At 43.4% G+C, this 144,179-nt stretch overlaps 2 protein-coding genes across 2 annotated transcripts; both read right to left on the minus strand.

The window, feature by feature from the left end:
- Positions 1-19,010: 19,010 nt before the first annotated feature.
- Positions 19,011-27,859, minus strand: SNRPD1 (small nuclear ribonucleoprotein D1 polypeptide). Its single transcript, XM_044293728.1, has 4 exons — positions 27,699-27,859; positions 27,520-27,596; positions 22,453-22,644; positions 19,011-19,244 (listed from the first exon to the last, which is right to left on the minus strand). The coding sequence occupies exons 1-4, from the start codon at positions 27,710-27,712 to the stop codon at positions 19,168-19,170; spliced, it is 360 nt and encodes a 119-aa protein (XP_044149663.1). The 5' UTR covers positions 27,713-27,859; the 3' UTR covers positions 19,011-19,167.
- Positions 27,860-43,447: 15,588 nt separating this feature from the next.
- On the minus strand, positions 43,448-121,041 carry SPATA48 (spermatogenesis associated 48). Its single transcript, XM_044295268.1, has 9 exons — positions 120,470-121,041; positions 112,645-112,724; positions 108,355-108,425; positions 70,356-70,494; positions 68,945-69,012; positions 68,306-68,347; positions 65,635-65,742; positions 63,842-63,949; positions 43,448-43,959 (listed from the first exon to the last, which is right to left on the minus strand). Exons 1-9 carry the CDS (start codon positions 120,984-120,986, stop codon positions 43,839-43,841), a joined length of 1,254 nt encoding a protein of 417 aa, XP_044151203.1. The 5' UTR covers positions 120,987-121,041; the 3' UTR covers positions 43,448-43,838.
- Positions 121,042-144,179: the final 23,138 nt, after the last annotated feature.

The following is a 144,179-nucleotide window of genomic DNA, read 5'->3' on the forward strand; positions in this document are numbered from 1 at the left end:
CAGTCTGTTTAGAAAGGATCGTTATAACTGGAGAGGGGGAGGGGTTTGCCTTTATGTAAAGTCTTGTCTAAAGCCCACACTCCGGGAAGATATAAGTGAGGGACATGAACATATGGAGTCACTGTGGGTAGAGATACATGGAGCTAAAAACAATAATAAATTACCAATAGGAGTTTACTATAAACCACCTAATATACCAGAGTCCACAGAAAATCTACTACTAAACGAGATAGACAAGGCGGCAAATCATAATGAGGTGGTTATTATGGGGGACTTCAACTACCCAGATATAGACTGGGAAACTGAAACTTGTATATCTCATAAAGGAAACAGGTTCTTGGCAATAACCAAAGACAATTACCTCTTCCAACTAGTTTAGGACCCGACTAGAGGGACGGCCATACTGGACTTAGTATTAACCAATAGGCCTGACAGAACAACAGACTTGCAGGTTGGGGGACACCTGGGAAATAGTGACTATAAAGTAATAACCTTCCAATTATCATTCAAATACCAAACTTCAAAAAAGCTAAATTTAGCCAACTAAGAGATGCCATAGGCCTAACTAACTGGGACAAAGTCCTCAAAAATAAAAATACAGCCACAAAATGGGATATCTTTAAAAGCATCGTAAAATCTCATTGTGAAAGGTACATACCATATGGGAATAAAAGGTTAAGGGACAAAAAGAAACCAATGTGGATAAATAGAACTGTAAAGAAAGCATATAAATCACTAAAACAGAAGGGTAGCACGAAGCACTGAAAAACTATAAGGAAAAAAATAGAACATGTAAAAAACAAATAAATGCGGCCAAACTAGAGAGATTAATTTCCAAAGAGAGTAAAACTAACCCTAAAATGTTCTTCAATTATATAAATGTTAAAAAGTATAAATCTGAAGGTGTTGGCCCTTTAAAGGGTAATGAGGGGGAAGTCGCAGAGAGCGATGAGGAGAAAGCAAAGCTGTTAAATATTTTTTCTCCAATGTATTCACTGAGGAAAATAAACTGTCAGATAAGATGCAGAATGTAAAAATAAATTCCCCATTAAAAGTGTCCTGTCTGACCCAAGTACATCAGCAACTTAAAAAGATTAAAATAGACAAATCACCAGGACCGGATGGCATACACCCCCATATCCTAAGGGAATTAAATAATGTCATAGCCAGGCCATTATTTCTGATATTTGCGGACTCTATACTGACAGGGAATGTCCTACAGGATTGGCGCATGGCAAATGTGGTGCGAATATTCAAAAAGGGTCCAAAAACAGAGCCTGGAAACTATAGGCTGGTAAGTTTAACATCTGTTGTAGGTAAACAGTTTGAAGGTTTTCTAAGAGATGCCATCTTAGAGCATCTCAACGAAAATAAGCAAATAACGCCATATCAGCATGGCTTCATGAGGGATCGGTCATGCCAAATTAATTTAATCAGTTTCTATGAGGGGGTAAGTTCTAGACTTGACAGCGGCAAATCAATGGATGCATATCTGGACTTCTCCAAAGCATTGGACACTGTACCACATAAAAGGTTAGTATATAAAATGAGAATGCTCGTACTGGGAGAAAACGTCTGTATGTGGGTAAGTAACTGGCTCAATGATAGAAAACAGAGGGTGGTTATTAACAGTACACACTCAAATTGGGTCACTGTCACTAGTGGGGTACCTCAGGGGTCAGTATTGGGCCCTATTCTCTTCAATATATTTATTAATGATTTTGTAGAAGGATTGCATAGTAAAGTATCAATTTTCACAGATGACACTAAACTGTGTAAAGTAATTTACACTGAAGAGGACAGTATACTACTACAGAGGTATCTGGATAGACTGGAGGCTTGGGCAGATAAGTGGCAGATGAGGTTTAACACTGACAAATGTAAAGTTATGCACATGGGAAGGAATAATGCAAGTCACCCGTACATACTAAATGGTAAAACACTCGGTAACACTGACATGGAAAAGGATTTAGGAGTTTTAATAAACAGCAAACTAAGCTGCAAAAAACAGTGTCAGGCAGCTGCTGCCAAGGCCAATAAGATAATGGGTTGCATCAAAAGGGGCATAGATGCCCATGATAAGAACATTGTCCTACCACATTACAAATCGCTAGTCAGATCACACATGGAGTACTGTGTACAGTTCTGGGCTCCTGTAAACAAGGCAGACATAGCAGAGCTGGTGCGGGTCCAGAGGAGAGCAACTACAGTACCCTGAAAGATTATCAAAATTAGGGTTATTCACTTTAGAAAAAAGACGACTGAGGGGAGATCTAATTAACATGTATAAATATATCAGGGGTCGGTACAGAGATCTATCCCATCATCTATTTATCCCCAGGTCTGTGACGAGGGGACATCCTCTGCGTCTGGAGGAAAGCAGGTTTGTACACAAACATAGAAGAGGATTCTTTACTCACTCTGCCTTAGGAGGTGGTGATGGTGTGTACAATAAAGGAATTCAAGAGGGGCCTGGATGTATTTCTGGAGCGTAATAATATTACAGGCTATAGTTACTAGAGAGGGGTTGTTGATCCAGGGAGTTATTCTGATTGCCTGATTGGAGTCGGGAATGAATTTTTTATTCCCCTAAAGTGGGAAAAATTGGCTTTTTACCTCACAAGGTTTTTTTTTTTTTGCCTTCCTCTGGATCAACTTGCAGGATGACAGGCCGAACTGGATGGACAAATTTCTTTTTTTGGCCTTATGTACCATGTTACTATGTAAAAAAAAATTTTTGTCACCTTACAACACAAAAAGTGTAATAACAAGCGATCAAAAAGTCATACGCACCCCAAAATAGTGCCAATCAAACCGTCATCTCATCCCACAAAAATCATACCCTAGGAGGGTTTGTTTGGGTTCCAAGAGATTATTGGGGAATTACTGTTGATTTAAATGCCTGTCATTGTCATTACCAAAGCATTCATGTAACCATGGACATTTATTTTGCTGACCAATGATATTAAATATATATATTCAGGGGGCAGGGCCTAGCAGCAGAGCCGAATGCACACACCCGCGTGAGCTCTGCAGAGGATCGCCGGTGTGCAGGCATAAAAGCGACTTTATACAGCCCCAACATGGGAAAGATTACAAGAGACAAGCCCAAAGACACCCCTTGGACCGGCAAGTCGCTGTCAGGGCAAGGAGATTTGGATAGTTCCGTTAAAAAAGAGAACCCCCCAAGCGTGAGGCGGACAGACGAGATGGAGCAGAGAGCAGAGGTGCCTGATACTTACGATTCTGATGAGGAGGAAGGCAGTGAAGCGGCGGCCCCTGCTGTAAGGGAAGATCTGCCTGTCTCTAGAGCCTTCATGAGGCAGCCTTTAGCGGAGGCACTGGATTCCCTGGTTCTGGAGCTTAAAGAGTTTAAACAGGACCTCAAGCAACAAAGTGACCGGGTGGAAGTGCTGGAAACCGCACAAGCGTCCATAGTGGACTTCAACACTGCAATCTCTCACAACATGGACTATGCACAGGCCCATTTGAACTCTCTCTACAGTCAGCTTGAGGATCAAGACAATCGGGGCAGGCGCAATAATTTAAGACTCAGAGGATTCCCGGAGTCAATACAGGCTGACGCCATTATGACCACTCTACAGTCAGGTCACCGGCAGATCTCAGGAGGGTTTCTGATAAATTGGACATAGCGGACCTACAGATTGAAGACTGGAATCCGGTCCAGGAACTAACGCAGCTTCCGACACTACCGCTGATCACCCCCTGGACTCCGATGAGCTCGGGGCGACCCCAGCGTCAGAGGAGAAGATTGGAGAAACAACGTTCCCGCAGCCCAACACTAGAAAAGGACTGGGTATGATTTGTATAGGCCCAAGGTTTGATATTATCTATAGGAAAGTAGTAGGACACACCTGCATTCAGATATACATAGGAGATTTTATATAATAAAATTTGGTTAATTCAAACAGACACTGTGTATGGTGACACATATCTATAATAACACATAAAACTTCATTAAACAAATATTAGCATGCTATATATTGCTACTAAAATTAGTAAAAATGCACATTAAAACAAACACTCATATGAATAATCCTGGAGAAAAGAAATCCTAGTAAGAACAGAGAGTTAATCTTTCCTATAGCTCTATTTGTCCGTAATACGGTGCTCACATAGCAAGTCTGGTTGCCCAGCTATTTGACACAGTCCGTGATTGCAGGCAAAGTTCACAGGATAGCTTTAGTGTAATCAGATAAGGATGAATAGTTTAATCACTCATATTCCTTTTGTTTGAGTTTTAATGTCCCAAAGCTCACTGTCTATATATACCCTGGTTCGGCATTAGTTTTCTACTTTAAGTTTCGTAGAATTGTGCCGGCTGTATTGCGGTTAGCGTGGCGTCCCACGTGTAATACGCTTACAGGTAGTGGCATGGCTTCCAGGGTGTGGATTCAGGGATCTTCGGTCATCAATTCAGGAGTGCCGTATTCGTGGATTTAAGTGTAGAGATTCCTGCAAGATGCTCTGATCAAGCAGCAGGTTGGTTTTCACTACGGCGATCAGTTTTAGATTTTTCCTGCCAATTTTGTTTGATACCGATCCCTCTCCTTATGGTCGGTTTGAAGCGCTTCAGTGTTCCGGTTATATATTCAGTTTCATGGGATCCTCTTTCACCAAACGTGTTTCGGAGTTGGCTATGACTCCTTCCTCAGTGGCTAGAAGATCCCTGAATCTACACCATGGAAGCCATACCACTACCTGTAAGCGTATTACACGTGGGACGCTTTATTAAATAAAGTCCCTTTTAGGAACCCTCGGGATATTATTAGTAATGACACATCTATGGTCTATTCAGACCCTAAATTCCCTGTAGGGGTCCCTAACTGAAAATAAAAATATTTCTTTATTAGTTATTATTTTAAAATAAATGAACCAAACAACTATAGAAAACTATTAAAATTATCAGTGTCTGATGGAGGGTACAATTGGAGTGTATGAATGTATTTGCCTTTGTCACATGTAGCCACTGTGGAGTGCAGTGCCTCCCATTCATTTGTATGGGGTATAGCTGCACTTGCAAGCCTCTGCTAATACTTTGTTTGTGCATTCATACAATGTGATGGCAGATTGGGCGCTCCTATTAAGATCCTTTTATCGTTTGGCCTTTATATTCAGGCTGGACAACAGTGAAACAATGTTGCTAGGTTTGTGTGTACTTTTGAAGCTGCCACTAGTCTGCTCAATTCACTTGTCTCTAGGCTACACTCTACACTTTTGTGCTACTGACTGCTCTATTTTATCCATAGAAGTCACTGTTCACGCTAAACCGCTCATGTGGCATGCTCAATTCCACTCCTCAATGTCTGGTGCTGTCTCTGCAGCGTACTCTTATTTATACTAGTCCCTAACATTTCAGGCACTGTTTAAAATACAGGACGTCATACCACCCCTCCCGACATGTTTCGCCACGCTCGGTGGCTTCGTCAGGGGATGTGGGGTATGTGGACGCCGCGCGCATGTCTCGACCCACCTAAATAACTTTCTAGGTCCCGCCTAGAAATTTGCCTGTATTTTAACCCTTTCATGACCAAGGGTCATTGATGCCCCAATGTCCAGGTCAAAATTTACAAATCTGACATGCGTCACTTTATGTGGTAATAGCTTTGGAACACTTTTACTTATCCACGCCATTCTGAGATTGTTTTCTCGTGACACATTGTACTTCATGACAGTCATAAATTTGAGTCAATATATATCACCTTTATTTATGAAAAAATCCCATATTTACCAAAAAATTGTAAAAATTTGCAATTTTCTAAACTTCAATTTCTCTGCTTCGAAAACAGAAAGTGATACCTCATAAAATATTTATTACATAACATTCCCCATATGTCTACTTTATGTTGGCATCATTTTGGAAATGTTATTTAATTTTTTTAGGACATTACAAGGCTTAGAAGTTTAGAAGCAATTCTTAAAATTTTTAAGAAAATTTCCAAAACCCACTTTTTAAGGACTAGTTCAGGTCTGAAGTCACTTTGTGGGGCTTACATAGTGTATACCCCCATAAATGACCCAATTATGGAAACTACACCCCTCAAGTTACTTAAAACCAATTTTACAAACGTTATTAACCCTTTAGGTGTTCCACAAGAATTAAAGGAAAATGGAGATGAAATTTCTAGATTTCACTTTTTTAGCAGATTTTCTATTTTATTAATTTTTTTTCTTTAACACATTAAGGGTTAACAGCCAAACAAAACTCAATATTTATTACTCTGATTCTGCGGTTTACAGAAACACCCCACATGTGGTCGTAAACTGCTGTACGGGCACACGGCAGGGCGCAGAAGGAAAGGAATGCCATACGGTTTTTGGAAGGCAGATTTTGCTGGATTGGTTTTCTGAACGCCATATGTTTTTTATTTTTCTACCGATCGTCTTGTGCAGTGGCTCATTTTTTGCAGAAAGAGTTGAGGTTTCTATTGGTACCATTTTTGGGTACATAGGATTTTTTGATCATTCATTATTACACTTTATGGGACAAGGTGGCCAAAAATTGGCTGTTTTGGAACAGTTTTTTTTTTTTTTTTTTACAGCGTTCATCTGAGGGGTTAGGTCATGTGACAGTTTTATAGAGCAGATCGTTACGGACGTGGCAATACCCAATATGTATACCTTTTCTTATTTATTTAAGTTTTACACAATAATAGCATTTCTGAAACCAAAAAAATGATGTTTTAGTGTCTCCATAGTCTGAGAGCCATAGCTTTTTATTTTTTGGGCGATTGTCTTAAATATGGGCTAATTTTTTGCGGGATTAGGTAACGGTTTGATTGGTACTATTTTGGGGTATATACGCCTTTTTTGATCGCTTGGTGTTGCACTTTTTGTGATGTAAGGTGACAAAAATGGCTTATTTTTTTACACCGTTTTTATTTTTTATGGTGTTTATTGGACGGTGTTGATGATGTGATATAGTTATAGAGATGGTCGTTACGGACGCGGTGACACCTAATATGTGTGTTTTTTGTTTTGTTTTTTTATAGGAAAAGGAAATTTATTTTTTACATTTATTTTTCTTGAAGATCCAGTGGGGCTGATGGTTGTACTATACTTTGCAATGCTCTTGCATTGCAAAGTATAATACAATCAGATGCCTGTAGGTGGCAGCACTGGACGCCTATACCATGGCAACCGGACGCCTTTGCAAAGCGTCCGGTTGCCATGGCAACCATCGGGCGCTGCAATCGCAGCAGCCCTGATGGTCGAGAGAGAGGGAGCCCTCTCCTTCTATTAACCCTATGGATGCCGCTACTGGGGTTACAGCAGTGTCAGCATAGAGCTGACACACGCTGCTGATGGCGGCGGCTCAGGAATGGAGCCGCCGCCATCACACACACAGAAGGGGGACCGCATCGGGGGCAGGGGATGGGGCATCGCTGGAAACTGGGCAGAGGAGAGGGCGGGCAGCATTTCATTACTTACAGGAAGGGGCGGACCGCATCGGGAGGAAGTAGCAGGAGAAGATGATGGACAAGAAGGGGGCGCAGGTCGGGGCAGGAGGGGGCGGACCGCATCGGGGGGGGGCAGGACAAGAACGGGGCACAGATCGGGTGCTTCAAGGGGGCACGGGGGCTTCAGGACACATTACCGATTTCAGGCTCTGATCTGCAGACCGCAGATCAGAGCCTGAAACCGGCATTTTTTTCACACAGCGATCCGATTAGTTAGTCTGCACAGACTAACCAATCGGATCGATTGCCGGCAAGGGGCCACTCTGATTGGTCCCTTGCCGGCATTACTGCTCTGTATGCTGTCCGTGACAGCATACAGGGCAGGGGCAGAAGCTTTAATCCAAGCGCTTTGCAGCGCTTGGATTAAAGTGCTGCCAGAACGTATATATACGTGGTAGCTGCACGGGGTATGTGCAGCTATCACGTATATATACAGATTGCAGTCGTGAAGGGGTTAAACAGTGCCTGAAATGTTAGGGACTAGTATAAATAAGAGTACGCTGCAGAGACAGCACCAGACATTGAGGAGTGGAATTGAGCATGCCACATGAGCGGTTTAGCGTGAACAGTGACTTCTATGGATGAAATAGAGCAGTCAGTAGCACAAAAGTGTAGAGTGTAGCCTAGAGACAAGTGAATTGAGCAGACTAGTGGCAGCTTCAAAAGTACACACAAACCTAGCAACATTGTTTCACTGTTGTCCAGCCTGAATATAAAGGCCAAACGATAAAAGGATCTTAATAGGAGCGCCCAATCTGCCATCACATTGTATGAATGCACAAACAAAGTATTAGCAGAGGCTTGCAAGTGCAGCTATACCCCATACAAATGAATGGGAGGCACTGCACTCCACAGTGGCTACATGTGACAAAGGCAAATACATTCATACACTCCAATTGTACCCTCCATCAGACACTGATAATTTTAATAGTTTTCTATAGTTGTTTGGTTCATTTATTTTAAAATAATAACTAATAAAGAAATATTTTTATTTTCAGTTAGGGACCCCTACAGGGAATTTAGGGTCTGAATAGACCATAGATGTGTCATTACACGTGGGACGCCACCAGGGGCGTAGCTAGAAATGCATGGGCCCCATAGCAAAAAAAATGTATGGGCCCCCCCAGCCCCCACATATCTATCGGGCCTCCCACCACCCCTTCCAGAGCTCACACGCAATGCACCTACCGCACCCACCTCCTGTGCATACGGTAGATGTTTTTTTACCTTATTTTTCTTTTCATGGGAATGGGGCCAGGCCGCCAGGAAGGGTCGGCCAAAGGGGGGGGGGGGGGGGAGAAATGTGACACACAACCCAACCCTTCCTGGCGGCCTGGCCCCATTCCCATGTCACATACAGAGTACAGACATTTACATTGTCCCCCCCGGCTCCATCATGTCAGTGTCACGGTCACACAAACTAGTGCCAGAGCAGAGGCACTCAGGATTAGCACGGCATCACCTTCCCCATAAAAAAAAATTAACACATCATTGATGCTGTGCTAATCCTGAGCGCCTCTGCTCTGCCCGCCAGTAATAGGAATGCCCCCAATTAGTGCCCGCCAGTAATAGGAATGCCCCCAATCTTCGGGAACTCACCTCATTAATTTGGTCACGCTGAGGTGAACACTCACCTGCTCACTGGATTCTCCTAGGGGACTATTATGGGGTAACTGGAGAGTCATCGGTAGTGGACAGTGCGGGATTCTCATAGGGGACTATTATGGGGGCACTGGAGAGTCATCAGTAGTGGACAGTGCGAGATGCTCTTAGGGGACTATTATGGGGGCACTGGAGAGTCATCAGTAGTGGACAGTGCGGGATTCTCTTAGGGGACTATTATGGGGGCACTGGAGAGTCATCAGTAGTGGACAGTGCGGGATTCTCTTAGGGGACTATTATGGGGGCACTGGAGAGTCATCAGTAGTTGACAGTGGTTCAGGCTGCCTGAAGGAGATTGCTGCTACCAAAGTACAGTTCACAGTCAAGTCACGCCCACTTGTATGAAGCCACACCCAGCTGCTCAGTACAGCTACAACCTCAGATGAGTAGCATGTTGTAGACGCGTGTGCGGTACCGCAATCGTTTCCCCAGCATTGTTTACCCCATGGCACAGGCTGCAGTACGACACCGCCTTCTACTTCCTGGATGGGTGGGCACCGTATGCCAGAGCTCGCCTCTAGCCCCCTAATACCACATAGCGCCTACCAGAAGCACCACCGCGAAAATGCTCCAGCCGATCACCGTCACCCGCCATTTCGTCGCTTCTTGCTTCAGACCCGCCGCCAGATCCCGTGACAGCTGCTCCCGCCAGTAGCGGTGCGGCCGAATATGCGCTGCCTGAAGCGTCCAAATAGTTTACATCAGACGGCTACTTCCTGCGCACGGGTTCAAGGAGGCGGAGCCGGGACTGCACTGCAGAAGCGTCCCCGTCACCATAGCAACAAGGAAAAAACCTCCTCCCTCCTCTGGCTGAGCCTCTGCCCCTCTGTGAACTTGGCCGCCGGCGCCGCCTGCAGCGCGCAAGTGTTGTAAACTACCCAGGCCAGGGATTTACTGCTTATCTCCTGGGGGGCCCCATGGGCCCCCCTGACTTAGCGGCCCGGTCGCAATTGCGACCGCTGCGACCCCTATAGCTACGCCACTGGACGCCACGCTAACCGCAATACAGCCTACGAAACTGAAAGTAGAAAACTAATGCCGAACCAGGGTATATATAGACAGTGAGCTTTGGGACATTAAAACTCAAACAAAAGGAATATGAGTGATTAGACTATTTATCCTTATCTGATTACACTGACGCTATCCTGTGAACTTTGCCTGCAATCACGGACTGTGTCAAATAGCTGGGCAACCATACTTGCTATGTGAGCACCGTATTACGGACAAATAGAGCTATAGGAAAGATTAACTCTCTGTTCTTACTAGGATTTCTTTTCTCCAGGATTATTCATATGAGTGTGTGTTTTAATGTGCATTTTTACTGATTTTAGTAGCAATATATAGCATGCTAATATTTGTTTAATTAAGTTTTATGTATTATTATAGATATGTGTCACCATACACAGTGTCTGTTTGAATAAACCAAATTTTATTATATAAAATCTCCTATGTATATCTGAATGCAGGTGTGTCCTACTACTTTCCTATTTATATACTATTTTTGAAGATTGGGTGTAATCTTCTTTGTGGGTGCACCCATTCCAATTGTTGTCTAAGAGGTGAGCCATCTTCAAACATACATCTTGATATTATCTATGCCTTATGTTACTTCAGCCTTTATAATAGTTAATAGCCAAATATTCCATTGTTACTTCTATGTTGCATTAGCTGCCTGCTCACCCCACTAAATCCTCTAGGTGGCAGCCTACGCCTACGATTATTATGATCACCTTCGAGAACCACCAGTTGCTCCGGAAAGGAGCTATGTTAATGTTCACTTTAGTTAACCCAGGACAAAAGGACTATACTTATTATTCCCCAGCCCACAAAAACTACCAAAGACTAGATTATGTTTTTTTGTGTCCACCTCGCTGCTGTCTAACTGTATTAAAGCTTCCATTGGCTCCATCTTATTGTCGGATCACGCACCGGTTTTCATGAGCTTCCAAATGCCAAGCATTCCAAAAAAAAATGATGATTTGGAGACTCAATGAAACTCTGCTGCATGACCCGTTTCAGCTGGAGAACATGAGAGGGAAAATTGAGGAATACTTCGCTCTAAACGAGTCCTCAGACGTATCCCCTGGCACGGTTTGGGAAGCACATAAGACAGTGGTGAGGGGACACTTCATCTCACTAGGATCTTATCTTAAGAGATGTAGGGAGGCGGACATACTCGAATTACAAAGCCAAATACATAAGATGGAATCCCTGCACAAAAGGCTGCTGACGTCTGAAGTGCTAGGCCAATTAGATCTTCTCAGGTCACGGTTGAAAAATTTGCTGAATGCTAAATCGGCGAAATTATTCTTGTCCACCAAGTTCAAATACCATGCCCACGGGGATAAGGTCTCTAAATTTATACTGTCACAATTGAAAAAGCGGAAGGCCCACTCTTATATTAAAAAAATACGTCCGTCCCCGACGCAAACCGTTTACCAAACGGAGCAAATCGCGGCGTGCTTCACGGACTATTACACCCAGCTCTACAATTTAAACCCAAGGCTACCCCCATGGAGCACCAGGCGAAGCTGTCAGACACAAACCATTGGCTGTCAGCACTTGGACTTCCTAAACTAGAAGTACAACAGTCCCAGGCATTGTCACGCCCCTTTTACGATATCAGAATTGAGGAAAGCTATTAAGGACTCCCCCCCCCCTCCCCTCCATAAAAGCCCAGGCCCAGATGGCTTGCCGATGAAATACTATGATTCCTTTAAAACCACCCTCTTACCTAAGTTCCTACAGGTTTGTAATTCACTATGGGAGGGGAAACCCCTTCACCCACAAATGCTTGCAGCTCAAATAATGATTATCCCCAAAGAAGGAAAAGATCCCGGCAACCCCTCTTTCTGTTTCTTATTACAGGATTTATGTTGTTGGATATTTCAATACACTTTGCATTAATGGGTCCTGTGTCATTAATAGAATCAGGTAAAGGGAGGGGGCCTTTTAAACTTGAGCTTCTATGTTGTTTCCTGTCCTGGGGAGGCAGAGACACCCTCCTGAGAGTGCCGGTGTGGAGGCTATTGGAAAATCCAATTACCGGTAAGAGTAATTAAACCTTTTTGATCGCTTGGTGTTGCACTTTTTGTGATGTAAGGTGACAAAATTATTGTTTTAGCACAGTTTTTATTTAATTTTTTCTACAGCGTTCAGGTGAGGGGATGGATCATGTGATATTTCTATAGAATCAGTCGTTACGGACGCGGCAATACCCAATATGTCTGGTTTTCTTTTTATACAATTTTTGTAAAAATTATTTTTTTTACTTCAAAAGAAAAAACTAAGTCTGGTACCATGTTAGGCAATATAAAACATGTTGAGTGCTCTCAGTAAGAGAAACAAAATTAGAGTATTGCAGGTTTGATACCTTTTAATGGCTAACAAAAATAGAAGTAATGATGTTACATAGCGAGCTTTTGAGACAACACCAGTACCTTCATCAGGCGTACTACAAGAATATGTGAAGAAACAGCAATATATATACAATAAGAATATGGGGGAATGAATGGACATTTGAAAAATAACAGAACAACATATAAAAAATCTTGAGAATGAGTCCTTAATTATCTTAGAGACAAGGGGTGTGAACATTTTATGGTCTCTAAATTGATGTTATCCCAGAGACCTGGTGCCCCGACTATGTCTATAGAAGACTCTTTAGATTGTGTAGTGTCTCATAAATCCCGGGGGGAAAAATTCAGTCGATTATTCAAAGTGTAAAGCAGTGTTATAAATTTGTATTCCCAAATTCTTCTAACTCTTTGGGATTTGAGGTTACCTTTTAATATGAGAACTTTCATGTGTTCTTCATTGTGTCCTGGGCTACAGAAATGCTTAGCCACAGGAAAGTGCAGCTTCTTCTCTTTAATTGTGTGGCGGTGGGACCTCATTCTTGCATTGCGTTTCAGTCCTGTTTCTCCAACGTAAAGGCCTCCAACAGGACATTTAGTGCAGAGAATCAGATAAACAACATTAGATGTAGAACATGTGAATGTTCCAGGGATCTTATAGTCCTGCTGTGTGTTGGGTTCCGGTTCTTATCTGTTGTTATTTATGGGAACAGGTTTTGCATCTTCTTATATTACAGAGATGGGTTCTATTTTCTGTGGTACATGGCCTTGAACTAGATCTGATCAGAATATTCCTTAGATTTGGAGGTTGTCGGTAAGCTAGTAAGAGGAGATCTGGGAAGATTGTTTTTAGCCTAGGACATGATGTAATTTTTTGGCAGTATTCCTCAGCACCTCTACTTGTGGGTTGTAGGTCACAACCAGAGGTACGCTCTGGTTCTGTTTCTTTTCATTGTATTGGAGAAGTTGACCTTCTGGGGATCTTGGTGGCTCTTGTGATCTGATCTTCAATCGAAGCAGGATGATAGCCCTGGTGTAAAAATGTCATTTTCAGATGGTGTAGATGCTCACCCCTGTCTGATCGGCTGTAACAGATTCGGTTCTGATGGCGTGACTATGGATGATGGACTTTTTAATGTTTGGGGTGGAAGCTGTCCCATTTGAGGTATGTAGGCCGTTCAATAGGTTTTCGATACAAGGATGTCTGTATTGAGCCGTCTTGAAGTTTGATGGTGGTGTCCAGAAAACTGACTGTGTGTGAATAGTTGAGGGTCAGGTTTAGGGTGGGATGGAATTTGTTGAAATATTCATAACATTTTATCAGTTCATGTTCAGTCGGTCAAGATTATTATGATGCAGTCAATGAAACGGAAGTAGGCCAAGGGTTTTTTGGGGCAGGATACCAAAAAAGTCATTTTTCAGTTTTGCTATGAAGAGATTTGCATATTGCGGTGCCATTTTACTGCCCATGACAGTCCCAGTGCACTGTAAATATATCTCCTTGTCGAAAGAGAAATAGTTATGGGTGAGGATGAATTTGGTCAGTTGTAGTACAGACTGATATGATCCCATTCGCCCTCAAGTATACTCGGCAAGCAGTTAATCCATCATTGTGCAGGATAATTCAATACAAGGATTCCACAGCCATGGTTGTCAAGATTGTGCAATTACAGAGGGGAACCTAAGGATGACTGTTCAATAAGTCAGTGGTGTCCTGTAGATAACGTGTTGTGTTCCTCACTAATGGTTTGAGGATGCCCTCTATCCAACCTGATATTTTTTCAGTAAGGGTTCCCACACATGAAATGATTGGTCTCCCTGAATTCCATGCTTTGTGTATTTTGGGAAGCATGTAGAATACGCAGATCCTGGGATTCTCAGGTACCAAGTCTAAGGCCTCTTTCACACTTGCGTTGTCCGGATCCGGCGTGTACCCCACTTGCCGGAATTACACGCCGGATCCGGAAAAACGCAAGTGTACTGAAAGCATTTGAAGACCCATGGCACCCAGGACGCTATTAAAGTCCCGGGGCGCTCCAGAATGACGGCAGAGCGCCCCATGCGCATGGATGACGTGCCATGCGATCACGTGATCCATGCGCCCTGACGTCACTCTGGAGCGCCCCGGGAGCCGCACGGATGGTAAGCATGCTGCTCCCCCGCTCCCCACTACACTTTACCATGGCTGCCAGGACTTTAGCGTCCCGGCAGCCATGGTAACCATTGAGAAAAAGCTAAACGTCGGATCCGGCAATGCGCCGAAATGACGTTTAGCTTAAGGCCGGATCCGGATCAATGCCTTTCAATGGGCATTCATTCCGGATCCGGCCTTGCGGCAAGTCTTCAGGATTTTTGGCCGGAGCAAAAAGCGCAGCATGCTGCAGTATTTTCTGCAGCCAAACAACGTTCCGTCCCGGAACTGAAGACATCCTGATGCATCCTGAACGGATTTCACTCCATTCAGAATGCATTAGGATAAAACTGATCAGGATTCTTCCGGCATAGAGCCCCAACGACGGAACTCTATGCCGGAAGAAAAGAACACAAGTGTGAAAGAGCCCTAAGCGGCTCAATACAGACATTCCTGTATTAAAAACCTATTGATCGGCCTACATACCTCAAAATGGGACAGCTACCCCCCCCCCCCCTTACATATTAAAAAAGTCCATCATCTATAGTCAAGCCATCATATATAACCAAATCTGTTTAAGCCCATCAGACAGGGATGAGAATCTACAATATCTGAAAATGACATTTTTACACCAGGGCTATCATCCTGCTTCAATTGAAGATGTGATCACAAGAGCCACCAAGATCCCCAGAAGGTCAACTTCTCCAATACTCCTCTACAACCCACAAGTAGAGGTGCTGAGGAATACTGCCAAAAAATTACATCATGTATCATGTCCTAGGCTAAAAACAAACAATCTTCCCAGATCTCCCCTTACTAGCTTACCGACAACCTCCAAATCTAAGGAATATTCTGATCAGATCTAGTTCAAGGCCATGTACCACAGAAAATGGAACCCATCCCTGTAATATAAGATGCAAAACCTGTTCCCATATGACAACAGATAAGAACCGGATCCCCAACACACAGGAAGACTATAAGATCCCTGGGACATTCACATGTTCTACATCTAATGTTGTTTATATGATTATCTACACTAAAGAGACCATAAAATTTTCACACCCCTCATCTGTAAGAAAATTAAGGACTCATTCTCAAGCTCTTTGATATGTTGTTCTGTTATTTTTCAAATGTCCATTCATTCACCCATGTCTCTGTTCTTATTGTATCTTGTAGTATGCCTGATGAAGGGACTGGTGATGTCTCGAAAGCTTGCTATGTAACATTACAGGTCCTTATAAAAAAATTAGCATATTGTGATAAAAATCATTATTTTCTGTAATGTACTGATAAACATTAGACTTTCATATATTTTAGATTCATTACACACCAACTGAAGTAGTTCAAGCCTTTTATTGTTTTAATATTGATGATTTTGGCATACAGCTCCTGAAAACCCAAATTTCCTATCTAAAAAAATTTGCATATTTCATCCGACCAATAAAAGAAAAGTGTTTTTAATACAAAAAAAGTCAACCTTCAAATAATTATGTTCAGTTCTGCACTCAATACTTGGTCGGGAATCCTTTTGCAGAAATGACTGCTTCAATGCGGCGTGGCATGGAGGCAATCAGCCTGTGGCACTGCCGAGGTGTTATGGAGGCCCAGGATAGCGGCCTTAAGCTCATCCAGAGTGTTGGGTCTTGCGTCTCTCAACTATCTCTTCCCAATTGAGCACAGTAAACCATTTTTTACCAGTGGTTTTGGCACTGTGAGCAGGTGCCAGGTCGTGCTGAAAAATGAAATCTTCATCTCCATAAAGCTTTTCAGCAGATGGAAGCATGAAGTGCTCCAAAATCTCCTGATAGCTAGCTGCATTGACCCTGCCCTTGATAAAACACAGTGGACCAACACCAGCAGCTGATATAGCACCCCAGACCATCACTGACTGGGTACTTGACACTGGACTTCAGGCATTTTGGCATTTCCCTCTCCCCAGTCTTCCTCCAGACTGGCACCTTGATTTCCGAATGACATGCAACAGTCCAGTGCTGCTTCTCTGTAGCCCAGGTCAGGCGCTTCTGCCGCTGTTTCTGGTTCCAAAGTGGCTTGACCTGGGGAATGCGGCACCTGTAGCCCATTTCCTGCACACGCCAGCCCTAGATGTTTCTACTCCAGACTCAGTCCACTGCTTCTGCAGGTCCCCCAAGGTCTGGAATCGGTCCTTCTCCACAATCTTCCTCAGGGTCCAGTCACCTCTTCTCGTTGTGTGTTTTCTGCCATACTTTTTCCTTCCCACTGAGATGCCTTGATACAGCACTCTGGGAACAGCCTATTCGTTCAGAAATTTCTTTCTGTGTCTTACCCTCTTGCTTGAGGGTGTCAATGATGGCTTTCTAGACAGCAGTCAGGTCGGCAGTCTTACCCATGATTGCGGTTTTGAGTAATGAACCAGGCTGGGAGTTTTTAAAAGCCTCAGGAATCTTTTGCAGGTGTTTAGAGTTAATTAGTTGATTCAGATGATTAGGTTAATAGCTAGTTTAGAGAACCTTTTCATGATATGCTAATTTTTTTAGATAGGAATTTTGGGTTTTCATGAGCTGTATGCCAAAATCATCAATATTAAAACAATAAAAGGCTTGAACTACTTCAGTTGGTGTGTAATGAATCTAAAATATATGAAAGTCTAATGTTTATCAGTACATTACAGAAAATAATGAACTTTATCACAATATGCTATTTTTTTTAGAAGGACCTGTACTTCTATTCTTGTTAGCCATTAAAAAGGTATCAAACCTGCAATACTCTAATTTTGTTTCTCTTAATGAGAGCACTCAACTAGTTTTTAACTTGAAACTACATTTTTTTTTTTATTATGAAAAATCTTTATTATTGTCTCATTCTGGGACTTTAAGTCCTCTTTCACATGAGCGTGACAGATTAGGTCCGGATGCGTTCAGTGAAACTTGCACTATTTTGCAAGCAAGTTCAGTCAGTTTTGTCTGCGATTGCGTTCAGTTGTTTCTGCGCGGGTGCAATGCATTTTTCACACGCGTGATAAAAAAAACTTAAGGTTTACAAACCACATCTCCTAGCAACCATCAGTGAAAAACGCCTTGCAGTCGCTTGCGGATGTAATGCGTTTTTCACGCAGCCCCATTCACTTCTATAGAACCAGGGCTGCGTGAAAAAACGCAGAATATAGAACATGCTGCGATTTTCACGCAACGCAGAACTGATGCGTGAAAAACAACGCTCATGTACACAGACCCATAGGAATGAATGGGTCAGGATTCAGTGCGGGTGCTATGCGTTCACGTCACGCATTGCACCCGCGCGGGAAAACTTGCTTGTGTGAAAGGGGCTCAACTTTTAGGATCTGATCCCCTCTGCAATGCATTACAATACAACCTGTATTGTAATACATTGCGTGTCAGCTTGTATCCTGACAGCCTCCCTGTGAGACCCAGCCTAAGGGCTGGATCTCACAGGCTTCTGTAGAAGGCAAGCCCCTATGGAAAGCATTGGGATTGCCTTTTCTGCCATCGGGTCCCCTGCCATTGCAGAGATGCGTAACCTCCGCATGCAAGGGGTTAATACGCCAGCATCAGTGTTTTCAGTGATGCCGGCGTATGCAGCAGGGGCCCGGACTTCTATTTTTGTGTAAGATTTATATTTTATGTTCATTGGAGCCAGTAAATTTTTTTGGGATAATTTTCACATTTTAGGTTCTTTGTCCATTGGTTGGTGAGTGTTCCCAATATTGTGACACAGCCATTGAAGTGAGAGCAGAGCCTCTAGGACTAATGGCAATGCCACTGTTGCTCCTAGAGGCCAATTTGCATATATTTTAAAATCATTTTTTTAAGCAATGCGGGCACATACGAACATGGGACCAACACAGATGCACATGTAAAAGGTCAGCCAGTTTTGTAGGTAAAAATCTGCTGATAGGTGCCCTTTAAAAGGAAATCTGTCAGCAGTTTTATGCTGTCCTAAACTAAGAGCGACAACCTACTGACAGGACTCCTTCGTAAAATGCTGGGTCATTGCCTTTAACCCAATTGTTTTGTCAAAATCATGTACTGAACAGCTCCAGCACATGCCAGAGTTTGCATATTCATGAAATCCTGGCTCTCTGCCCACCTGCTGCCGATTCATATGGAAAAACCTATCAGGGGTGGTGAGAGCAGTCATCTCATGACTATGGAGACTCCCTGACATGTGCTGGAGCTGTTAGGATTTAAAAGTGAGGGAATCTAAAACCTGCTGACATACTCCTTTTAAAAGGAGGAGCTGTTTAAGGTGTGTATACAAGTTAAATTGCCTTTATTCATTTTCAACACGGTAAAGGCACCTTTCTTTTAGACAGTGTTGATAAATCCACCCCAAGTCTTTACATTTCACCATATTAGAAAATAAATAGATGACGCAATTCCATTTTTAGCTTTTAATAATTTTATTCAAAAATGAATGTGTCAAACCCCAGTGTGGATGTGCACAAGTTCTAAAGCCATTACTTATTAAAAATTTAACAAAAGAAACTGTACAAAATGATATTTTTTTTTTGTCAGCACAAGCACTTTGCTCTCTTAAACTATCGTCGTGGTCCTCCTCTTCCTCTGCCACGGCCTCTCCCTCTGCCACGGCCTCTCCCTCTGCCACGGCCAGCAACTGTTTTAAGGATAAATACGTGTGAAAAGGTTAATAAAATTAATTCAAATGAGTGGACGGGGTGAATCGTGAAAAACTCCAGCTTACTGAAATCTTTAGCTCTTTGGCAACCAAGGTTAAACATAGGAACACTAGGTTTGAAGTCAACCATCGCCCCCAAGCTGCCAGATTAAAGGGTAAGTCGTGTAGATACCACTCAGGTGGCATGCACAGTCAAAACTATTTGTTTCACATGTTTAAAGACATGTCAAGAGAGTCAGAGTTAAAAAAAGAAAACATTTTAAAAACAATTTTGTGAGTGATCAGACAGGAACGTGTGATGCGGACAATGATTTTAGGTGAAAAACCAAAGACACACATTTGCTTATTTGTTAGGAGATTGGCAGCACCTTTATAAGGGGCAGTTGTAGGAATGTTTGTCCCAGAATCACAGATTGTGGGAAAGAGCCATATATAACCAACATGCACCATGTAAATTAACCGGCTAAGAGAGAAGTGCCCATGCCACCAGCTTGTTAACTCACTTGTTCTGTTAGATGCCACAGATACTAGTAAAACACATTACTGCAGACCACTAGGCACTTACCATTACACCCCTGGTAGACTGAAATCACATGCAGTTCGATACATTTGTGTGCCAAACACAGGAGCAAAAAAAAAAAACACACCTTTCCTTTCTCCCTTCTTGGTTTATGCACCAGTCATGACTGAAGGCAATTCTAATATTTTTTACAGTATTTTTATTTTGTAAAATGGGGAAAATTTGGATTTTATCAAGTTTTTTTCCTATTTTTAAAAACTTACATTAATATTTTTCGCCAAGGGCAATCTAACATACGATAGCTAGCTTATCCCAAAGATTGCAATGCCTGAACTTTGCTATGGCAGGCCTCAGAGCCTTCAGAAAGACCCAGACTGCCACAGCAACCAAACCACACCTGTGATTTTGGCGCAGGGGAGCTGTTTGGTCAATAGGAGCACTGTGCTCCCAGTAAATGACCACTGAGATGCTGTGGTCGCAATTAACCACAGCATCTGAGGGGATAAAGTCTGATCAGAGTCTCCGATCACAGACTCTGACACAGAGTACAGATACAGGAACAACCATCCCTCGGCGCAAACGAACCGACCAGTTAGAAGTAATAGTAATCTTCAAATGTTTTTATTGCAGAATCACTTCACAAAGAATTTTGGGGAACACTTCCCCCTTCTTCAGGTGAAAAACAGTTGCTTAGCGTATGGAGCATACATGCAGATAGAGATAGATATCTCTCTCTATACACACATACAATCAATCACAAAAAGGCGCCTAAAACAGAGGTAAAAAAATAAAAAAAAAAAGGGTGTAGGGGCTGTTCCAGGGTTCAGGGACAAAACCCTTGAAATCAACAAAAATTACATATTAATAAAGATTAAGCCCCCGAGATAATCAGATGTTACATGTGTATTTGGGCGAGATAATTACAAAGTTTAATAGATAAAAACACCTTCGGCCCCTGCTAATACCGGGGCATTTTTTCACAAAGGGGGTCATGTGACCGTGATGCAATCATGTGGTTCCGCCAGCGCCATGGAAACATGACGCTTGAGTGAAGCCAGCAGCAGAAGCTGCTGTAAAAACAGAACGCTGCGCAGTACCCCCTGTGGACTGCACGATCATCAAGCTCCTGAGGCAACAGCGCTCAGATTAAGTCACTGGGCTCAGCGCATGCCCAGTGAGACTTTTGAGGCTGTTGCCCTCAGGAGCTTGATGATCGCCAAGGCAGTACTGTGCCTGCACGAGATTTCTGGCAGCCAACAGGAAGAAGAACGTGGCATTTCTTGAAGGTAGAAGATGAGGGGGCGGAACCGTTTGCTGGGGCTGTGAGAGGTTATTTCAGGATCAGGAGGCGTTCTTAGGCTTCAAATTAAGGCAGGTCAGGCACTGCAGGGGGGTGTCACTGGGCTCCAGAGCCAAAATGTAGCTTCGCTTGTGTTGACAAAAATCCTTGCACCCGCCCTGCACGCAACGCAGTTAAGGAGAGGCAATACTTATACTTTCCATTGTGTTGTGTTCCGCTGTTACAGGGAACGCAGCGCCCATGGTTAACCTAGCCTCTCACTGAACTGATTAAGTAAATGTTTTTTTGCAGGACTAGAGACACTTGTCTAAGCGAAGGGAATGGACAGTCAACAGTTCAAGACAGGAGCTGTAAACCATTTTAAAAACTGCTGTCATTCAGCTATGGCTATAAAAAACTTGTAAACTCAGATTGTTAGCTTAAACTTTAAACATGACTATGGGATTCTACTAGGGAAATCGCGTTTTAAAATAAATGCCCCTTCCCCTTCTTGGATCCTCCCACTGCCCTATCTTCAGCAGAAGATCAGCACACAAAAGGAGAAGGCAGCAGCTTCTGCCCAACTACCTCTCTCTGCTAGAAGAGCTTAGAAGAACTTGGTGGAACAGCCGTATGTTGCCTTTCTTTCCTTCAAGGAATGTATAAAATACATTTGCATATTAAATAGAGGAGTCTGAGTCGGAAGTACCAAAAACTGAGGAGTCTGAGCATTTATCTACCTTGCATGCATGCTCCATACACTTAACAACTGGTTTTCACCTGAAGGGGAAGTGTTCCCCAAAACGCATTGTGGAGTGATTCTGCAATAAAAACGTTTGAATATTACTTATAACTGGTCGGTTTGTTTGCGCCGAAGGATGGTTGTTCCTGTATCTGCATAATAGTTCTCTGTGAGGTTTTCATCCGTGGCTGCACATCGACTGCTTCCTGGCAACTAGATTTATTCCCAATACGTTTACAGTAGTGTTGTGCCTATTATTCGCACAATCCTTTAAGGTGAGCCTCCAATTGGAGTACTTTTCTCTAATCACGCATAAGTTTTTACCCTATGGTGCGCCTTTTGTTTATTTAGTAAACAACGCAATCTTTAAAGACCTGACATTCCCCAAATACATAGAGGATTTCAGGAAGGGGATAATAAGTACATGTTAGTAACTGCGCAAACAAAAATAAATAAAGTCTAATACTCGGTGCCCTGCAGCATTCTGCTGAAAATGTGTCACATATGTGCAAATGGTTTATACAGCCGCAAACTAATTTTTATCTTTCCTCGTTGTCAGGTTAAAAACTAGATAGTAATGAAAATTCTGAAATGTTTTACATAAAAATTACAATTTCAGGGTGCATCAATGAAATTGTTTTCTTACCGGCTTCTCTCTTTTTAGATTTAACTTTTGGTTCAACATCAACAAGTAAGGTGTCCAGTGGCAAGCTGTCCGGTAGAATGAAGTACCGGATGTTATTCCCTCGAATACTTAACGTCTCCAACTGGACGGGTTCTCTGTTTTTAACGGTCATTTTGACAGCTTTCAGATGTGTGTTCATACTGACATCAACACCTAGAATAGAAATATGAACAAATAAACATTGTCTGAGAAATTCAGGACATACATTAAAAGGGGCTGTGCAGCACTAGAATATTGAGGAGATGTAATACCAGATGCAAACTATAGACAGGTGTGGTGTAGCTTTTGGAATAAAAGCACCCATGTTTTTCCAAATCTGGGCAACTCCTTTAACCACAGTATTAAGTCTTGAACTTAAAGGGGTATTTCCCCAACTTGGACATGTATGGGATATGCCATAAATGTGCAATAGATGTTAGTCTTACCTCAGGAACCTGCACTTATCTGTAGGTACCCCGAGCACATGAAGGTGGCCGCTAGCTGCCACATCCTAGCCACAGGGTTGCAGAGCAACTTGCAAGTTACCACAACCCCAACAAACCCAGCATCCTCTCAGATCATAACTCCCCTCCTCAAGAAACCAGGAGCAGACATAAATATAATGGCCAACTTCAGACCGATTACAACATCCACCTAATAGCTAAAATCATGGAGACAGCAGTGGCAAGCCAACTCCAGCTGCACGTAGAAAAGCATTGACTTCTAGATGAACACCAGTCGGGCTTTAGGCCAACACACAGCACGGAATCAGCCCTGGTCAGCCTATGGGATGAAGCCCTGGGGGTCGCAGACGAGGGAGGGGGGACCTGGTTGGTCCTCATAGACATGTCGGCAGCTTTTGACACTATCAGTCATCCCATCCTCCTAAATAGATTCATCACCGCCTTCTACAGCTCAGCGCTGCCTCTGCAATCCTCCCGTCCCTTTGCCAGATACCGGGCCTGCGCACTAGGCTCGGCCTGATGCGCCCGTGCGGACTCCTGGCAGCGGCTTCATTGAGCGAAGTGCGCATGCGCCGGCGTGATGCGCACTTCGCTCAACCCTAATAAGACCTGCAGATTGTCTGAGCTTAGTGCACAGGTGCGGGATCTGGCAGAGGGACGGGGAGGATTGCGGAGGCGGTGCTGAGCTGTAGAAGGCGGTGCTGAAGACAGGGAAGGCAGCGATGAAGACGGAAGGCGGCGCTGGGCACCGGACGGCGAGGGGTGCGGATGGGCACCCTGTATTAACGGACCTCCCCTTGGGCACCTTAAGCGATTGGCAGGTTATAAAAACCTGTTTTTTGGACAAATAGAGCCTCAGTGAGGTTTAATAAGGCCAGTTTAGGATTCTTCTTCTTAGTCCGGACATGAGGATATCTTTAGGTTATAGGGGTAAAATCTGATGACAGAATCCCTTTAATTTGCCCCGTGAATCCGCCATTATTGTAAGTTACGGAGCATGCACTGATGTATTACCATTATGCACCTCAGTCATTAATAAACCCAGGTTTGGGTTCTTAATGTAAAACATTAATGCATGCTGTTACTTACAGTAATGGCGCATGCATAGGGGCAGCAGTGTGGCTCGGTGGTTAGCATTGGCGCCTTGCAGCGCTGAGGTACTAGTTTGTATGTTCTCCCCATGTTTGTGTGGGTTTCCCTTCAGTACTCCGGTTTCCTCCCACACTCCAAAGACATACTGACAGGGAACTTCTATTCTGAGCCCCATTGGGGACAGCTGGGAATTATCGATACCCAATCTATACTAGGATTTGCCATTTACCAATACAAGGCTGCACTACTACTGCGCAGCCTAGTATAACAGAACATGAAACAAGCTATTGCAATACTCTATACCACGCGGAAAAAATAAACCCAAAAAGCCACGTGCATTCCGTATTTAAAAAAAATGGTGAATTGCGCAGTTTTTTTTTTCTGTTCCAGCGTTCACTGCATTAATTTTTTTCAATATTTTAATAGTTTGGACTTTTCTGACATGGATATATGTAATATGTTCATTTATTTTTTATATGTGAAATTGGGAAAGGGGGTGATTTATACTTAAAAAAAAATAATTTAAAAATATTAACACTTCATTTTATAACTATTTCCCCCCTTAGATCTTTCATCCCTTGTCCTAGTCACCCTGATAGAGCTCTATCAGGGTGAATAGGACCTCACACTGTCCCTGCTGCTGTGTGCTTTGTGCACAGGGCAGCAGGGAGCCAACTATGGCAGCCAGGGCTCCAGTAGCGTCCTGGCTGCCATGGTAACTGATCGGAGCCCCAGGCTTACACTGCTGGGGCTCCGATCAGAAGCTGCCATTGCCACCAATGAAGAGGGGGTGGGACTCTGTGGCCCCTGCCACCAATGATAATTAAGCCCTTAAAGGGTTTCTATCACTTCGCTGCACATATTTAGCTGTCCGCTAGTGTCTGCTCTGCCCAACCATCCTAATATAATTGCTTTTGGGGCAGCCGTTTTGCTAAAAAAAAAAAAACAAAAAAAAAAAACACTTTTATTAATATGCTAATGAGCCTCTAGGTGCTATGGGGGGGCGTCATTAGCACCTAGAGGCTCCGTCTACCTTCAGAAACTGCCGCCGCCCAGCGCGTCCCTCCAGCCCGCCCATCTCCTCCTGAATGCGATCCTCCTTGTGAGCGTATGTATTCTGCGCATGCGCAGTGAATGTCTGATCTCTTCCTTGCCCAGACATCTCCACTGCGCCTGCGCGATGACGCCATAGTGCTCCAAGGAACAGGCGCAGTGGAGATGTCTGAGCAGGGAAGCTGTCAGACATTCACCGAATACAGGCGCTCACAAGGAGGATCGCATTCAGGAGGAGATGGGCGGGCTGGAGGGACGCGCTGGGCGGCGGCAGTTTCTGAAGGTAGACGGAGCCTCTAGGTGCTAATGACGCCCCCATAGCACCTAGAGGCTCATTAGCATATTAATAAAAGTTCTTTTTTTTAGCAAAACGGCTGCCCCAAAAGCAATTATATTAGGATGGTTGGCCAGAGCAGACACTAGCGGATCGCTAGTGTCTGACAGCTAAATATGTGACACCGAAGTGATAGAAACCCTTTAATACAGGAGGCGGGTGCCGGCAGCAGATAAGAGGCAGTTAACCCCTCATATGCTATATATGCCCCATATGCTAATTACTATGCTACATATGCCCCATATGCTAATTACTACCATCGGAGCAATGGGGAGGAGACATCAGCTTCTCTCCTGGGCGTTCCTTCTGCCTGGCTGTAGTGCTGTCCAAATGCAAAAGTGCTGATTGGGTATCGAAATTTCGATACCTGCAACAGCCCTAATTAAGACTAGCTCATTCATCTAAATTTTCTTGCTGGAATAGGACTACAGTACCCAGAAAGAATCAAAATTAGGGTTATTCACCTTAGGAAAAAAATGTAAATAGATGACTGAGGGGAGATCCAATAACCATGCATAAATATATCAGGTGTACCAAACCACACGTCGGATTCCTAATTTTAGATGTTTTTAAAGATGCATAAATTAATACTGACTTAATTCGCTGAATTCTCATGCGACTTCGGGTGAAGCGAAGTTTGGCTCCACGGATCCAAGACATTTTAATGCTTGTACGAAAACATTAAAATGGAAGGGTTTGACCCAAATGACTTCAGATCTACGATCCAAAGCTCGATTCACATTATAGAGATTAAGCTACTTTCCGTTTCTGCTATTGAGATCAGTCATTAGTCTCAATAGGGGAGAAAACGCTTCTATTTTGTCACCATTCATTTTCAATGGGAACAAAACTGAAGTGAATGGAGTACACCAGGACGCATTCCGGTCGGTTTCATTGCGTTCCCATGACGCACACAAAAATGCTGCAAGCAGCGTTTTTGAGTGCGTCCTGGGATGCGGAGCAAGACGGATCCACCACGACACACAATGTAAGTCAACGGGGACAGATCAGTTTTCTCAGACACAATGGTTTTAGAGACAGATCCGCCTTGGCTATTTTAGAGCTGATACAAGCAGATCTGTTCATAACGGACGCAGGCGGTTGTATTATCTTGGCGGAAGTGGTTTTGCTGATGACAGATTCGACAAAAACGCAGATGTGAAAGTAGCCTTAAACACAAGAGGGCCCTGCTATAATGAAGTAAAGAATACCTCCCAACCGGAGCATTACAAAACTCATGCTGAATTATATTAAGACGGCACAAATCCTTTAAAGGGGTTGTCTCACTTCAGCAAATGGGATTTATCATGTGGAGAAAATACAAGCCACTTACTAATGTATTATCCATAATGCTTCATTCATTTTTCCATCACTTCATATGCTGCTCATTTCCATGGTTATGACCATCCTGTAATCCAGCAGCAGTAGTCATGCTTGCACACTATAGGAAATAGTGCCGGCCTCTCTGGTGACCGAGCCCAGGGAAGTGCACAACGAGCAGTGTATAATGTGATGGAAAAATGAATCCAGCCAGCAAAGGAGGCAATACGGACAATCACAATACATTAGTAAGTGCCTTGTATTAGCTTTGTCTCCATGATAAATGCCGTTTGCTGAAGTGACACAACCTTTAAGCCCTTCTTATACCAGTTCATGCTAATAGAGTGGCACTAGCTGGGGCTCAGACCAGGAAGGGCATGTTCACATTTGTCTGTGAAAATAGTACATGCACAAGATCAGAGCTGTATGCATCCTAACTCAGCCTCCAATGTTAACATTACATGACCAGATGTCCCAAAAATGAAAGGGGCTGCATGTACAAGACTAGTTAAAGCTGGCACCTTTCTTCCAAAAACAGCACCGCCCCAGGCCACAGGTTGTGTGTGGTATTACAACTCTAACCACTTCAGACAACACATGGACAAGTGTGGGGTCACTTTTAGAATAAAGCAGCCATCTTTTCCCAATTCTGGCCAGCCCCTTGAACATTATGGGATATGAAAGCCACGGACATGGCAGCAGTGTTCATGTCTCCCCCATTGCGATTGGGCTAGTAGGAAACCTCTCCATACATTATCTAAGTGCAGCAATGGTGCCGCCGCCTACCTGTGATTGTGCCGTGAACCTGCGTCCCGTTCTTCAGCTCCACGGTAACCGTTTCATGGCTCAGTTTCATCAAAAACCTGCGAGAGACAGACAGCGCATAAGTACAGGCAGCAGCGATCTCCCAGTCCTTCTTCCCGCCGTATTCAATCCGCTGCCATCCAGCGCCCCTGCATGCTCACCTGACTAACTTCATGACTGCTCGCAAGCTGTGCGATACAACCGCCCTCAGGAGCAAGAAAGCGGGGGAAGCAGTCTTTTATTTATGTCTAACGATCCGTCTTCCAAAAAACGACAAAAAAAGCCGAACCGGAAGCCGGCTGAACACCGGATGTGACGTCGACCGTTGTAGGAGGTAATCTTCTATAGGCGCGAGAGTGTAAGCTGTGAATGGAGACTTGTGTCTTCTCGTGTACCTGCAGCAGCCATTTTGTAGTAGTCCCATGAATAAAGAAACCTGCTCGCTGCGGTGCGTTTGTTTAAGGCTCTCTGACTATGTAATGCTTTTACGTAGTTTGTGTTTTTAAATGCTTTGATATTACATTTTTCTTTTTTTAGAATTCTGTGCTTGTTAGTTTTCTCTAATATACTTTGGCTTCTGGCACTAAAGGACTCGTGCTTCCTACTGCCATGTATAGTCTAGTCACCAGAAAGAGGGGAGATGATCCAGACTCTCATAAAGGGGGAGCATGCTGCATATGTATTTACATTGACTTCAATAGGAGCTGTGTATGCAGTGAGCAGTTGCAGGAATACAGAAATGTAACATTCAGTTCTGTGGTCTGAGCTTCAATGATAATCCTTTATTAACAATAATTCTTGTTTATATAGCATCATCATTCCGCAGCACTTTATAATCCATGGGGTACATGTACAAAACAAAATAGACATCACTGAATTTAGGCTAATATACAATTAAAAAATAAAAATAAAAATAAATGTGACGCACAAGAGTAACTACAGCCCCAAGAGGTGCACTCAGTCGGATGGACTCACCCTGTCCACTCCCAGAGGTAATAAATGTAAAATAAAATTAACTGGGCACTCTCAGGATATCTGCACCAATTGAATTTATTAGCATATATTACAATAGCACTAAACAACAGTATGTATTGGCGGTAATGATACCATTACCGCCAATACATACTGTTGTTTAGTGCTATTGTAATATATGCTAATAAATTCAATTGGTGCAGATATCCTGAGAGTGCCCAGTTAATTTTATTTTACATAATATACAATTAAAACGCTAGAAATGAAGGCGCTATGGATCGGGAATTGGCTCTCATATCCACATTTTCTGGGAATGCTCCTTGATACGTCCTTTTTGGTCTATGGTGCAGGACATTCTCAATATTAGGTTTCTATTAGACCCTTTTATTTTTTGTTGAACATGCCTCATATCCCATTGAAACAGCACTTCCTAAGACTATATAATTGTATAAAAAGCTGGGCACTCACTGATAATTGGCGCCAAAAGCAACATTTATTAAAAATAAGAAATAGACACCTAAATGCATGTATTTAACTCCTGTATAAATAGCACAACAAACTAACAGCATAAAATCTATTATTTATAATATGAGAAAGTGAAAGACAGTTGTAATCCTATGGTATATGTGTAATCTTCCAAATGTGAATAACACACAGTCTTACTTCATATGCGGCCGTTCATAAAAAGATAGCCCATGCCAAACTCAATCTAAGGTTCCTATGCAGTCACTAGAGCGATAATTGGATATTGTAATATTTCCACTTTATATATTATGTGCAGTAGGATAGTGTCCCGTAGCAATTAAGCGGCGTCCCGCTTCACAGAGTCCTGCTGCACGGAGTTGTATATTATCAGTCTCACAGACATAAATTGTTCAATGAACTCAGAACCGTACAGCATAAAGTAGAGGTCTTACCGGGGTATTGTACATGTATGCCGTATTTTCTAAGACGCTGCGTCCTCAGTGTAGCTCTTTACACTCACGTCTTATAGGTCCCATATAAGTTAAATCCACGGCACTCCAAAAGTTTTTTTGCAAAATAAAGTTTCACATTTTAATTTTCAGTATACAGAATATCGTTCATGTACATCCAGTGCAATTCATAGTGCAATTCATTTATAAATAGTAAGTATGTGCCATATCAGAAAATTCCCGGACGTTTCGGTCTGTACGACCTTCTTCAGCGGGCTCTGTAGGCAGGGTCAGGAGGCTGACCCATCCAGCGCCAGCCTCCTGACCCTGCCTACAGAGCCCGCTGAAGAAGGTCGTACAGACCGAAACGTCCGGGAATTTTCTGATATGGCACATACTTACTATTTATAAATGAATTGCACTATGAATTGCACTGGATGTACATGAACGATATTCTGTATACTGAAAATTAAAATGTGAAACTTTATTTTGCAAAAAAACTTTTGGAGTGCCGTGGATTTAACTTATATTGTCTAAACCACTCTCACAGGCACCCACACTGGATCGAAGGTGTGCGGAGTACAAAATTATCTAGTCTTATAGGTCCCATCGCCTGTCTGTACCACGCCGGCTTGCACCGTACGCTGACCTTTGCCTGTATTCCGATGCCGGTTCACTTTGTAACCAATGCCGTCTTTTGCGCGGGCAGGTGGTTCTATGTTCAGCGGCTTGTAATGACCCTTGGCATCTTTTTTGACGGATGTTTATTGATGCTGTACTGTAATCCAACAATGTTATTCTGGTATTAACAATTAGAAGTTCTCTTTTTCTTTCATGGGAGAGTGGTACCATACGCGTTTCAGGACTACTAACGGTCTCTTCCTCAGTGGTTACTTATTCCCATAATCCTAGGTACTGGTACACTGGTATAGGCCGTGTGCATTTGGACTAACTTTGCACATTTTGACGGCAGCCAGACGCCTGATTGCGAGTTTTTGGAAGAGATCTGTCCCACCTTCGCAGCTTGATCTTATTACTAGTGTTGCTGAGGTTAGAAGAATGGAACATTTAGCGGCCATACTGGTTAATCAGACTGATCGATTTGAGAAAACTTGGCGATTGTGGGATGAGTATTTTGACTCATGCTCTTAGCCATCAATGGTACTAGTTTTCCTACCCCTCCTTTCCCCTTTTTGTCTTGTCTTGTGGCGTCTCCCCTTTGTACGTGTTTATTGCCCTTATGGCTCTTTTGTGACAAACATCACAATTTACTGTATACTTTACCTTTTCTTACTAAACTGATTTTAGTATATGTATCTTGCGGATATCTTTTTGTTATCTTTATCGTTATTGGATTTATTTTTGCCTTCTTGATTATCTATGCTTTTAATGGACGAATGATTGCTTTCATCGGTGTATTACTTTATTATATACAATACTTTAAATAAAAAGACAATTACACAAAAAATGAAATGAAGGCGCTGCTCACAAGAGCTTACAATCTATGAGGAAATGGGGGTGACACAAAAGGTAAAATTTTAGATAAGGCTTCGTTCACATCACCGTTCAGCCTTTCCGTTGTCCTGCTCCGTTTAGGGGCAGGAGAACGGAAAGGACGGATAAGCACATAACTGACGCCAAACTGAGTCAAGCGGAGCCCTTAGGACCCCATAGACTATAATGGGGTCCGTTATGTTTCCGCTCAGAAGATGATTTTTAAGCGGAGACAAAAGTTGTGCATGCAGGACTTTTGTCTCCGCTTAAAAATCATCTTCTGAGCGGAAACATAACAGACCCCATTATAGTCTATGGGGGCCTAAGGGCTCAGTTTGGCGTCAGTTATGTGCTTATCCGTCCTTTCCGTTCTCCTGCCCCTAAACAGAGCAGGAGAACGGAAAGGCTGAATGGTGATGTGAACGGAGCCTTAACATGTTTAAAAATGTTTTAAATCTCCTGAAATGTATTTTTGTAATACAGTTTATTAATGAATTTTGCTATTCTACTAAACAAATAGGCTTCATGTGCCTATCGCACTTTAGAATCAGTACAGTCACATGTCAGTAGTCTATGATTGTACAGATTCCACTGTACTGGTAGAATAAGAGGCATGGCGAGGGCTGTCCTCCCTGTGCCCGCTTCGCTTTGAAAAATTATGGTATAGTACATTAGTACCCTTGTCTAAACATATATGACAGGTTTGTTACCCTTCAAAAAAGTTACCATAGAGCGTTTGGCTGCTAAATAAAAACATTCTGAAGTCTAATGCACTTTTAGTTGCCACATGTTATCACATCTGATATGGCAGGTAACAGAGGTGTGGCGCAGAGGGGAGTAAAGGGGAGAACTCTTTCACTAGTGAGAGGGAGGAGTGGTGACTGAAGGCAAATGTGACTCCATGTTGTCTTCCCTATGATGTACAGAATTGTTATAATATCTCACCTACGCACTTCACATCCTCCCCCACTGTGAGTTAGGTTCACTTATCTGTCTCAGGACAGATTCTGGGAATCTCCCAGAATTAGAACAAATGTTCTAATTCACTCAGGGTCATTCAGCACAACTGCGTACGTTCTTATATGTGACGTATTACATACCCATAAAAGGGATGTTCCAGTGGTATCTGTATGGGCGTCAATGTTTATCTTTGTGATTGGTTTAATGCTGTTGTTATGCAAACTTTTCTACTGCCTATATAAGGCCATGCTATAGCATAATAAAATTAGAGTGTTTCTCAGTGATGTGTGTGTCTATTATTGCCAACTGAGAAACATCTCTCCTGACGTCAGTGTCTCAAACCAAGGTTGTTGTAGAGGTCCAGAAAGGTCCAAATCCTTTCAGTTTGGGGGCTACGTCCGGGTTAGAGAAGGCCATCCTCGTGTCCGGTAAGAGACATCCCTTTTGTCCACTGCCCGGTCCGAGGGCACTGGCCACATCTCTACCCGTGAGTTTTTATTATGTATCCGGGATACATTGTTAAGCCTTAAAAATAAACTCCGGGAGTTTATAATGAGTACTTGGAGTACTTTCATCAATAAGGCCGGCACTTGGAGATTTGTTTTGTGTCAGGGACACATCATAGGATCACATTATCCATTCCATAAGTTGTGTGTCACGGACACACTATAGATTCTCCGGGAGAATCTATTTACTTTATCTAACTGTTGACAGAGATTTTTTTTTTTGTACCAGAAGTACATGTAAGAGAACAGTCTCAGGGAGACTGACCAACCTTGGTTTGACGTATGCCTATATTTAGAGTATAAGATACATAGAGTGTTAAGATTAATCTGTTTGTGTGAGAGCTATTGTTCTGGTGGTAAGTGTAAGAACATATCTCACTGTAATATTATCATTTGATGCATTTTTCTTACTGTGGGTGGAGGAAAATCTAAGCGCGAGTTTCCCCCTCCCAACCAGGGACTGCAAGGCTGCAAATAGTGACAGTCTCCTTCCTAATCTCATGTTGATTGTAAAGCAGCGTGTTTTCTCATGGACCTCAGACAAAATACAAGACTTTGAGTAACAGTTATATGAGAAGGAGGTAGTGGGATGCTGTGAGATCAGGAAGATTCAGAACCCCACACATAGTTACAAAAGTTTAGGAGCAAAACCGTGAGTAAACAGCCGAGACGTTCATCAGTTGCTCTCAGCCATCCACTGCAGAAGCTGTCTGTTTCAGCGTGATAGACTTGAAAAATGCTTTCTTCTCTATTCCGGTTGATAAGTGGACCAGACTCATTTTTTTTTTTTCCTTTGAGGGACGTAAACTCACCTTGTGCAGGATTCACCAGGGATATGCTGATTCACCTGTAGTGTACAGCATTGTCCTCCAAGTCAGTTTAAAACACTGGCACCCCCCCCCCCCCCCACAGGGTTCTGTGCTCTTGCAATATGTGGATTATTTGTTATTGTGTAGTATGTCAGAGGAGGCCAATGTAACAGATGGTTTATCTTTATTGAAATGGTTGTCTGAATGTGGACACAAGGTGTCACGCAAGAAAATGCAATGATGTAAAAAGCACGTTGAATACTTGGGCTTTGTTCTCACAAAAGGGAGAAAGGAGAGTCAGCACAGAAAGAGTCCAGTCTGGTAGCGGGCCTGGTCATCCCGCACACCAAGAAAAAAAATGTTATCTTTCCTTGGTATGATAACTACTGCAGAAAATGGATTCCTGATTGCTCCTACTATGACAATGTAATGAGACAAGCCACTCTGGCAGACATGCCAGATCTCATCAGGTGGTCTGAGGAAATGTTTAATGTATTTGATTATTTGAAATGTTCTTTAATGACAAGTCCAGGTTTGGGCCTCCCTGACTACAAACTCACGTTCCACGTATATGCTCGACAAAATTGTAAAACCATGGCGGGTGTGCTGACATAGTATCACGGAGGCAAGTTACGTCCTTGAGCTTTTTTCTCAAAGGTGGTTCTGGCATCCGTCCAAGGAATGCCGGCCTGTCTGAGATCTCTTGCAGCCTGTGCTATGATTGCTGAGCTTGCAACGCCACTCACAATGGGACATGAGACTATCCTGTACACCACACATGATGTAGTAGGCCTTCTTAAAGGCATGCACACACAGCACATGTCTGCACAAAGACTATCTGGATGGGAGATTCTACTCCTCAGCAATCCCTCCCTCCAAATATGCAACACACACCTTAGGTCCAGCACCTATCTTGAATGCTCTATTAGGACTTAAAGGACCTGAGGATCACTTGAGAGAGGCACATGATTGTATACACGCCATACAACATGACACAGATATTGTCCTGGGAGCCAGACCCATCACATACCAATCTTCACAAGCAGCAGAATTGCACTCACAAGAGCATGCATACTACATGAAGGCAAGCTAGTCACCATTTACACTGACAGCAGGTACGCACATGAAGTGGTCTGGGACCACGGGGTCATTTGGCAAAGGAGATGATTCATTGCAGCTGATGGTAAGCACATCTCACATTCACAACTTGTCATACAACTTTTAGAAGCCATAAGATCTCCCTGACAGATTGCAATTGTCCACTGCGGGGCGCATACTGGTGGTAAAGATCATGTGTCCCAAGGCAATGCCCTGGCAGACGTGGAGGCCAAGAAGGCTGCACTGATGGCCCCAGCCATATTGCAGATGGTGAAATTAGTACCTCCTTCACTTGAGTTAACTCAGATGCTTGTGGATCTCCAGTCCTCAGCTACTGACGATAAAATGGCCAATTGGTGTTATCCAATCTTGCAGAAGAATCCTAGGACAGGATTATTCTGCAAAGAGGGGGAAACATGCATACCACAGCACAGCTCTCCTCTGTTCATTGCACATTTTCATGGAGTAGGACACAACAGCATTCAAACAACACACATGCTGCTAGCACAGAATTTCTATATTACAGGCATTAAACATTTAGTGTAGATTATGTGGGAAGGTGTATTACATGTTTGAGGAACAACCCAAACACCAATGTAACCAGATTGATTAAAACCCTAAGTGAAATTGAGGAAAAAGTTGCTAGTAAATCTCCTTGTCTTCCACAGGAACCAACTCACCCATTCCAAGTGGGAGATATCGTGCTGATAAAGAATTTAAAGAAAGGAAAATTCTCAGGAGACTTCCCCTACGGACCACTGACTACAGTGGTAGCCGCAACCCGCACAGCAGTACTCACGGAAGAAGCACCTACTTGGATCCACGCCACCAGAGTGAAACTGGTAAAGGAGGCACCCCAAAAGGAGGTAATAACGGGGACAGACAGTCCTGACCTCGAAAAAGGACAAAGTAAGGTAGTAACGGGAGCAGACAGCTCTGACCTCGAAAAAGGACAAAGTAAGGTAGTAACGGGAGCAGACAGCTCTGACCTCGAAAAAGGACAAAGTGAGGTACTAACGGGAGCAGACAGCTCTGACCTCCACCAGGATACACTCCCTCAATTCTGGAAGATGGCACAGACGGTCCACTTGGACTGTGGGATTACTGACGATCCTAATGACTCTGCCGGCGGATAACAAAGATGAAGTTGCTATAACTCAGAAAGGTGGAATCACTACCTTCTGGTCCAATTCCTCCAGTACTCACGTTGCAACTTACTCCTTCTGTTTATGCAGCATAATGAAGTGCAGTCCTTCCACGAGATACTGCAACCACTATAAGAATGGACATACCCTCAGAAACAAACAAACCCCCTCAAACCTCATATCTTAACTTTTAACAATATGAGAGAAATATCTGACCCAACATATGAGGAGGCTCTTGCGGCAGAAACTGGGTTCTCTGATGCCAACCTATGGTTAGAATGGATGAAGTACAGCGCTGCTTCAGTAAATAAAAGTAATTGTTATATATGTGGGACAGCTAAGCCTCACCTAGGTACTGTGCCCTTAATATTGCCCTCTAGTGTTGAGGAATGTTTTTTGCAATTATTCTCAAATTGATCTAGTAACCAGTCTGCATGTGAAGAATGGAAGCAAAAATACCCACTCCTCATAAAAGCTCATCACCCTGGTGCAGGCATACATATCTATCCTGGTAACTATACCTGCCACAGAAGGGGAGATCAAGGAAGATCCCTGGGTAATTTCACTGAAGGGTACTGTGCAACTTAGGCTGCTTTCACACTAGCGTTCGGGTGTCCGCTCGTGAGCTCCGTTTGAAGGGGCTCACGAGCGGACCCGAACGCAGCCGTCCAGCCCTGATGCAGTCTGAATGGAGCGGATCCGCTCAGACTGCATCAGTCTGGCGGCGTTCAGCCTCCGCTCCGCTCGCCTCCGCACGGACAGGCGGACAGCTGAACGCTGCTTGCAGCGTTCGGGTGTCCGCCTGGCCGTGCGGATCCGTCCAGACTTACAATGTAAGTCAATGGGGACGGATCCGTTTGAAGATGCCACAATATGGCTCAATCTTCAGGCGGATCCATCCCCCATTGACTTTACATTGAAAGTCTGGACAGATCCGTACGAGGCTATTTTCACACTTAGCTTTTATATGCTAAAATAATGCAGACGGATCCGTTCTGAACGGAGCCTCCGTCTGCATTATTATGATCGGATCTGATCGAACGCTAGTGTGAAAGTAGCCTTACAGTGAAACAGATACCTCCCTCACACAGAATCAAGTATACTCGATTGGAGATGTATATTGGATCTGTGGGGATGGAAAGATAAGATCTAGACTAGAGGGTTCCTGGAAAGGTGAATGTGCCCTTGCTAAAGCCATCATGAACATACACATCTTCACTAAAAATCAAAAAGACACCAACATACATATACGCAACCGTCGTGCCCTCCCAAAAGGTAGATTCGACCCACACGTATATATTGATGCAATCGGGGTCCCAAGAGGGGTCCCTGATGAATTCAAGGCCAGAGGTCAAGTGGCAGCAGGATTTGAATCCATAATTCCCCACATAATCAACAAAAATGTAGACTGGATCAACTATATTTACTATAATCAACAAAGGTTTGTAAACTACACCAGGCATGCGTTACAGGGTGTAGCAGAACAGTTACAGGCAGATTCCATTATGACATTTCAAAACCGCATGGTACTCGATATGATACTTGCAGAAAGAGGTGGTGTCAGTAAGGTATTGAAAGACCCCTCATCCTGCTACACGTTCATACCCAACAACACCGGCCCTAATGGTAAGGTCACACTGGCAATAAAGAAACTCGAGGATTTATCAATCGAGCTCAAAAGAAACTCGGGTATCAGTAACCCTTGGGATCAGTATTTTGGCTGGTTCACTACCTGGAAACAGGCACTTGTACAGTAGGGAATCATTATCCTGATAATAATTATAGTAATAGCATTAGTTGCCATGTATACGTGACATACCATGTGTACGGAAACTGATAATGAAAGGAGTATGTCATTTTATGAAACTATGCTGCCTAATCCTGAACAACTCACCTGAAGGATATAGAAAATATCTGGCGGTATACAGGGAAAAGGTCAAGGGTAAGAACCATATTATCTAAGAAATTTGGTTCTAAAGAGGGGATTGAAGGCAAATGTGACTCCATGTTGTCTTCCCTATGATGTACAGAATTGTTATAATATCTCACCTACGCACTTCACATCCCCCCGCTGTGAGTTAGGTTCACTTATCTGTCTCAGGACAGATTCTGGGAATCTCCCAGAATTAGAACAAATGTTCTAATTCACTCAGGGTCATTCGGCACAACTGCGTACGTTCTTATATGTGACGTATTACATACCCATAAAAGGGATGTTCCAGTGGTATCTGTATGGGCGTCAATGTTTATCATTTATGATTGGTTTAACGCTGTTGTTGTGCAAACTTTTCTGCTGCCTATATAAGGCCAAGCTATAGCATAATAAAATTAAAGTGTTTCTCAGTGATGTGTGTGTCTATTATTGCCAACTGAGAAACATCTCTCCTGACGTCAGTGTCTCAAACCAAGGTTGTCGTAGAGGTCCAGAAAGGTCCAAATCCTTTCAGTGACCCCTAACTCACCTAGCACTGGTACCTGGCTGTCCTGACGTCCCTAGACGGGCTGCTAACCCGTACGCCGATCACGTGCCTCGCCCCTGGATTACTCTGAAATGAGCCCTAGGTAGTGAGTAGGACCGTGGGAGCTCTACTCCTCACCACTGACACCTAGGGTAACAACAGAGAAAGGACAAACGCCACAAACAATCCCATAAGGAAGACAAACAGGAGAGAACCGGAGATCCAACAGCACCAATTCCAACACCTCCATAACTCCACCAGAGGTCAGAATAGAAGATCTGGAAGGAAGGTCTATCTCTGGCAACAAGGGAAGCAGAAAGGGAGAATATATAGTAGCTGAAAAGCTACAGATTTCTAACTGGGACAGAAGGGATAGCAAACCTAAGCAGGGATCAGGAGATACAGGTTACACCTATGCCTTTGACTCATTGCTTCTGCTGTTCATTCTCACCTTCTATAGCAAAGAAACGGCCTGTCTAGCTGCTCTCTTAACACTGCTATCCTGTAGCTTCCACCAATACTGTGCCTGCTGCTGACCCCATTACTGTACCAACAGAGTTGCCCAATGACCCCAAATACTGTAGTATCAAAATAAAAGTGCCCAAGGGCGCTGAAACACAAGTAGAAAATGAAAGGAACCAATGCAGACTTTAGGCATCAAACCCCAGATGAGAGCCTAAAATAGCTTCAACTACAGAACATAGACCCCAGGCATATGTAAAGGCACTTTAAGATAAGTATTTAAGTTATTTTATAATTAGTCATGTAGACTAATGTTTGCCTTATTTTAACATACAGCATTCACAGAGGAAGGTGTCAGATCACTGATGCCTAGTTAGAAGAGGAGAGTGTGTTGTGATGTTAGATTACTGATGTAAGGTTGTATTGGAGCATGACATGGAGTAGTGATATTGCGGTGAAGAGGAGAAGATTGATGAATGATCTATAAATGCATTGGGGAAGGATAGTGAATTAATTTTATGGATGGATGGTGACTGTTGCTGTGAATAGTCCAGATCTTTCACCTATAGAGAACATCATAAAGAGGAAGGTGCAGCAAAGAAGGCCCAAGACGATTGAACAGTTAGAGTCCTGTATAAGGCCTCTTTCACACTTGCGTTGTCCGGATCCGGCGTGTACTCCACTTGCCGGAATTACACGCCGGATCCGGAAAAACGCAAGTGTACTGAAAGCATTTGAAGACGGATCCGTCTTCAAAATGCTTTCAGTGTTACTATGGCACCCAGGACGCTATTAAAGTCCTGGTTGCCATAGTAGTAGTGGGGAGCGGGGGAGCAGTATACTTACAGTCCGTGCGGCTCCCGGGGCGCTCCAGAATGACGTCAGAGCGCCCCATGCGCATGGATCATGTGATCCATGCGATCACGTCATCCATGCGCGTGGGGCGCCCCGACGTCACTCTGGAGCGCCCCGGGAGCCGCACGGATGGTAAGTATGCTGCTCCCCGCTCTCCACTACACTTTACCATGGCTGCCAGGACTTTAGCGTCCCGGCAGCCATGGTAACCATTGAGAAAAAGCTAAACGTTGCATCCGGCAATGCGCCGAAACGACGTTTAGCTTAAGGCCGTATCCGGATCAATGCCTTTCAATGGGCATTCATTCCGGATCCGGCCTTGCGGCAAGTGTTCCGGATTTTTGGCCGGAGCAAAAAGCGCAGCATGCTGCGCTATTTGCTGCGGCCAAAAAACGTTCCGTTCCGGAACGGAAGACATCCTGATGCATCCTGAAGGACGGACTGTCCATTCAGAATGCATTAGGATAATCCTGATCAGTATTCTTCCGGCATAGAGCCCTGACGACGGAACTCTATGCCGGAAGAAAAGAACGCAGATATGAAAGAGCCCTTAGACAAGAATGGGAGAGCATTCCTATTTCTAAACTTGAGAAACTGGTCTCCTCGGTCCCCAGACGTCTGTTGAGTGTTGTAAGAAGAAGGGGAGATGCCACACAGTGGTGAAAATGGCCTTGTCCCAACTTTTTTGGGATTTGTTGACACCAATTTCAAATTCTGATTCAACATATTTTCCCCTTAAAATGGTACATTTTCTCAGTTTAAACTTTTGTTCCGTGATTTATGTTCTATTCTGAATAAAATATTAGAAGTTGGCACCTCCACATCATTGCATTCAGTTTTTATTCACGATTTGTATAGTGTCCCAACTTTTTTGGAATCCGGTTTGTACAAATACTACCATATTAAACTGCAGTTCCATGCGCCATCTGCTGGTTACAAATCCAAATTGCACCCGGAACTTTCTTACTATTCTTTTTCGCTTTTCATAGCTAATGAAACGGGATATCGCTCTGCGCTCCTGCAATTCCACTGTGAGCGGTAGCGATGCTACATCTGTATGTCTAATAACCATCCTAAAATTTAGCTTTTAATATTGATTATTTAAAAAGTGTCAATCTGACCATAGAATAAAGAAAACTCAAACTATCAGTTGTGTGGCTTCCTTTGTTATCAGATTTAAATAGACAGCACTGTTAGTGGCACGGTCTGGCAGCTGCGAGGTGGCTCCAGACCCTTCCCATAAATTATCATACTGACTTTGCAGTAACAATACACTGCGCCGAGCATGTGAAGCACTTTATTAACTATCAATTGTTATTTATCATTCGTTTGGAGAGACTATAAAGATCCAATAGACTCTGACCCATTGGTCAAATATAGGGAATTTTTTATTTTTATTATATTTTTATATATACTGTATTTATGTATTTTATGGATTTTAGCTATGCATTATAATATGTCGGAATAGATAGTTTTATGCGTTACAATAAATATATATCGTTGTATCAAAACTCTCAGTGTGTAATCCAGGTGTTGGTGTGCCCTACTGCTTTATATTTTTTGTTACAAATTTTTAGAGGAGTGGGTGAATCCTCTTGTAGGAGCACCCATACCATTCTTGACTAGTAGGTGAGCACTCTCTAATTTATACTTTCACACTAGTGTTAAAGGTTTCCGGTATGGAGTTCCATCATAGGGGCTCAATACCGGAAAAAAATGCATCAGTTTGATCCCAATGCATTCTGAAAGGAAAGCAATCCGTTCAGTATGCATCAGGATGTCTTCAGTTCAGTCCCTTTTATGGTATTTGGCCAGAGAAAATACCGCAGCATGCTGCGTTATTTTCTCCGGCCAAAATTCCGGAACACTTGCCGGATCCAGCATTAATTTCCATTGAAATGTATTAATGTCGGATCCGGTACCAAGTGTTCCGGATGACACCAGAGAGACGCATCTGGTATTGCAATGCATTTGTTAGACGGATCTGCATCCGGATCCGGAAACAAATTATATCTGTTTGCATACGGATTTCTGGATCTGGCAGGAAGTTCCGGCAACGGAACTGCCTGCCGGATCCTTCTAACGCTAGTGTGAAGGTACCCTAAGTTATTCTTCCGCTAGAACAAATATATTATTAAGATAAGGTATTCAATTTATTGATCCACTTACTTCATATTTATAATCATGTTTATTTATTCAATAATTAGTACTAGTATATAATCTCATTCCATGATTTTTGTATTTATTTATCTTGTAAATTTTTAACCTCATTTTAATAAACTAAAAGGGGAAGGAGAAAAGAAAGAAAGGGAAAATGGAAGGAGGGTTGGGGGTCCGTCTTTTGTCACATTATTTAGGTAGTATCTTAGTCTGATATTCATAATGGCACAATCACCAATGAGCTTCCATGTATACGGCACAACATGGCCCTGTTGTGTGTACCTAAATGAAGCAAGCTAACAGTGAAGAGCTCCTTTGTCCTAAGATTCCTGACAGGACAAAGGTACCAGCAGAATCATAGGCACCTTTGACGAAGCTTATAAAGAGATTCAAGCTATTCTACAGGCCTCTTGGTCGATTTTGAAATCTGATCCTGACATCGGCGACCTTATACCAAATCACCCGATGGTAACATACCATCGCAGCTGGAACATACAGTATGTGATTGTTTGGTTCACAGTTTATACCAACACAGTTACACGGCTGAAACACAACTTGACAGGTACCTTCCAATGTGGCTCCTGTATTGCGTGCAAGAATATTATGAACGTCTCACTATTTGTGAGTTCTGTTACAAGCAATCGGTATGACATCAGGTCCTTCATAAATTGCAAAGCAGTAGGGGTCATCTATTTGATTTCATGCCAGTGTGGGAAGCAGTACATTGACAAAACTAAGCATGAATTGCATAGAAGAATTGGGGAACATCTCACTGATATCAGGAATAATAGAGAGACAATGGTGGCGCTCCACGTATGGAATCACCACAAGGCCAATACTGCAGTTATTAAGTTTCAAGGCATTGAGCAGAATAAGAAACCCACTTGGGGAGGTGACATTGATATGATGCTACTACGCAAGGAAGCCTTTTGGATTTTTACATCGCAAACAGGAAGTCCTAATGGGTTAAATGAGGCAATCTCATATGTTTTGCTTCATTTAGGTACACACACCAGGGCCATGTTGTGCCGTATACATGCAAGCTCATTGGTGATTGTGCCTTGTGTCATTCCTGACACATTACTATCCCGTTATCTGAGGGCATTATGTGGCCCTCAGGGAGGCACATTACTCTGATCTCGCTGTTATTAATGCAGCAGTGACACTGTCACACTATTGCAACTTTTGTGCGTTGAGTCAGGATTGTTATTTAAATCGTTTGTTGGCCTTTTATTTCATTAATTTTGCATGGGTTACCTGTTTGAGGGAGTATATGCATCGTCCAGCAGGCATAATAGGCCATATTATAATTTCTGCTTGTTGGCAGCTCCTGTATGGCTTACATCCTTCCTTTGAGTCATCTCACTGTAGGGCTGATATCTTATTTTATATTTACTCCTCAGTCACTGTGAGTTCTGGTGCGCCTCCTCAGGGGTGGGGCTAAAACTATAATTACCCGGCGTTCAGCCGTCAATGCACGGCCATCACAGTGCCGGGGTGTCCTGCACATTATCAGTGGTGGACAAATCTACATTTTTAGCCACCTACTGTAGTTCTGCTCCTCATGAAGCGTGGGGTCTCAGGCACGTGGAAACGCGTCAAGTAGGCAATTTCTTTACCACTGGTCAGCACATTAGGCATCCTTAGTGCTACCAGTGTTACCAGTGTGTCAAGCAGGGATTAAGGTCTGTTGCTCTTGGCAGCATATAGCTACCACAGGTCTGCACCTCATGAGGCTGTGATCCCAGGCAGCAGTATATTATTAAGGTCCCACTGAAACATGAGTGTGGACACTGGCGGACTAACTATATGAGATTCAAAGAGGCACGATCCCTTCCTTCAGTGGCTTAATTTACACTTAAGCGTTGTACTTAGTGCACTGCATGTACCATTGTGCACTGATCATTGTACATACGCTTTGTACAGATAAGGGCTACAAATAGAGTTGTCATAGCATCTATGATAGATTCTTTGTGAAGCAGAAAGCAACAGTCTGCAGGATACAATGAAAGTGAAAGCTGTTGAGGAAAAACTATTAAAAATGTTTAATAAAGACAGCCCAAAATGAGTGGAATGTAATGATAAAAAAGAAATGCCCCCAAGGGTGTCCATATAATCTTATGATTGGTTATGATAAGGAAAATATATTCATTTATCAAACTGATGTAAAGTACCCATAGAAATGAATCAGATTCAACCTTTAATTTTTGACTGCTCCTTTAGAAAATGAAAGGGGGGATCTGATTGGTTGTTATGGGCAACTAAGCCAGTTCTACTTTACATAAGTTTGTTAAATTACCCTACTAGTCTTTAGAATAGACAAGTAGGTAGTGTTTTTTTCATTTTCCATCCTTCTTTAGCTGGTGTGTGGCTGGTTACTATTTTTTTTATATTTTATTTTTCACAAATTTCACCAGCTTCCCACCAGATATTAGGTATGTGGCCATTGTTCAGTTAATCCGGTATTTTACTGAACATTTTCTTTCTCCACCTTGTTGAAAGGATTACATGGCGACACAGTGGTAACCATTCTGGAAAGAGGTCCTTGGTGTTTAAAAGCAGTCCCAATTCTACTTCCTGGAAAAGATCTGGAGACAGAAACAAAGAAGATTTTGAACTCTTATATCAACTTCTTTTCATTTTCCAGGCTACAACAATTAAGGGTGAACGCAAAAAAAACCTACAAAATGGTATTATATATGGTTGTTCTGAGTAATTTTCTTGCTGCTGAACTAATAATTTGTACTCAAAAGGAACCTGTGATCAATATCATTCAGCTCTAGCCATTAACAGCATAACAGTCTCATAATCCTAATGAATTATGTTGTACGGTGTTTGTACTTTTTAGAAAAAAAACAAAAAACTTTCAGGACCCTGCGATATTCAATTTTTGCATTTTTGTTTTTCACTCCCCGCATTCCTGGAGCCATAACTTTTTAACTTTTCTGTACACAGAGCCATATGAGTGCTTGTTATTTGCAGGACAAGTTCTATTTTTTAATGGCACCATTTAGGTACTATTGCATACAATGTAGTGGGGAGCTGGAAAAAAAATCCAAATGGGGTGGAATTGGAAAAAAATGCTATTCCAGCGGAAAATGTTATTTTTTTTCCTTACAAAGTCTCAAATTCGACTACCTTGTGTAAAAAAATAAAATTTTACATGAACTCGCCATGCCCCTCATGAAATACCTTGGGGTGTCTTCTTTCCAAAATGGGGTCACTTGTGGGGTATTTATACTGCCCTGGCATTTTAGGGGACCTGAAGCGTGAGAAGTAGTTTGGAATCCAAATGCGTAAAAAATGCCATGTGAAATCGTAAAGGTACTCATTGGAATTTGGGCCCCTTTGCGCACCTAGGCTGCAATAAAGTGTCACGCATGTGGTATCGCTGTAATCAGAAGAAGTAGGGCAATGTGTTTTGGGGTGTATTTTTACATATACCCATGCTGGGTGAGGTAAATATCTCTGTAAAAGACAAACGTTTCCCATTTTTTTAATACAAAGTTGTCATTTTACAGAGATATTTCTCTCACCCAGCATGGGTATATGTAAAAAGACACCCCAAAACACATTGCCCTACTTCTCCTTAGTACGGCGATACCACGTGTGACACTTTTTTGCAGCCTAGGTGCGCAAAGGGGCCCAAATTCCAATGAGTGCCTTTTAGGAGGGCATTTTTAGACATTTGGATTCCAGACTTCTTCTCACGCTTTAGGGCCCCTAAAATGCCAGGGCAGTATAAATACCCCACATGTGACTCCATTTTGGAAAGAAGACACCCCAAGGTATTCCGTGAAGGGCATGGCGAGTTCATAGAATTATTATTATTTTTTTGGGCACAAGTTAGCGGAAATTGTTTGTTTTTCTCACAAAGTCTCCCTTTCCGCTAACTTGAGACAAAAAGTTACATCTTTCATGGACTCAATATGCCCCTCAGCGAATACCTTGGGGTGTCTTCTTTCCAAAATGGGGTCATTTGTGGGGTGTTTGTACTGCCCTGGCATTTGAGGGTCTCCACAATCATTACATGTATGGCCAGCATTAGGAGTTTCTGCTATTCTCCTTATATTGAGCATACGGGTAATGAGATTTTTTTTTTCCCGTTCAGCCACTGGGCTGAAAGAAAAAATGAACGGCACAGATTTCTTCATTCGCATCGATCAATGTGGAAGAAAAAATCTTTGCCCAAAAATGTGCAAAAAAAAAAAAAAAAGGAGGGGAAAGGTGTCTGCCAGGACAAAGGAGCTCCGCCGAACATCCAAACCCACTCAGCCCGTATGCCCTGGCAAACCCAATTTCTCCATTCACATCAATTGATGTGGGTGGATGAATAAATCATTGCCGGAATTTTTTCTTTATTTTATATATTTTTTATATACAAAGTGTTTGCCAAAGCATATGAACACCGCACCTCAGCTCATAAGCCTCGGCAAACGTATATTTTTTACTGCAGAAGAGAAATCTCGTCTTGCAGCGCCGCATATACCGACTTTTGTGTAATCTGACAGCAGCGCAATGCTTCTGTCAGAATGCACATCAGTGCTGCAGCTGGTTGATCGGTTGGTCCACCTAGAAGGTAAAAAAACTAAACAAAACAAAAAAAAACTGGCTGCAACGCAATAAATTTATTAACATTAACTTGATATAATATTTGAAATAGAACATTAACTTTTCTAAACTTTTGGAACGTTAACTTTTTTGCTTACCTGTGATTTTTTTTGTTTTGTTTTAGTTTTTTACCTTTATAGGACAAACTTCTCCTTCCCCATGGGACAATGTGCAAAGCGCAAATCCATGGGACAATGTGCAAAGCGCAAATCGCTCAAAGATGTGGCGAAGTGCGTTATGCACTTTGTCCCAGGTAAAAGGAGACGTTTGCAGCAGCTGTGTGAGTGAATGGGCCCTAATAGCCCTGTGTGCCTGTCCTGGTGAGATGATCCCTATGCTAGGTGTACCTGTGTGTGTTACTTCCGGAAACACTCCCCTAAGCATAGGGCAGGGTGGTCAGGACAGTAATAGCGGGTGTCACGCCTTTTTCCACTCCTGCTACAGACACGACATCTTTTTCGGGGTGACGGTTGGGTTGAGGTACCAGCAACGACATTGGGGAAATGTCGCTCGTGTAGACGGCTAACTACACTGGTGGATGGGGCCACGGAACCTCCTGGGTACAGGAGGTTCTCGATGATCTCTTTCTGAAATTTGAGGAAGGATCGTGTTCTCCCAGCCTTACTGTAGAGAACAAAACTATTATACAGAGCCAATTGAATTAAATATACAGACACCTTCTTATACCAGCGTCTGGTTCTGCGGGAAACTAAATACGGAGACAACATCTGGTCATTGAAGTCCACCCCTCCCATGTGAAGGTTATAGTCGTGGACTGAGAGGGGCTTTTCAATGACACGGGTCGCTCGCTCAATTTGTATTGTCGTGTCTGCGTGAATGGAGGAGAGCATGTAAACGTCACGCTTGTCTCTCCATTTCACCGCGAGCAGTTCTTCGTTACACAGTGCGGCCCTCTGCCCCCTTGCAAGACGGGTGCTAACGAGCCGTTGGGGGAAGCCCGCGCGACTAGTTCGCGCGGTACCACAGGCACCAATCCGTTCTAGAAACAAATGCCTAAAGAGGGCCACACTTGTGTAGAAATTGTCCACATAAAGATGGTACCCCTTGCCGAATAAGGGTGACACCAAGTCCCAGACTATCTTCCCACTGCTCCCCAGGTAGTCAGGGCAACCGACTGGCTCCAGGGTCTGATCTTTTCCCTCATAGACACAAAATTTGTGGGTATAGCCTGTGGCCCTTTCACAGAGCTTATACAATTTGACCCCATACCGGGCGCGCTTGCTTGGGATGTATTGTTTGAAGCCAAGGCGCCCGGTAAAATGTATCAGGGACTCGTCTACGCAGATGTTTTGCTCAGGGGTATACAAATCTGCAAATTTCAGGTTGAAATGGTCTATGAGGGGCCGAATTTTGTGGAGCCGGTCAAAAGCAGGGTGGCCTCTGGGACGGGAGGTGCTGTTATCACTAAAGTGCAGGAAACGCAGGATGGTCTCAAATCGTGTCCTGGACATAGCAGCATAGAACATGGGCCTGTGATGAATTGGGTTCGTGGACCAATATGACCGCAATTCATGCTTTTTAGTTAGACCCATGTTGGGGAGAAGGCCCAAAAAAATTTTTATTTCGGAAACGTGGACTGGTTTCCACCGGAAAGGCTGGGCATAAAAGCTTCCCGGGTTAGCGGTTAAAAATTGTGTGGCATACCGATTTGTTTCTGCCACAACTAAGTCTAAGAGCTCCGCAGTAAAGAACAGCTCAAAAAATCCCAGGGCCGAACCGATCTGAGCTGTCTCAACCCGAACTCCAGACTGGGCGGTGAAAGGGGGAACTACAGGTGCGGCTGAAGTTGGGGACTGCCAATCAGGATTTGCCAGCACCTCAGGGATTCTAGGGGCTCTACGGGCACGTCTTTGCGGTGGCTGCGACGGGGTCACTACTGCACGTGCCACTGTACCAGCTTCAACTGCCCTTCTGGTGCTCGCTACTTCACCATGTTCTACGGCAGTGCTGGTACTTGGTCCAGGAAGGGCTGCGCTGCTGGTGTATGCCTCACCACGTAATCCGACAGCACCAGCCCCACTCTGCTGCTCTTGAAGCGGATCCTGCGCAACCTGCGGTCTAGCGACACGGGGCCGGGTACGCCTGGTGCTATCAGGGACCTCAGCCTCCTCGTCCGAACTTTGGGTCAGAGAGCCACTGCTTTCTACAGGTTCGTATTCTGACCTGCTAGATTCATCAGATGAGGGTTCCCATTCCTCATCCGACTGGGTCAGAAGCCTGTAGGCCTCTTCAGAAGAATACCCCCTGTTTGATATTTGGGCAACTAAATTTAGGGGTATTCCCTGAGACTACCCAAGAAAAAAAAGCAAGCCTGTCTTACAAATGGGAGGCTAGCGAAGTACCGGAGGCCGCTGCGGTTGATAAAAAATATCAAAACAGATTTTTTTTATCGCCGCAGCGCGTGTAAAGTGAATGTGCAGTGATCAAAAAATAATAATTTTTTGGCACTGCGGTGGGGCGGGCGTGGGTGAACGCACGTGTGGGCGACCGATCAGGCCTGATCGGGCAAACACTATGTTTTGGGTGGAGGGCGAACTAAAGTGACACTAATACAATTATAGATCTGACCGTGATCAGTTTTGATCACTTCCAGATACTATAAAAGTACAAATGCTGATATCAGCGAATAACGGACTGCGGTGCGGTGGGCTGGGCGCTAACTGATCCCTAAACTACCTAACCAAGGGGCCTAAACTATACCTAAAACCTAACGGTCAATACCAGTGAAAAAAAAAAGTGACAGTTTGCACTGATCACTTTTTTCCTTTCACTAGTGATTGACAGGGGCGATCAAAGGGTTAATTGGGGTTCAGGGGGGTGATCTGGGGCTAGTATGTAGTGTTGGTGTACTCACTGTGTAGCCTGCTCCTCTGCTGGATCCAACCGACGAAAAGGACCAGCAGAGGTGCAGGCCAGCCATATAACAGATCATATTTACAAATATGATCTGCTATGTGGCTTCTGATTGTTTTTTTTTTTAAATCAGCAACCTGCCAGCCGCGATCATTGGCTGGCAGGTTGCTGACGAAATACTCCTCGACGAAATGCCGGCCCGCGATGCGCATGCGCGGGCCGGCTGTGACCGAAATCTCGCGTCTCGCGAGATGACGCACGGATGCGTCCAGGAGGAATAAATCAACCACCTCCCGGACGCATCCGTGCGTACAGCGGTCGGGAGGTGGTTAAACTAACCTAAACCTAACAGTCAATACTGGTGAAAAAAAAGTGACAGTTTACACTGATCACTTTATTTCCCTTTCACTAGTGATTGACAGGGGTGATCAAGGGGTTAATTGGGGTGATGGGGGGGGGGTGATCTGGGGCTAAATGTGTTGTGCTTGGTGTACTCACAGTGATCTGTGCTCTCTGCTGGGACCAACCGACGAAAAGGACCAGCAGAGGAGAACAGCAGCCATTTAACACTTTATATTTATAAATATAATGTCTTATATGGCTTGTGATTCGTTTTTTTAAAAGTCACCTGGCAGGCTGGTGACGAACTCCTTCTGCGTCTTGCGAGATAACGCATCGATGCGTCTAGGAGGAATAACCTGGCCGCCCACAGGAAGCATCCCTGTGTTAGGCGGTCGGGAGGAGGTTAAAGTTACGTATTACCGTTAATAAATGTATACTCCTCTGAGCGTCGGGGAGGGGGATCTGTGGATGGCACTGTTTAGGAGGGATCTGTGGATTGCACTGTATGGGGGAGGGGATCGGTGGATGGCACTGTTATGGGTAGGGGGATCTGTGGATGGCACTGTTATTGGGAGGGGGATCTGTGGATGGCACTGTTTAGGGGGGGGATCTGTGGATGACACTGTCATGGGGTGGATCTGTGGATGACACATATAGCATAAGATGCTATATAGTGTTATCCATAGATCCCCCATAGCACTGCTATCCGCAAATCCCAGTCAGTTCCCTGGACTGGAGAAGATCTTCTTGAAGACAGGGAGGGCTGGGCATTCAGGGGTAGTCTTATACGGCGAGTATAGCCCAAACCCTATATTTTAAATGGAAAAGTTGGGGGTTGTCTTATACGCCCAGTCGTCTTATACGCCGGAAAATACGGTATGTCTTTTTTTCAACCGTATTAACTATGTAACTATTACTGGGAGGGGCTGGTGATGATCCAGCAGTCATGGTTCATATCGGAACCAATAACAAAGTTAAAGGTAGGTGGAGCGTCATTAAAAATGATTATACGGATTTAGGTCACAAGCTTAGGGCAAGGACCTCAAATGTAGTGTTTTCCAAAATACTCCCTGTACCACGAGCAGTGGCGGATTACAATAGGGACGTTCGGGTTGGCAGCACCGCTGGGGGGTGCAACGCTGACCCGAACGCCCACATACTGCGGCGGGGCACGGGAGCGCATAGCTCCCTGTCCCATCGCCGATCACCGGCATTCACCGCATAGGCTTCAGGCCTTGTAGGCCTGAGACCTATGCAGTAGTGAAATCCCGGCGCAGGCGTGCGTGATGACGTCATCGCGCGCCTGTGTCGGGATGCAGCACTGTGACGCGCCTTCCTCTGCGAGCAAGCGCCTGGCCCTGGACATAGGTGAGTATTTATCTTTTCATTTTTTGTTCATTTTTTATGTTTTTATTTCATTTGCCTACACAGGAGGACATATTTGGGAAGATAAATCGATTACATGGGGGGGGGGGGGGGGGGGGAATGTGGGGGCTGTATGGGGCCAAATTATTATGGGAGGGAATACTATGTGGGGGCAAATTACTAGATGGGGCAGTGTGGGGGCAAATTACTAGATGGGGCAGTGTGGGGGCAAATTACTAGATGGGGCAGTGTGGGGGCAAATTACTAGATGGGTCGGTGTGGGGGCAAATTGCTATGTGGGGGCAGTGTGGGGGCAAATTATTATGAGGGAATACTATGTGGGGGCAAATTGCTATGTGGGGGCAGTGTGGGGGCAAATTGCTATGTGGGGGCAGTGTGGGGGAAAATTATTATGAGGGAATACTATGTGGGGGCAAATTACTAGATGGGGCAGTGTGGGGGCAAATTGCTATGTGGGGGCAGTGTGGGGGCAAATTATTATGAGGGAATACTATGTGGGGGCAAATTACTAGATGGGGCAGTGTGGGGGCAAATTATTATGGGAGGAACTACTATGTGGGAGCAAATTTCTATATGGGGGCAGTGTGGGGGAAACTATTGTGTGGGGGAAATTGCCATGTGTGGACAGTGTGGGGTAATTTCTATGTGGGGGCAGTGTGGGGTAATTTCTATGTGGGGACAGTGTGGGGTAATTGCTATGTGGGGACAGTGTGGGGTAATTGCTATGTGGGGGCAAATTACTATGTGGGGGCAGTGTGGGGAAAACTATTGTGTGGGGCAAATTATTATGAGAGGGAATACTATGTGGGGACAAATTACTATGTGGGGGCAAATTATTATGAGAGGGAATAATATGTGTCGACAAATTACTATGTGGGGGCAAATTATTATGAGAGGGACTACTATGTGGGGGCAAATTACTAGATGGGCAGTGTGGGGGCAAATTGCTATGTGGGGGCAGTGTGGGGGCAAATTATTATGAGGGAATACTATGTGGGGGGAAATTATTATAAGAGGGACTACTATGTGGGGCAAATTATTATGAGAGGGACTACTATGTGGGAGCAAATTACTAGATGGGGCAGTGTGGGGGAAAATTATTATGAGAGGGACTACTATGTGGGGGCAAATTTCTATATGGGGGCAGTGTGGGGGAAACTATTGTGTGGGGGAAATTGCCATGTGGGGACAGTGTGGCGTAATTTCTATGTGGGGACAGTGTGGGGTAATTTCTATGTGGGGACAGTGTGGGGTAATTGCTATGGGAAAATTGCTATGTGGGGGCAAATTACTATGTGGGGGCAGTGTGGGGAAAACTATTGTGTGGGGGCAGTGTGGGGAAATTGCTATGTGGGAACAGTGTGGGGAAATTGCTATGTGGGGGCAAATTACTATGTGGGGGCAGTGTGGTGGAAATTACTATGTGGGGGCAGTGTGGTGGAAATTACTATGTGGGGGCAGTGTGGTGGAAATTACTATGTGGGGGCAGTGTGGTGGAAATTACTATGTGGGGGCAGTGTGAGGCAAATTACTGTGTGGGGGCAAACTACTATATGGGGGCAGTTTGGGGGAAATTACTGTGTGGGGGCAAATTACTATGGGGGATTACTATGTGGGGGCAGTGTGGTGGAAATTACTATATGGGGGTGTTGCTAATGGGGGGGCACTGTAGGGGCAATGCTATTATTTCTGGGGACACTATAAAGGGATTATTGCCTGGAGCACAATAGAGGGTGGTATTATTACTGGGGGCACTCTAGGGGACATTATAACTGCTGTAGACACTATAGGAACATTTGGGGTAATTTATCAAACTGGTGTAATGCAGAACTGGCTTAGTTGCCCATAGCAGCCAATCAGATTCCACCTTTCATATTTGACAGCTCTTTTGGAAATCCAGTTCTAATTTACACCAGTTTGATAAATTACCCCAATTATAGCTATCAGGGTCACTATTTTTTCAGCAGTATAGTTCCTGGGGCATTGGGGAGCACAACGGGCACAGTATTGGGGGTGGCAGGATGACACTGTGGGGACACCAGGATAGGAGGTTGATGGAAATCTTGAGAAATCTAACGTGTCTGTGTTACAAACTGTAGAGACGAGATGCGGCTAAAAGAATTTGCCATGGTAGTCTGGGTCAAAGGGAGGAGAAGAGGAAAGAGAAGGTCTACATGACTGAAGTCACTGGATGTAACAGGTATGTGGTGCTGTATTCTCCTTCATGTCTTTTTTATTACAATTATATGTATTTTAAATTTGACGACCACATTTTTCAGTTTAGGACCCAATTTGGGGTATTTTTGAAGATGTCATATGGCCTAAGAAGAGACTGTGGCGCCCAAGTTGGGTAGACAGCCCCGGGCCTATCATGCACTTAATCCGCCCCTGACCACGAGCCACATAAGAAAGGCAGCGGGAGATTAGGGAGGTAAACAAGTAGCTCAAGAACTGGTGTAGGAAGGAGGGGTTTGGGTTCATGGAGAACTGGGCCGACTCTGTCAGCTACAGGCTGTATCAAAGGGATGGGCTACACCTTAATGGGGAAGGGGCATCTGTTTTTGGGAGAAGATGGCTAGAAGGTTGGAGGAGTGTTTAAACTAGGGAAAGCAGGGAGGGTAATTACATTATAGGAGGATAGTGAAGACAGAGACCTGGGGCCAGGTAATGGAACTGGGGGAGGAATGGAAGGAGGGACTAGAACAGTTAATAAGGAAAGGTGTAGGGTAGAAAATATACATAAACCTCTTAATTGTATGTATAGTAATGGCAGAAGCCTGACTAATAAAACTGGACAGGAATTAGTGACGTGTGAGGAGAAATATGACATAGTGGGAATAAAAGAGATGGCTGGATGATAGCTTTGATTGGGCGGTTAACATACAGGGTTACAGTCTGTTTAGAAAGGATCACCAAAACAGGAGAGGGGGGAGGGGTCTGCCTTTGTGTAAACTCCTGTCTAAAGCCCACACTCAGGGAAGATATACGTGAGGGACATGAACATGTGGAGCCACTGTGGGTAGAAATAAATGGAGGCAAAAACAATACTAAAATACTAATAGGAGTTTATTATAAGCCACCTAATATACCTGTCACCGTACCTTCTGTGACAGAGGTTAGAAGATCGGAGAGACTGACTGCACGTGAGGTTAAGGCTCCATTCACACGTCCGCAATGTGTTTTGCGGATGCACGGAGACACGGATCCGCAAAACACGGAAAGCGGCAATGTGCGTTCCGCATTTTGCGGACCGCACATTGCCGACATAATAGCATATGCCTGTTCTTGTCCGCAATTGCGGACAAGAATAGGACATGTTCTATTTTTTTGCGGAAACGGAAGCACGGATGCGGAAGTGCGGATCCGCAAATGTGGATGCGGACCGCACATTCCGTCCCCATAGAGAATGAATGGGTCCGCACCCCTTCCGCAAAATTGCGGAAAGGATGCGGACCCATTTTGCGGACGTGTGAATGAAGCCTAACTGACAGTCTATTGATTCTCAGTGTTGTGATTTGGTAATGACCACACTTCTGGTCAGGTGCAGCCCATGGTCATTACTGCATTCCCTACTTAGTTTGGTCTCACACTGCATACCATGCGGTTGATATTATCTGCTTGGATTTGAAAGAGTTGGTGTATGGACCTTACCTGTGTTCCTGCTCATCCATTTTCTATAAGATAAGTTGTACTGCTTTTTGTATTTGGTTGTTCCCCTTTGCTTGTTGTTACTAGATCTCAGGGAGACGCTGGTTTGTTCACCTGGGATGGAACTAATTGTCTCATTCCCTGCCACTACCTAGGGCATTTCGGGGCTCCTAGAGTCTAGGTTCCGGCGTATGTATTTTCCCACCTTCAGGGTCTATATATACTGAAAGGAGTCAGGGCCAGGTTTAGGGGTTTCCTAGGAGGTGACCATTTCCCTCTCCCTAGCCTTGAGAGCTAGTTCTGTGTATCTCCCCTCCCCTGTATTTGTGACAATACTAGAGTCCATAGAAAATATACTTCTAAACGAAACAGACGAGGCGGAAAATGATAATGAGGTCGTCAACTACCCAGATGTAGACTGGGAAACTGAAACCTGTACACCTCAAAAAGGAAACAGGTTCTTGGCAATAACCAAAGACAACCAACTGGTTCAAGACCCGACTAGAGGGACAGACATACTGGATTTAGAATTAACCAATAGACCAGACAGAACAACAGATGTGCAGGTTGGGGGACACCAGGGAAATAGTGACCATAAAGCAACAACCTTCCATTTGTCATTCATGTGTTTTTTAAGGAAGGAACTAAAATACCAAACTTAAAAAAAGCAAATTTTGCCCAACTAAGAGAGGCCATAGGCCTAACTAACTGGGACAAAGTCCCTAAAAATAAAAATACAGCCACAAAATGGGATATTTTTAATAGCATCCTAAATTACGGTAAGAGCAGTGAGACTATGGAACTCTCTTCCTGAGGAGGTGGTGATGGTGAATTCACTAAAAGAGTTCAAGAGGGGCCTGGATGTATTTCTGGAGTGTAATAATATTACATGTTATAGTTACTAGAGAGGGGTTGTTGATCCAGGGAGTTATTCTGATTGCCTGATTCGAGTCGAGAAGGAATTTTTTTCCCCTAAAGTAGGGGAAATTGGCTTCTACCTAGTTTTTTTTGTTTTTGCCTTCCTCTGGATCAACTTGCAGGATAACAGGCTGAACTATATGGACAGATGTCTTTTTTTTCGGCCTTATAAACTATGTTACTTTGTTTTATGGGACAACACTGATGATATGACACTTTGATATAATGGAAAATAGTACAGCTTGTAGAACTGTGTAAATTTGGTGTGCCCTCAAAATACCTCAACACACAGCCATTAATGTCTAAACCGCTGGCAACAAAATTGAGTACACCCCTAAGTGAAAATGGCCAAATAGTGCCCAAAGTGTCTCTTGGGCATGGATTTCACTAGAGCTTCATACGTTGCCACTGGAATCATCTTTCAATCCTCCATGACGACATCACAGAGCTGGTGGATGTTAGAGACCTTGCGCTCCTCTACCTTCCATTTGAGGATTCCCCGATGCTCAATTGCGTTTAGGTTTGGAGACATGCTTGGCCACTCCGGTACTTTTACCCACAGTTTCTTTAGCAAGGCAGTGGTCGTTTTGGAGGCGTGTTTTGGGTCGTTATCATGTTGGAATACTGCCTTGCAGCTCAGTTTCCAAAGGGAGGGGATCATGCTCTGCTTCAGTATTTCACAGTACATGTTGGCATTCAAACATATTTGTCTTTGAACTCCTCACCTGGTTTCTGTCACACACGCTTGACACCATCTGAACCAAATGAGTTTGGTCTCATCAGACCACAGGACCTGGTCCATTAATCCATGTTCTTAGTCTGCTTGTTTTCAGCAAACTGTTTGCGGGCTTTCTTGTGCATCATCTTTAGAAGAGGCTTACTTCTGGGACAACACCCATGCAGAACTATTTGATGCAGTGTGTGGCGTATGGTCTGAGCACTGTCAGGCTGACTCCTCCACCCCTGTAACCTCTGCAGCAATGCACTCATATGTCTATTTTGAATAGACAACCTCTGGATATGACGCTGAGCACGTGCACAAAACTTATTTGGTCGACCATGGCGCGGCCTGTTCTGAGTGGAACCTGTCTTGTTAAACCGCTGTATGAAGCTCAGTTTCAGAGTGTTGGCAATCTTCTTATAGCCTAGGCCTTCTTTATGTAGAGCAACAATTCTTTTTTTTCATATCCTCAAAGAGTTCTTTGCCATGAGTAGTCATGTTGAACTTCCAGTGACCAGTATGAGAGAGCGTGAGAGCAATAACACCAAATTTAACACACCTGCTCCCCATTCACACCTTAGACCTTGTAACACTAATGAGCCAAGTGACACCAGGGAGGGAAAATGGCTAATTGGGAACAATTTGGCTATTTTCACATAGGAGTGTAATCACTTTTGCTGCCAGCGGTTTAGACATTAATGGCGGAACGGAATGGACAGCCTTTGACCAGCTCAGCTCCCCTAGCTTAAACACCCTTAATGACCAGACCACTTTTTACAATTCTGCACTACACTACTTTCACCGTTTATTGCTCGGTCATGCAACTTACCACCCAAATGAATTTTACCTCCTTTTCTTCTCACTAATAGAGCTTTCATTTGGTGGTATTTCATTGCTGCTGACATTTTTACTTTTTTTGTTATTAATCGAAATTTACCAAAATTTTTGCAAAAAAATGACATTTTTCACTTTCAGTTGTAATTAAAAAAAAATAAAAAATCATCTATATATACATTTTTCTCTAAATTTATTGTACTGCATGTCTTTAATAACAAAAAAAATGTTTAGGTAAAAAAAAAAAAAAATGGTTTGGGTAAAAGTTATAGCGTTTACAAACTATGGTACAAAAATTTGAATTTCCGCTTTTTGAAGCAGCTCTGACTTTCAGAGCACCTGTCATGTTTCCTGAGGTTCTACAATGTCCAGACAGTAGAAAACCCCCACAAATGACCCCATTTCGGAAAGGAGACACACTAGGGTATTCGCTGATGGGCATAGTGAGTCCATAGAACTTTTTATTTTTTGCCACAAGTTAGCGGAAAATTATGATTTTTTATTTATTTATTTTTCCTTACAAAGTCTCATATTCCACTAACTTGTGACAAAAAATAAAAACTTCCATGAACTCACTATGCCCATCACAAAATACCTTGGGGTGTCTTCTTTCCAAAATGGGGTCACTTGTGGGGTAGTTATACTGCCCTGGCATTTTAGGGGCCCTAATGTGTGAAAAGTAGTTGAAATCAAAATGTGTAAAAAATGCCCTGTGAAATCCTAAAGGTGCTCTTTGGAATGTGGGCTCTTTGAAAAGTTTCACACATGTGGTATCGCCGTACTCAGGAGAAGTTGGGCAATGTGTTTTGGGGTGTCTTTTTACATATACCAATGCTCGGTGAGAGAAATATCTCGGCAAAAGTCAACTTTTCCCATTTTTTTATACAAAGTTGTCATTATAGAGAGATATTTCTCTCACCCAGCATGGGTATATGTAAAATGACACCCCAAAAAACATTGCCCAACTTCTCCTGAGTACGGCGATACCACATGTGCGACACTTTTTTGCAGCCTAGGGGTGCAAAGGGGCCCAAATTCCTTTTAGGAGGGCATTTTTAGACATTTGGATTCCAGACTTCTTCTCACGCTTTAGGGCCCCTAGGGCCAGGGCAGTATAAATACCCCACATGGGACCCCATTTTAGAAAGAAGACACCCCAAGGTATTCCGTGAGGGGCATGGCAAGTTCATAGAAGTTTTTTTTTTGGGCACAAGTTAGTGGAAATTGATTTTTTTTTCTCACAAAGTCTCCCTTTCCGCTAACTTGTGACAAAAAATGTAATTTTATATGAACTCGCCATGCCCCTCACAAAATACCTTGGGGTGTCTTCTTTCCAAAATGGGGTCACATGTGGGGTATTTATACTACCCTGGCATTTTAGGGGCCCTAAAGCGTGAGAAGTCTGGAATATAAATGTCTAAAAAAATTTACGCATTTGGATTCCGTGAGGGGTATGGTGAGTTCATGTGAGATTTTATTTTTTTGTCGCAAGTTAGTGGAATAGGAGACTTTGTAAGAAAAAATGTTTTAAAATCAATTACCGCTAACTTGTGCCAAAAAAATGTCTGAATGGAGTCTTACAGGGGGGTGATCAATGACAAGGGGGTGATCACCCCCTGTAAGGCTCCATTCAGGGGTCCTTATGTGTTTTGCGGATCCACGGATCCATGAATCGGATCCGCAAAACACATACGGACGTCTGAATGGAGCCTTACAGGGGGGTGATCAATGACAGGGGGGTGATCACCCATATAGACTCCCTGATCACCGCCCTGTCATTTGTGTGCAGCCGTTTGACTAAAAAACAAACTTTTATTGATATGCTAATGAGCCTCTAGGAGCTATGGGGGCGTCTTTTCAGCACCTAGAGGCTCGGTCTACTCACACAAAATGCCGCCCAGCGCGTCCCTCCAGCCCGCTCATCTCCTCTGGAATGCGATCCTCCCTCTGAGCCAGCAGACGAATTCTCGGGCCTGCGCCGTGCGCGTCTGTATTCGGCGCAGGCGCAGTGACTGTCTGAATGCTCCCTGCGCCGGCATCTCCACTGCGCCTGCGCCATCTGTTCCTCGGAGCACTCTGACGTAATCGGCGCAGGCGCAGTGGAGATGTCTGTGCAGGGAGCGGTCAGACATTCACTGCGCCTGCGCCGAATACAGACGCGCACAGCGAGGCGCGAGAATTTTTCCACTGGCTCAGAGGGAGGATCGCATTCCAGAGGAGATGGGCGGGCTGGAGGGACGCGCTGGGTGGCATTTTGTGTGAGGTGATAGAAACCCTTCAATATAAATGCCTATTATTGTCCGCAAAGCGCGGACAAGAATAGGACATGTTATTTTTTTTAGCGGGGCCATGGAACAGAGCACCGGATGCGGACAGCACACGGAGTGCTGCGCGCATCTTTTGCGGCCCCATTGAAGTGAATGGGTCTGCATCCGAGCCGCCGATGCGGACCAAAACAACGCAGTGTGCATGAGGACAAAATATCTACAAAAATGTGAGGGGTGTACTCCCTTTTGTGAGATATTGTATGTCCGGGATCCCCTGCAGTTGTCTAGCACTCCATTATTCTTAATTTCAATGCCATGTTTGCCAACGCAGCGCTGCCCCTGTGTCACGGTCCCTCAGGTGACTGGTGTGAGGAAATCAGAGAGACTGGCTGAGCATGGAGGAATCTAACAGCCTCCTTGATTTCTCTTTATTCAGTGTTGATAGGGCTAATGACCACTTTTCTTTTCTCAGCTGTTGCTCAGTGGTCATCACTTCTACCCTTTATAGTCTGACCCCACCCTTCTGACTATGTGGTAGATAGCTTCATTTGGGTTTGGCTGAGCTGGCGTGAGGTTGTCTCTGGTGTTCCTATTCTTCCATCTCTACAGAAGTTAAGTGTCGCATTTGTTTATATTTGTCATTTTCCCTGTTGTTGTATCTGGGCCTGAGACAGAGACTTCCATTCGTCTATCTGGGGAGGAATGGGTTGTCTCTGGTCCTTAACTTATTCCAGGGCCTTATAGGGAAATCAGGGCTTAGGTATCCTGCATATGAATATTCCTACCTTCAGGGTTTATTCATATGGATAGGTAGTCAGGGCCCGGATAGGAGGTGACCTGTTTCTTTCCTAGTTTCCAGGCCCAGTTACTATTCCCCTTCCCTCCTGTGTTCAGTGTGGAGTTTCCACCCACTCTGATTGTGACATTATCTACCGCCTTAAAAAACACCATTTCATTCAGGTCAGTGCAGCTATGGATCCTATGTCTGTACTGGTTGGACATCTACAGGGACTGTCATTGGAGGTAGCTGACCTCCGTGCGACAGTCTAACGGATTTGGAGACCACATGCGGCTGATTCCGATGGTGGGTACCAGGCCTGCCCTGAACCTAAGGTCGCCCTCCCGGGTTTTCTGGGGGTAATGACAATTTCATTTGGTTCAGGGAATCGTGTAAGTTGTACGTCAAGCTGCATCCATACTCTTCTGGGGATTAGTGTCAGCGTGTGTGTACGATCATTTCTTTACTTAAGGATGATGCACAGTCTTGGGCTTTTTCTCTGCTGACCGGATCACCGCCTCTCCAGTCGGTAGATGACATTTTTAGAGCCTTGGGTCTTATTTATGATGACCCGGATCGGATCTCTCATGCTGAGACCAAGTTACGTAGTTTATGGCAGGGAGAGCACTCCACGGAAATCTACTGCTCTGAATTTAGGAGCTGGGCTACAGATACGGAGTGGAATGATCCTGCTCTCCGTAGCCAGTTCTGTCAGGGTCCATCTCAGAGGCTGCAGGACGCGTTGGCAATTCATGAAAAACCTGAGTCACTGGAAGCTGCTACGTCCCTTGCTGTATGTCTGGATAGACGCCTGAGGGGGAGATCTAAGGGTCCTCACCATCAGGACGCACTGTCATATAAGGTGGCGGCTTCCTTTGACACTTATGGTAAAGAGACACCTGTGGTTACACCTTGTGAGGAGCCTATGCAGTTGGGGAGAGCTACTCCTGGGACTGCTGGTAATAGCTCTGGTCATATAAAGGGAGTCTGTTTTTGTTGTGGAAAAAAGGGACATTACGTAAATATTTGTCCGTACATTCGGCGTCAAGATGTAAACAAAAGAAAAATGCTTAATCCCCAAATTACTATTAGTGGTGTGGGTGGGGAGCAAGAAAACTTACTTTTGTCATTTACTGGTAGTACCCGATTTCTCCTGTCTGCTGAGGTGGCGCTAGAGTCCAAAACTGTGGAAATTGAGGTATTTATCGACAGTGGGGCTGGGGTTAACCTGATTGATGGACAGTTTGTTTGTATTCATGGGTTGACTACTAGTGCACTAGAGAAAAGCATTTCTGTCTTTGCAATTGATTCTGCACCTCTTACCCCAAAATGCCTGTCGCAGGTGATAAATGACATCCATTTAAGAGTGGGTGATTTCCATCAGGAATCTGTTTCATGTTATGTGTTGGAGGGTCTTCCTGCTCCGATGGTTTTGGGTTTGCCATGGTTAAGCAAACCTAACCCTACCATCGACTGGCAAGCAAGACTCTCGATTGGAGTGATTTTTGCATGGACAACTGTCTCAATGCATCTTTCTCTGTGGTCACCACTAAAACTGTATCCTCGTTCGTTTCAGAATTCTCTGATGTGTTTTCTGAGAGTGGTTACCAGGAGTTACCCCCGCAACGGAAGTATGATTGTCCCGTCAATCTTATTCCTGGAGCTAAACTGCCCAAATCTCGGTTGTATAGTCTTTCGGAGCCCGAAAGAAAGGCTATGCAAGAGTATATCACCGAGAGCTTGGCGAATGGTCATTTTGAGAATCTGGTCATGCCTTTTGGGTTAACCAATTCTCCAGCGGTTTTTCAACACTATCAATTACATCTTTCATCATCTGGTGGGGAGATTTGTTGTATATCTGGATGACATACTAATTTATTCTCCAGACATGGAGACTCATCAGGATCATGTTAGACAGGTGTTACAGCTCCTAAGAGAAAATAAATTGTATGCAAAGATGGAAAAATGTGTTTTTGCTGTTCGGGAAGTGCAATTCCTGAGTTACCTGCTCTCATCCTAAGGTTTTCGTATGGATCCCGAGAAAGTTCGTGCGGTGTTGGACTGGGATCGACCTGAAAATTGAAAGCACTTATGCGTTCTTTGGGATTCACCAACTACCGTGAATTCATCTTGAACTATTCTACTGTGGTTAAACCTTTAACAGCATGACTAGGAAGGGGTTCGATTTCTCTGTTTGGTTTGAGCCGGCATTACAAGCCTTTTCTGCTGTGAAGGAATGTTTTGCTTCAGCCCCTATTCTGGTGCAACCGGATGTGTCTCAGCCATTCATTGTAGAGGTTGACTACCCGGATTAGTGTTGTCCAGGAGGTGACCTGTTTATTTGTAGTTTCCAGGCCCAGTTACTGTTCCCCTTCCCTCCTGTGTTCAGTCTGGAGTTTTCCCCTCACACTGATCATGACACCCTGCTCTCCTCATACATCGGGACTCAGGAGCTGGCCCCTCCTCCTTTCAGCTTCCATCAGCCTCCCCTGCTGCAGGGCGCTGTATAGCTCCGGCGCCCGTCCAAACTAACCAATAGCAAAGCTCCTTACTGTATGGAGCTTTGCTTTTGGTTATTTCAGGCACTTTGCTACCTGTGGCATTCACTGTGCGCCCTGTGCTGCTGAATGTAGGGGAAAAGTCTAAAGTGTATTGGTATGCCTTAGACTTTTTTCAGAGAGTAAAACATCCTGAACAGGCGTCTATGACTCTTGTACATGCATTATTGCGACCTCTGGTAATGAGCATCAGGACTCCAACAGTGTTCTTGTGGTGCTGTTTTTTTTAATAATCTATGCTGAGTGGCATAATTTATTTATTATGGGGACACTAATGTGTAGCGTTATCTATATTGGGAGCAGTGTGGGGCCATTAAAGATACTGGGGATACTTAGAGGGCCATATGGGTGGGGCATTAAGGGGGGTCTGTTATAGATATTGGGGCACAAAGGGGGGCATTATTTGTACTGAGGGCATTGTGAGGGCATAATATATGATAAGGGCACTGCACGGGTTGGGGTTTAAAAAAACAACAACAATGAAGTTCATCTGTTTTTAGTCTGTTTTTCTGTTGGGCTAAATGGGATGCCTTCTACGACTCTCCCCGACGCACCACTCGTTAGCTGTTGCATCCCCTCATCTTCCTCATCTACGAATATATCAGGCAGTGGTTTCAGTTTAGGTTATTGTTTTAGTTTTGAATTTTACAGGATATGCTTCAAACTTACAAATAATTTATCATAATTTTTCTGGCGTTAAGAAAAAAAAAAAACACACACACACTTTTTGTGACTTTTTAAACACCACCTGCGCAAGTGGCATTTCTCTGCCGCATTTGCATTATTCTCGAAAAGTGGAGTAGCATGGGTGAGGAGAGGATGGAGTCTTTTATGCTAGTCTTCTGGTGTAGAAAAACTGATTTCAGTTCAGGTGCACGGACTTCCAAAGGCTGCACCTAATTTATGACAAGGCGTATGTCTCATCATAAATTAGGCGCAACCTCTGGCAGAGCACAGGGTTATCACAGACCGTTGTAAAATGCTGGTCTGTGATAAATCAAGCCCAATGTATAGACAGTCCTACCATATATTTGTAGGGCACAAGGACAATGTTAATGTCGTAATGTTGATCCTCTGTATGTAATACTATGATTGTAGTGCTCTGGATGCCCTTATTCTGTCTGTAGAGCTGTTCCGTTTGGTTCCGTTACGTTTAGTTGGGTCCCCATCGCGGACAGAATAACGCTGCAGTGTTTTTCTGTCCGCTATGTGGTGCGGAGCAAGACGGATCTGTCCTGACTCACAATGTAAGTCATTGGGGACGGATCCATTTTCTCTGACAAAATAGAAAACGTATCCATCCCCCATTGACTTTCAGTGGAGTTCATGACAGATCTGTCTTAGCTATATTAAAGATAATACAACTGGATCCGTTCATAACGGATGCAGGCGGTTGTATTATCAGAATGGAAGCGTTTTTGCTGATCCATGACGGATCCAGAAAAACACTGGTGTGAAAGTAGCCTAAGCAACACTTATTTATTAACAGCTTATATAATAGAATAGGAATTCAGAAATTCAGCCCACACCTACCGGTTGACTTTTGTGTCTGGAGATGACAAGTATGATGGAACATTAGAATGTGCTGGGTGGATAGCTATCCAATGAACCCTGCCAGTGTATCCAGGGATGTTTGGAGTACTAAAAAGAAGCAAATGACAATTAGATTGCCAAGGACAATGAGATATCATTAATCTCAAAGTAGTAGAAAAAAAGTAGTAAATACATTAATCTAAAGATTATTTTGCTTCATATGCATCCATAATGTTCATTAAACAAGAAATATTGGCAGCAATAAAATGGGTGCGCACAATTACAGTAATGCAGGGATGCTTCAAGGATAAAATAAAAAAGCCAGATGATGAGCTACAGCTACAATAGAAAAGTAGACATTTGACACGCATGTGTGTCTATATATATATATATATATATATATATATATATATATATATATATATAAAATTTAATATAAAAGAGTCCTCATGAGACAACCCCTTTAATTATTTATTATAATATTGATAGTAGAATCAGATTCTGTCTAAAGGGCCCTTTACACAGGCAGAGAATCGGCCAGATAATCGCTAACAAGCATTCATAGGAACAATCGTTAGCGATTATCTGGTGGTGTAAGGTGCCACCGATTACATGATGAACGAACATCTTTCATGTACTCACCTATATCGTTGTTTGCCAGAAGCAGATCATGCAGTCTAAACATCCTCTACTGCAGGCAAACAATGAATATGTATGGGGACAAGTGATGGCATTAGTGGTCGCTGCACCCCATACCAGGGTTGCCAACGTCCGTAGATTTACAGACATTCCGCAAAAACTATTTTTTTCTTTGGTCTGTAGCCTCCACCATAAAAAAATCCTGTCTGTGAATTATGTTCAGTATTCATGGCGCATGCACCATAAATAATGTACTGTGGAGGAGATTGCTGCATGTAAATGTAGTGGTGTCCTCCAGTGACGGACAGGTGTTTCCCGGGAAGGAACGCTTCCTTCCCAACAATCACCTGCTACATTGTCCCGTGTAATTCGGTATTTCATATATTCCCTGTACAATTACCATATTTAGGCCTAATGCACACGAAAGTTGTTCTTTGCGTCCGCAAATTGTGCGTCCGCCCAAAAAAACTGATGCAGCATCCATTTTTTTGGGAGGATCAGTTTGTTTCCACAAATCCCTTGTAATAAATGCCTATCCTTGTCCGCAAATGTGAAAAAAGTAGGACATGCACTATTTTTTTTTCTGAAGGGAAACACGGACAACGGACATGGAACACAAACGGATGAACTATCAGCATTTTTTTACTGACCCATTGAAATAAATGGGTCCCCATCCTATCCGCAAAAAAAAAGGAACGGAGGCAGAGAAAAACAACTGTTGTGTGCATGAGGCCTTACAGTTACTTACATTTCTTTCAACTGAATTTGTTGGTGTTTAAGGCTACATTAACACTTCGTCTTGTCATATGCGTTGAGAAAGCTCCCAGCTCGAATATCAATTATATAGTATCCATTGGCCTCATTTACCCAACAGAGGCCAAAAGTGTGTCCTTTTAGCCTCAGATAGGCTGGTATGCATCGGTTTACCTTTTTTCCCCCAGCTGTATGGAATAATGCAGTAGACTGCTCTATTCCATACAGAGGCATCCTGCAACACTGGAGTCTGCAGTGGCACCCATCAGAGATACGTGATGAAAACTCCTCCCAGCATATACCTCCAATGTGCATTGTGAATTACTGATATATTTTTGTAGACCGTCATATTCCAAAATTGTAAATTCAATATCAGACAGAAAACTTAAGATATTACATACTGTGCCGTGTTTGTGTATTGTGGTTGTACAGTTCGCATTTTCGTGAACGGTATGAAGCTTGAATTGGGATTATCTATATCTTCTGAGTTTGTAGAACCAGTAAAGCCACTGTGTGGATAAAAGCAAAGAGTATTGAATGCATCCATTCTTAAATTAAAACCTTGCATCATTGTTATACATTGATATTAATTTGGTATGAAAGATTGTTTAAAAAACGTTGTGTGATTATTGGTGAATGATGTAAAAGGATGCAAAAAATTATAGCATTTTTTCCCATCACTCCATCCCAAAGATATTAAAGGGGGATTATAATTATATATATCTATAGTGGGGTTTTGCTCTGGTACATAGGGTAAGCGGGCGCAGTACAGAGGCAAAGTACAAGTTTTTAACTCAAAACGTCAGTGCTTATTCACACGAGGTAACTTTGCAGTCTTGGTGTTACTTCACACACAATGTAAAGTTCATATAACACAAGTCACCTTGCTGGAGGTTCTGCCTCCAGTAGTCCACAACAGGCTTTAGGAGGCCTGATTCCCCAGCATGCGGCTCTCAGCCCTCCAGCACGGCAGAAAGCCTCAGATCCCAAAAACAGAGACATCTCTGCTGAGCCCAGCTGTCTATTTATCCACCTCAGCTACCCTAGCTTAAACACCCTTAATGACCAGACCACTTTTTACAATTCTGCACTACACTACTTTCACAGTTTATTGCTCGTTCATACAACTTACCACCCAAATGAATTTTACCTACTTTTCTTCTCACTAATAGAGCTTTCATTTGGTGGTATTTTATTGCTGCTGACATTTTAACTTTTTTTGATATTAATCAAAATTGACCAAATGTTTGCAAAAAAATGAAATTTTTTCACTTTCTGTTGTAAAATATTTCAAATAAAACTACATTTTTATAAAAAAAAATTCGCTAAATTTATGGTTCTACATGTCTGTGATAAAAAAAATGCAATAAGTGTATATTTATTGGTTTGGGTAAAAGTTATAGCGTTTACAAACTATGGTGCAAAAAAATAAATTTACACACTTTGACTTTCTGAGCACCTGTCATGTTTCCTGAGGTTCTGCAATGCCCAGACAGTAGAAACACCCCACAAATGACCCCATTTCGGAAAGTAGACACCCTAAGGTATTCGCTGATGGGCATAGTGAGTTCATGGAAGTTTTTCTTTTTTGGCACAAGTTAGTGGAAAATGATTTTTTTTCTTTTCTTACAAAGTCTCATATTCCACTAACTTGTGACAAAAAATAAAATTTTACATGAACTCACCATACCCCTCATGGAATACCTTGGGGTATCTTCTTTTCAAAATGGGGTCACATGTGGGGTATTTATACTGCCCTTGCATTTTAGGCATTCGTCAGCAAGAGCTGCACCCCCTTCATTGTTTACCTGGTACAGTTCTGTACACTGTGTAGTGGCTTTGCCTGGTATTGCAACTCAATATGATTGACATAAAGGGAATCTGACAGCTCCAAAACACCCTCCAAACTAGAGTAAGCAGTGTGCGTGAGCTCAGGAGTCCTCTCAGTGCATTTTGCTGCTGGTTTGTCCAAACACAGCATCGGAATGCAAGTATGAAGGTAAAAATTACACAACCGACTCAGCATCTCATACTATACACTGCTTACTAGAGTTTGGGGGTGTTTCAGAGCTGACTTATTCCCTTTATATTGGACTGAGCTGCATTATCAAGCACCAAGCCTGGCCACCACAAAATGTCCAGAGCTAGTAAACAGTGAAGGGGACCTTTAAGTTGGCTGAATGGTGTGGGACCCTATTGATCTGATATTGATGGCTACCTGATCATTAGGAAAGGCCACTAATACTTTAGTCCTGGAGAATGTCCAAAACAAATTAAGTAGCATAGTGTATGTGTGGTGCTCAACACACTGCACTTATCCCAATGTAAATCATGCTCTGGAGCAAAGAAATCCACCGTATTGACCATAGCCAAAGTAGCACTGCAGACAGATATTCCTCCGACACTTATGTTAAAATCAATCCCTTATTGATTGTCAATTTTTTTAATTTGATTATTATTTATTTTTTACCGGCACTCAATAAGGGGTTGATTTTAATGAGTGCTGAAGGAATACCTTTGTCTGTAGTCCTGGAAAACACTTTTAATTTCAATTGTGTCCTCCAATATTCCGCTAGATACAATGCAAAATAATAACCAATCAGATAATAGCTCTGATTTTTCAGATGCCCTTTTAAAATTAAAAGCAACACCTGATTGGTTGCTAAGGTAAACTGATCGACTGTTCATTTGCACTTGTTTTGATAAGGGTATATTCACATCTGCATTGGAGGCCTTTACAAATTCCATTCTAAATGCCAGACCAGACAAAGTAGTACAGGATGCCGCATTTTTTGTCCAGTAACATGTTAGGTTTTCTAACAGAAATGAGATGGATCTCATTATCATGGGGCGCTGTTCATTTCAGTCACTTGATGGAATAGCTGCTACCATTATTTTTGTTATTCTGCTCCCATAATAGTGCAAAACAAAAGAAATAAAAATGCTCATGGGAACCCATCCTTATTTGAGCTTTACCAATCTGGAGATACATCACATGGATACAAATTGGTTCTAGTTTGATCTTGATTGCCTTTGGTCTTGATGGTCTATATAAAGAAAAATAATGCTTACCAATAGCCTGGGATGTGGTCCATACGAGGATAGGGAGATATACTGGATGAGAGAACATTAGATATGAAATTAGTAAAACAATGGGGCAGTAAATCAAACCTTGAAAGTATATTCATTAATAAGTACACACAACAGAGAATTTAGTATTTACAAGGGACTGGTTTCTGTATAGAGTTGCATCCCAATGTAGTAGACTAGGGTTCATATAGTATGAAGAATAAAATAATTCACTGCACCAACAGATAATAAAACCACCACCAAATACACATGTATTGATGTATTCTGAAAAAGCAGTAATTACATTTTAATGTGTGTCCAATAACAAGCACATTTAAATTTCTTCTGGCCTGTACCTAAATTAGGTATTTCAGCTAACCTAAGCAGCACTTACTTTTCTTGATCCTGGCTGGGATCATGTGACTGATGAAATGGCTGCAGGCTCTCCCTCACATGTCCCCATAATGCAGATGCAACTGAACAGGAAAAAAGCGGGCAGTTAGGCAATCACATGATCCCAGCCACAAATGCGGAATTGGCACAGTGATGGAAGGGTAAATACTGCTAAAACTGATTCCTCTCCACAGGTTAGCTGAAAAAGACATTTTAGGTACAGACCCAGAAAGCCCCTTTAATACTTACAAGTCAAGAGGTTTTTTATGCCCATGGAACATTCTTGTTTGAAATCGGTCCCACATTCCACCAGCTACCTGAAAAGGTTGTTAAAAACAGGAAGGACTGTATAAATGAAATGTAAAACTGAATTAAAATGACCACCTACATTCAGCATTCTAACAAATAACTCAGGATAGGTCATCAATATCACACACGGCACATCTGCCAACCAGCTGTTTGAAGAGAAGGCAGTGCTCACACGAGCTCATGCCATCACAATCACAGTGGTGAGCAGGTTTAATTACATCTCAGCCGTCCATTCACTTCTATGTAACGACTCTGTAGTATTCAATTGAATAGGAAGGAGCCGTCCCTTTGAAGTGAATGGGACGGCTTAGGTGTAATTAAACCTGCTCACTGCAGTGGTTACAATGGCGAACTGGTAAACAATGAAGAGAAGGCAGCGCTCGTACAAGCACGGCCTTCTCTTCAAACAGCTGATTGTCAGGATGCCCTGTATCAGACCGTAGCTGATCTGATATTGATCACCTGTCCTGAGGATAATTAGGGGTCTGAATCAAGCCCAATTGTTGTAAAATATTTTTTTTTTGCTATGCTTCTTCCTCTGGCTTCGTTCTCTGCACCACAGGTCTGGTGCTTCTGTCACTGCTTGGTTACAGATTAAAGAGGTGATGTGTTAGTGTACAGCACTTGACCAATGCAGCCAATCACTGTACTCCAAAGGTATACCACTGAGGACAGTAATTTGCTGCAGTGGTCACTTGCCGTATATACCTGCACGACACCGGTGCAGTATGTAAAAAAGTAGTGGCAAGAAGATGGAACCAGTGATATTTTTTTATTTTTTTACAAAAATCAGGAGCTTGTCCTACATTTTAAATTATCTCAAACTAACCCCTTGAGCCACATAATACAAATATAAGCTACATGCACACGACTGTGCCGTTTTTTGCGGTCCGCAAAAAATGGCAGCCGCCCCGTGTGCCTTCCGCAATTTGTGGAACGGAATGGGTGGCCCATTGTAAACATGCCTATTCTTGTCTGCAAAACAAGACAAGGATAGGACATGCTATATTTTTTTTTGCGGGGCCTCGGAACAGGGCAACAGATGCGGACAGAACATGGAGTGCTGTCAGCATCTTTTGTGGCCCCATTGAAGTGAATGGGTCCGCAACCGAGCCTCAAAAACTGCGGCTCGGATGCGGACCCGAAAAACGGTTGTGTGGATGAGGCCATACTGTTTGAGTAAAACGTCTGATATTTTCTTATGCAGAAGAAAAAAAAATCAGGATAGGACAGGAAAAGCAGCATTCTACTCACATTACTTTGTGGGGACAATCAGATATTATGGTTGTATCAACATATGGAAGTTACTGATTGAATAACTGCAAATACAGCTTGTAAATGATATACATACTTGCCAAACTTCAGGCTGAGATGCATATCTTTTCAAGGTAAAGTGGTGTGAGACGGGGTCAGGCATTTTCTCTATTGTTGTCTCAGGTGGTTTTATTTTTGCTGGTAGCTTAGTGTCCCATGAAACATCTTCATAAGCTCTGTGAAAAAAATGTAAACTGAAAAAGTCTAAATATATAACAACCTAAAAGGGGTGCAGTTGAGCTGACGGCTCTAATTGTGGAAGCCAAACAGTGTCTACTCTGACAATTCTAAGGCCTCTTTCACACGGGCGTCTTATTTTTGGCCCGGATAAGAGGCGGGTGCGTTGCGGGAAAATGCGCGATTTTTCCGCGCGAGTGCAAAACATTGTAATACGTTTTGCACTCGCGTGAGAAAAATCGTGCATGTTTGGTACCCAAACCCGAACTTCTTCACAGAAGTTCGGGCTTGGGATTGATGTTCTGAAGATTGTATTATTTTCCCTTATAACATGGTTATAAGGGAAAATAATAGCATTCTGAATACAGAATGCATAGTATAATAGTGCTGGAGGGGTTAAAAAAAAAAAAAAAAAAGTTAACTCACCTTCTCCTCTTGATCACGTAGTTCCCGGTCTCTTTACTTCTTGAATGAGCTGTGGGCTAAATGACCTGTGGTGACGTCAGATCACATGCTCCAATCACATGCTCCATCACCGTGGTGATGGAGCATGTGATCTGACGTCACCACAGGTCCTTTAGCCCACAGCTCATTCAAGAAGTAAAGAGACCGGGAACTACGCGATCAAGAGGAGAAGGTGAGTTGACTTATTTTTTTTAACCCCTCCAGCCCTATTATACTATGCATTCTGTATTCAGAATGCTATTATTTTCCCTTATAACCATGTTATAAGGGAAAATAATACAGTGAATAGACTGTCACCTAGCAACCATGCGTGAAAATTGCACCGCATCCGCACTTGCTTGCAGATGCTATGCGATTTTCACGCAACCCGTTCACTTCTATGGGGCCTGCGTCGCGTGAAAATCGCACAATATAGAGCATGCTGCGATTTTTCACTCAACGCACAAGTGATGCGTGAAAATCACCGCTCATGTGCACAGCCCCATAGAAATGAATGGGTCAGGATTCAGTGCGGGTGCAATACGTTCACCCCTTCAAGGCCAAGCTAGTTTTCACCTTCCTGCCCAGGCCATTTTTAGCAAATCTGACATGTCACTTTATGTGGTAATAACTTTAAAACGCTTTTACTTATCCAAGTCATTCTGAGACTGTTTTCTCGTCACATATTGTACTTCATGACAGTGGTAAAATGGAATAAAAAAAATTCTTTTTTATTTATAAAAAAAATACCAAATTTACCCAAAGTTTTGAAAAATTTGCAAATTTCAATTTCTCTACTTTTATAATAGATAGTAATACCTCCAAAAATAGTTATTACTTTACATTCTCCATATGTCTACTTCATGTTTGGATTATTTTGTAAATGCAATTTTATTTTTGGGGGACGTTAGAAGGCTTAGAAGTTTAGAAGCAAATCTTGAAGTTTTTCAGAAAATTTCCAAAACCCACTTTTTAAGGACCAGTTCAGGTCTGAAGTCACTTTGTGAGGCTTACATAATAGAAACCACCCAAAAATGACCTCATTTTAGAAACTACACCCCTCAATGTATTCAAAACTGATTTTACAAACGTTGTTAATCCTTTAGGTGTTCCACAAGAATTAAAGGAAAATGGAGATTACATTTCAGAATTTCACCTTTTTGGTAGATTTTCAATTTTAATCCATTTTTCCAGTAACAAAGCAATGGTTAGCTAAGCAAAAAACAGCTAAGCAAAACACAATATTTATTATCCTGATTCAACTCGCGCATCGCATCCGTGCGGAATACTCGCCCGTGTGAAAGGGCCCTTAGGCCTTAGTGACCAATACATTTTCATTTCCAAGAGCTTTCCAAGAGCTGTATCTTTTTCAGTTTTCCATCGATGTAGCTGTATTAGAGTGGGTTTTTTTTGTGGCACAAGTTGTAGCTTTAATAGCACTACTTTAGGGTAGACTTAATAATACATTTTTATTAAAGGGAATGTCTCACTTTAGCCAATGGCATTTATCCTGTAGACAAAGTTAATACAAGGCACTTACTAATATATTGTGATTGTCCATATTGCTTCCTCTGCCAGCTTGATTTATTTTTCCATCACATTATACACTGCTTATATCCAGGGGTTACGAACACCCTGCAATCCAGCAGCGGTGGCTGTGCTCGCACAATATAGGAAAAGGCACAGGCCTCTCTAGTGGCCAGAAGCACAAGAGTGTGCATGGGCTGGTGTTTTTTCCTATAGTGTGAACGCACTACTGGTTGCAGGGTGGTAGTAACCCCTGGATACGAGCAGTGTATAATCAAATGGAAAAGTTATTCAAACCAATAAATGAGGCAATATGGACAATGACAATACATTAGTAAGTGCCTTGTATTAACTTTGTGTACATAATAAATGCCATTTGCTGAAGAGAGATGCCTCCTTTAACTCTTTCTGGAGGGTGGATGTGAAAAAATAGCAATACTACCACTGGGTTTTTACTATATAAATCTTGCTGTGTTCAATTTTTTATGTTTTACTAATTTTGCACAATAAAAACCTTTTTTTTTAATAAAAAAAAAATATTTTTGCATTGCTGCATCCCAAGATCCATAACTCCCCCCCCCCCTCCTTTCTCCAAATCTATATACGAGGGCTTGAATTTTGAGATACCATTTTGGGTTACACACACACTTTTTGATCACTTTTTATTCTGTTTTTTTTGTGATAAATAAGCAAAAAACATAAATTCTGTGCGTGATAAATTTCATAATTGTATGGTGTGGGTCATTAAAGATGCACAGATACCAAATATGTGGAGAGGATTTTATTTTTGCAACTTATTTCCATTGAAAATAATATTTTTTAGGTGAAAAAGGTGAATTTTTTGAAGGCCCTATTCACATGATTGTATTTTTGGTCTGTGCCCAATTTGCAGATCGCACATTATTTGCAGATCGCACATGTATATATTCTATGGGTCAGCGAAAAAAAACATCCGTATCTCCATTCTATAGTCTGGCAAAAAAGATAGAACATGTCCTATTTTTGTCCGTTTTGCGGTCCAGAATAGGCATTGTTACAACTGATCTGCAAAAAAAAAAAAAAAAAAAGGGTGAAACATGGACGTCACATGGAACACCATCCATATCTTTTGTGGATTCGCGTTTTGCGGACTGCAAAATGCATGCGGTCGTGTGAACGCACCTAAACCTGGATTTTTTTTTATTTAATAAAACTTTATTTAACTTTTTTTTAATCATGTATGCAGTACAGTGTATAATACTTTCAAAGCTATACAGACAGGCTGTGCCAAAGAGGTGTAGCCTGATGGATAAACATTGCAGGCAGACCTGGTGGGCCTTCACTAGGCCCCTCGACGTCCATGCTGTGATATCAGTACCCTGCAATCTCATTCACAGGGTGCTGATGCCTGACAGAGGGAGCTTTCTCCCTCTAAACCACTTAGATGCTGTGGTCACTATTGGTCATCTAAAGGGTTAAACATCACAGATCATCGCTTCTGATGGTTCTGGCTGTTAGAGCAGGAGCCAGACTTTCATGTGCCTTAGACTAGGCTACTGTAAAAAGGAGGAGGCCTAGCCTAAGGCACATTAGTGACCACTGTAAAAAAGCTTATTGGTGGTCCTCAACGTGTAAAAGTGGCCCTAGAAAAAATCTAGAAGTAGCCTTAGTAGCCATTGTAGTCTGTGGTATAATGTGAGAAGTCACCTAAGGGAACTACAAATAAAGGTTAAAAAAAAAAAAAAGGGTAATTTTTTTTAAATATTAAAACAAAAAAATAAAATAAATCAAATCACCCCCTTTGCAAATACATATAGCACAAGTACAAAATCTGCAGGCTCTCTAGGACATCTGACCTACATCCTATGGCAGTGATGGCGAACCTTTTAGAGGCCGAGTGCCCAAACTGCAACCCAAAACCCACTTATTTATAGCAAAGTGCCAGCATAGTATATCCTCTATGTACTTTATCATTTAGCTATAATAGCCTGCCTACATTCAGTGCTCTGCCTGTGCTGTTCATAGTGCGTCTGCGCTGATGAATGGCAGGAAAAGTCTAAGGCATATTGGTAGACCATAGACTTATTCCAGGGTGTGGGTGCCCACAGAGAGGGCTCTGAGTGCCGCCTCTGGCACCCGTGCCATAGGTTCGCCATCACTGTCCTATGGCATTAAGAAAAAAGAGGAGTTTTACACACAAGTTGGGAGGGGGCAGATTGGTAACTTAAAGTGGCCCTGGAAAAAAATCCAGAAGTGGCCTCAGTGGCCTTTGCAGTATGTGATATAAGCAATATAATGATTGCATGTTGGAAGTACCCTAGGGGAACTAAAAATAAATGGTAAAAAAAAAGTGTTTAGAAATATTAAAACAAAAAAATTTAAAATTTAAACCACTCCTTTTCTCATTTTTGTCAAGGCTGTTGCAGCCTGTGATTGTGGGAGGGGCGTAGGCTTTATAAGCCCCCCTCCCACGGTCATCCGACGCTGGAGTCATCTCGTGCAACCCACTTTGTTTCGCCAGTCCTGTACGAACACAACATTGCTGGCTGCTTCCGCTACCTCCTGCCGGCCACGGAAACCGCCATCCCACCCCCAACCTCGATGCCACTGCTGGTCCACGGTCACCAGGGGAGGGTGGTCCGGCACTGGCCTCCGCTTCCGCCCGCCCTTCTTCACCCAGCGCCTCCCGTCTTCACCACCCAGTCACCCCAAGTCTGGCGCCCCTCCATATTTCCTCTCTCACCTCGCCTGGTGCGCTCCAGGGGCTGCCCGGCAGACTGCACGGTCGGCCACTCCACCGTCCGGCTTCCTTTCAATCCCGGTGGGGGGGGTCGGCTTCTCCTCATCCTTGCCCCTCATCCACTGTCACAGTAACAGTCATTCCACCCCACAAGAATACCCATGCACGTCAGGGGGCCAGCTAGGACAATCAACACAAAAGAAACAACTACCAAATGTGAAATAAAAGAAAAATCACTATAAACTCGCCACATGTTTGCTAATTTGCTAAAAAAAATAAAAATTAAAAAGAAACCCGCCACATGTTGATAAAGGAGCAATAAAAACAAAACAAAAAACGCCACATGTTTAAAAAAATTATTATTTTTTTCCTTATCATCGTATTAACGCCGTAATGTCCACCCTTTTACGTTACAGAGCTACCTTTCCGGTTCCTTCTGACAGAGCCATTGTACGCCAACCGTTTTATTACGGAATTTACCTGACCCATTTTTTGTCCATCAAAATCTTCATCTGCAGGTTGGTATTTCGTGCATTTCTCTCACTAGTCGCCGCACACCACACTCTGGGTACAGTAGCCTGGACACATCTGCTCGTCCACGTCTATGCCTGTCTCAATGTCACAGCATTTGTTTGTCATGCACGTCCGTTTTTACGTCCCCCGTGTCTCTCATGTCCCAGCCTGCTTTTCGTTATTCAGGCCACGTCTGTCTTCACGTCTCACGCCTGTTTCCGTTATTCAGGCCATGTTTGTTCTTACGTCTCACGCCTGTTTTCATTATTCAGGCCACGTCTATCTTCACGTTCCACGCCTGTTTTCGTTATTCAGGCCACGTCTGTCTTCACGTCTCACGCCTGTTTTCGTTATTCAGGCCACGTCCGTCATTTCCGTTTTCACACCTGTTTTCGTTATTCAGGCCACGTCTCTTTACGTCTCACGCCTGTTTCGTTATTCAGGCCACGTCTCTCTTTACGTCTCAAGCCTGTTTTCGTTATTCAGGTCGCGTCCGTCATTCACGTCTCACGCCTGTTTCCATTTGTTCAGCCCATGTCTGTCATTTACGTCTCCCGCTTGTTGGTATCATTCTGGCTACGTCTGCCGACGCTCCACACCGGTTCACATCATGCAGCCCTCATCTGTCTTCCATGTTTCAGTCCGTCCGTTATGTATCACGCCTGTTTTATGATTTGATCACAACCGTCAGTCACGTCTTCGCCTGTTTCATTATTCAGCCCACGTCCGTCATATACGTCTCACGCCTGTTTGCGTCATTCAGGCCACGTCTCGTCCTCTTTTTTTCACTGGCCACTGGCCCTCCGCTAAAACTGTTACATTTATCTCAGTCAAAGACCCGTTTTCGTCTACACCGCCACGAATCATCAGGATCTGAACCCTCGGTAAAAGCGTTGTCATGTTTCTTCAGGTCGCTCAAAGCATTTAGCCGGGGGCTGCAAACGCAACGCACCTCCGGCTGTCAGGGCCCTAACGTTCCAGAGGCTACGTCTCGGTTAAAAAAAAAAAAAAAAAAGTTTTAAACCTTGTCCTCTCTTTCAGCTTCCCATTATGTCACATCGTTCCGAATTAGACTATTCCGCATCCCTTCCGGATTCCCTGGCTTTTAGCCATGCCAGCGTGGGGTCACTCCGAAGCTGGACGATCCCCAAGATTATAGCCGAATTAACCAAAAGAGGGATTCAGTACCCAGCTTCTGCCAGGAAGGCGGAGCTCTATTGACTCCTCGTGTCCGATCCGTCCCACTCCGAAGACCAGGTGTCAATATCAACTATCCAGTTGTCATTGACCCAGCTGCACGCCACCATCAACACCCTAGCCACCTCAGTATCAGACATTCAGACCAGACTGTCGGCAGTAGAGTCCAGAGACCCGTCTCCCAGCATCCCCGTCCCTCTTCTCCGGGTCGCTTCCACGTCCCAATCCACATCTTCAGGTAGGGTTCCTGTTCTTGTCTGAGGTAGCCCCATCCCATTTCGTGACTGACACCCTCAAACGAGACATCTTGGAAGGGAAGGACGTCAATTTAGCCGCCAATACTCATTGCCACCCACGACACAGTTGAGAATAGGACCATAGCCTGCGAGAATGTGACGATAGTCCTCAGGTCCAGGGATGCCCGATTGAACAGGAAACTGTCCATTCCAGAATTCGTCCTGGCCTTTAGCCTGTTCAGGGACATAATCTGCTCTGCCTTCCCCAAAAGGCGCGGGGAGTTGGATTTGTACCTTTACAGAGTCACGGATCTGGGGCATAAGTATGGAGGGTACGCATTCTACGATTATCACTGCTCCTTCTCGGTCAAAGCCACGGCGGCCTTTGCCCAGTTCCAACGGGTCAACAATTGGGCATCCCTCGACATGGAACTGTTTTGCCGACATTTTGCCGGTTTTAAAGCCCCCGCTTGCGCGTCATGCCAGTCCATCCTGCATGCCTCAGACTGGTGTCCAAGCCTTCCATCATCCCTGCCCAGATCTGTGGCAGGCTCTTCGGGGTCCCAGCCTAGACACAACTCGGGCACCGACAAGCTGGGTCGACCCATAGTCTTCCTAGGAAAAAAACAAACAGTCAGGTTTGCAACAACTACAATTTTGCAACCTGCAACTACAACCAGTGCAGAGCACTCCACGTCTGCTCCACTTGTTTCAGGGCCCACCCCCTGTCAGTTTGCCCAAATAGATCGGGGAGGAACAAGTGACTAGGCGTAGTCAACGTGGACCTATTAGCCGCACTTCTCCGTGACCATCATAATCCCCACCAAGTTCGCTTCCTAATCGACGGTTTCAAGGAAGGATTCAACACTGGTCTCGTGGCCCTTCCTCAGTCATCTTGGGAAGGCCCCAACCTCAGGTCCGCCATTTCCGATGCCGCTTCGGTGGGTCCTCTGGTCCAGGCGGAACTGGAAAAGGGTTTCCTCATCGGCCCTATCAGCATCGTAACCAAAACATTTTCCAATAAAAAAAGATTCATTTACAACCTTTCAGCTCCTCATGGTTCTCACATTCCCAGCCTCAACTCCCTGGTTCCATCTTAGGAGTTCTCGATGAAGTACTCTTCTCTCGGTGAAGCCATCGCTCTCATCCTCCTGGCGGGCCAAGGGGCCTGGCTGTCCAAGGCTGACCTGGCGGACGTTTTCAAGCTGCTGCCCATCGACCCGCAACTCTGGAAATTTTACGGCATCAAATGGGACGACTTGTACTACTTCGCCAACCGCCTCACTTTCGGCTCCAAAAGTAGTCCGTGGTTGTTCGACCAGTTCGCCCAGGCTCTCCACTGGGTCCTGGTCAACCATTGCGGGTGCCCCATGGTCATCCACTACCTGGATGACTTTCTCTTGATAGAGCAACCAGACGTCTCACCCTGCAAACTTGACAGCCTACTCCAGGTTTTCGCCAACCTCAACATCCCTGTCGCTCCTACCAAGATTGAAGGACCCTCGACCACCCTCACTTTCCTCGGCGTGGTCTTAGATAAAAAAAAAAAACATTTGATACATATGCAAATTAACCTGAGATGAGTCCTGTCCCCGACTCATCTCAGGTTAATTTGCATATGTATCAAATCCGTTTTTTTACACAATAAAAGCACACAGAGCTATGGGGGCTGGATATTGCGGATGTGCTAGTGGCTATCTAGCAACCCATGTTCTCAGCTCTATACACAAAATCCAGGTTCCCTTTAATAAAGTATGAAAGTATTGTTAAAATATTCTAAAAGTATAAATAGTATTCTTATAGAAGTATGAAAGTATCCTTCTGCATGAGGAGTGAACGGTATGGTGAATGGTGTGCTGGAAAAAAAATCTAAATGGCTGAATCTATATTTGTTGGTTGCGTCACCTTCCAAGCAAAGACCCTAACACAAGTAGGCAGGGTCAGCAAAGCAGCAGTTATTCCCACATTGGGGGTTGGTGGGGCCCCTCTCTAACCCTTATATGCAGCTTTATAGTCAAACATGGGGCACTATTGTTTCATACACATGGGATAGATCATAAATGTCAGATTGCTGTTGGAGCCACTGCTGGGGGTGCCCATCAAGGTCCCAAGCCCTCCATTTCTTCTAATTGCAGGACTATCTTTCAAATGGGTTAAATGCATATATTAAATTCAAAATATTTTATTTACCCTCTTTCAGAAGCAACAATTTTTCATTGTTTGCCATTTAGTTTTTACCCCCTGCCATTCAAAAGCCAAAGCCAAAAACTTTCATTAAAAAAAATTCTAGTTAAAGCCCTGCATGTGATGTATTGGAAAGCTGGAGCAGCAATCTTCAAGCAGCGGTCCTATCACTATGGAATGCAAATGACATTTATCTAGAGAAACTAAGCTATTGATGTAAAAGCCAAATAGAAGAGCTTGTCACAGCATCCATAAATATCCAAAATTCAGCATTATTTCTTTATTTATGTGCCACAAGAAAAATCCAATGTTTCAACTCTTTGTGTGGGACACAAATCAATCTGCTCAGCTTCTCCTGCTCTATAAAATGTGGCTTATAAATATATAAGCATAAGAAAAACTTTATACATTTCAGATCACTGTAATCGTAATGAGCTACAGAAAAAAGTGAATGTGATTTTATTTCCAAACCGTGAATGATGTATAAACGAAACCCGATAAACAATGGCGGAATTGCTTTTTTTTTCAGTTCTAACCCATTTTTAAACATTTTTTCCAGCTCCCCACTATATTGTATGGAATATTAATTGGTACCATTAGCAAGTACAACTTGTCCCACGAATAACAAGCCCTCATATGTAAACAAAAAGGTTAAAAAGTTATAGCCCCGTGGAAAGCAGGGAATAAAAAACAAACAAATGGAAATGGCTGTCTCAGGAAGGGGTTAATAGGGGGAAAAGACTTGAGGGACAGGGACATAATATTACAAATTATTGGTGTGGCTTTCTGGAAGAATCTGTTCAGTTCTGGTCACTAGTTCATACAAAGTATGCCCTAGAGTTAAAAAAGCTACAGAGCAAAACAACTGATAAAGGGTATGAATGGTCCTGGGGTCCGTTTACAAGAGCCAATGAAGATGGCAAATCAGCCCAATAGTTGCCTGATTGTTAAAGGGGTTGTCCCACAAATAATATTCTACAGTTTTCAAACCAGCACTTGGATCGGAATACTTTTGTAACTGCATGTAAGGAAACATTTATTATGACTACTAAGTAGGGTCGAACTTTAGGATTAACTGTCTGACCTTACAAGCCATCACAACCATGCCTACTAATGGCATGGCTGTGATTGGCCAGTGTAGCATGTGACCCAGCCTCTATATAATCTGGAGTCATGTAGCGCTGCACGTCACTCTGCTGTGCTTAGTGTAGGGAGAGGATGCTGCTGGTGATTTCAGGGAGAGAATAGGAAAGAGTCTTTGCTCAAAATCTGAATCTAACTCAATTATCTACATAAATTGTGTTTTGTGGGTGCAGGGCACCATTTTTTTTCCTGCCCTGAGCCCATTGATCGAAAAAAAATTACTTTGCCATTTTATGCAAGCTCAGTGCACCAGCATTGAAAATCCCAAATCTTTTGGGCAATATACAACATCTGGATTAGTCAGTGTGCAATTTAAGCTAGAAGTACAGCCATCATTTTCTGGGGTTTTAAAAACACACTTTTTTGCCAAAACCCACTATTTTCCTGATCTGCAAGTGTTAAATTCAAGTTTAATATATACAGCTTTCATATTCTGTTACCAAAAAAAACTAAACTTTTTTGGCAATATACAACATCTGGATTAGTCAGTGTGCAATTTAAGCTAGAAATACACCCATCATTTTCTGGGGTTTTAAAAACACACATTTTTTTTTCTCCAAAAAACACTATTTTCGAGCCTTGCAGCATCAGCACGTGTGAAATTACAGGCTTATATACTGCTGTCAAATTCAGTTATTAAACACTCATTTGAGCAAAAAAAAAATTGTTGACAGCCTTTGATGCAGATGTCATTGTGAGATACACCCTTAATACATTTGGGTTAGATTCAGAGATTTGAAATACCGCCATTTGGTGCACCAATCTATAATTCAGGCCTACTGTGGGTGAGGCCGTGTGAGATACACCCTGTATGTACAGGGCTTATATTCTTTCATTAATAAAACACCCTTTTTGGGGCAAAATACACAATATTTCAGGCCTTGCAGCATAAGCACGTTTGAAATCCCTGGGTTATATACTGCTGCCATATTGAGTTATTAAACAAACACCCGTTTGGGCAAAAAAAAAGCTTATTTGGCAGCCTTTGCTGCATATGTCATTGTGAGATACACCTTGGGTTATATTCAGATATTTGAAATACTGCCATTTGGTGCACAAATCTTTAATTGAGGCCTAGTATGGGTCAGGCCATGTGAGATACACCCTGTATATACAAGGCTTATATTCTTCTATTAATAAAACACCCCTTTTTGGGCAAAATACACAATATTTCAGGCCTTGCAGCATCTTGTCGTTTGAAATTCCAGGGTTATATACTGCTGCCATATTCAGTTATTAAACAAACACCCCTTTGGGCAAAAAAAGTTTTTATTTAGGAAGCCTTTGCTGCATATGTCATTGTGAGATACAACCTTTATATATTTGGGTTATATTCAGATATTTGAAATACCGCCATTTAGTGCACAAATCTTTAATTGAGGCCTAGTCTGGTTCAGGCTGTGTGAGATACACCCTTTAAATACAACGGTTTGATTCAGGTATTTGAAATACAGCCATTTTGGGCAAACAAATTTAATTGAGGCCTAGTTTGGTTCAGGGCGTGTGAGATACACCCTGTACATACTGTCATTCTATTCTACTATTAATTAAACACCCATTTAGGGCAAGATCCTAAATTCAAGAAATATGAGGACAGAGTCAAATAAGGAACATGGCCCAGGTCGTGGTGCTGCTGGTGGAGCTCCTGCTGCAGGGAGAGGACGTGGTCGATGTGGAGTTTCAGATCTCCAGAATACTCAACTTGCATGTTCTTTGGGGTTCCCTTCAGTATCTGGTGCTTTGGAGGGGATATGGTCCTGAGGAAAGAATGTGGGTTCTGGCTACTGATGTCAACATGGCCAGTGCCGATAACGCCGTTCTCAGCGCTACTATCCCACTTCTATGCCTCCTTGAAAAAACGCTCCTGGCGATGATGGAAGAGGATGTGGCACAGGAGGTGGAGGGATCATTTCGTAGGGTTTCCGGCCAGTCATTCCCAAGTGGCACCGAGGGTGGGTTCCTGCACCCACAAACCCAAGGTACACAATTGTCCAGCCAGGGCACAGTTGTGGAGGATGACGAGGTGGAGGAAGAGGAACCATGTTCACAGCAGGGTGGCACCCAGACCAGCTCATGGCCATCACTGGTGCGTGGATGGGGGGATACAGAGCACACAGAAAATACACCTCCCACAGAGGACAGATTTTCGTTGCCTCTAGGCAGCCTGGCACACATGAGCAATTACATGCTGCAGTGTCTCCGCAACGACCGCCGAGTTGCCCACATTCTAACGTGTGCTGATTACTGGGTGGCCACGTTGCTGGATCCCCATTACAAGGAGAACGTATTGTCCTTAATTCCATCACTGGAGCGTGATCGTAAGATGCGCGAGTACAAGCGCACGCTGGTAGACGAGCTGCTGGTGGCATTCCCACCTGACAGCGGGGGCACAGTGGAAGCACAAGGCGAAGGCAGAATACGAGTAAGAGGTCGCCAACACAGCTGGGGCACCGCCAGCACATCAAAAGCCAGGGTTAGCATGGCCGAAATGTGGAAAAGCTTTGTCAGCATGCCAAGACAACCAGCACCACCAGCTGATATGGAACGTCTTAGCAGGAGGAATAATTTCACCAGCATGGTGGAGCAGTATGTGTGCACACGTGTACACGTAGTGATAACGGGTCTGCCCCCTTCAACTACTGGGTCTCCAAATTGGGCACATGGCCTGAGCTTGTCTATTCTGCACAAGGTACGGACATGTATACCGGCACTAACCAGCCATTGTTATACTGCAGCGCAATTGCTCATTCTTGTAATTTGGATATTTCGCACTCTTTTAGAGTGTACCCTAATTTAAAAAAATAAAGTTAAAACCAAAAACCTGTGTTTGCTACCTCGTCCTCCTCCACCTCCGCTTCCGCTACATCCACCGCCTCCTCAAACTCCTACTCCATATGGAACTCCACCTCATAAATCTAATTTTTTTATTTTATTTGTACGTATTTTATATTATATAATTTCACTACTTAATTTCAGTTACATTTTCGTGTGAAATGCACCAATCTTTGGGTGTATAGTACCACTGCGATACCTAGTAGGCCTGTTAACCAAAAAATAAAAATTGTCAGTTACATTTTCAGTTGAAATTCAACAATTTTTGGGTGTGAAGTACCACTGCTATACCTAGTAGACAGGTTAAACAAACAAAAAAATTTGTCTGTTACATTTTATGGTGAAATTGACTAATTTTTGGGTGTGATGTACCACTGCTATACCTAGTAGGCCGGCTAAAAAAAAAAAAAAAACATTTATCAGTTACATTTTAGGGTCAAATTCACACATTTTTGGTTGTAATATACCATATTTTTCGCCCTATAAGACGGTTCGGCCCATAAGACGCACCTAGGTTTTTGGGGAGGAAAATAAGAAAAAAAAATTTTTAACCAAAAGGTGTGCTTTTGGTGGGTTTGGAACTAATGGTGGTCTGTGGATGACGGACACTGTTATGGGGGGGATCTGTGGCTGACGGACACTGTTATGGGGGGATCTATGGACGACGGACACTTATAGGGGGATCTGTGGATGACGGACACTTATGGGGGGATCTGTGGATGACGAACACTACTTAGGGGGGGGATCTGTGAATGACGGACACTTATGGGGGGGATCTGTGGATGACGGACACTTATGGGGGGGATCTGTGGATGACGGACACTTATGGGGGGATCTGTGGATGACGGACAGTTATGGGGGGGGATCTGTGGATGACGGACACTGTTACAGGGGGGGGGATCTGTGGATGGCACTGTTATATATGTGCCATTCACAGACCCCCCAACCCTATAACAGTGCTGTCCACAGACCCCCCCAGCCCATAACAGTGCCATCCACAGACCCCCCCAGCCCATAACAGTGCCATTCACAGACCCCACCCCTTAACTGTGCCATCCACAGATTCCGTGTGTGTCCCCCGCCGCCGCCCCCGCGTATTATTCAATTAAAAGTTATTAAACATGCCCCCCTCACTCCTAATAGTACTGTATATCCTAATTGCTTCTGTATAATGCCGGCAGGCGGGCCCGGCGGCCAGCGCGTCACTCACTGACATCACTTGCCTGCGCCGCCTACTTCATTCATAAAGTAGGCGGCACAGGCACGTGACATCAGGGAGTTACGCTGCCGCCCGCCTGGCCTGCCTGCCGGCATTATGCAGAAGCAATTAGGATATACGGTACTATTAGGAGTGAGGGGGGCATGTTTAATAACTTTTAATTGAATAATACATTTTATATTTGTGTAGCACTGGAGCGGTGGGGCTATAGTACAGTGACTGCACCGCCCCGCCGCAATTGCCGGCCCCAAGCTCCTCCTCCCAGTCCCTCCTCCACTCGCACATCGCAGCCAGCGATGTTAAACATGCCAGAATTCGCCCCATAAGATGCAGGGGCATTTTACTCCCATTTTTGGGGAGGAAAAAGTGCGTCTTATGGGGCGAAAAATACGGTACCCCTCCTCTACCTAGTAGACAGCTTAATAAATTTCAATAATTTTTATTTTACATTTTCGGGTGACAATAAACAATTGTTTTCTGTCATAGACCCCTGCTCTACCATGTAGACAGGTTAATACATTTCTGTATTTTTTCTGTTACATTCTTGGGTTGACATTATGCAATTTTAGACGTGAATAAACCCCTGCTCTGCATAGGTGACAGGGAATAAAATTTCTGAAATGCTTCTTTAATTGATGCGCGCCATCTCCTTTGATTCAATGCTTAAACTTAAACAAGATGTACCACATTTGCACTTCAATAATTTGTCCCACATTTCTGCTATACTCTTTTGGCCAACATTTGCGCCTCAATAGCTTTTCCAACATTTCTGCTCGATCCCAATTTTTTTAAAATAAATTCATCTCCCTTAAATTTGGTCTCTTTTTCTCACGCTTCCTCTCCGGCCTGGAACTCTGATTCCCCGCCACCTGTGATCACCATGGTAGGCGCATAAAAGAACATTGAAAGTTGATAGAGCAGATATCAAATTGGATCGTGAACATCACAGGGACATGTGACATGGCCGTTTTGCCAGTAAATCCGGGGTGCATACTTACTGCCCAAGTATGCACCCCGGATTTACTGCCGAAACGGCGTTGGGTCAGGAGTTGGCTGAGAGATCTTTGCTCCATTCAGGGTATGTTTAATTGTGTTCCTTTTGTGTTCCTTCCTTCTTAACCTCAGTCTCTACAATTGCCTCTTTTGCATTGTGTTTGGGGCGTTGCTGCCATGAGGCTCTAAGGTATGCTCTTTCAGCTAGTATTCTTTTTCCCTGTATTTTCATGCTCTGATCTCCCGGCCTCTCCTTGGGTCCTGCTCCTCATTTGTGTGTCCTGCCTTGTGCTGCCTGTTTTATAATACATGTATGTACTGTTCATTTATATTTACAATAAAGCTTTTTGGATTTTCATATGCACGAAAGTCAGCTTCATTTTTAGGTGAGTAAGTATGCACACGCCTACACAAACTAACTGACAGGGGTCAGCCCCTGCAACTTCTTGGTCTCTAAATTGGGCACATGGCCTGAGCTTGGCCTTTACCCCTTGGAGGTGCTGACCTGCCCTGCAGCCAATGTATTGTGTGAACGTGTGTTTAGCACGACTGGAGGGTTATATTTCCTAATGTTTTGGGGTGTACCCTAATTTAAAAAAAGCCACTTCCACTTCCACACCTATACCGCCACATCCACCGCCTTCTCAACCTCCTACTCCATACTGGTCCTCCTAGATCAAGATTATTTTTTATTTTTACTTTATTTTTTCTGTTATTTTAAGTCATTTACCTATCCACATTTATTTGCAGAGCACTTGCCATGCTCTTAACCACATTTTGACAACATTTGCAGCCCTCTAGCCCTTTCCATGACATTTTTACAGCCATTTTAGTGCTCAAAAGTTCAGGTCCCCATTGACTTCAATGGGGTTCGGGTTCGGGGTCAAGTTCGAACCGAACCCAAACATCCAGGTGTCCGCTCAACTCTACTACTAAGTTATTAAAGGAAATCTATCTGTATAGCGCCACCTGTTTGCTCTTTTTCTAATTTGTTTGTCATACTCGCACATGCTTAATTCTATTCTTCAACTGCCACTAGCTTAAGCATACAGGACATACTCTCCAAAAAAAAAAAGGCACACCCTCTGAGCTGCCAGCTTGACACACATCTAGCAGAACAATTGGAGCAATAAATGGGGAGATCTCTGGATCCCTGCGAGGTACAGTGCTGGTTCTAGCTTTGTTAGAAAGGGGATAACCCCTTTAAAGGAGTTGAAAGCTGCATTTACATGCAACAATCACCTCCACTGTATAGGGCAATCTCTGACAGCAGATTGCTGTTTACACAGACCGATCTGCTGACCATACACAGTGATTTTGGTGTCTGCATCAACAATGCTTTCACATAATTAATGAGTATTAGCTTGTTCCATCAGCTGTATCTTTGTACAGGGCAATTATCGGGAAAGCTTCTCTCTGATAACTGCCCTGAGTTTGCCAATGCTTGTAAATGGGCATTTAGCTATAAGGAAAGATTTTTAAAAAAATTAATTAATTTAGTTATGAGAAGAGATGTCTAAGGAGGGGGGCACACAATTATCTTACATAAATATTTAATTGGTTTATAGAAAAATGATGGTCAAAGTGGTTTCACATAAAATCCCCTCAAAAGGGAGAATTAGTGGTGTCTACAGAAAACAGGGCTCAGTTTCCACAGGCGAAAAGGCTTCTTCACCATAAGAGCTGTGAATTTGTGGAATAATCTACCACAGGACATGGTCACAGAAAAAACAGTTGATGGTGTCAAAAAAGGTGTAGATAATTTCTAAGAAAAAATGATGCTTACCGGTAATTTCCTTTTCATGAATGCTCCACGATGGCATTACCATGAGAGATGACCTCCTCCAACCAGATAGGGACAGGTAGAATAAATTGGATCTCCCCCCTTCGGCTCTTCCTCAGTGTCTTTCTGGACTAACAGCCTAGAGCAGTGATGGAGAACCTTTTACAGACCGAGTGCCCGAACTACAACCCTACAACCCACTTATCGCAAAGTGCCAAAACGGCAATTTAACCTGAATTCTACAGTCCACTATAGTATATCTTCCATGTACTTTATCATTTAGCTATAATAGCCTGCTTACATTCAATGCGCTGCCTGTGCTGTTCATAGATCACCCTACACTGATGAATGCCAGGAAATGTCTAAGGGTACTTTCACACTAGCGTTTTTCTTTTCCGGGGCTCAGTTCCGTCCTAGGGGCTCAAATCCGGAAAAGAACTGATCAGTTTTATCCTAATGCATTCTGAATGGAGAGTAATCCGTTCAGGATGCATCAGGATGTCTTCATTTCAGTCTTTTTGACTGAGCAGGCTTTTCAGAAAACCGTAGCATGCAGTATTTTTACCTCCGGCCAAAAATCCTGAACACTTTGACTGAACGCCGGATCAGGCCTTTTTCCCATTGACTTGCATTAACGCCGGCGCTGTGTGTTCAGTCAAACCGAATCCGGCTTTTGCATGTTAAACCATAAATGGCCGTTTTTTCCAATGCATTTTTACATTGTGATCAAAATCCTGATCAGGATTCAAATGTAATCCGTTTTCACACGTTTTTCCGGATCCGGCGGGCAGTTCCGGTGTCGGAATTGAACGTCGGATTTAAACAACGCTAGTGTGAAAGTAGCCTAAGGCATACTGGTACACCATAGACTTTTTCTAGGGTGCGGGTGCCCACAGACAGGGCTCTAAGTGCCGCCTCTGGCACCCGTGCCATAGGTTCGCCACCACTGGCCTAGAGAGTCTTGAATTTGTGGTTGCCTTTAAACCCTTATTTGCTCCTTGAAACTGTATTAACTAATAGTCTGATTTTCTAAAGGAGCTAGTGGCTTGTGGAATTTTCTTTTGCCTTCAGAATTTCATCAGATAAATTCATAGTAGACCTGCTTGTATTGACTCCTTGGTTTCATCTGACAAGAACAAATATCTTTTAAACTCTGACCCAGACGAATCATCAGAATCTATTAATTCTACATCAGAGTCTGAGCCCAAGTCAGAAGATTAGATATCTGAGCTGACGATTTTGGTTTATTTTCTTTTAAGAGGCAACATCACAGCTTCTATCTCTTGTTTAATAACATTTTTCAGTTCCTCTTTTAAAGTGGGGACTATTGGGGACATTTATTAAGACTGGTTATTTAGACCCTGGTCTTAGTCCTTATGCACTGCTGAAGGATACGCCAAAGTGATTTGGAGGTGCCAAACTCTACATAACTTTGGTGCTACCTCCAGCAGGCCATGCAAAATACTAAAATCTACAGTTCCTTTGCCATTTTCACGCCAGAAACTAGCGTTGGATATGATAAATGAAACAGGCCTGCCGGCTTGCCCGCTTTTCTTGTTACTCGGGAAAAGTGGTGTGAGTGGCAAACGGTCTCAGATTTTGCCGCAAGAAAACATTGCAACAAAATCTGCAACATTAATATGCCAAAAAGTGGTGCAAGTGTCATAATAAATGTCCTCCTATGTCTGTCCTTGCTACTCTTGCATACACACATAAGAGACACATAACACAGGAGTAAGCCAAACAAAAACACCAAAGGGCTAACATTCCCCCAGAAAGCGCAGGCACTTAAAGTGTCAGGCCCACAGAGGTCTGCATGGAATCAGTCCCCAGTTCAGACATCCTGACAGCCCCTTGTGTAGCCAAGCGTGACCTATAAGTTCTGTCCACATCACTTGCGTAGTGCCATACCAGAAAATGCCCTACCGGCAATTCACAGCCAGCTACATGAGGACCCTACCAACATTATCTGCCAGCGACAAACCTATTGGATAGTGGAGGGCGCACAAATGATTGGAGGGACACCCTGAGTGTCCAGTCTTCACACGGATTCTCCCACCTGGCACGTACAAGGCAAGGGAAAAGAGGAGGCAGTTGAGTGATGCATGAAGCGATACCAGCTAACCACAGGTGCCCAACTAGGGGCTGGGCTCCTGTTTATGTCCTCCATGTGAATATAAGCATTCAAGGCAAAACTACTGACCCTGTACTGCCTGTCTCCACAGAAACAGCCCCAAAGCACTGCTGTGAGAATGACCTATCCCCACCTGGAAGGGACAGGAAGACATCGAGGAGGAGTCATCTCTCATGGTAATGCTGTCGTAGAGGATGAAATGGAAAAAGTAACATTAATCGTTATGTAAATTGGTAGAATTCGTGCTTCCCACACCCAGTTCCTTAATTCACATCCCCTCCTATCCTTTGGTTGAACTTCATGGACACACATTTTTGTTTGACCTCACTTACTATGTAACTGTGTATAAATAAGGAGTTAAATATTAGGAAATGTTAAATATTTTAACATTTGCAAATCAATTATCTCATAATTCAAAACGACACTATTTAGCCAAATTTGTTTTTGTATTGGTTGCTGATGAAATAGAAATTTTTTCCACAGAATTACATTATCAGGATAACTATTTTGTTAATCACCTGTGAAATTGGTTTTTGAAAGTTCTTCATCACTGAGTTTTACTGGACTAATATCACATAAAATGTATTTATACAATTGATGCATGGTTCCCCAAACCGATATCTGAGGTGACCTTGAAGACATCTATAAAGCAAAATTTGCCTCATAGGCAAACTTTCAACATGAAACTGACAGTTACAATGCATTACAATACAGTATATATTGTAATGCATTGTAGAAGCGATCTGACCCTCAAAAGTTGAAGTCCCCTAGTGGGACAAAAATAAAATGGGGGGAAAAAAACTTTTATACTATAATAAAAAATAAATAAAGGTTTCTATTAAAAAAAAAAGCCCTTTCCCCTTCAAGCTATTTAGACATATTTAGCATTGCCACATCCATAATGACCTACACAGTAACACAGTACATAAGGCTGAAAAAAGACATTTGTCCATCCAGTTCGGCCTGTCATCCTGCAAGTTGATCCAGTGGAAGGCAAAAAAAAACTGTGAGGTAGAAGCCAATTTTCCTCACTTTAGGGGAATAAAAATTCCTTCCAGACTCCAATCAGGCAATCAGAATAACTCCCTGGATCAACGATCTCTCTCTAGTAGCTATATCCTGTAATATTATTACACTCCAGAAATACATCCAGGCCCCTCTTGAATTCCTTTATTGTACTCACCATCACCACCTCCTCAGGCAGAGAGTTCCATAGTCTCACTGCTCTTACCGTAAAGAATCCTCTTCTATGTTTGTGTACAAACCTTCTTTCCTCCAGACGCAGAGGATGTCCCCTCGTCACAGTCACAGTCCTGGGAATGAATAGATGATGGGATAGATCTCTGTACTGTCCCCTGATATATTTATACATATTAATTAGATCTCCTCTCAGTCGTCTTTTTTCTAAAGTGAATAACCCTATAATAACCCTTTCAGGGTACTGTAGTTGCCCCATTCCAGTTATTACTTTAGTTGCCCTCCTCTGGACCCTCTCCAGCTCTGCTATGTCTGCCTTGTTTACAGGAGCCCAGAACTGTACACAGTACTCCATGTGTGGTCTGACTAGCGATTTGTAAAGTGGTAGAACTATGTTCTCATCACGGGCATCTATGCCATTTTGATGCAACCCATTATCTTATTGGCCTTGGCAGCAGCTGCCTGACACAGTTTTTTTGCAGCTTAGTTTGCTGTTTATTAAAATTCCTACATCCTTTTCCATGTCAGTGTTTTACCATTTAATAAGTACGGGTGACTTGCATTATTCCTTCCCATGTGCATAACTTTACATTTGTCAGTGTTAAACCTCATCTGCCACTTATCTGCCCAAGGCTCCAATCTATCCAGATCGCTCTGTAGTAGTATACTGTCCTCTTCAGTGTTAATTACTTTACACAGTTTAGTGTCTATGCTCTAACATAGCATCTCTCAGAAAACCTTTAAACAGTTTACCCACAACAGATGTTAAACTTACCGGCCTATAGTTTCCAGGCTCTGTTTTTGGACCCTTTTTGAATATTGGCACCACATTTGCCATGCGCCAATCCTGTGGGACATTCCCTGTCAATATAGAATCTGCAAATATCAGAAATAGGGGTCTGGCTATGACATTACTTAATTCCCTTAGGATACGGGGGTGTATGCCATCCGGTCCTGGCGATTTGTCTATTTTAATCTTTTTAAGTTGCTGTTGTACTTCTTCCTGGGTCAGACAGGACACTTTTAATGGGGAATTTTTTTTTGCATTCTGCATGTCATCTGACAGTTTATTTTCCTCAGTGAATACATTGGGGAAAAAAGTATTTAACAGCTTTGCTTTCTCCTCGTCGCTCTCTGCGACTTCCCCCTCATTACTCTTTAACGGGCCGCCACCTTCAGATTTATACTTTTTAACATTTATATAATTGAAGAACATTTTATGGTTAGTTTTACTCTCTTTGGCAATTGATCTCTCGGTCTCTAGTTTGGCCGCTTTTATTTGTTTTTTACATGTTCTATTTTTTTCCTTATAGTTTTCAGTGCTTCCATGCTACCTTCCTGTTTTAGTGTTTTATATGCTTTCTTTTTGTCATTTATTGCTTTCTTTACAGTTCTGTTTATCCACATTGGTTTCTTTTTGTTCCTTAACCTTTTATTCCCATACGGTATGTACCTCTCACAATGAGATTTTAGGATGCTTTTAAAGATATCCCATTTTGTGGCTGTATTTTTATTTGTGAGGATTTTATCCCATTTAGTTAGGCCTATGGCCTCTCTTAGTTGGCTAAATTTAGCTTTTTTGAAGTTTGGTATTTTTGTTCCTCCCTGTAGAAACGCCCTCTTGAAAAAACTTGTATACTATAATAAAAAATAAATAAAGGTTTCTAGTAAAAAAAGCCCTTTCCCCTTCAAGCTAGTTAGACATATTTAGCATTGCCACATCCATAATGACCTGCTCTATAAAAATATCACATGATCTACCTCATCAAGTGAATGCCATAAAAAGAATATATAAAAACGATGCCAGAACAGCCATTTTCTGATCACCTTGCCTCCCAAAAACATATCAAGCGATCAAAATGTTGTATGGACCCCAGAATTGTGCCAATGTAAATGTCAACCCTTTAAAAAAACTAGACCATTGCCAAGAAAAAAGTCTCTCAGAAAATTGCAACATATTTTTTCAAAAATGATTTCATTGTATAAAAGTAGTAAAACACTATCAAACTATATAAAGTTGTAATCTCTGTAATCATATTAACCAGCAGAATTTTTTTTTACATTGAATCTTTCCTGCATGGTGTATGCCCTAAAAACAATAAACAACCACTAATAACTAAATTATAACTCATATTAGAACTCCCAAAACAAATTACCATGTATATAAAAAAATATAAAAAATGCTGGGGAAAAAGGGAGGTAAAATGTAACTTTTAATAATACTCAATTATTATTAATTAAAAAATACATGAATTGCACCAGCCACTATATTACGCATAGCACACACTCACTAGATGGATCCCTGAATGGCATTGTATTGAATCCTAGGGTCCATCGATAAATGTATATATGGTCATATGAGAATTGGAACGTTCTTACCAATTCAGCAGTACTTTAGACGGAACCAATCGGACAACCATTCTTTCTTGAGCTGTCTTGTATATGTTCCGATGACTTTGGAGTTCTCATGTATAGAATTATCAGCAGGAACGACTGTCCCTAGGAGTCCCTAGATGTGGAAAGGGGAACTAGGGCAGCCCTACCTAGCTATACAGAACAACTCGCCCAGAAAGGGACGACCCCATCTGGATACCTGTTCCTACTCCGGGCGGAATCCCTAATGCACCCTATGAGATAGTTCCCAACGAGGCATGTTTCATTTGGCAATTCATCAGGGGAACAAAAATACAGGGGACAACATAATGTGACACATCAGATTTGCGAAATTAGGCTTTATCAGGAAGGTGAAAACTGGCTGTGTCTTGAAAGGTTTAACACCTTAACCCCTTAAGGACTCGGCCCTATTTCACCTTACGGACTTGGCCATTTTTTGCAACGCTGACCAGTGTCACTTTTAAGTGCTGATAACTTTAAAACGCTTTGACTTATCCAGGCCATTCTGAGATTGTTTTTTCATCACATATTGTACTTCACGACACTGGAAAAATGAAGTTAATTTTTTTTTATTTATTTATAACAAAATACAAAATTTACCAAAAATTTGTAAAAAATTGCAAATTTCCAAGTTTCAATTTCTCCACTTATATAATACATAGTAATACCTCCAAAAATAGTTATTAATTTACATTCCCCATATATCTACTTCATGTTTGGATCATTTTGGGAATTATATTTTATGTTTTGGGGATGTTACAAGGCTTAGGCTTAGAAGTTTAGAAGCAAATCTTGAAATTTTTCTGAAATTTTCAAAAACCCAATTTTTAGGGACCAGTTCAGGTCTGAAGTTACTTTGTGAGGCTTACATAATAGAAACTGTGGCAAAACCAACCTCGCCACTGGGTTTTGGAGGGGCCTGGTTGCCAGCCTCTTGCCCCAGGATTATGGCCCATACTAACTTTGAAGGAGAAGTCAGACCGGCCGCACAGCTTAAATCTGTGGAACTGTTTTGGACAGAAAAGCCATGAGTACAGCCAGGCCCAAGAGACTTTTACAACTAATTTGCGCTATTTTGGGATGTTAAATGTCTATGTGTATTGTAAAGGGTGGGACATTGTATACGTTGAGTAGTGAGGTCTGTTCCATTGTCTCTCTGTGTGTATTGGCGATTGCCCTCTGTCCTGAGAGATAATTGAATTACAACTCGGTTGTCTCCAGGACAGAGGACATTGTGTATTCTCCTGCCTGTGATGATTATGTTAACCATGGTGTACCATGATTATATCACAGGCAGAGGGGAGGATTCTATGTGGGTTGTAGCCTTTGTGTTATTGGTAATTGTATTTTGTTGATTGTGTCTCAGACAATGCCAGTGTGTTAGTTACGTGCGTCTCAGACAATGCCAGTGTGTTAGTTAATTGCGTCAAAGACAATGCTCATTGTATTTTGTTGATTGGGTTACAGACAGAGGGAAGGGGGTTTTGTGTACAATTGATGGGAAGGTGTCAATACTGTAAATGCATGTGATTGGCTAAAATATAAACTGTCACAGTCTTCTACAAGGGCCCCAGGGGGAGTGTCCCTTGCTAGGAGACCTGCATAAAAGGCTGAAAAATAACCCATTAAAGAGTTGCTGTTTTACATTCAACATAGAGCCACGTCTCATGTGTGTGGGGATTGCTATACGTGTATACTCCCCTGGCTATTACTTCTAGCTCTTGTAAGAGCTGTTCCTGTGGTGGTTTTTGTGTAGAGAGGAGTGCTTGGAGTCCTCGGGAAGCACTGGGAGCATCTATCAACGGAGGTACCCTGTCGGGGTGCTAGGAGATCCTTTACAGAAACCACCCAAAAATAACCCCATTCTATAAACTACCCCCCTCAAGGTATTCAAAACTGACTTTACAAACTTTGTTAACCCTTTAGGTGTTCCACAAGAATTAATGGAAAATAGATACAATTTCAAAATTTCACTTTTTTGGCAGATTTAATAGTATTTTTCCAGTTACAAAACAAGGGTTAACCGCCAAACCAAACTCAATATTTATGGCCCTGATTCTGTAGTTTATAGAAACACCCCATATGTGGTCGTAATCTACTGTACGGGCACACGGCAGGGCGCAGAAGCAAAGGAATGCCATAAGGTTTTTGGAAGGCAGATTTTGCTGGACTGTTTTTTTTTTTTACACCATGTCGCATTTGAAGCCCCCCTGATGCACCCCTAGAGTTGAAACTCCATAAAAGTGACACCATCTAAGAAACTACACCCCTCAAGGTATTCAAATCTGATTTTACAAATGTTGTTAACCCTTTAGGTGTACCACAACAATTAATGGAAAATAGAGATACAATTTCAAAATTTCACTTCTTTGGCAGATTTTCCATTTTAATAATTTTTTTCCAGTCACAAAGCAAGGATTAACAGCCAAACCAAACTCAATATTTATGGCCCCGATTCTGTAGTTTACAGAAACACGCGATATGTGGTCGTAAACTGCTGTACGGGCACACGGCAGGGCGCAGAAGCAAAGGAATGCCATAAGGTTTTTGGAAGGCAGATTTTGCTGGACTGTTTTTTTTTTTTTACACCATGTCCCATTTGAAGCCCCCCTGATGCACCCCTAGAGTAGAAACTCCAAAAAAGTGGCCCCATTTTAGAAACTACAGGATAGGGTGGCAGTATTGTTGGTACTAGTTTAGGGTACATATGATTTTTGGTTGCTCTATATTACACTTTTTGTGAGGCAAGATAACAAGAAATAGTTGTTTTGGCACCGTTTTTATAGACCAGGTTGTCACGGATGCGGCGATACCTAATATGTATACTTTTTTTATTTATGTAAGTTTTACACACAAAAAAATCATGTTTTAGTGTTTCCATAGTCTGAGAGCCATAATTTTTTCCGTTTTTGGGCGATTACCTTGGGTAGGGTATGATTTTTGCGGGATGAGATGGCGGTTTTATTGGCACTATTTTGGGGTGCATGTGACTTTTTGATCACTTGCTATTACACTCTTTGTGATGTAAGGTGACAAAAAATGGTTTATTTAGCACAGTTTTTATTTTAAATTTTTTACGGAGTGGAGGGGTTAGGTCATGTGATATTTTTATAGAGCCGGTCGATACGGATGCAGCGATATCTAACATGTATACTTTTTTATTTTATTTATGTATGTTTTACACAATTGATTTCATTTTTGAAGCAAAAAAAATAATGTTTTAGTGTTTGGCACGGTTTTTATTTTATTTACGGTTTTCACCTGACAGGGTATATCATGCAATATTTTTATAGAGCAGGTTGTTACGGACGTGGCAACACCCAGTTTGTCTATTTTTTATATTTATTTTGGTTTTACACAATGAAAGCTTGCTGCTTTTCCAAGACTGCTTTACCAAGAGCTGATCTACAAGAGCATTGGAGATATTCAGGAGACTAACAGTCTAACTCAGAGTTTTTCCACTGTAGCAGAACTTCAGTGGTGTTTCTGGTGAATACTCAGACACTGTGTTTCAAAAGAGGTAAGGAATTTGCTAGACATGGTATCTCTATTGTCTGATTGCAAATGAGCATAGGCAAGTAAGGTGTTAATTTGCTGTGGGGGAGGAGCCTTTGTGGGAGTGTGTGTATATATATCCACACAGTATTAGCTTGCTAATTATAGCTTGCTGCTTTTCCAAGACTGCTTTACCAAGAGCTGATCTACAAGAGCATTGGAGATATTCAGAAGATACTCAGGAGGTAATCTGGAGGTGGATACCATCTAAACAAGTAAGATTTGTTTGTTTAAAATCTTTCCCCTTTTTACAATGGCAGACCTGGTTCTGTGCAGTAATTGTTGTGCTTTTATTTCAGGTGCCACGCTTCAGAGATTTGGATACTGTCTGATCTGTAGACAGCTCTCCATAATGCAGCAGGAAATTACCTTTTTGAAATATGAGATTTTTAAATTAACCACTAAACAAACTCAGGCTGAGAACATTGCAATGCCACTGCCACAGAGGCCCCCTAGAAATGGAAGATGGGTTACTGTAGGTTCTGGTAGACTGAGAGTTGTGGATAGAAGGCATGTCCCACAGTCTGTGGCTCTCCATAATTCATTTGCAGCACTTTCAGAGTGCAAGAGCAACATGGAGGATGGCTCAAGCACAGTGGGTGAGAAACAATCATCTCCCATGCCTAAAGTATGTAAGACTGCAGCCAAAGACAAAAGGGAGAATGTGAGGATTGATAGTAAACAGCTGTTGGTGGGCGATTCCATCATAAGAGGTGTGAAGTTTGAGGAGAATGGTGTTGTCTCCCTGGTGCTACCGCTAGCAGGGATAGACGACGGATCCTTAATATTGTTAGGCAAGCAAAGCAGGAAAGGGAAGTGGATGTTATTCTCCATCTTGGGACAAACGATCTGTCTTGAAATGAGGTTTCAAAGGTGAAAGAAGCTTTTCACACACTTGGAAAGGATATATGGGAGGTTGCATCAACTGTTTCATTCTCTGCAGTTTTGCCTGTGCAAAATCTTCAGCATGACAGGAAGATGCGCATTAAGGAATTCAATGTATGGCTTGGTGAATGATGTCTGAACCAAGGGTTTGGCTTTGTGTCTCATGTTAGCTCTTATTGGAATGGAAAAGAACTGTACAAGAAAGATGGTTTGCATCTTTCTCTCAAGGGAACGAATGTCCTCGGTGAACAGTTCCAAGTATTTGCTAAGAAGCATTTAAACTAGGAAAGGGGGCAAAAGAGTGATAATCCAGCAGTCCGACTGCCCCCCGGAACAATGCCAGAAGAGGCCAGTAGCACAAAGGTTAAGAAATTACAAGCTCAGAGTCTTGTCTACAAATGCTCACAGTCTAGGGAATAAAATCAATGAACTTGAGGCTATAATGGCATCTGAGAATATAGATGTAGTGGCTGTTACTGAGACGTGGTTCAAGGGGAGTAATGACTGGGATATATCAATACCAGGGTTCTCTCTATACAGGAAAGACAGAGAAGGCAAGACGGGGGGAGGGGTGGCCCTGTATGTGAAAGATAGCATAAAATCTAATTTGATACAATCTATAATAAAAAGTGGACCTCCTTGCGCTCCTGGCGTCTGAATGTGCAAAAATCAGCCAGTCCTGGCTGATTCCGCTACTATGTGTCTAAAAGGAGCTGTTGTCCTCCTTAAAATTGTGGTATAAGTAACTGATATGTCACCCGTAGGTGACGTAAGACACAAACGCTGGAGTAGCAAAAAACTGACCGCTGTCTCCCTCTACTTATTGATTAAGTGAGTGTTGGAAAGGACGCAATAAAAAAACTATAAATAAGGACCATGAATAGGCTGTGAGTAGCGGTCGTGATCTGTGCTATAAAGATATATTAGTACTGCAGGTGCGCACGGTGTAAACACAAGTCTTAGTCTATACGATGCTAAAAAATTACCTGATAGGTTCCTGCTTTACTAAATTCAATGGTGCATCCTTTTTCTTTCCTTTTTTCTTTTACCGGTTCTTTATTTTGTAGGTATCTTTTGAATAGGAGCGTTCTCCTGGCTCACCTGCAAGCACGGACGCTGCCCCGGCCGGGAGCACGCGTGGTGCGAGGGAGCTTGTTGTTACGGTCGTCCTGGAAACCACTTCGGTGACGTCACCTCTGTGATTACTGTAGCCTCCGTGGGACAAAAAACCTCCTACGCATTTCGGGGCCTATCGGGCTCCTTCGTCAGGGATGGTTAATGCATTGTCCATGGAGGTTTAAGTAGTTGGTCCGGTTTCCATGGCAACATATATCAACATATATCAGGCAAAAATGTAAGTAAGAGAACGTCCCGTTTTCAGATCTTGTTTAGAATAGTATAGGTGTAGTCTTCGTCGTACATACGGGATCAGGATTATATTTCTGAACATTTCCTGACATTTTCCAAGGGGTGTAATGAAACCTGTTCATTTAGGTGTTATGAAAGAATTGGTAGTTGTTTAATTCTCCAGGTCTGTTATGGGTATGTTCATTATTAGTGGAAAGCATAGAGTTCTATTTCTTGATTTAACCCATTGGGTACTAGACTGTTACATTTAAAAATCCATTTGCTTTCCATCCTTGACATAAGTTTGATATAGTCCCCTCCCCTGCTATCCTGTTTTATTTTTTCAATGCCTACAAAGATAGATCCCTGGAATTTGCCCTGGTGGAATTCAGCATAATGGCGTGATAGTGGATGATGGTCTGCTTTTTTGTGAATATCATTAATATGTTCCCTAATTCTGGTTTTCAGTTCTCTTTTAGTGCGTCCTGTCACGGATGATCCGCGAGAATATTGAACTGTCCTCCCAATATTATCAATACTACTCTGCCTTATTGATCAGTAGGTCTATTAAACAGTAATTATTTCCCTAGGCCCCAGAACCTACAATTTGATTATTCAGAGCGTCTCCTTCTGTTGTACTCAGAGAACAACGTAGTCCTTTTGTTCAAGTCAATCAATAGATGCCCAGCAGATAACGCAATTACAGCTGGCTTCCTCAGGTTGACAAAAGAACTTCCCTGTCTGCAGAGATATCACAGCTAATTCCAGGGAGACATTTGGTGTCGCTGCCATAAGGGGTCTGTAAGCTAGTTTGCTGCAGACAGGCCGGCACCAAGGTTTCCCAGACTGCAACATGAATCTGAGATATGATTTTTACCTTTTTAAGAGAGCCCATGAATCTTACGGACGTAAAAATTACATCATCGTGTCACTCAGAATTCACTGGACGTTTACATAGGACAAACATAACTCTAAGATGTACCCAGGTAAAGTTATGGTGTTACCCCATCATAGAACCAGTTATAATAGTAATATTTGGTATCCCTGAACTCCATATTTTGTGGGGAATGTGAATATGTGCTTGTTACTTGTGTACAGCGGAGACATCCCACGATATGGCACATGCCATATTTCAGAACTGACATTCACCTCAGGAATACAGCCTGCCCAGCAGACGGACTCTCAATTCCCCGCCTTGATTCTGGGACCCTTTATAACAAAGACCTAGAATCTGCTAAAGGAGTTCTCCACTTTAACAACACCTGAAAAGGGCCTCAGCCAGAGAACCTGTGGGCTGAAGGCATAATACACTGGACAAAGGCTTCTTGGACTTTATCCCTGCAACGGACTATTTCACCAACGGACATCTTTTCTGCGGAAACTAAGTATTTTCTTTCTTTTCTCCCTTTTGTTTATTGGACTATACTTTCCTTGATTATTGTGTTATAATTACTGTGCATCGTGATAATTTGTATTGTATATAGATATATAATAAATGACCTCCAAGTCATTTCTCTAGCCATATGCCTGTTTTCAAACACTGCAAAAACTTACCCTAGCCTCTCCGAAGGGAAAGCTACTCGGTTGTGTTATCTAGATAGTGGGTTCCTTGCTCCCATAAATTGCAAGGTGGTGGCAGTTAAACTACCCTGTGTGTAGTTCCGGTCGCAGTTCGTCGCACGCTTACTTGCGGTCAGTCGGAGGTCCACTCCCTGCGCTTTCAGCCCATCGACTGTATGGACTCAAGTTAGACTGTCGGTGTGCTGAAAGTGGCTGGGAGGCCTGTTTGCGGATTGACCACTAGGGGCGTTGTGACGGTTTTGTGACGTATTGTGCCCGCGGCGGTCGCAGTTCGTCACACGTCCGACATAAATTTTTTCACAGGGGCACCTAATGTAATAAATAACCCCTTTGGTGCTACAAGAAATATAATCCTTAATTGTGAATTTGCCCTGTGGGGTATCAAATCCCAGTGTAGGTTTAATGAAGGGTCTGGATGTTTTACAATTTTTACATAATCTACATGGATAAAAACCTTTTTTGATGTTTGTTTTGTTCACCACCACATTTCTTTTGATAGATGGGGCTACAAGATTTGCTAAATTGGCGGTTCTTTTAAAAATAAATGTGGGGTTTGGAGAAATCCTGTCCCCAATTATCTTATCATACTTTAGGATGTCCCAATGTTTATAAATAATTTTATAAACCCTGCACTGTATGTGGTGATGATGGGAACTTTGATATTATTGGTAACATCATTGATACATTGTTTCTTTTGCATTGTTTTGTCTTTCAGTAGTATATTCCTGTCAATGTCACTCACTGATTTAGTGATAGGGGTCAGTGATTCTTGCTTATATCCCTTTTCTATAAGTTTTTTATTTAATATGTCTATTTCATTTTGATAATCCGTGTTGATGGTGCAATTCCTATGGGCTCTTATATACTGGCTGTAGGGAATATTATTGAGCCATATAGGTAAATGGCAACTTTCCAAGGGAATAAAACTGTTGGTGTGTCATGGAACCATGAACCAGACGTACAACAAGAGATAAGTGGAAATAAGAAGGCTTTATTGAAAATCAAGCTGTAAGGCAAAAGTCCAAACGGATGGCTAAACCGAAGCAGGGTCTTGCGAAGCCAGAGGTCAGGAACCAGAAGGGTAGTCAGACGAAGCCAGGATCAGGAACCAGCAGGGTAGTCAGACGAAGCCTGGATCAGGAACCAGCAGGGTAGTCAGACGAAGCCTGGATCAGGAACCAGCAGGGTAGTCAGACGAAGCCAGGATCAGGAACCAGAAGCAGCAGCAGTCTTAGAAGCATGTGAACACAGGAGGACCAAGCAAGGAACTGAAGCCACAGACCTCCTATATATATGAGCTAGGCATCCAGCTCCTCCCAGTGGGAAGGAGAAGCCGCAGGGTGGGAGGCTACAAGAAACCCAGAAACCAAGATGGCCGCCAGCACATGTCAAACGAAGGAGAACAGCAAGAAGGTAAGACCATGACATGGTGTCTGTCGGTTTATGATACGTTTTGGTGTGTAGTTTCCCATTTTCAATAAATATAGTAAGATCAAGGAAATTAATTTGTTTTTTTATCAAAGGTTGGTGTAAGGTGTAGGTAAAATTCATTTTTATTTAAATTATTTAAAAAATTATTGAGGGATGGTATGTCCCCTCTCCATATAAAAACAACGTCGTCGATGAACCTTTTCCAAAGGACCAGACCTGCACCGAGCTCGCCGTTGGGAAATATGGTGGGCTCCTCCCATCGACCCATGTACAGGTTTGTGAAGCTCGGTGCGAATCGGGTCCCCATCGCGGTCCCCCACGTCTGAAGATAAAAATCAGATCCATATTTAAAATAATTATGTTCCAAGATAAAAATGATGCAGTCTCCAATAAAATTGATCTGTTCATCTGACATGGTTTGATCCTTTCTTAAAAAATACTCTGCAGCTTCACGGCCTTTTTTCTTATCAATGACCGTATATAGGGCGGTCACATCTAATGTACCTAACATAAAATCTGACTCCCATGAGATCCCTTCTAGGATTTGCAAGATATGTTTTGTATCCTTCAGATATGCCGGTAATAATAAAACTTTTTCTTGTAATAAGACATCCACATATTTAGATAAATTCGAGGTGAGACGTCTATACCTGAAATTATTAGTCTACCCGGGGGACTGGTTTGATTTTTATGGATTTTTGGCAAATAGTAAAATATAGGGATCTTAGGACTTTGGTTATTGATAAAAAGCATCTCCTCCTTTGAGAGGGCTCCCATGTTTTTACCTTTTTGAATTAATTGGTTCAGTTTAGCGAGAACAATTTAGAGTCAGTTTGGGTTACCTTGCAGCTTGATAATCATAAGGTAACTCGTGTAAGTGTGATATATAGACCACCTAGCCAAGCTAAAATGGCATTGAAGGGGGAAGTTATCATTATGGGAGACTTTAATCTTCCAGATGTAAACTGGAAAACCAAAATAGCTAGCACTGCCAGAAGTACACATATTCTAAATTCCCTACTGGGATTATCTCTACAGCAAGTAGTGGAGGAGCCAACCCGGAAGGAGGCCATTTTAGATTTAGTATTCACAAATGAGAATTTGGTATCTGATATTACTGTAGAGGAAAGCTTGGGATCTAGTGATCACCAGTCAGTGTGGTTTACTATAAGTACAGTGACTGAGTCACACCACACAAAAACAAAAGTTTTAGATTTTAGAAAAACAGACTTTTCTAAAACTAGATTAGTGGTATACGAGTCCCTATCAGACGAACAGTTTCATTGGAGTCCAGGAGAAATGGGACTACTTAAAAGTGGCACTATTGAAGGCAACAGAAAATTGCATTAGGCTTGTCAGTAAAAGCAAAAAATGGAAGAGACCCCTGTTGTACTCAGCAGAAGTGGCCAAAATCATTAAAAACAAAAAGATAGCATTTAGGAATTATAAAAAAAAACAAAAAACGAGGACGACAGACAAATTTATAAGATTAGGCAGAGAGAGGCCAAACAAGTTATAAGAGCTTCTAAAACACAGGCAGAAGAGAAATTAGCTCAGTCAGGGAAAAAGGCGATAAGGCATTCTTCAGATACATAAGTGAAAAAAGGAAACTAAAACAAGGAATTACCAAATTTAAAAACAAAAGAAGGAAGGTATATGGAAGAAGATAAAGAAATAGCTGACTGCCTCAATGAATACTTCTGTTCAGTTTTTACAGAGGGAAATGAAGGAGAAGGACCTCAGTTAGGAAAGAAGACAAATGAATCTTTTGATGCATGTGTCTTTACAGAGGAAGAGGTTCTAAGTCAACTGTCTAAAATTAATACAAAGAAGTCACAGGGGCCTGATGGTATACACCCAAAGCTATTAAAAGAGCTTAGCGGTGAACTAGCAAAACCATTAACAGATTTATTTAACCAATCACTGGCAACAGGAGTCGTCCCAGAAGATTGGAAATTAGCAAATGTTGTGCCCATTCACAAGAAAGGTAGTAGGAAGGAATCGGACAACTATAGGCCAGTAAGCCTGACATCAATAGTGGGGAAATTAATGGAAACCATACTTAAGGAGAGGATTGTGGAACATCTAAAATCCCAAGGATTGAAAGATGAAAAACAGCATGGGTTTACTTCAGGGAGATCATGTCAAACTAATCTTATTGATTTTTTTAATTGGGTGACTAAAATAATAGATGGAGGAGGTGCAGTAGACATCGCTTATCTAGACTTTAGTAAGGCTTTTGATACTGTTCCACATAGAAGGCTTATCAATAAAGTGCAGTCTTTGGGCTTGGACTCCCATATTGTTGATTGGATTAGGCAGTGGCTGAGGGACAGGCAACAGAGGGTTGTAGTCAATAGAGTATATTCAGACCAAGGTCTTGTTACCAGTGGGGTACCTCAGGGATCTGTTCTGGGACCTATATTGTTTAATATCTTTATCAGCAAAATTGCAGAAGGCTTCAATGGTAAGGTGTGTCTTGATGACACAGAGATTTGTAACAGGGTTGATGTTCCTGGAGGGATACACCAAATGGAAAAGGACTTAGGAAAACTAGAGGAATGGTGAAAAATCTGGCAACTAAAATTTAATGTTGATAAGTGCAAGATAATGCACCTGGGACGTAAAAACCCAAGAGCAGAATATAAAATCAGTGATGCAGTCCTAACCTCAGTATCTGAGGAAAGGGATTTAGGGATCATTATTTCAGAAGACTAAAAGGTAGGCAGACAATGTCACAGTGCAGCAGGAAATGCTAGCAGAATGCTTGGGTGTATAGGGAGAGGAATTACCAGTAGAAAGAGGGAGGTGCTCATGCCGCTCTACAGAGCACTAGTGAGACCTCATTTGGAGTATTGTGCTCAGTACTGGAGACCATATCTCCAGAAGGATATTGATACTTTGGAGAGAGTTCAGAGAAGAGCTACTAAACTGGTACATGGATTGCAGGATAAACCTTAACAGGAAAGATTAAAGGACCTTAACATGTATAGTTTGGAAGAAAGACGAGACAGAGGGGATATGATAGAAGCTTTTAAATACATAAAGGGAATCAACAAGGTAAAAGAGGAGAGAATATTTAAAAGAAGAAAAACTGCTACAAGAGGACATAGTTTTAAATTAGAGGGGCAAAGGTTTAAAAGTAATATCAGGAAGTATTACTTTACTGAGAGAGTAGTGGATACATGGAATAGCCTTCCTGCAGAAGTGGTAGCTGCAAATACAGTGGAGGAGTTTAAGCATGCATAGGATAGGCATAAGGCCACCCTTCATATAAGATAGGGCCAGGGGCTATCCATAGTATTTAGTATATTGGGCAGACTAGATGGGCCAAATGGTTCTTATCTGCCGACATATTTTATGTTTCTAGGTTTCTATGAAAGCATTTTTGAAAGAAAAATAATCATGTTTTTAGTTCTCCATTTTCTGAAAGCCATATCTTATTTATTTTTTGGGTGATTGTCTTTGGTAGAGTCTCATTTTTTGCGGGATGAGAAGGCAGTTTGATTGGTAATATTTTGTGATACATACTACTTTTTGATCATTTGGTATTACACTTTTTGTGATGTAAGGTGACAAAAAAATGGATATTTTTTTTACGGTGTTCACCAGACTTAGCTCATGTGATATTTTTATAGAGTAGGTTGTTATGGACGTAGCGATACCTAATATGTCTGTTTTTTAAAATATATTTTGATTTTAAACAACAAAAAAATTATGTTTTAGTGTCTCCATTTTCTGAGAGCCATATCTTTATAATTTTTTAGGTGATTGTCTTAGTTAGGGTCTTATTTTTTGCAGGATGAGATGACGGTTTTATTAGTATTATTTTTGGGTACATATGACTTTTTGATCACTTGGTATCACTGCAGGGGCCTGGCAATCACTGATAGCTGGGCCCCTGCTGTATCCGCCGGCATCACTGTAAAAGCAGATAGCAGTGAATTAACCCCTTCTATGCTGTGTTTAGCGCTCACCGAGGCATAGAAGGGGTTTGTGGTCAGTGAGAGATCCCATCTGTTCCCCAACTCGGTGGTGACAGGGACCCAATGGGTGAGAAGACAGCCCGATGCCTCAGGACCTGCCTTCTACAGAAGCCAAGGAGTTCCAGCCCACTGACAGGCCTTACAATACAGATTTATTGCAATGCACTGTAGAGGGGATCAGACACCCAAAAGTTGAAGTCCCAGAGTGGGACAGAAATAAAGTAAAAGAAATAAAAATAAAGTGTTAAGTAAAAAAAAAAAAAATGCCCCTTTCCCCTGATTTTATAATAAAAAACAAAAAAAGAAAAAAAACACACATATTAGGTATTGCTGCATCCGTAATGACTGGCTCTATAAATATATCACATGATCCACCCTGTCCAATAAACACCATAAAATATAAACTGTGTCCAAAAAGCTATTTTTATTACCTTACATCACAAAATTTGCAACAGAAAGTGATCAAAAATACGTATTCCCCAAAATGGAACCAATGAAGTCATCAGCTCATCTCCCCAAAAAATTAGCTCCTACATAAGACAATCGCCCAAAAAAGAATATGGAGACACTAAAACATATTTTTTTTTTTTTTTTTGCTATTATTGTGTTAAAGTGAAATAAATAGGAAAAAGTATACATATTAGGTATTGCCACATCCATAACGACATGCTCTATAAAAACCTCTCATGACCTAACTGGGCCAAAACAATACATTTTTGGGTCACCTTGTCCCATAAAGTGTAATAATGAATTATCAAAAAGTCATATGTACCCAAAAATGGTACCAATAAAAACGTAAAGTCTTCCTGCAAAACATGAACCCTTGCAGAAAAATTAAAAAAATATGGCGTTCAGAAAATGGAGACACAAAAACATAATTGTTTTTCAAAAACGCTTTATGTAAAACTGAAACAAACAAAGAAAGTAGACATATTTGATATCATCGCGTCCGTAACAACCTGCTGTATAAATATAGGACATTATCTAACCTGCCAGATGAATGTTGCAAAAAACAAAAGATAAAAATAGTGCCAAAACAGCCATTTTTTGGTAACCTTGCCTCACAATAAAATGTAATATATAGTAATTAAAAAAACATATGTACCCCAAAATAGTACCAATGAAACTGTCACCTTATCCCGTAGTTTCCAAAATGGGGTCACTTTTTGGGAGTTTCTACTGTAGGGGTGCATCAAATGGGACATGGTGTCTAAAAACCAGTCCAGCAAAATCTGCCTTCCAAAAACCATACGGCACCCTGCTACACTAGATTGACAGGGCCAAGCAGCATTCACCTCCTCCTGCCGGCCCTGTGCGCTGGGGAAATCTCGTGCCGTTCAGTATTCGGCGCATGCGCAGTAAGGAAGCCGACAGCCAGGAAGAGCGCCCTTCACTCACTGCGCCGAATACTGAACAGGACAGAGCAGGCGCGAGATTTTCACAGCAGACAGGGCTGTCAGGATGAGAACAACGCTGCCTGGCCCTGTCAATCTAGTGTACCAGGGCGTGGCCAGAGGTGGAAGAACGGAGCCTCTAGGAGCAGGGGTAACGCCCCCCCTGCTCCTAGAGGCTAATTAGCATATTATAAAAGTTATATTTCTGGAGTAACGGGGGCAGAGATAAAAGTAGGAATAGACTAGTTAGGTTCAGCTGACATTAGCACATCGCTAATGTCAGATAGTTTAATAGGGTTTATTCTGCTGACAGAAACCCTTTAAACATTTTAAGAATTGCTGCTAAACTTCTAAGCCTTATAACATCTTAAAAAATAAAATGACATTTACAAAATGATGCCAACATAAAGTAGACATATGGGGAATGTTAAGTAATAAGTATTTTATGAGGTATCACTTTCTGTTTTAAAAGCAGAGAAATAGAAATTTTGAAAATTTAGAATTTCTCAATTTTTTTCATAAATAAAAAGGTAAAAAATGTTGACTCTAATTTATGACTGTCATGAAGTACAATGTGTCATGAGAAAACAATCTCAGAATGGCTTGGATAAGTAAAAGTGTTCCAAAGTTATTACCACATAAAGTGACACGTCAGATTTGCAAAAAATGGCCTGGGCAGGAAGGCGCAAACTGACCCGGGGTAGACGGGCTTAAAATAATAATTCTTATCCCATTTGGTGAATGGCTACCTAATGGATGGCACTGTGCTTGGTAAGCTGTGAGGAGGCTGGGGTACTCACTGGATTCCTGAGGGCTCTTTAAACAGCTGATCAGCGGGGGTCCCACTGATCACATACTGATGACCGATGATGAGTATAGGTCATCAATAAAAAACACTCAGAAAATCACTTTAATAGTATACCGCCTGATGGCTAAAGTTGCAGGAAGTATTATCAAATGAATGAGTTACCATAAAATGCATGGCTTTGCATAGCTATTCATAAGGGTTGCCCCTTTCCAGCACTCTTTATAATATAAGGGAGTCCCAGGTAAGAACAGCATAGGGCACTTAGAAATGGGTTGTCTACATGCTATGCGAGTTCCTAATATAACATAATATGTAAAGAAAAAAAAAAAGCTAATGTGTCCAAAAATATTAGGTTACCTTTGTGTTGACGAGGTGTACATATATTTTTTCACCATGTCATCTCTTGACCACGAAACAGCACTTTTCTGCTGCTCAAAACAGACAGGAACAAAAACAAAAAATCAAGGTAAAGACAGTTGCAAAACAGCTCATCACCCCATACTACTAATAATCATTTTCTTCTCTTTGCTCAATGAAAAGATGAGACTTTAGCAGTAAGCACACTGCATACATGTAAGGCCTCTAGCACACGACCGTTGTGGGTTTTGTGGTCTGCAAATTGCGGATCCGCAAAACACGGATGGTGTCTGTGTGCGTTCTGCAATTTGCAGAACGGCGTGGACAGCCATTAATATAACTGACTATTCTTGTCCACAAAATGGAGAATAGGACAGGTTATATTTTTTTTGCGGACCACGGAACGGAGCAACGGATGCGGGAAGCACACGGAGTGCTGTCCGCATCTTTTGCTGCCCCACTGAAGCGAATGGGTCCGCATCCGAGCCGCAAAGATTGCGGCTCGGATGCAGACCAAAATAACGTTCGTGTGCATGAGGCCTAAGCGGTGCAAGAGTGTACAGATATCAAAACACTATAGACACCCTGAACTTTGGGGGCCTGTTTTCTCAGTAAAATCAATAAATAATTACACCACACATTAGTTTTAAAGGGCATCAGTCAGCATGTTTGTACCTATGAAACTGGCTGACCTGTTACATGTGCTCTTGGCAGCTGAAGGCATCTGTGTTGGTCCCATGTTCATGTGCCCACATTGCTGAGAAAAATATTTTTTTACATATGCAAATGAACCTCTAGGAGCAAAGGGAGCATAGCCATTACACCTAGAAGCTCAGCTCTCACTGTGACTGCTGCGTCCTCTGCACTAGGATTGACTTTAGGAGTAGTCAGCACCATGCATGATCACATTACATTGCCTGATCAAAGTTCAGAGGGTGCAGCAGTTGCAGACATTGCTGGGCCTCTAGGAGTAATGATAGCTCCCCCGTTGCTCCTAGAGGCTCATTTGCATACATTAAAACATTATGAATAGAGATGAGTGAATTTCTTAGAAATTTTATTCGGCTGATACGCTGAATTTCACAAAAAAATTCACTTTGTGACGAATTACTTCGTAATGAAGCGCATTTTTTGTAAGTAGCAGGTGCAATGACTGCAATAGCGCCACCCCTGTCATTGTACCCCTCAGATGCCGCATTCATACATGGTCACAGCATCTGAGTGTAATTTCACACTGTTTTTAACAATAAAAAATACAATTACATCAAACTTACCACCTCCATTTGTTCGCAATGGGCCGGCCGCCGCCATCTTGCTTGAAGATTTCCGCCGAAATCCCATACGGCGCGCGATTACTTCATCACACCAGTTGGCATGATGATGTGTGATGATGTAATCTCGCGTGGCATGGGATTTCGACAGAGATCTTCCAGCAAGATGGAGGCTGGCAGCCTGTCGGCGGCAAGTTAGGTTTATTTTTTTGACATTTTCAGTTTAAATCGATTCGCTGACACGAAGCACGAGGAAATTCGGCTTCTAGCCAAATAGAATTTATCCTGAAATTAGGATTTAATTCCACTTCATGGGATTCGATTCGCTCATCTCTGATTATGAACATGGAACCAATACAGATGCCTTCAGCTACCAAGCGCACATGCAACCAGTCAGCCAGTTTCATAGGTAGAAATCTACTGACACATGCCCTTTGAGGCAGAATATTTTAAAATAAACTTGTGTAAAATGTTAGTTACCCTTTAATGATTATGTAGATGTACAGAATTCTGGTTTCCCACTCTTCTTTCCTTAGTTCACATCTCCTCCCATCCCTTAATTGAACTTGAGTCACAGCTATAGCATCCAACCAGGAGACAATGCAGCTGTCACTCAGAGCAGAAGCACCTCAATAGAGAAAGCACTTCACAGTGAAGAGCTCCCTCTGGTGCACTTAAAGGGATTGTCTGAGATAATAAAAAATCTCTGACAATCTGTTTACCAGCCTAAAAAAAAAATATCATCTTATACTGCAACACTGGTCCAGTCCTACTGTTGTTGCTTGTTAACAAACTGAAGTGGGGATGCGCAGGTATATTGCATGTGACCGCCACAGTGTTTGACTATCTCCGGCACTCCCAATCATTATCCTCAACAGTGTAAAGCTTAGGACAGTGATAAACTGCATCAGTGACATTCTGAAAACATGAATGTCACTGTGCACATCACAGCTTCAGTGACGAGGTGATGTATAACATGTAACTGCCACAGCCAATCACAGTGGTGAACCCGGGCAGAAGCAAGTACAGGCAGAAGCGCATAATGCTGCTCGCCTGCTCCTGCCTGTGCCCCCCAGAGATTTACTAACTCCTACCATAGCATATGGGTACCCTGTAACCATATGCTATGCCAGGATTAGCTGAGCGGAGTGGGCTCCTGCTTCTCTAAGCTAAGATCCAGCATGTCAGCGCTTAGCTTAGTGAAGCGGGCAGAAGCAGGAGCCCACTCCAATCAGCTAATCCTGGCCTAGTACATGGGTACAGGGTACTGATGTGCTATGGCAGAAAGTAGTAAACCTCTGGGGGGCACGGGCAGGAGCAGCAATATGCGCTCCTGCCCCTACTCGCTGCTCTGCGGCTTCATTTATAAAATGTCATGTTCTTACTCTGTACACCGCTGAGAAGTCAGCGGTGTACAGAGAAGTGAATTTTAAGCGCACAGGGAATAGGTTGCTAAAAGTGTAATAAAAATACAAAAAGCATTAATAAAGTATATTAGAAAGTGTTACTATGGCATTAGGGACATCTTATTAAAATTTTATTCAAAAGTTTAGTTACTCTTTAACTGAGTATTCTCGACATTGTTTAAGCAGTCCTTAGAATGCTGTTAAAAAATAAATAAAATCTTCCTGATCCCCCCCCCGGTGCTCCCACTCCAATGATTCCCGGGTCTACGGCGATCTCTACTCCAGGGTCTCTCATAATACACATGAAATAAGGGCTCAGCCAATTACAGATTGAGGCGAGTTACAGCTGCGTCCAATGATTGGCTGAGAGGTTATTTCCTATTTCATGTGTGTTAAATGGGACCAGAAAGCAAAGCAACGGGGACCCAGGAATTGTATGAATGGGAGTGGCAGGGGATTGGGGCGGTTAGTGTGCCTGTTTAAAATAAATATTGGCCTGAGAAACCCTTTAAAGAGACCATATCATTCTGGTTACAAGTCCCTTACTTTTTGGGTAAGAAAAAACTGTTAGATCGGTGGGGCTCTGACCACTGGGACCCCAACGATCACTAGAACATGGGACCCATGTCCCCTGCTTGAAAGAAATGCTGGTCAGACATGCACACCACTGCTCCATTCATCTCTATGGGACAGCTGGAGATAGCTGAGTACAGTGTTTGACTATCTCCGGCACTCCCATAGACTTTGAATTGAGCGGTGGTGCACAGGATTAACGGGTCCTGCGTTCTTCTGTTTGTTGGGGGCCCAAAAGACAGACCCTCACCAATTTAACAGTTATCCCTTATCCATTGGATAGAGGATAGCTTGTTGTAACGGAATACACCTTTAAAAATAACCAAAGTTACTTTACCAAAGTAACAATAGGTGCTGCAACTTCCACCAATCGCTGGAACAAAGAAACAAACGCTTTGCAGAGCACTCTGCACTGTGTCCCTTTGGCTCGGATTAGCTCTTTTGGGAGATTTGGGATAAGCAGTGTATGGGTAGAGACCTTTTATTAGCCCATACAGAATTCTGATTGTTTCTTCCAGGAGAGAGCCGTTCCAGTTAAAAAATATCTGAACCAAAATCTTCTGCCCCTTTTTTTTCCAGTGATCAGGGTTGTTGTCAGGTACCCTTTAAATATTTATTGTCACATCCTACTTATAAGTATTCAGTCATAATATTCAAAGAGGTTTTGAGGAACTCCTATATTGATGACCTACGCTCAGGATAGGTCATCAATATGTGGTTGGTGGGGGTACAGCACAATCATCAGCTGTTTGAAGAGGCTGTGATGCTCCAGTGAGCGTTAAGCCCTCCTCACAGCTTATCAAGACAACACTGTACATTGTATAGCAGCTGTGCTGGTATTGAAGCTCAGACCCATTCACTAGAATAGAGCTGAGCTTCACCTAGGCCATGTGACCGATGAATGTGGCATCCCTGGCCTAGCTAGAGGCTGCGGCGCTCACTGATCGGCGGGGGTGCCGGGAGTCAGTCCTGAGGACAGGTCATCAGTACATGAATCCTAGAAAACCTCTTTAATCATAAGACCATACAGATGGTTCTACCTGGAGCTGGAATGTCTGTGTTAATGATGTGCCAGGTCCACGGGTCACTTGAGGATTTGCCTTCACTTTACTAGTCCAACCTGAAGAGAAAAGCCACAATATTTGCCAAACTTTTTTTTTTTATGGATGGTGTACAGCAGTTCAAGGTAGCCATGAATGGCCAGCATTGCTTATTGGTAATAGCAGAGATTAAATACAAGACAAAATAATTAATTAAATATTCATGAAATGTACCTGGATACAGGCAGCATCTTCATCGTGACCAAGCCTATATAAATGTTAGGCCTATTTCACACGACCTGTGGATCATGTGATTGGACCATGTGATCTGACGTCACCACAGGTCCTTTAGCCAGCAGCTCATAATTAAAGAAGTAAGAAGAGACCGGCAGCCACGCGATCAAGAGGAGAAGGCGAGTTAATTATTTTTTAACCCTCAATTGACCACCTACTAAGCATTCTGTATTAAAGAATGCTATTATTTTCCCTTATAACCATGTTATGAAGGGAAAATAATAACATCTACACAACACAATCGCAGTCAAAACTGACGCAATTGGGTACCTACCCGCGCGGGTTTGCCGCAACCCATCCGGACCTTATCCGGACATGCTCGTGTGAACTCAGCCTTACACTGACATAATGCTGTCAGTGAGGGACATGCAACATAATAAGGCCCCATGCACACGGCCGTTGTTCACCGCGGCACAGTACAGTAATACACTGGTATAGATCATACCAGTGTATTACTGTATTGCGGCGGCAGCAGGGAGCGCACGGCGTCATAGCAACCAGTGACGCCGTGCGCTCCTGCTCTCAGGAGGGATCCAGGCCGCGGTTCCACGGCCCGCACACGGCTGTGAAACACGGCCGTGTGCATGGGGCCTAAGTCATTATAAAGCTGTTCAATCCTGTCAGAAGAACAGAGTTCAGAACGGGAGCTCACATTGGCACACGCAGCGGGTTTCTCGCACTGAACTTGCTTGTCTGTGTCTGCCCTAAAGGGGTTTTCCTACCAATAATCATGATTTCCTGTGGGCAGACCAGAAAATTATACTTTTCATTGGTTCCACAGTCTCCCCTTTGTTTCACAGCTGTGACGTCACTGCAGCTACCAAGAAATGTCTGAGTATTCTGCCCATTCGAAAACCAAATCATAGATTATTTAGATTTTTTTTTACAGTTCCAGAGAAATTGGGGGAATTTTATCAAAACTGATACAAAGTAAAATGGCAACTTTACTATTCCTTTGCGCCAGTTTGATAAAGCTTTTTTTACATGGCCATATCGGATTTGTCCGCAAGTAGCTGACCCTTGAAAAAAAAAAAAATAAGAATAGCTTAGAAAATGGACCTACGGTGAGAGTCTCGGATATGTGGCAAAAACAGATGCCTGCATGGCCCCAGTGACTTGTATGGGGGTTAGTGCGCTATTCATTTAAAAGCTGAAAAATCTGGTCCTGTGCATGAAAACTTAGGCCTCTTTCACACGGGCGTTGTGGGTGACGTGCAGGAAAAGATGCGGATGCGTTGCGGTAAAATGCGCAATTTTTTTCCCCGCGAGTGCAAAGCGTTTTAATGCGTTTTGCACCTGCGTGAGAAAAATCGGCATGTTTGGTACCTAGACCCGAACCTGCACTTCTTCACAGAAGTTCGGGTTTGGGATCGGTGTTGTGTAAATTTTATTATTTTCCGAACAGGAGCACATAGAAGGAGGGGAACACCATATGGGTTTTGGAAGGCAGATTTTGCAGGACTGGTTTTGTTTATACCATGTCCCATTTGAAGCCCCCTGTTGCACCCCTAGAATAGAAATTTCGAAAAAGTGACTCCATCTAAGAAAGTACACCCCTCAAGGTATTCAAAACTGGGCTTACAAACTTTGTTAACCCTTTAGGTGTTCCAGAAGAGTTAATGGCAGATGGAGAAACAATTTAGAAATTTCTATTTTTTGGAAAATTTTCCAATATAATCAATTTTTTACAGGAGTAAAACAAGGGTTAACTGCCAAACAAAACTCAAAATGGTTTGCCCTGATTCTGTAGTTTGCAGAAACACCCCATATGTGGTCGTAAACTACTATTTGGCTAAATGGCAGGACATAGAAGAAGGGGAACGCCATATGGTTTTTGGAAGGCAGATTTTGCAGGACTGGTTTTGTTTATACCATGTCCCATTTGAAGCCCCCTGTTGCACCCCTAGAATAGAAATTTCAAAAAAGTGACTCCATCTAAGAAAGTACACCCCTCAAGGTATTCAAAACTGGGTTTACAAACTTTGTTAACCCTTTAGGTGTTCCACAAGACTTAATGGCAGATGGAGAAACAATTTTAAAATTTCTATTTTTTGGAAAATTTTCCATTTTAACCCTTTCTTTTATTACTGGAAAAAATGGGTAAACAGCCAAACAAAACTCAAAATGGGTTGCCCTGATTCTGTAGTTTGCAGAAACACCCCATATGTGGTCGTAAACTACTATTTGGCTAAACGGCAGGACATAGAAGGAGGGGAACGTCATATGGTTTTTGGAAGGCAGATTTTGCTGGACTGGTTTATTTACACCATGTACCCTTTCAAGCCCCCTGATGCACCCCTAGAGTAGAAACTCCATAAAAGTGACCCCATCTAGGAAACTATGGGATAAGGTGGTTGTTGTTTTGGGACTATTTTAGGGGTAAATATGATTTTTGGTTGCTCTATATTACTCTTTTTTGAGGCAATGTAACAAAAAAATGAAATTCTAAAAATGTTTCTACATTCGCTATTTAGTTTTGTGGAACACCTAAAGGGTTAACATAGTTTGTAAAGTAACTTTTGAATACCTTGAGGGGTGTAGTTTCTTACATGGGGTCACTTTTTTGGAGTTTCTAGTCTAGGCTACATCAGGGGGGCTTCTGGTGACATGGTGTCAAAAAAAAAACTGTCCATCAAAATCTGCCTTCCAGAAACCGTATGGAGTTCCCTTCGTTCTATGCCCTGCCGTGCGGCTATATAGCCATTTACGACCACATATGGGCTGTAGGTTGTCTGGGCATGCTGGGAGTTATAGTTTTACAACATCTGGAGGGCCGCAGTTTGAGGATGCCTGCTCTAAAACTAATATTTTTTTGGGGAAAAAAAATTGTTTCTGTGTCAAAGTCTAAGAGCCATAGTGTTTTATGTTCTCTAGTGGACTGTTGGGGATTATAACAATTTAGTACTCCATGGAAGTGTGATACTCCCTGAAGCAATCGATAACGCAGAGGCCCGGATGATCAGGGCACGTGTCACATTGAGTAGTGGTGTCCTTCCGTATCCCCCTCTTGTGACACACTCTGCATCTTTTTTGGGTTCGTCCCTTCTTTCCAGTATGGGGGACCACACCTGGAAAGTGTTGGCCAGGGACGATCCGGGCGCCTCCAGTTCCCGAGGTACTCCGGCCTGCTCTTTCCCGGTCTGAAAAGATTGAGGACTGCCTCATAGAACTGGAGGAATGTCCCTGTGCTGCCAGCGCTTCGGGATAGTACTAAAGAGTTGTACATGGCAACCTGCACCAAGTAGACCGCAACTTTTTTGTACCATGCCCGGGTTTTACGCATGGCGTTATATGGCTTGAGGACTTGATCAGAGAGATCAACTCCTCCCATATACCGATTGTAGTCGACGATACAATCGGGCTTGAGGACCGTTGCCGTGGTACCTCGCACAGAGACTGGGGTGGTGCTGTTACCGTGGATTGTGGACAGCATAAGGACATCCCTCTTGTCCTTATACCTGACCAGCAACAGGTTTCCACTGGTAAGTGCACGGGTCTCACCCGTGGGGATAGGTACCTGGAGGGGGTGGGCAGGGAGGCCGCGTTGATTTTTCCGCACGGTCCCACAAGCAAACGTGGATCTGGCGGCAAGGGACCTGAGGGTCTGGGGTCTGATAGATGGATCAAAGAAAGTTTTGTGTAAAAGTTCTTTTTTTTTTTTTCCTAACTAACTTTTCCCTTCTTTCCCTTCCTAATGGTGCCTCTCCCTCACTGACCCTAACCTACCTGGGTGGCGATGGGCGCAGGAGGGTGATGGATGCCGATTAGGGGGACGCAGGAGCTGGTGCTGAACGGTGCTGCACGGTCAGGGTGCTGGACAGGAAGAGGAGGGGAGAGAGGAGCGCAGGAAGTTTGAATCTCGCGCCTCTCTCCCCTGCACCAATCAGGACCCTGGACAGCAGTGTTCAGCACCAGGGCCAGCTCCGCCTCGCACTGCGATTGGTGGTGTGTAATCACACCACCGATCGCAGTGTTTTTCCGGTTCATCGGGTCACAGGACACCCGAATGGACCAGAAACGCAGAAAACCGCAGGTCTGAATTGACCTGCGGTTTTCTGCGATCGTTGATACGGGGGCATCCCGTTCCGATTAACCCCCGCGGTACGTCATGGGTCCCTAAGGGGTTAATACAGAATGCAAAGTAAATTAGGGATGGAGGGGGTTAAAATTTAAAAATAAAAATCCACTTGTTCGCGAAGCCCGGCTTGTCTTTATTCTTCTTTGAAGACCTGGGAGGAAAAGGACCTTTGGTGACGTCACTGCGCTCATTACATGGTCCATCACCATGGTAATAGGCCGTGTGATGGCTCCGAGCTCATCACATGGTCCATCACCATGGTGATGGATCATGCGATGGACCATGTGATGAGTGCAGTGATGTCACCAAAGGTCCTTTTCTCCCAGGTCCTCAAAGAAGAAGAAAGAAGAGAAGCCGGGCTGTGCGAACAAGTGGATGAGGTGAGTTTTATTATTTTTAACCCCTCCATCCCTAATTTGCTTAGCATTCTGTATTAAGAATGCTATTATTTTCCCTTATAATAATGTAATAAGGGAAAATAATAAAGATCGGGTCCCCATCCCGATCGTCACCTAGCAACCATGCATAAAATACCCACCGCATCCGCACTTGCTTGCGATTTTCATGCAGCCCCATTCACTTTTATGGAGCCTGCTTTGCGTGAAAAACGCACAATATAGAGCTTGCTGCAATTTTCATGCAACGCACAAGTGATGTGTGAAAATCACCGCTCATGTGCACAGCCCCATAGAAATGAATAGGTCCGGATTCAGTGCGGGCGCAATGCGTTCACCTCACGCATTGCACCCGCGCGGAAAACTCGCCCGTGTGAAAGGGGCCTTAGGGTAAATGCACACATTCAGGACTTATGTGCAGACAATCTGCACTGAAATCCGCAGGTGTTTGCAGGGAAATCTGTGTAGTCAATCCGCATCATTGGTGCTGATTTGCATGCAGATTTGGTGCTGATTTTTACTGTCCCCATTGATGTAAACCAGTGGTGCCCAACCATTTTTCGTCTGAGGGCCGCACTAGACTTGATATACATTTTGCGGGCCGGAACCAAGTAGCTTTGCCAGAAAGAAATGCAAACGCTGTGAGGGGGCACGTGTGAGCATTACTACTGTGAAGAGGGCACATATCTGGGCATAACTACTGTGAGGGGGCACATATCTGGGCATAACTACTGTGAGGGGGCATGTGTGATCATTACGTCTGTGAAGAGGGCACATATCTTGGCATTATTACTGTGAGGGGGCACATATCTGGGCATTATTACTGTGAGGGGGCACATATCTGGGCATAACTACTGTGGGGGGCATGTGTGAGCATTATGTCTGTGAAGAGGGCAAATCTTGGCATTATTACTGTGAGGGGGCATGTGATGTATATGTGTGTAATGTATGTAGTGCAGTATGTGATGATCACACACTGCACTACATACATTACACACATTTATATATCACATACTGTGCTGTCACCTTCTTCTGCAGGTCTACCTTGATGTCTGGTCTTTAGGCTTCAGTCAGATCCTCCACCGCCATGCTTGCGCCATGTGCCCGACACCACCAGGAGCTGGCCCCTCCTCCTTTCATCTTCCGCCGGCTTCTCCTACAGCAGGGCGCTCTATCGCTCGCCCAATCTTACCAATCAGGGGTGTAGCTAGAAATGACTGGGCCCCATAGCAAAAAAAATTATGCCCCCCCCCTCCCGGATCTCCCACCCCTAGATACCTATCGGACCTCCCACCCCTTCCAGAGTTCCCACCCAAACACCCCTCCAGGACCTCACACCCCAACATCCCCACAGCCCTCCCTAGATCCCCCTTCAGTGTCGTCCACGGATATCCCCCCTTCAGTGTCGTTCACAGATATCCCCTCCTTCAGTGTCGTCCACAGATATCCTCCCCTTCAGTGTCATCCACAGATATCCCCCCCTTCAGTGTCATCCACAGATATCCCCCCCTTCAGTGTCGTCCACAGATATCCCCCCCTTCAGTGTCGTCCACAGATATCCCCCCCTTCAGTGTCGTCCACAGATATCCCCCCCTTCAGTGTCGTCCACAGATATCCCCCCCTTCAGTGTCGTCCACAGATATCCCCCCTTCAGTGTCGTCCACAGATATCCCCCCCTTCAGTGTCATCCACAGATATCCCCCCCTTCAGTGTCGTCCACAGATATCCCCCCCATCAGTGCCGTCCACAGATATCCCCCCCATCAGTGCCGTCCACAGATATCCCCCCCCATCAGTGCCGTCCACAGATATCCCCCCCCATCAGTGCCGTCCACAGATATCCCCCCCATCAGTGCCGTCCACAGATATCCCCCCCCCATCAGTGCCGTCCACAGATATCCCCCCCCCATCAGTGCCGTCCACAGATATCCCCCCCCATCAGTGCCGTCCACAGATATCCCCCCCCATCAGTGCCGTCCACAGATATCCCCCCCCATCAGTGCCGTCCACAGATATCCCCCCCCATCAGTGCCGTCCACAGATATCCCCCCCATCAGTGCCGTCCACAGATATCCCCCCCCATCAGTGCCGTCCACAGATATCCCCCCCCATCAGTGCCGTCCACAGATATCCCCCCCATCAGTGCCGTCCACAGATATCCCCCCCATCAGTGCCGTCCACAGATATCCCCCCCCATCAGTGCCGTCCACAGATATCCCCCCCCATCAGTGCCGTCCACAGATATCCCCCCCCATCAGTGCCGTCCACAGATATCCCCCCCCATCAGTGCCGTCCACAGATATCCCCCCCATCAGTGCCGTCCACAGATATCCCCCCCTTCAGTGCCGTCCACAGATATCCCCCCCTTTCAGTGCCATCCACAGATACCCCACCCAGAGCCACTTCCTAGCTAATTTATTCACTGCACTTGCCTCTGAAATTGAAGAGAAGCGCCGTAATCTCGCACAGGCAGAGGCCAGGAAGACGGTGCATGCGCACTTCGATGCCTCTGCCAGTGCGAGATTACGGCGCTTCTGTTCAATTTCACAGGCAAGTGCAGTGAATAAATTTGCTAGAAAGTGGCTCTGGGTGGGGAGATTGCAGGCACAGGCAGCATCGCTTTGCTGCCTGTGTTGTTCACAGCGAGCCCTGCGCTGATAAAGTCCGGTCACTGCGCGGGCCGCATGACACGGCTACGCGGGCCGCATTTGGCCCGCGGGCCGTAGGTTGGGCATTACTGATGTAAACAAAGACAATCCAGACAGGAAAAATAAAATAAATTGACATGCTGCGGTCAAAATCCGCACAGAAAAAAAATCTGCATTGTGTGCATGAGAATTTCAAATTCTCATAGAATACAATTTCTGCACGGAAATCTGAGCAGAAAATCTGCATTTAGCCTAAATCTCATTCACTGAAATGGCTGTCAATATTTGGATACTTTCTTTAATAAATTTAGAATTTTATCTTTAAAAAACTTTTTATTGCATTTTTATAAAAAAAGAAAAGGGTATTTAGGATTTTTTGGACAGGGGGTTATGCAGTGGTGACAACCTTACCTCCAAGTGCCGCTCGGAGTGCTGCATCTGGCCTGGACACAGAATTCCACTGTGTGCCAGCTTTATGGATGAGATGGTGGAGGTCACTTTCTTCCTGTGCCCAGGGTATAGGCTTCTGGAGGGGCCCAGGAGGTACTTTTCCGGCAGGTGGCGCAGTCTTACATCTCATGTTGTGAGAGCTGCAGCTTTGCTCCCAGGGGTCAGCTTCCTGAGGCTTCACATAACTAATATCAGCCAAACAGGGAATGGTTTTACCTGTGACTGGGCTCACATCGGCATCTGCCCCCGGACTCATAAACCCTGAGCAGGGGTCCACAAGAGGCACGTCATCCCGCAGAGGGTGCAGACAGTACCCAGGCATCTCAGGGGAAGATGCTGTGGAGTCCACGTAGTACTGGAAATTGGCCCTGCTGTCAGGTCTGCTCTTGCTGAGCATTGCGTATGGTTGATGAAAGTCAGATCTGCGTCGGTGTTCTGCATCTCTGCTGACCTCGTGAGCTGTGGTGGTGACAACCATCCCTGCAGAACCCAGCGATTCTTCTCTCCGCCGAACGCTAAAGAATACGTCTGAAATTGCGCTCCATAGTCACAAGTGGACAAAGCGTCCTTGGTTGCTAGGAGACGGCGAAGTAGCTAACCACGCCCCTTACCTCTATAGTTACGAGGGGAGGAGTGAGCAGATAGATTCTGGCGGGAAAATCCCGGAAATGAGGTCGCGTCATGCTACGCTGCTTCTTCTCGAGCTTATTTTCGTATCATGCTTTGGAAAGAGCGGATGATGTGGCTGGTGCTGGACCCAGCGTGTTTGCGGGTTCAGTCCGCATCAAACGCTCGTTCACACACACGTGCTTTTGGTGCGTCGTGCTCTAGAAGCCAGAGCTGCAGTCACAGAATAACTGGTATTCGGTCGTTAGGTTTCACAGGTTTACACCAGCAGTCACACGTCAGCAGTATGACGCTGTACAGATATGGCCCTCAACCGTAGACTACATTGTAAATGGTTGTTCCCCCAAGGTATCCTAAACCTAGGGGTGCAGAGCCCTGTAGGGAGTGTAGAAGTGACCGCACAGAGGGGTACCGGCCTGTGGAGCAATGTACAGGGTTGGTGGTAGCAGAAGCTTCCTCCATTAACTACTTCATTACCAGAGTGATTTCCCCCCTTCCTAACATGGCCAATTTTTCAGATGTAGACGTTTCTTTTGTGCCATTAGATGATGGGTGTAACATTAAAAAAACTAGTTAAAGAAAAAACGAAATTTAAAACCATCACTGTACCCTGAAAATGGACGCTATTTGTGTAATTTATCTACTGGCTGCTCCCGCCTTAAAGGGAGTCTTTCACCTAAAATCACACACTAACATCAGGCTCTCCATTAGGCCCCTTTCACACGGGCACAGTTTTCTGCGCGGGTGCATTGCGTGAGGTGAACGCATTGCACCCGCACTGAATCCCGACCAATTAATTTCTATGGGGCTGTGCACATGAGCGGTGATTTTCACTCATCACTTGTGCGTTGCGTGAAAATCGCAGCAAGCTCTATTTTGTTCGTTTTTCAAGCAACGCTGGCCCCATAGAAGTGAATGGGGCTGCGTGAAAATCGCAAGCAAGTGCTCCAAAGGCATTCCGTTAAGCATTCTGTCATAGAATTGCGTTATGGTCCATGGTAACGGAATCCATAACGCAATTCTGCTTTTACCACCAAACGAAGTGTGAACGAATTTCAAATTATGAAATTTGCGTATCTCTACTACTATTACCATAACTTTAATTTTTATATTTTTTTTATTTCTCTTTTTGTTAATTTTTTATAAAATAGTTCTTTTATTAACCCCTTCCCACATTATCACGTACATGTACGTGGTGGAATGTGGTGCCTTACTGAATTCCCACTTGCATGTACGTGATGTGATCGGGCGGGTGCAGCTCCTGTTACTGATAGCCGGGCCCCTGCTGCATCCGCCGGCATCTCTGTATGCGGTGATGCCGGTGGATTAACCCTTTCACATGCGGGCACGTGCAGGGTTTGCAGAGGGAGGGGCTCCCTCCGATTCCATCGCCCCCCGCACTACACTGACAGGGGGCAGATGGTTGCTATGGCAGCCCGATGCCTTGCACAGGTATCAGAGCTTGCCAGCTACGGAAGCCCAGGAGATCCAGCCTCCTAGGACACTGTCTGCGTCTTAGTGTTTAAAAAAAAAAAAATACGTTTTAAGTAAAAAAACATCCTTTTCCCAAAATAAAGTAAAATATATATTTTTTAAATAGGGAAAATATAGACATATTGGGTATTGCCGCGTCTGTATCGACCGGTTCTATAAAAATATCACATGATCTAAACCCTCAGGTGAACACCGTAAAAAAAAAAAAAAAAATGCTAAAAAAAAACATTTTTTGTCATCTTACATCACTAAAAGTGCAACACCAAGCATATGCCCCCCAGAATAGTACCAATCTAACTGTCACCTCCTGCAAAAAATTAGCCCCTACCTAAGAAAATCGCCCAAAATATATATATAAAAAAAACTATGGCTCTCAGACTATGGAGACACTAAGGCCTCTTTCACACTTGCGTTGTCCGGATCCGGCGTGTACTCCACTTGCCGGAATTGCACGCCGGATCCGGAAAAACGCAGGTGTACTGAAAGCATTTGAAGACGGATCCGTCTTCAAAATGCTTTCAGTGTTACTATGGCAGCCAGGATGCTATTAAAGTCCTGGTTGCCATTGTAGGAGCGGGGAGCGATATACTTACAGTCCGCGCGGCTCCCGGGGCGCTCCAGAGTGACGTGATCCATGCGCTTGGGGCGCCCTGACGTCACTCTGGAGCGCCCCGGGAGCCGCACGGACGGTAAGTATGCTGCTCCCCCGCTCCACGCTACACTTTACCATGGCTGTCAGGACTTTAGCGTCCCGGCAGCCATGGTAACCATTGAGAAAAAGCTAAACGTCGGATCCGGCAATGCGCCGAAACAACGTTTAGCTTAAGGCCGGATCCGGATCAATGCCTTTCAATGGGCATTAATTCCGGATCCGGCCTTGCAGCAAGTCTTCAGGATTTTTGGCCGGAGCAAAAAGCGCAGCATGCTGCGGTATTTTCTCCGGCCAAAAAACTTTCCTTTCCGGAACTGAAGACATCCTGATGCATCCTGAACGGATTTCACTCCATTCAGAATGCATTAGGATAAAACTGATCAGGATTCTTCCGGCATAGAGCCCCGACGACGGAACTCTATGCCGGAAGAAAAGAACGCAGATGTGAAAGAGCCCTAAAACATGATATTTTTTTTTGTTTCAAAAATGCTTTTATTGTGTTAAATGTAAAAAAAAAAAAAATGTAAACATATTAGGTATGGCTGCGCCCATAACAACTTGCTCTATAAAAATACTACATGACCTAACCCCTCAGGTGAACACTGTAAAAAAGATAAAATAAAAACGGTGTCAAAAAGCCATTTTTTTGTCACCTTACATTACAAAAAGTGTAATAGCAAGTGATCAAAAAGTCATGTACCCCAAAATAGTACCAATCAAACTGTCATCTCATCCCACAAAACATTATACCCTACCTAAGACAATTGCCCCCCAAAAAAACAAAAACTAAACTAGGGCTCTCAGAATATGGAGACACTGAAACATGATTTTTATATTTTATTCAAAAATGCTGTTATTGTGTAAAACAAATAAATAAAAGTATACACATTAGGTATTACCGCATCCAGTAGAACCTGCTGTATAAAAATATCACATGAACTAACCCCTCAGATGAACACCGTAAGCGATCAAAAATTCATATGCACCCTAAAATAGTACCAATTAAACTGTCATCTCATACTGAAAATAATGATCCCCTACATAAGACATAAGACAAAAACACTATGGCTCTCAGAATATGGAGACAATAAAAAAATATTTTTTTTCAAAAATGCTTTATTATATAAAACTGAAACAAACAACCCAAAAAGTAGTGATATTTGGTATTATCGTGACCGTAAAAACCTGCTCTATAAAAATACCACATGACCTAACCTGTCAGATAAACATTGTAAATAACAAAAATAAAAAATTATGCCAAAACAGCTATTTTTTGTTACCTTGCCCCACAAAAAGTGTAATATAGAGCAATCAAAAATCATATGTACCCTAAAATAGTACCAACAAAACTGCCACCTTATCCCGTAGTTTCCAAATGGGGTCTTTTTTTGGAGTTTATACTCTAGGGGTGCATCAGGGGGTCTTCAAATGTGACATGGCAGCTGAAAACTGAAATCTGCCTTCCAAAAACCATATGGCGTTCCTTTCCTTCTGCGCCCTGCCGTGTGCCCGTACAGCAGTTTACGACTACATATGGGGTGTTTCTGTAAACTACAGAATCAGGGCAATAAATATTGAGTTTTGTTTGGCTGTTAACCCTTGTTTTTTTAGTGTAAAAAATTGATTACATTGGAAAATCTGCCAAAAAAGTGAAATTTGGAAATTTCTTCTCCATTTTCTATTCATTCTTGTGGAACACCTAAATGGTTAACAAAGTTTGTAAAATCTGTTTTGAATACCTTTAAGGCCTCATGCACACGGCCGTTGTTTGGATCCGCATCCGAGCCACCGTTTGGGCGGCTCGGATGCGGACCAATTCACTTCAATGGGGCCGCAAAAGATGCGGACAGCACTCCGCATCCGTTGCTCTGTTCCGCGGCCCCGCCAAAAAAATATAACATGTCCTATTCTTGTCCGCAAAACGCAGGCAGTTATATCAATGGCTGCCCGTTCCGCAAATTGCGGACCGCAAAAAAAATCACGGTAGTGTGCACGTAGCCTAAGGGTGTAGTTTCTAATATGGGGTCATTTTTTGGTGGTTTCTATTATGTAAGCCCCCACAAAGTGACTTCAGACCTGAACTAGTCCTTAAAAAGTGGGTTTGGGAAATTTTCAGAAAAAATTTAATATAGGCTTCTAAATTCTAAGCCTTCTAACTTCCCCAAAATATAAAATGGCATCCACAAAATTATCCAAATATGAAGTAGACATATGGGGAATGTAAAGTAGTAACTATTTTTGGAGGTATTACTATCTATTATAAAAGTAGAGAAATAGAAATTTGGAAATTTTTCCAAATTTCTGGTAAATTTGTCATTTTTATAATAAATAAAAATGAATTTTTTTCTACTCAATTTCACCACGAATGAAGTACATACGTGATGAGAAAGCATTCTTAGAATGGCCTGGATAAGAATAAGCATTTTAAAGTTATGACCACATAAAGCGACACATGTCAGATGGCCTGGGCAGAAAGGTGAAAAATGGCTTGGTCCTGACACACACAAACATTAAAGGAAATAAATTAAATATACCCGTGCAAAGCCGAGTCCTTCAGCAAGTCTTATATGATTGAGGTTTTCCTGAGCTGTCTTGTTTCTCGCAATGGATGGCAGTTACCTATTCTGTACGCTGACCTTGGCAGGGGGAGGCAATGAGTTCTTCCCATTGTCTTCCAGTGGCTTAGGAAGGGCCACTTTCACACCTTATACACCGATTTACGACAGCACCCTGAAAAATTTCAGGGTTACTGTCCTATGTCGGTAGCTACCCTTGAGAGTGTCTGCTTGCATCTCTACGTCCTGGCCTTATATTCCAGGACACAAACATGAGAAGTAGTATTTATTTGGAGCAAAGTCTCCTTTTCACGTTGAGATAAGAATCTATTGGATAATTAATTTTTTGGTAAATGTAATCTTGTTAAATTTCTCCACAGAATTCTTGCCTCCAGAAGCTAATTTTCTTCACTGCATTTTGAGTTCATGTTGGGGATCTCAACAATTTCTGGGATCGTTTGTTAAACCTTTCAAGTCACCTGGCAGTGGTGATGTCCTAATCCAAAGGGAAAGATTGGCTTTGTATCACCGAGGGATTCAGTCTACACAGTTTCCAAATTGCATAGGGGCACTGGATGGCAATCATCTGTGTTAAGAAGCTGCCTCACTTAGGGTCCAGATACTTTAATTTTTAACAATATTTTTCTGAGGTGCTGTTAGCTTTGGTTGACAGTAATTACAGATGTGCCTATGGAAGCACATCAGACACCCATATCTTCTGTGCTTTTAGAATGGGTAAACGGCTTTGCGCTAACTAGCTTGCCTTTACCGAGCCCAGACGACTGCCAGTATCTACTGCTCCACTGGCTTCATTTGCAATTATGTCAAACAAGGGCTTTGCATTATCTCCAGATGTAATGCGTGCCTTTCCACAATGCAATTTGGATGACCAGAAGCACATATTTAATTATTATCTGTCTTATGCACATTGGTATGTGGAATGTGCTTTCGGAATATTTTTTAATAAGTGGAGGATGTTCTTGTCGTCCTTGCAGATAAATCTGAAAAATGCCACCCTGGTGATGCAGGCATCTATAACCTTAGACAGGATTCACAATGCTTCCTCAGATCCTGACGTGGCCCAAGATCTGATATCATCATCTATCGTATTGGACCAGACTCTGCATGGAAGACCTGGAATGGCTGGACTTGTTGTTCGGAAGCTCGATGCAGATTACTTCAGCAGCCCTGAGAGGGCATTAGCGTTGCAGATGGACAGGATATGGGGCAATCATTGATTTTATCTGGGCTTTGGTCTCTAAATTTACCTCACAATAATTATTTAGTTAGTTGGTTCCCTTGTTATTTTAATGTTAGCTTAGGGACCCACAAGAGAATGAGGTCCCATGATGTGGGCTTGCGGGCTGAGGTATTTTGTTTAAATTAAATTTTTAACTTTATTTACATTTTTTTAATAAATATAATATTTTATATTTTTTGAATGGCCTTAAATGCCTTCTAATTCCTGATTACAAGAAACTACTTGAGTTTTTATTATAAAGGGATATTCAGGGTACTTTAAGTTATCCTCAATCCATAGGATATGGAATAACGATATACTGTATAGTTGGGGTTTGTACCGGTTTGACCCAAACCAATCATGAGAATGGTCTCCCTGCACCACCTGCAGCACACTGAAGAGAATGGAGTGGCTGGTCAGGCATGCATACAGATGTTCTATTCTTTTCTATAAGAAACCAGTGTCGGGCAGCTGCTGCCAAGGCCAATAAGATGATGGGTTGCATCAAAAGGGGCATAGATGCCCGTGATGAGAACATAGTGCTATCACTCTACAAATCATTAGTCAGACCACACATGGAGTACTGTGTAGAGTTCTGGGCTCCTATGAACAAGGCAGACATAGCGGAGCTGGAGAGAGTTCAGAGGAGGGCAACTAAAGTAATAGCTGGAATGAATGGAGTACAGTACCCTGAAAGATTTAAAAAATTGGGGTTATTCACTTTAGAAAAAAGACGACTGAGGGAAGATCTAATAACTATGTATACATATATCAGGGGTTAGTACAGAGATCTCTCCCATCATCTATTTAACCCCAGGACTGTAACTGTGACGAGGGGACATCCTCTGCGTCTGCAGGAAAGAAGGATTTTTTTACGATAAGAGCAGTGAGACTATGGAACTCTCTGCCTGAGGAGGTGGTGATGGTGAGTTCGCTAAAATAGTTCAAGAGGGGCCTGGATGTATTTATGGAGTGTAATAATATTGCAGGTTATACAGTGAGGAACAGAAGTATTTGAACACCCTGCGATTTTGCAAGTTCTTCAACTTAGAAATCATAGAGGGGTCTGAAATTCACATTGTAGGTACATTTCCACTCTGTGAGACAGAACTTAAAAAAATAAATAAATCAGGAAATCACATTGTCATATTGGGCAAGCGGCATGACATAGCTACTTAGGCATGCCGCGCGTCCGCTTGGGTGCCGCTTCCCTGCCCAGTCCCCTAACCTCGGCGTCCAAACGGCCCGAGACATATTGAGTATGGAGCGCTGGAGGGGCAGACAGCAGTGAACGCATCAAGGCGCTCAGGAGCCTGCTCATCGGCGACCTGGGCAGCGCCACACAGCAACCGCAAGACCGCGAGGACCGAGTGAGCTGGGGAATTACAGCACATGGGCTCCACCGCAGAAGGCAAGAGGTTAATGGGGAAGCGGGACCACACAAGCCAGCGTACCCGGAGCTCCTAGGTGGGAGCTGTACTAGTGCATCCACATACCAGGCAATGATGACTGCATAACAGGTCTATATTGTCCGCTGATCGACTCTGCTTACTCCTGGCCGGCTGGCTTAAAACCGGTGAGAGTGCGCACGCCTAAGGGTGATATTAACATGTTACTAACGCGCATAACTCACTAACTCCTTGCTACAGGGGACTAAACAGGCGGGAGCATGGGAGCGTCTGACGTGTGACGCTAGGCTCCGCCCCCCTGCACGCTGGCCGCCCGGATCGCCTGCTCTCTGAGTCTGCTGTGCGAGCTGTAATGCCACTTGAGACGCCAATGCCCAGGTATTGACCCCTGCCCGCCGCTGTTTGGAGCTGTCTGATGGAGACGCCGCTGTTCGTGAGTCACTGAAGCTGGTGGTGGTGAGAATTGGAGGAGCGGAGACGATCCGTAACAGAGGTGGCAGTGAGCTAAAGGAGCTGGAGTACTTGAGACAGTGGAGGTGAATTAGGGGTGAAAGACTGAGACCCCAGTGTTTGTATAAGCAAATAGACTTAATAGGTTCATTCCAGACCTCATCCATAAAGACCAGGTCGGATTCATCCCTGGCAGGGAGGCCCCGGATAATATTAGGAAAATAATGAACATTATACACTCATCTAACAAACAAAAGACCCTGCTTGCCCTCCTGGCGCTGGACATTGAAAAGGCCTTTGACACGGTTACCTGGCCCTACCTTTATAAGGTTCTCACAATAATGGGCATTAAGGGTCCCTTTCTTATGGCTATCCAAGCCCTCTACTCCAATCCAAAAGCCAATCTCAAGCTCCCGACCACTCAAGCCCGTCCAATCCATATTGGGAGGGGGACACGTCAAGGGTGCCCACTCTCACCAGCATTGTTTGCCCTGGCCATTGAGCCCTTAGCGGCCCATATCAGAGCTCATAGTGACATCACAGGACTCACAATAGGGGACACTGAACATAAACTGAGCCTTTTTGCTGACGACTTATTATTATCAATTACTAACCCTATTATTTCTTTCCCCTCCCTATTAAAACTCCTTGATTCCTTCTCCAGGGCTTCGGGTCTAAAAATTAATCAGGCCAAATCTGAATTGTTGCTATGCAACACACCAGAAATAACGAAAACTCTGCTCCTGCAAAAATTCCCCTTTCAGTACAGACATCAGCACATCTCCTACCCGGGGGTCTCAATCCCGAGTATCATAGAGAACACGTACAAACTAAATTACCTGCCAATGTATCGTAAAATACGCCAGGATCTGGTAGCTTGGCAAAAACTCCCAGTATCGTGGGTGGGAAGGATCAATATCACTAGGATGGTTATACTTCCAAGATTGTTATATCTATTTAGAGCCCTTCCTGTACCAGTTTCTTTACAGGAGGTCCCTTCAGGGAGATATGCTTAGGGTTATATGGGCGCAGAAACGTCCCCGCATTTCCAAAACAATTATGTGTAGGCATAAGTCGGTTGGGGATTATCAGCAGATTGAATACAATGGGAACATGATACAGATATATCCTGATTTTTCTAGGGATACCCAAAACAAGCGTCGGGAGTACTACGATATAAGAAAAGACTGCGAGAGGTTAACATCAAATATTCCATGATGTACCCCGCAAAATGAAGAGTGGTCTACCGGGATACTGTTATGTTCTTCGATAAAGAGATGCCCTTGAGTAGTTGGATTCCGTGGAGAAATAAAAATAGGATGTTGAAGCGGGTTTGCGGGATGGTGGCTGGGCGGTGGGGATGGAGGTGGGGGGTGTGTGCCCATTGGCGGGTGGGCGTAATGTAAGAGGTTGACAGGATGTTTATCATCAGTGAACCAGTTTGGGGGAATGGGGGGTTGGGGGTGGGCATGGTAGGGGGTGGGATGGGTTGCATTTGGGCACAGTCATGGTGGTCGCTAAGTGGCGGCGGACGACTCTACTATAGCTCAAAAACGTAATGAATGATAAAGTCTTAACATGGAATGTACGCGGGCTTGGGGATAGAACAAAACGGGTTATAGTTTTTGATTTGATCTCTCGACACCTTCGCGCAATAGTCGCATTATTGGAAACACATGCAGCACCTGAGATCCCCGTTTACCTAACCAAAAAATGGGCGGGGCATCAGTTCCACTCCAGCTTCTAATCATACTCCCACGGGATCAGCGTATATGTCCACAAAAACGTTGACTATGTTCCTTTGGAACATCGGATTGATGCCGACGGGAGATATATCTTTCTCTATGGTCGATGGAACGGACGTAATTGTATATTGACCTTCGTGTATATCCCTCCCCCATTTGCTTGAATCACTTGGTCACGTCCTGAATCACTTGGTCACTGTGTGCTAGACCCCGAACTGGACAGAATATCTAATGCTGGAAAATACAATCAGGGAAAACAATTATTATTCCGAGGGTTCTGTGAGGAAACAGGGCTAATGGACATCTGGCGGGTTCTGTATGGTATTAAACAGGTGTTTTCATGCTTTAGTAAGACATACAGCGCCATGTCCAGAATTGACATTGCCCTGGCCAATAGCGAGATGATTGCTCTAATATTAATAATGAAATATGAGATCCATGGAATTTCAGACCATTCACCTATATTTTTAGCCATGAAGATAGGGGGACAACCTGCCATTGTTAGACCCTTTAGATTGAACCCACATTGGTTAACCATTATAAAAGATCAAGAGAAGATAAATAAGGAGTTATCCCAATTTTGGCGAGAAAATATTGGTACAACACATATCCACTTCGTGTGGGACGCGATGAAGGCATACCTCCGCGGGCTATATTACGGTATAATTAAATCTAAAGAACAGAGTTTTTTTTAAAGAGGAAAAAAGATTGGAAGAAAATGTAAGATATTTAGAAGGCATGATCAGAACAAATAATGACGCAAACATGCGGGTTAAGCTCAAAATAGCTAACTACCACTACATAAACTATATGATGAAAAAGGCACAGAATAAACTGTTCTTTCAAGGATATGATCAGTTTTGTGAGGCAGGAACCCCAGGTAAATTGCCGGTTTCTATAGTATCTAATCAAAAGGTCTGTCCAAAGATCAGACAAATTCAAACTTGTGATGGTCGTAAACTAGATAAAGCAGTGGAAATTGAGGGAGAATTTGTAAAATACTTTAACAACCTATATCGTTCTGAGCCAAATGACACAGAGATCCACATAGAAGATTTTTTGGACCAAATTAAGATCCCAGCACTGTCTGAATCGGACTCGACGCTCCTTAGCTCCCCTATTCTTTTAGGGGAGTTACAGGAGGTCATATTGGGAATTCAGGGTTCTTCGGTCCCCGGGTCGGATGGGCTTCTGTTTGGCATATACAAGAGCCACGCGGAGATCCTACTACCTGGGTTACTGGAGGTACTGAATGAATCTTGCATCATTGGGAAATTGCCCCCGTCCTTAAAGGGGTTGTCCCATTTCATTAATTGCTGTTAATCAGTTTCCCCAAGTGTCCTTGAATAATCTTCTAAATAACTTCCATTTCCTAACTTGCACGGTTCTCCTGAAAAATGCCTTCATCTGCGCCTCTGTTGTCTACGGATACGGCCAGCTACTTGCGGGGCTTGTATGTGCCGCGCCTGCGCACAATGTCCTACCTTCTCCCCAGCCGGCCGCTCGAGAACGCGCACACATGGCTGTTTTACAAGCTGGGGAGGCGTGTCCTGCATGCTGGAGATAGTGCCGGGGAGAGAGACTGTCTGCCTGCTACGCTGCTGTCCTGCAGATTCTAGAGGAGGGAGGAGGGCCCTGGAAGATCACGGTGGCAGAGGTTAGTGATTGATATGCTCCCCTGGGCCCTATTAGTCACGGGCCGACTCCTTCTGGGCGCCGGAGCACACGGCGTCCTCGGTTGCTATGACGCCGTGCGCTCCCTCATGCTGCCGGAATACAGTGATACATCTTATAGATCATAGCAGTGTATTACTGTTTTCCGGCAGCATGAGGGAGCGCACGGCGTCATAGCAACCGAGGACGCCGTGTGCTCCGGCGCCCAGAAGGAGTCCAGGCAGCAATCCACAGATGCCCCCCCCCCACCCCATAAGTGCCCTCCACAGATGCCCCCCCACCCCATAAGTGCCATCCACAGATGCCCCCACCCCATAAATGCACTCCACAGATGCCCCCCCACCCCATAAGTGCCCTCCACAGATGCCCCCCCCACCCCATAAGTGCACTCCACAGATGCCCCCCCACCCCATAAGTGCCCTCCACAGATGCCCCCCCACCCCATAAGTGCCCTCCACAGATGCCCCCCAACCCCATAAGTGCCCTCCACAGATGCCCCCCCACCCCATAAGTGTCCTCCACAGATGCCCCCACCCCATAAGTGCCCTCCACAGATGCCCCCCCCCCATATAAGCTGGGTAATAGGTCAGTGATAATATCAGACACCGGGAAAGCTGGGTAATAAGTCTATAAGACTTATTACCCAGCTTTCCCCGTATCAGATATTATCACTGACTTATTACCCAGCTTTCCCCGTATCAGATATTATCACTGACTTATTACCCAGCTTTCCCCGTATCAGATATTATCACTGACTTATTACCCAGCTTTCCCGGTATCAGATATTATCACTGACTTATTACCCAGCTTTCCCCGTATCAGATATTATCACTGACTTATTACCCAGCTTTCCCGGTATCAGATATTATCACTGACTTATTACCCAGCTTTCCCGGTGTACAATATTATCACTGACTTATTACCCAGCTTTCCCGCTGTACAATAATATTACAGACTTATTACCCAGCTTTCCCGGTATCAGATATTATCACTGACTTATTACCCAGCTTTCCCGGTGTACAATATTATCACTGACTTATTACCCAGCTTTCCCGGTGTACAATAATATTACAGACTTATTACCCAGCTTTCCCGGTATCAGATATTATCACTGACTTATTACCCAGCTTTCCCGGTATCAGATATTATCACTGACTTATTACCCAGCTTTACCGGGAAAGCTGGGTAATAAGTCAGTGATAATATCTGATACCGGGAAAGCTGGGTAATAAGTCAGTGATAATATCTGATACCGGGAAAGCTGGGTAATAAGTCAGTGATAATATTGTTCACCGGGAAAGCTGGGTAATAAGTCAGTGATAATATCTGATACCGGGAAAGCTGGGTAATAAGTCAGTGATAATATCTGATACCGGGAAAGCTGGGTAATAAGTCAGTGATAATATTGTTCACCGGGAAAGCTGGGTAATAAGTCAGTGATAATATTGTACTCCGGGAAAGCTGGGTAATAAGTCAGTGATAATATCTGATACCGGGAAAGCTGGGTACTAAGTCAGTGATAATATCAGACATCGGGAAAGCTGGGTAATAAGTCAGTGAATATATCTATCTATATCTAGCACAGATCATATGGCTACTAGCTAACATGCATTTGGGCTGTAGTGATTTATTGTTTTTGCTGCACAGAATGGGTTTGTAACACAGGTTTTATGTGTAAGTGTATTAGAATGCAGGACAGCCACAAGTTACTCCATTAGTTCACTAGCATTGGTCAGTGGTCACTGAGTGATTCCCCAGCAGGGGGATGGGCTTTACATACTCTGCAGGCTCCATGTGGATGACTCATCCACATGAACGAGCATGGACTGAGCTCTGAGGGTGAGTCATGAGGGGGCGTGGCCTTCACTCAACTGCCTGAGAACCAGGAAGTTATCAGGACATCTACTGCTGGTAAGATTGAAACAGCAAAGTGGGACAACCCCTTTAATGGAGGCAATTATTGCACTTATTTTAAAGAAAGGGAAGGACGGAAATAAAGTAGAGGCCTATCGTCCTATATCATTACTCAACTCAGATTATAAGATAGTTGCCAAAGTCCTCGCACACAGATTAAAAAAGGTAATAACGGGGTTAGTGCACATAGACCAGACGGGATTTATCCCCGGGAGACAAATTCAGACAAATATACGGCGGACCTTTTTGAATGTGCAGATTGGAGGGGGAGAGGACCGCTCCATCCCGTCCCTGGATGCCGCCAAGGCCTTCGACAGGGTGGAGTGGTCCTTTCTCTGGCAGACTATGCATAAAATGAATTTGGGGGTAAATTTCATTGAATGGGTCAGAATGGCCCAGTGGCCAGAATTAATATAAATTTAGTGATTTCTCCCTCTATATGCTTGCAGCGGGGTACTCGGTCGGGTTGCCCACTCTCTCCATTACTCTTTGCAATCTTCATGGAACCCCTGGCTTGTAAGATTAGAGCGGATGAGGGAATTGTGGGATTTGGAGGAAGGGGAGTGGGGGACAAAATCAGTCTATATGCGGACGACGTATTGCTCTATTTAAATGATGGCTGGAGAAATGTCCCACGTGTCATGCAAATTATAGACAAGTTTAGCCGGGTGGCTGGGTATGAGATAAACTGGTCCAAATCTGTCCTCTTTCCTCTGAATTGCGCACCCCCACAAAATGTGCTAAAGGTAAAAGTAATATCCCCACTAGACCACTTGGAATATTTAGGGATAAAGATTAGCAGCTCAGTAAGGGACTAAGCTATACATCATTCCTCTGCTAAACAAAGTAAAAGAGAGGGTTAGGGTTTGGCAGAAACTCCCCCTCTCCCAGATCAATAGAATTGCATTGATTAAAATGAATCTGTTGCCCTGGATACTGTATGTGATCGGCCCCTGCCCCATATGGATCGAGGATAGTTTTTTTTTAACTGGATTGATAGACTGATCAACAATCTGATATGGGGCAGGAAAAGGGTCTGCATCAAGCTACGATATCTGTGCTTGGCCAAAATTGAGGGTGTTATTGGTCTCCCATATTTTCAAGGTTACTATCTAGCCTCTCAACTGCAATGGTGCATTAATGTGGGAGATGGCATGTTGATATCCTACCTCATTAAACAACAGATGCGCCCCATACTGAATATTTTTAGTACATTAGAGACTGGACTTCTAGGTCGCAGTGAATATACCTGCCCTATAAGTTCAATGCTACAGAAAGTATGGAACAAGACCAAGTCTATTCTGCAGGTCACGTATGCCCAGGAGTTTACCCCGCTATGGGATAACCCCTTTCTAAACGAATTTCTAGCTCTAAATGACAACAACTATTGGACCCAGAGAGGGATCACAATGCTGTCACACATTTGTAGTTTTGGTAAATTAAAACCTATAGGGAAAATATTTTACAAGACACCAATTAAGGCATTAAGTCACTATAGATATACGCTCAACTTAAACACGCACTTGCATATATGTGAAAAATTCTCAAACACCTGTTACGCAGGCACTGTTAGGCTTTTGCTACACTTTCTATGGGAAAAAAAGTTAGGGTCTAACAAATTTACACTAGATTTAGAAAAGAATTAAGCACTGTCCTTAAATTTAAGAGTGTTGGTAAATGGGAAGCGGATTTAGGGGTAGGTAACCCACTACAGTGGCGGGAGGCATATCAAAATATTAAGAAGGCCTCTCTCTCGCGCCAGCACCGACTGACACAATTTAAAATAGTTCACCGGCTATACCTCACCCCGGGTCTCCTCTCCAAAATGTACGGAAAAAAAGAAAAATAATTTTGTTGTCTGAAATGCCTCTGTCCCGCAAAGCATCAAAAAGTGAACAGAGCCGCTGGTTGAAGGGATTCTTGGTGGCCAAGGTATTAATTCTTAGGAATTCGGTGATGGATAGGGCCCCTACCTTATTAGAGTGGGAAAGATTAATTCACAGAGTAAAGGAATTTGAGTATATTAAATGGAAAGGGGAGAAACATTGGACATAGGTGGAGGAGTACAGCTGGAGTTGAACTGATAACCAGTGCAGTTTCTAGGTAAAATTTCTCTCAGGGCGAGTGTCAAAAAAACTGGAGGTACTGAATAACTAAGGGGTATCAGGGATGGGTACATTATTATTCAGGGCATGGGCAGGATAATATAACTCAGCTCAGGACGAGGCCTATCAGACATTATAGTTATAATGACACCCACAGCAGCCTCCATTCTAAATAATGTCCATAGTGATCCTTATTAAACTTAATGTCCCCCACAGTGACAGTGGCCCCCATTTGTATGTCTCCCACAGTGGCCCCCGTCCCCACTGTAATTAATGCCCCCCCCCCCCACAGACCATCCACAGTGTCACTGTCCCCATTGTAAAAAATGTTTTGTTTAATTTAACCACATTGCACCCGAGTCGACTCACTGTCCTGGATTTTCACAGCAGGCTTCTTTTCAGCAATCGGCACTGCTCAGGGGCTCAGGGCAGGCGGTAACATGCAGGCAGTGCGGCGCTCATTCATTCACTGTACATCACGCGCCTGCGCCGCCTAGTGGGAGGAGCAGGCGCGTGACGTCAGTAAGTGCACATGTACCGGAGCTGAGTGACTGGACTCGGTATGTACAGACAGAGGACTCGGCACTCGGGCGCAGGTCGCAGGGCAGGCGAGATCTCAGAGGGAGGGAGCCAGGGGGGCGCACGGCACGAGAGTAATAACAGGCAGAGAAACGACAAGAGGACGCCCCTGCCGGCGCCCCCCTTCTGACAGCGCCCCCCTTCTGACAGCGCCCCGGCCCGCCCTCCCCTAGACACGGCCCTGCTGATAACTAATAACAACCGGGGATGCCCAGGTGGACGCACGCTCGCACATATAGTGAGAATTGTAAGCTTTATAGTGCATTAGGTGATAATAGGAAATAGATTAGAATCGTGGTGGGAGTCGCCCGCCGCACCTGTGACAGACGTGACCTGGCCTAGGAGGGAGGGAATGGGGGTGGGAGGGAGGTTGGGTAAGGTTTGTTGCTCACGGAAGGAGGGAGATGAGCACCTATCCTGGGCTTTTCTTATAGGCTGGTTGGACTGGCAAGTCAATTGGTATGCCAGAACCCTATCAGTATGTATACTATGAAGACTATATATTTAAAGTTGTAATTTATGTATGTATTATGCTCCTCCTCCCTTTTTTTTAAATAGATTTGTATAGTATGTTAATTTTGAGAAAATTAATAAAGAAAAATGACAATAAAAAACTAGAAAAGCTAAAATTTCTGGGGAAATTGTGTGAAGTGTTCTTGCCTCCACCAGTAGCTTAGAACTGGAGTGGGCGGAGTAACTGTTGTGTGGTTGGATTGGCTGGAGTAACTGTGGAAAGGTTGGACTGGGCAGAGTAACTTTATGGAGTGGGCAGAGTAACTGTGTGGAGTGTTTGGACTGAGTAAAGATAGTAAACATTACACTGACCAATTGATTGATCGAATTTAAAAAGTGCACATGGCAAGCTTAATAGAGTGAAAAATGCATTTCAACTTTTATTTATTTATTTATATAGCACATTTAATTTCAACGATGTTGCCCAAAGTGCTTCACAGTTACGTTAAAACATACATTTATAAAAACATTAGCAGCATTAACAAGCCTAACTGATGAAGGTATGACCACATGCATTTGGGGGGGGTCTCAGCATCTTGACGTAGAATGAAGGTGAAGGTGTGCTATCTGTTTAATGATAATCAGTGTTTACAACCACTGTTTCCTGGCAACGCTCATGCCCTGTTTATGCAGGCTTTAAGCGTGTTCACAACCACTGCTCAAAACACAATACACGGGATCATGATAGCTGTAATAACTGTGCAGTACTCCTGACTGGAGACAGTGTTGCACCCTGGAGATGTAAATGTGATCCAACAGTGTTTTTTTTTTCTGTAGTGGCTGCCCAGACCAGTTGGGTATATCCTCTTGAGTCAAGAAGATCAGATATTGGCTTCTTTGCGCTGCACAAAACATCTTCATTGAAATCTCCACAGAGTATTATAGGTTGGCAATCCATTCTTTCCAAAGATTCCAAGAGGCCCAGCATGTTAGTAAGGAATTGGCCAATACTGTAATCAGGTGGCCTGTAAACAACGGCGATCAAAGCTTGTACAGGGGACTCCAGTTTGACAACCAAGAACTCCAAGTCAGTCACATTGTGATGATACTGCTTTTCAAAGGCCTTGAAATGGTTTTTGACATACAAGGCGACACCTCCGCCACCTTTACTTGCAATGTCAGGACGGTTCGTGTATGAGAGGTGTCTGTTGCGTTTGAACAGGTTGTAGTCCTCCAGCTGGAGACTTTCAGCAACAGAAGAGCCTGAGAGATGAGTTTCAGTGAAACATAAAACATCTCCAAGTGTCAACTCGTGGTGAGATTTGATATCTTCAATGTGAGCTGGTAATCCTTCCGTGTTGTGATGGATAATTGTTAATGTTTGCTGTTTGTCTGTTGTCTGTAAAAACTTTAAGAGGGGCATAACACTTTCCAGTGATGCATTCTTCATTGAGTCCAGGGAGGCTGTGATTTCAGGATCAGCAAAGATCTTCTTCTCATCAAAGTCTGTTATGTGCAGTCCTTGCAGTGTAGTCGTTCTACTCAGAGCTACATAGGCCATTCCCGGTTGGAAGACCCGTTTCAATGAGACCACTGCCGACTGTATCGACATCCCCTGACACTTATGAATCGTACATGCAAAAGCCAACTTCAGGGGGAACCCTTTCTATGTACACCAAGTTGTCAGCATCACAAGATGACTTGTTACGGTATCTCTGTCCTGCATTTGGATTGTCCAGCACAAGCCCAAGCTTGTTTACTGTAGTAGCACCATTCTCAGTCTGGATGATTATTCTTGCAATCTTGCCAAATGTCCCATTAACAAGCCCGTCTTCAACATCAATGTTTCTTGTGATCATGATACGGGCACCTTCAGCTGCTTGCAGTGTGTCAATCAGATTGTCTTTGTGTCCTTTGAAAGGTTGGTGTTGCCTCTGCATCACTCCTGTTTTAGGGTCTTTTCTGTAATCGTCGGCATCTATGTTTGTGACGTTTGAATGGAGAACAGACACAGTTGCGGCATTATATTTGTGAACCTCTTTGTAGGTGGCAAAGATGTGCAGCACGTCATTAGGGCAGTGGGTGGGATCTGTCAAAGCCTGAGCAAGCAGAGCTTTGTCATCATTGCTTAAGGTGCCAGTCTTTTGCTTGACTCTGATTCTATTCAAAAGCTCAGCAAATGAAATGTCATCCTTCTGTCGCATGATCTCTGTCAGCGTGATCATCTGAAAGTAGTCTTTCCAGACGTCATTGGTATTTTCCTCAAACACGCAGAGTGGCTTACTTTTTCCCAGCGGGGGGACCTGGTAAAAGTCTCCTACTGCTAGTACTGACATACCACCAAAAGGTTTCTTACTGCCTTTGATTTGCTGTAATCTCCAGTTGATGTAGGCAAACAGGGGCTTTGAAATCATTGACACCTCGTCAATAACAATGATCTTCGCATTTGACAGCTGTGCCCTCACTTCATCTATGAGATTTCCAAGTCCTTGGTAGGGTGGCTTCTTGGCAACTTCAGCAGAGAATGCAAAGTGTTGCCTGAAATGTTGAAAGCTGCTGTTCCTGTAAATGCAGTTAGTAAAACGCTGGGCATGGATATGTCTGCTTCCTCACGTAGTCTGGTAAGTTTACAGAGTATCTTTGTCGCCTCAGCATAGATGTACTTTATCAGGTGTGATTTGCCTGTCCCTGCGCCACCAGTGACAAAGTAATAGAATGGGTCAGGATTTAGGCCGTGCACACGGTTAGTGCACCAGTCACAAACTGAGTAGAATGTCTGAGCTTGTGTCCGGTTAAGTTTTCTGTACATTTTATGAAGGAAATCAGGGCACATTTGTGGGGCCTTCACAGTAAGCGCAATTCCACCTGTTTGTTTGTGACGTGTATACTCCGGAACATCATCTTGTTCATTCTCATGAAGTGGCTCCCATTCTTTGCGTTCCTCTATACATTCCAACCTATCTAACTCAACTTCTGGGGCAAAGGTGTTCCAAGCATCTTCAACAGGGCCGTTTTTTACAAAGTCATCCAAGACTTGTTCCACTATTTTGTTGTGTTGTTCGAACTTCTTTTGGTTGCTGGTAACAATTGCAGACACTGCTCGGATTGCTTCTTCTCCTGGTAAGCTCACACAGGCGCCTTTGTAAAAATCCTGGTGTGTTGGGAACCTTACAGTTTTCAGTGATGACTCTGAACGGTGGGGGAGGTAGAGTTTAAGCAGTCTGCCGTAGTAGTTCTCGGGGTCCTTCTTCTCTGAGAAGCGTGCGTACCTGATGATTGCAGGCTTCCCTCTTGTGCGTTTTTGAATTGTTCCCATTTCATTCAAAAGGCTGACACGCTTGCCGTCTTTCTTTTGCTTGCCATCTTCCTTCTGCTTGCCATAGACAACCCTGTAATGGGATGCAAAGTCTGCCAGACACATGGACTCAAACTCTGGTGTTTCGTGTCTGGCTCTGTATTTGTCGTCAAAACTCGTCATCCACACATTAAGAGAATCGGCTGGTTTGTTCTGCAATGCACTGAGCGGGAGACTAATTTTCAGTGCGTTGTCACAAGTTGGCAGAAAAACAACCTCACGTGAGCAAGACTTCATTTTCAGGCTGCACGTACGGGCCACAGACTCCTGGGCGCTGACCTCTCTGTGTTTTGAATAAGCCTGAAGAACTTCTTTCATTTCTTCTCGTTCTGTCTCTGTTTCTGGGCTCATTTCTTTGACTATTGTTTTGAGATGGTCACTCAGCTCGCGTTCTGGCTTGGATATGTAGGACAACATGTACATGATGCAACCATACTCATCAAGAATGTACTAGATGTCCATGTTTGCATTCCAGGCCGTCAGCAAATGTGGATTGAGGAGGTCAATGCCTCAATGTACGAGTTGTATTGATTCAAAGTCATATCACGCTGTGCCAGTAGCTGTGACATGTCTTCAAGCTGCACTTTCGGGTTATTAAGCAAATCCCAGACTGGTTTCAGTTTGTTTTTGGCTGCTTGTTCTTCTGGAATCGGGTAAGTTATCCTAGTTTTTGTAATAGGTGGCTTTGGAAATCCAAATCTGCATACTCTGTTACCTTTCTTGCACGATTTTGAATGAGATCTGCTGTGCATTTTAAGTTCTGTTACAAATATGTGAAGTAGGGCCTGTTTGGCTTCATCAGGCAGCTGGCATGAGATGTTATGATCTATAAAGGTACACACCTGGTCATCACTGTCTTGTTCAAATACAGGAGCTCCTGCTAACAGAGACAATGTATATGAGGGCTCCCTCTCGCCTGAAATTGAACCCGGTAAAAGTAATCGATAACTTCACTGATTGGCTGTGCAGGACCCAACAGCAGCTCTCGCATCAGAGCATCAACCCGTTTGTCAAACATGCGCATGGTGGTCACTGGGTTGCCTCTAAGGATGTCACACTTTTTAGCCCAGTCTAGCTCTGCAAAATCCACCTTTTGACCTTGTTGCGCCTTTATTGCCGTGATTACCTCTGGCCATCTGAATTCTGCAGCAGAGAAGGTAAGAAAAAATGTTGGCTTACCCAATTGTCTGACCATGGCTAGCAAATTCTTCAGATTTTTATCCCAATAAGCTGGACTCCCTCTCAGTGGGTGCATGAACCTTGTGGCATCTCGGTTTTGCACCAACCTCTCAACCTCACGCTTGTCCTGTAGCAGCTTGCTGGATATTTTCTGTCCATCCCTGGTATTGGGTTTTCCTTTCCTTAACTGGATAGACATGCTGCTTTTGGCCATGTGTGTTTCTGTGACAAATTGCGCAAATAAGAGATAGCTTGTGTCTCTAGCAAAACGAGTATCAACACAAAAAAGCCTTGCATTGAAATACATGCTCGGGGACAGTTTGACTTGTCTTGCCTGGTCCAATGTATTCTGTCCAGTAGGAAACTGAACAGGGAAAGCCATTGCCTCAAGCCTAGGAACTTTAAAGAAGCTGACAGGTGTGTTTCCGTGTGCAGGTGCAATGCTGAATATTCCATCACCGTGTGTCAGTGCTTCCTCTCCAAGGTCAGATGGCTGCAAACAACTGTCTAGGCCAATTCCAGGTCTTAGTAAATCCTTCTCATCCTCAGCATTGGGAGGTTGTTGGTCATGGCCTTCCTGTTGCTCAGAAGCAGCCAGTAAACATGCAGACTCTACCTCTGATGGATCACAATTTTCAATGCGTTCAAGTATCTCCATCATTTCAGTTTCATCACAACTGTCGAGTTCCATCCCATCAACATCATTATCCGCATTATCAGCAGCGATTGTCTCATCCACTCTGATTGAAATGTCACTGTAGTCGGGGTGTGTGTCAATGAGTTTTGACAGACCTGCTACTACATTTCTCATGTTGACATTGTGAAACAGCTGGTGGCCTTTGTAAGTCAGACGTCTTTTCAGCTTCACTCTGTGTAACTGGGATGTGCTGTGCGATCTTGGTAGAGTATTGACCGTGGTTTCCACCTTAGATGGCACACACACTACAGCGCCGTGTATAGCTGCCTGTCGACCTTTGGGAAGTGTGATGATCTTGGCAAATGGCAGTATTTTGGCCAAAAGTTGTCTTTCCAGCACATTCAAATCGCAAAGCTCTGGGGGAATGGGCGCCAGCTCCATGTTGTTAGCCACAGCGATGGATGATTTGTGTCCTGCTTTTAAATGTGAATTACCGTTGTGACAAATCCATTCTTTGGTCCTTTCATCTGGTACGGTGCATTGTTCAGGGCCTTGACAGTGATTGTTGCACACATGGACATATTTCCCTGTCAAACAGGCAGCAACAATGTGTAGATTCGTCTTGTAATTGCTGTGAATGTAATATTTCACTTGGTTAGGGAAAAGGGTGCGATGACACATCGTGCACACAAAAGTTGGCCCAGCTTTAATGAATTCATGGAAAGTGGATATAGCTGTCTGCATTAGGCTGTTGTCCACTGGTTGACTGCATTCCCGCATGACATGAGTCCATCGTCTATATTTCATTCTTATTTTGAAGGCACATTGCATCTTATGGGTTATGCGAAAGTCTGCCTGAGTGTGACGCTTCATTTTCATGTAACTCATGCAATGTTGCAAGTGACGTTTTCTGAAAACAGGATTATTATGATATTTTCTGGTGATGTATTGCTTCTGCTTCAAGTTGAAATCGGCATTTGTCGCATATTTTCTGGTGATGTATTGCTTCTTCTTCAAGTTAAAAATGGCATTTGTCGTATATTTGCTGGTTGTGTATTGCTTCTGCTTTAACTTGAAACCTGCATCTGTTGCATATTTTCTGGTGATGTATTGCTTCTTCTTCAAGTTGAAATTGGCATCTGTTGCATATTTGCGAATGATATATTGCTTCTGCTTCAACTTAAAATCAGCATCTGCTCTGTATCAGCTGGTGATGTATGTCCTCTTCTTATTGGTGACAGACATCTTTGTAGCCTTGAAACCACGCCTTCTTTCATTTCTGTGTCTTGTCTTCAGTTTTTGTTGTTGCTGTGCATTTAATTTGGAAAATGCCTTACTGTCCTTCCATATGTCCTGTGAGGATTTTGCATCAAGTGACCTTGGAGAATGCTTGCTGGCTGGGAATCCAGTGTGTGTTGCATCTTTGGTCATCTGTGTCACTTTGTTCTCCACATGCTTTCCATTATGTGGTTTGTCAGATTGCACCGATGGGGACAGCAAACCATCTGACAGACGTCTTGCACGATGAAATGAGACTGGCATGAAGTCATACTGCAGTCCATCAATAGGGCCTCTGTTGTCTGTAAGGAGCAATTCATACAAA

This window comes from Bufo gargarizans, chromosome 5 (assembly GCF_014858855.1).
Source record: "Bufo gargarizans isolate SCDJY-AF-19 chromosome 5, ASM1485885v1, whole genome shotgun sequence".
NCBI lineage: Eukaryota > Metazoa > Chordata > Amphibia > Anura > Bufonidae > Bufo > Bufo gargarizans.

Bases quoted from the DNA above. Each gene is read 5' to 3' on its own strand.
- SNRPD1 (XM_044293728.1), bottom strand. The intron at 22,645-27,519 runs GTAGGCGGCGGC...TTTCTATTCTAG, and splicing joins GGTTCACGGCACAATCACAG to GTGTTGATGTCAGTATGAAC. The intron at 19,245-22,452 runs GTAAGAAAACAA...TCCTTAAAACAG, and splicing joins ATCTAAAAAGAGAGAAGCCG to TTGCTGGCCGTGGCAGAGGG.
- SPATA48 (XM_044295268.1), bottom strand. From the start codon at position 120,986: ATGGTTGTCACCACCACAGCTCACGAGGTCAGCAGAGATGCAGAACAC. The intron at 108,426-112,644 runs GTAGAACCATCT...TGTTTTGAGCAG, and splicing joins CACAGACATTCCAGCTCCAG to CAGAAAAGTGCTGTTTCGTG. The intron at 69,013-70,355 runs GTATGTATATCA...CAACCTTTTCAG, and splicing joins CTCAGCCTGAAGTTTGGCAA to GTAGCTGGTGGAATGTGGGA.